At 35.9% G+C, this 114,458-nt stretch overlaps 17 protein-coding genes, 1 long non-coding RNA gene and 1 pseudogene across 24 annotated transcripts; 9 read left to right on the top strand and 10 right to left on the bottom strand.

Moving 5' to 3' along the window:
• Window positions 1-1,186: 1,186 nt before the first annotated feature.
• POP2 (Pyridoxal phosphate (PLP)-dependent transferases superfamily protein) lies at window positions 1,187-6,540 on the top strand. The gene is made up of 18 exons (XM_048092186.2): window positions 1,187-1,407; window positions 2,825-2,958; window positions 3,071-3,155; window positions 3,245-3,317; window positions 3,736-3,833; window positions 3,914-4,006; window positions 4,100-4,173; window positions 4,256-4,294; window positions 4,386-4,474; window positions 4,552-4,628; window positions 4,732-4,806; window positions 4,905-5,036; window positions 5,119-5,206; window positions 5,285-5,363; window positions 5,642-5,732; window positions 5,813-5,891; window positions 5,994-6,109; window positions 6,365-6,540. Exons 1-18 carry the CDS (start codon window positions 1,363-1,365, stop codon window positions 6,437-6,439), a joined length of 1,542 nt encoding a protein of 513 aa, XP_047948143.1. The 5' UTR covers window positions 1,187-1,362; the 3' UTR covers window positions 6,440-6,540.
• A 542-nt stretch (window positions 6,541-7,082) lies between these two features.
• Window positions 7,083-7,616, bottom strand: LOC125194138 (uncharacterized). The gene is made up of 2 exons (XM_048092188.2): window positions 7,470-7,616; window positions 7,083-7,380 (listed from the first exon to the last, which is right to left on the bottom strand). The coding sequence occupies exons 1-2, from the start codon at window positions 7,563-7,565 to the stop codon at window positions 7,261-7,263; spliced, it is 216 nt and encodes a 71-aa protein (XP_047948145.1). The 5' UTR covers window positions 7,566-7,616; the 3' UTR covers window positions 7,083-7,260.
• Window positions 7,617-10,555: 2,939 nt separating this feature from the next.
• Window positions 10,556-16,536, top strand: LOC125194134 (uncharacterized). Its single transcript, XM_048092185.2, has 5 exons — window positions 10,556-10,693; window positions 12,175-12,281; window positions 12,395-15,610; window positions 15,682-15,924; window positions 16,118-16,536. Exons 2-5 carry the CDS (start codon window positions 12,198-12,200, stop codon window positions 16,355-16,357), a joined length of 3,783 nt encoding a protein of 1,260 aa, XP_047948142.2. The 5' UTR covers window positions 10,556-10,693; window positions 12,175-12,197; the 3' UTR covers window positions 16,358-16,536.
• Window positions 16,537-17,181: 645 nt separating this feature from the next.
• On the bottom strand, window positions 17,182-18,698 carry LOC125194137 (scarecrow-like protein 23 pseudogene; annotated as a pseudogene).
• A 2,759-nt stretch (window positions 18,699-21,457) lies between these two features.
• Window positions 21,458-22,454, bottom strand: LOC148929825 (cysteine-rich/transmembrane domain PCC1-like protein). The gene is made up of 3 exons (XM_089056114.1): window positions 22,243-22,454; window positions 21,993-22,143; window positions 21,458-21,675 (listed from the first exon to the last, which is right to left on the bottom strand). The coding sequence occupies exons 1-3, from the start codon at window positions 22,259-22,261 to the stop codon at window positions 21,630-21,632; spliced, it is 216 nt and encodes a 71-aa protein (XP_088912240.1). The 5' UTR covers window positions 22,262-22,454; the 3' UTR covers window positions 21,458-21,629.
• Window positions 22,455-28,892: 6,438 nt separating this feature from the next.
• LOC125192994 (UDP-Glycosyltransferase superfamily protein) lies at window positions 28,893-32,009 on the top strand. Its single transcript, XM_048090687.2, has 2 exons — window positions 28,893-29,443; window positions 30,975-32,009. Exons 1-2 carry the CDS (start codon window positions 28,984-28,986, stop codon window positions 31,847-31,849), a joined length of 1,335 nt encoding a protein of 444 aa, XP_047946644.1. The 5' UTR covers window positions 28,893-28,983; the 3' UTR covers window positions 31,850-32,009.
• Window positions 32,010-32,855: 846 nt separating this feature from the next.
• LOC125193087 (OVARIAN TUMOR DOMAIN-containing deubiquitinating enzyme 11-like) lies at window positions 32,856-36,454 on the top strand. 2 transcript variants are annotated; one of them, XM_089070028.1, is made up of 10 exons: window positions 32,856-33,060; window positions 33,308-33,505; window positions 34,268-34,341; window positions 34,713-34,767; window positions 34,888-34,962; window positions 35,139-35,212; window positions 35,304-35,352; window positions 35,418-35,502; window positions 36,114-36,170; window positions 36,285-36,454. In XM_089070028.1, the coding sequence occupies exons 2-10, from the start codon at window positions 33,329-33,331 to the stop codon at window positions 36,326-36,328; spliced, it is 690 nt and encodes a 229-aa protein (XP_088926154.1). In that variant the 5' UTR covers window positions 32,856-33,060; window positions 33,308-33,328; the 3' UTR covers window positions 36,329-36,454. The 2 variants fall into 2 exon arrangements, with proteins under 2 accessions (XP_088926154.1, XP_047946773.1); XM_048090816.2 differs by lacking the exon at window positions 32,856-33,060 and adding an exon at window positions 33,061-33,181.
• Window positions 36,455-39,283: 2,829 nt separating this feature from the next.
• On the top strand, window positions 39,284-43,398 carry LOC125193977 (Topoisomerase II-associated protein PAT1). The gene is made up of 5 exons (XM_048091952.2): window positions 39,284-39,568; window positions 39,661-39,827; window positions 40,025-40,081; window positions 40,203-40,278; window positions 40,731-43,398. The coding sequence occupies exons 1-5, from the start codon at window positions 39,505-39,507 to the stop codon at window positions 42,812-42,814; spliced, it is 2,448 nt and encodes an 815-aa protein (XP_047947909.1). The 5' UTR covers window positions 39,284-39,504; the 3' UTR covers window positions 42,815-43,398.
• A 1,945-nt stretch (window positions 43,399-45,343) lies between these two features.
• Window positions 45,344-48,079, top strand: LOC125194140 (transcription factor PHYTOCHROME INTERACTING FACTOR-LIKE 13-like). Of its 2 annotated transcripts, XM_048092192.2 has the most exons (9): window positions 45,354-45,433; window positions 45,831-45,876; window positions 46,130-46,222; window positions 46,311-46,812; window positions 46,890-46,982; window positions 47,073-47,138; window positions 47,219-47,284; window positions 47,350-47,646; window positions 47,826-48,079. In XM_048092192.2, the coding sequence occupies exons 3-9, from the start codon at window positions 46,146-46,148 to the stop codon at window positions 47,898-47,900; spliced, it is 1,176 nt and encodes a 391-aa protein (XP_047948149.1). In that variant the 5' UTR covers window positions 45,354-45,433; window positions 45,831-45,876; window positions 46,130-46,145; the 3' UTR covers window positions 47,901-48,079. The 2 variants fall into 2 exon arrangements, with proteins under 2 accessions (XP_047948150.1, XP_047948149.1); XM_048092193.2 differs by lacking the exon at window positions 45,831-45,876 and having other exon boundaries at window positions 45,344-45,433.
• Window positions 48,072-51,679, bottom strand: LOC125194139 (polyamine oxidase 2-like). The gene is made up of 10 exons (XM_048092189.2): window positions 51,163-51,679; window positions 50,703-50,818; window positions 50,543-50,631; window positions 50,348-50,461; window positions 50,085-50,172; window positions 49,877-49,962; window positions 49,694-49,796; window positions 49,375-49,472; window positions 48,851-49,280; window positions 48,072-48,660 (listed from the first exon to the last, which is right to left on the bottom strand). The coding sequence occupies exons 1-10, from the start codon at window positions 51,197-51,199 to the stop codon at window positions 48,352-48,354; spliced, it is 1,470 nt and encodes a 489-aa protein (XP_047948146.1). The 5' UTR covers window positions 51,200-51,679; the 3' UTR covers window positions 48,072-48,351.
• A 2,885-nt stretch (window positions 51,680-54,564) lies between these two features.
• LOC125194446 (auxin response factor 6-like) lies at window positions 54,565-59,910 on the bottom strand. Its single transcript, XM_048092670.2, has 14 exons — window positions 59,361-59,910; window positions 59,152-59,264; window positions 58,461-58,559; window positions 58,311-58,367; window positions 58,066-58,224; window positions 57,898-57,982; window positions 57,649-57,739; window positions 57,295-57,459; window positions 57,102-57,224; window positions 56,943-57,018; window positions 56,702-56,849; window positions 55,496-56,613; window positions 55,221-55,411; window positions 54,565-54,957 (listed from the first exon to the last, which is right to left on the bottom strand). Exons 1-14 carry the CDS (start codon window positions 59,416-59,418, stop codon window positions 54,753-54,755), a joined length of 2,688 nt encoding a protein of 895 aa, XP_047948627.1. The 5' UTR covers window positions 59,419-59,910; the 3' UTR covers window positions 54,565-54,752.
• Window positions 59,911-61,707: 1,797 nt separating this feature from the next.
• On the bottom strand, window positions 61,708-62,908 carry LOC125195577 (disease resistance RPP8-like protein 3). The gene is given in 3 exon segments (XM_048093714.2): window positions 61,708-61,911; window positions 61,913-62,406; window positions 62,656-62,908. Coding segments are annotated over 3 exon segments (951 nt in total).
• Window positions 62,909-67,790: 4,882 nt separating this feature from the next.
• On the top strand, window positions 67,791-72,894 carry LOC125194035 (late blight resistance protein R1-A-like). Its single transcript, XM_048092035.2, has 4 exons — window positions 67,791-68,302; window positions 70,146-72,395; window positions 72,479-72,509; window positions 72,599-72,894. Exons 1-2 carry the CDS (start codon window positions 67,880-67,882, stop codon window positions 72,369-72,371), a joined length of 2,649 nt encoding a protein of 882 aa, XP_047947992.1. The 5' UTR covers window positions 67,791-67,879; the 3' UTR covers window positions 72,372-72,395; window positions 72,479-72,509; window positions 72,599-72,894.
• LOC148929824 (uncharacterized) lies at window positions 69,393-73,525 on the bottom strand. Its single transcript, XR_016128826.1, has 2 exons — window positions 73,294-73,525; window positions 69,393-73,214 (listed from the first exon to the last, which is right to left on the bottom strand). It is a non-coding gene; the product is annotated as an uncharacterized LOC148929824 (long non-coding RNA).
• Window positions 73,526-74,058: 533 nt separating this feature from the next.
• On the bottom strand, window positions 74,059-77,369 carry LOC148929823 (putative late blight resistance protein homolog R1B-14). Of its 2 annotated transcripts, none has more exons than XM_048092216.2 (4): window positions 76,256-77,369; window positions 75,601-76,180; window positions 74,320-75,218; window positions 74,059-74,240 (listed from the first exon to the last, which is right to left on the bottom strand). In XM_048092216.2, the coding sequence occupies exons 1-3, from the start codon at window positions 77,340-77,342 to the stop codon at window positions 74,321-74,323; spliced, it is 2,565 nt and encodes an 854-aa protein (XP_047948173.2). In that variant the 5' UTR covers window positions 77,343-77,369; the 3' UTR covers window positions 74,059-74,240; window position 74,320. The 2 variants fall into 2 exon arrangements, with proteins under 2 accessions (XP_047948173.2, XP_088926216.1); XM_089070090.1 differs by having other exon boundaries at window positions 74,059-74,232.
• Window positions 77,370-84,255: 6,886 nt separating this feature from the next.
• On the bottom strand, window positions 84,256-85,506 carry LOC148929822 (disease resistance RPP8-like protein 3). Its single transcript, XM_089057045.1, has 3 exons — window positions 85,169-85,506; window positions 84,654-85,065; window positions 84,256-84,294 (listed from the first exon to the last, which is right to left on the bottom strand). The coding sequence occupies exons 1-3, from the start codon at window positions 85,504-85,506 to the stop codon at window positions 84,256-84,258; spliced, it is 789 nt and encodes a 262-aa protein (XP_088913171.1).
• Window positions 85,507-85,726: 220 nt separating this feature from the next.
• LOC125194154 (putative late blight resistance protein homolog R1B-16) lies at window positions 85,727-89,264 on the bottom strand. Of its 2 annotated transcripts, none has more exons than XM_048092214.2 (4): window positions 88,067-89,264; window positions 87,375-87,960; window positions 86,073-86,962; window positions 85,727-85,985 (listed from the first exon to the last, which is right to left on the bottom strand). In XM_048092214.2, exons 1-3 carry the CDS (start codon window positions 89,157-89,159, stop codon window positions 86,074-86,076), a joined length of 2,568 nt encoding a protein of 855 aa, XP_047948171.1. In that variant the 5' UTR covers window positions 89,160-89,264; the 3' UTR covers window positions 85,727-85,985; window position 86,073. The 2 variants fall into 2 exon arrangements, with proteins under 2 accessions (XP_047948171.1, XP_047948170.1); XM_048092213.2 differs by having other exon boundaries at window positions 85,727-85,993; window positions 88,067-89,263.
• A 7,014-nt stretch (window positions 89,265-96,278) lies between these two features.
• LOC125194153 (putative late blight resistance protein homolog R1B-14) lies at window positions 96,279-99,773 on the top strand. 2 transcript variants are annotated; one of them, XM_048092212.2, is made up of 4 exons: window positions 96,279-97,439; window positions 97,519-98,098; window positions 98,518-99,455; window positions 99,556-99,773. In XM_048092212.2, the coding sequence occupies exons 1-3, from the start codon at window positions 96,368-96,370 to the stop codon at window positions 99,452-99,454; spliced, it is 2,589 nt and encodes an 862-aa protein (XP_047948169.1). In that variant the 5' UTR covers window positions 96,279-96,367; the 3' UTR covers window position 99,455; window positions 99,556-99,773. The 2 variants fall into 2 exon arrangements, with proteins under 2 accessions (XP_047948169.1, XP_047948168.1); XM_048092211.2 differs by having other exon boundaries at window positions 99,548-99,773.
• Window positions 99,774-102,762: 2,989 nt separating this feature from the next.
• LOC125196662 (disease resistance RPP8-like protein 3) lies at window positions 102,763-111,414 on the top strand. Of its 2 annotated transcripts, none has more exons than XM_048095266.1 (5): window positions 102,763-102,964; window positions 107,522-107,595; window positions 108,383-109,080; window positions 109,185-110,938; window positions 111,033-111,414. In XM_048095266.1, the coding sequence occupies exons 3-4, from the start codon at window positions 108,393-108,395 to the stop codon at window positions 110,915-110,917; spliced, it is 2,421 nt and encodes an 806-aa protein (XP_047951223.1). In that variant the 5' UTR covers window positions 102,763-102,964; window positions 107,522-107,595; window positions 108,383-108,392; the 3' UTR covers window positions 110,918-110,938; window positions 111,033-111,414. The 2 variants fall into 2 exon arrangements, with proteins under 2 accessions (XP_047951223.1, XP_047951224.1); XM_048095267.2 differs by having other exon boundaries at window positions 108,374-109,080.
• Window positions 111,415-114,458: the final 3,044 nt, after the last annotated feature.

The raw sequence follows: 114,458 nt of genomic DNA, 5'->3' as shown, positions 1-114,458 counted from the left end.
AGTATATATTATTATTAGTGTTTAATGATAGTTTTTAATATTATAAATGATAAATAAATTGATGTTAATGAATAAAGAGTCTAAAGGTAAATTTTTTATAAAAAGAAATGAGTATTTTTGATGAGATGAAGAAAAAAGAATTCTTAATTTAAAAAATGAATAAAATATTATTTAATCAATAATCTCGGAATATTCAATCTTATCAAGTTAGTTCAATCGCAGCCTGGATAGCTATACAAAATAAGGTGGCCAAATTTGACTTATCTCCTCTCAACAAAAGCCAAATGATGTCCTACTCCATATATAACTACCCCACGTCAATCATATCCTAGGATAAATAAATCCATCTATCTCACCGAACCAACTTTCTTTTTTAGTTTGTCCCAATCAAAATAACTCATTACTAAATAAAAAAATACTTTTATCTCTTCATTTTCTCTTACTTTACTCTCTCCATTTCAGACAAAAAATAAAGTTGCATAAATTTCGTGCAAAAATGGGTCATCTTCATTGGGACGAGGGAGTAGTAAATTGTACTCCCTCCGTTCCGCGATAGTTGAGTCATTTAATTTTCTGCCCTCATTTTGAAAAAATGATTTAATAAATAGTTAAAATGGAGATAAAGTAAAGTAAGTGATCTTATCTACCTTATATGTCACTTACTTTACTTTCTCTCCATTTCGACTATTTATTACTCCCTCCGTCCCGCTTAAGATGATACGTTTTCCTTTTTAGTTTGTCCCAACTAAGATGACACATTTCCTTTTTTAGAAATTTTCTTTCTCCAATTAATACACTCAACGACTTTTTCCCACTTCTATTAAAATATTCATCTTTCTTTATCTCTCTATTTTAATACTTACATCCACATTTTCTCTCTCCAATTAAACATTTTAGTCAATAATTCCTAAAATCTCGTGTCGGCTGAGCAATGTGTCATCTTTTAGCCGAAACGGAGGGAGTATATCATTTTTTCAAAACGAGGACAGAAAATGAAATGACTCAGCTATCGCGGAATGGAGGGAGCAGTATACATTCGACAATAATTATTCACATACCCTTATTCAGAAAAACAAACATATAATGAGATTAAGCAAATTTATTGATTTTTTTGCAATTTTTCGATTTTTATGTGAGAATATATCTACGAGGAAAGCAAAATAAAATTCTCTACGATTTACGCATAACTGAATCAGTGAATGGACTTCCATGTGGAGCTGAGTCATTGGGTTTGCTATATATGTTCATTTCAAGTCCAATCTCCGTCAATCCTCTCTTTCTCTTTTGTCTGCATGCTTCTTTTCCCCAGCACTCAACAAACATTCACTAGCTCAGCTTAATTTCCCCTAAAAAGATCGAGGGATGATGCATCGCCTCCTTCAATCAGCCCTCAGAAACGCCACCCAGGTTCTCATAGCCCTTTGAATTCTGTTTCTTGCTTCGAATTCGTTGTTGAGGGAATCTACTTGAATTTGATTTAGGGTGCCAAAATATCATGATCTTGCTTGGGGGGTGAGAATGACTTGTATGGTGGATAAAAATTCAATCTTTTTACTTTCTTGTTGATTGTTCTAGTCAATTCCTTAAAGTTGGGATGCAGTGAAAAGTGGTGAATAGTTTTGACATTCTTGTTTCTTGGAAAACATTTGTCTTCTCCATGGATGAATTTGATTTCTCACTAATTAGGGTGCCAAAATATCTTGATCTTGCTTGGGATGGGTGGGAGGGGGGTGAGAATGACTTATATGGTGGATAAAAATTCAATCTTTTTTACTTTCTTGTTGATTGTTACTTTTAGTCAATTCCTTAAAGTTGGGATGCAGTGAAAAGTGGTGAAAAGTTTTGACATTCTTGTTTCTTGGAAAACATTTGTCTTTAACTTGGATTGATATCCCTTTGAATTTTGTTTCTTGCTTCTCCATGGATGAATTTGATTTTTCACTAATTAGGGTGCCAAAATATCTTAATCTTGGGGTGGGTGGGGAGGGCGGGTTGAGAATAATTATTGGTGGATGAAAATTCAGTCTTTTTGCTTTCTTGATTAGTTTAGTCAATTCCTTAAAGTTGGGATGCAGTGAAAAGTACAGTAAAAAGTGATGAATAGTTTTGACATTCTTGTTTCTTGGAAAACATTGATCTTTTACTTGGACTAATAAATTTGGTTCTAATTGTGTTTTAGGATTTCAGATTCTCTACTGTAGAATTTTGTTTCATGTTGATTTTAGGTGTGTGTATTTGTAGCTCATTCAATGTCTCAAATGATTAAACATTGGTCAAGACTCAAGAAGAAGCAACAGAAAATTCAACTAATAGTACTTGTATATTGACAGTGAGAAACTGATTTTAGTGCTTGAGACCAGCGATTCCTCTTAAAAATGACCTTAATGTCGATTGCTTTTAGTTCATACAGTTTATCTGTTCAATTTTATTTTCATAACTCTTCGAAGTAGAGTTTGCTGCAGCCTGTAATCCTTCCTACATTTATGCTCTCCGTGTGTAAATTCGAGAAGAGATGCATCTTTTGTTTCGATTCTAAGGCCAACGAGTAAAAGCTTGACTGGCTAGGCTCGGTTTACGTTTTGGTTAACGGATTGAGCCAATTCTCGCGAATGATTTGGTCTCTAATGATCCAAATGAGCAATCACAGCAAGCTCGACTTTGCAATTTACGTTTCTGAAATCGATGTTTTGTGTGTATAATTTGATTTTTTGACCTACAGAAACTTCAGATGCACCATAGATTAGGATTTTTGGAATTGGACGAAGAAATCTCTGCTTTGATGGCTTTAAATTTGGTTTCTGACGTGTAACCTGCATTACAACAGGCTGGCTGCAACCTAAAAGATGTTTCAGCACGTAAAATTCTACAGAAAGATTTAGTTCGGGCTTCTACAGCTACGAAATGGTATGGTACAGAGGCATCTGCGCAGAAGGATGTTCCATCAACTGACGAGAAAGAGTATGCACCTTTCTTTTTAATCTTTTCTACATTCTTATTTTTTCTTTGTTTTTCTGTTCGCACGAATAAGAAATGGCTCCCTATCCATCGAACTAACTCTTGGCATTCTTAGGTTTAAGGGGCATGATATGCTGGCGCCCTTTACGGCTGGATGGCAGTCCACGGACGTGAACCCTCTAGTAATCGCAAAGTCAGAGGTATTGTGATTGAAGCTGCTCCCAACTTTTCAATTTCTTTCACATTATTTCCAAGTTTTAGTTATGACGATGTTTCTTGTCTGATTTAGGGGTCCTATGTGTATGACATTAACGGAAAAAAGTATCTCGATTCTCTCGCTGGTCTATGGTGCACTGCTCTTGGTATTCACACTCCCTTTAAGAATACTCGACTATATTAACTATTCTGTAGCTGCTTCTCGATTTTTCAGTTCTGGCTATCTGCTAGGCTCAATCATCTTGAATGATTGATTATACTTTCGTCCGAATGTCCTCTGCTTACCTGTCCATACGTGTTGCACTTCATCGTCAACTAATCTATACTTATATTTGTGCGTGTGCACACATGCCATTTTGGTTGTTGACGAACTGAAAAATACTTAACAAAGTGCCTTGGCATCATACACTTTTTTTTTTTAGAGTTCGATGATTTTGAATTTTTTTTCTCAATTATTAATCGGTTTGAAATTCATTGTGCTAAGCATCATATACAGCTGGTATAGCTCTTGGACAGTGCAATCGTCGCGTATTTCACTGTATCCATGCTCTGGTGTTCTTGTAGGTGGTAACGAGCCTCGTCTTGTTGAAGCTGCGACTAAACAACTAAACACCCTGCCGTTTTACCACTCATTTTGGAACCGTACCACAAAACCTTCTTTGGTAAGACAACTTCCATCCTTTCAGGAAGCCGGAATTTAGAAAATCGGGACGCCCTCATTTAAATTTCTCTTTGAATGCAGGATCTAGCAAGTGAACTGTTGGAGATGTTCACAGCCAACAAAATGGCTAAGGCCTTCTTCACGAATAGTGGATCGGAAGCCAATGATACACAGGTTTCAGTCTTGGGGCTCGACTTTCGTCTCCATCTTTCTTGATGAGAATAATTTATAATTTAAAGAATTTTTCTGTTTTTCCTTGTCTTGTAGGTGAAGTTGGTTTGGTATTACAACAATGCCCTCGGGAGACCGAACAAGAAGAAGTTCATCGCTCGATCAAAATCGTAATTCATTTCAAACATTTCTACAATACACTCTCTATAAGCTTTCTTTTCCTTCCTTACATCTCTCCTTCTTTCATGGCAGATACCATGGTTCGACGCTTATATCAGCCAGTCTTTCCGGGTATGTCCGTCGCCTTTGATATTACGTAATTATAATCATCATTTATATGCAGTTTTTAATACTAACCGGACAATGTATATGTTTCCAACAGTCTGCCTGCTCTGCACCAGAAATTTGATCTGCCAGCTCCGTTTATTTTACATACCGACTGCCCTCATTATTGGCGCTTTCATCAACAAGGTTTTGGAGCATTCCTTTGCTAATTATACGTTATTCCCAATTACACGTCTTCTGAAAAATCAAAAAATGCTTTCTAGGTGAATCGGAGGAGGAGTTCTCAACCAGGTTGGCCAATAATTTGGAAAACCTCATCCTCAAAGAAGGCCCCGACACGGTAACTCATAAGTACTTATTAGATATCAACGTCAGATCATTGATTTTCCATTTCTCCCCTAATTTTACAATGTTTGACTAAAAAATAATCTATATTTTTTCAGATTGCTGCTTTCATAGCTGAACCAGTTATGGGGGCTGGTGGTGTCATACCTCCTCCTGCAACGTACTTCGACAAGGTCAACTTTTCTTTTCACACAATCGTGCCACCATGCATTGTTATAATCGAATTCACAGTAAAGGTACCATGTGAATTTTTGTTTTTGCACATTTGCAGGTTCAAGCGGTCTTAAAGAAATACGATATCCTCTTTATTGCTGATGAGGTGATATGTGCATTTGGAAGGATCGGGACGATGTTTGGTAGTGATAAGTACGGCATCAAACCTGATCTCGTATCTATAGCAAAGGTTCGTGTCACGACAAAAATATGCAAGAACTCTTTACTAGTTCTGTATTCACTTATTTCTCCTTGCTTTCGATATTGGACAGGCGCTCTCTTCTGCATACATGCCTATCGGAGCTGTTCTTGTCAGCCCTGAAGTCTCCGATGTCATATATTCTCAGAGCAATAAACTTGGTTCGTACAAACTTTACTAGATCGTTAGATATTATATGCATAAAATCGAGTGGCATTGACCTGGTTTTGTGTTTGAAGGTTCTTTCTCCCATGGATTTACTTACTCCGGACATCCTGTATCATGTGCCGTTGCATTGGAAGCACTCAAGATCTACAAGTATGTTCTTTACCTTCTCCATTAAAATCGATATCCATTGATACAAATGCCCGATCGTTTTAGGTTTACACGTACCCTAAAACGTTGTTCTACATATGAAACAGTTCGAAAATTTGAGGAAAAATGTTATTTGCAGTAATTAGCCAATCTTGTGAACCCTCAAACGACCAAATGACGACGAATTATCGTTCGTTCTTGCCCTGAAACTCACGAAGAACGAATTCGTGTTCGATTCTTTTCATAGAAATTTTTTGATGCTATTTGTCAAAATGGTGCAGGGAGAGGAATATAGTTGAGCAAGTAAACAAAATAGCCCCTAAATTTCAAGAAGGCCTGAAAGCATTTTCGGGTAGTCCCATTGTTGGTGAGGTATGATTTCGCGTATCTACTCGATATTTATGTATGTCATGGTCTCCGGTTGCTCATCACTAACATCCCTTGTCCTGAAGATACGTGGGACGGGATTGATTCTTGGGACGGAATTCACGGATAACAAATCACCTAACGACCCTTTTCCTGCTGAGTGGGGTATGATATCTCGTGCTCTTTTGGTGAACGTTTAAACAAAAAACAACGGTGCTGTCCACGCTACATTCCAACGTTCTGACCTACCGTACTATATAATCTCAGGTGTCGGAGCTTATTTTGGAGCGCAGTGTCAGAAACGGGGCATGTTAGTTCGCGTTGCGGGTGACATTATCATGATGTCTCCTCCATTTATCATCACTCCTCAAGAAGTTGATAAGGTAAGGCAATGTGACATTCATGTACACTTGATTGAATAGTCTCTCTGTCTCTTGAAACTGTTGTGACAGAATAGAGCAATTGTCTAATCGAGATCTATACAGATTCAAGGCATACTAACAGAAAAACACTCACACACACACTTAGAAACCTTGCAAGAAAATAATTTGAGCTCTTTATTGTCATGCCTTTTTGCATTTATGAAATTGGAGCTCTTTATTTCAGATTTTAATGAATTTTTTGCTTCATTTTTGCAGCTGATAGAGATATATGGAGAGGCTCTCAAAGCTACTGAAGAAAGGGTGGCAGAGCTCAAGTCTCAGAGGAAATAAATGATTTGATTATAAGAAAATATTGATAATGGTGAAAACATAGCATGTTTCTATTGAATATGGGATTGAAAATAAAAGGCAAATCTATGTTTATATCATTATATACTCCTCTAATTGCAATTTTCTTTTAGCTTTTTCCGATAAAACTAACTCTATAATTTAATTTTGTAAAAGATAAATAAATGCTCAGTGTTTAATTTTGATAATAATATTGTTGACTTTTCAAGAATAAATAGGATTCTCTATTAAAAACTAAGTTTTACCCCCCACACATGAATGTTTAGTACTCCCTCCGTCTACGAAATGAAGTCATGTTTATTTTTTTTACACATGTTTTATAAAAATGATAAATAGTTAAAATGTAGAAATGGCAAAGTAATTGTTTACATTATTCTCTCTCTTATTTTACTATTTCTACGCTTTAACTATTTATTAATCATTTTTATAAAATAAGTGTAAAATAGTAAACGAGACTCCTATTCCTGAACGGAGTGTAATATTTTCCCTTTTGACTTTAAGAAAACTTTATCACTCATTTTATAGATTTTAAGTGAAAAATTAAACTACGGTTTAGAAAATCATATGCACTACTTGACATGATATTAAAACATCAAATATCAACCTAAAATAATTAGAATTGTAATACACTAAAAATCAATTTAATAACTAACAAGAATTACAAACAAAACTCACTTATAATACATCCAATAAATATACCAGAGATTAAAAAAGATTCTCAAATTCTTCATACAATCAATAAACTAATCTACAACTTAGTAAAAATATAAGATGAAGAAAAAGGAATATAAGCATACAAATTATCAAGATTTGGAATCCTTCTCAGCCTTTCTTCTAGCTCTTCTCTCTCTAGAACTCAAGGAGGACTTGAACTTACCATTCCCTTCATAATCTTCTCTATCTTCATAGTCCCTCAACGATTTCTGACAACAACATTCGACATTATCAACAAGAGTTACTTATACACTAAAAATCAGTAAATCTGTGTATGAGAGAGAGTGTGTGTGTGTACCTCTCTGATCTCAGAAAAACTAACTACATAAAATGTAACAGCAGCAGCTGCAACAATTCCCAAAATTGGTAGACCTATTTGCTGAAGTCCATCCATTTCTTTTAATTAATGGATAATAAAATCTAAGACGAGGCAATGGTTGATAGTATAGTAGATAACGTTCATGTTCATCCATATATATAATTGGAGGGTGATTGTGTCTTTTCACCTACATCTAGAGCCGGGCCGAACCCATCAAGTTCATGTGGATCCAATGTTGGGCCAGCCCGAACCCACAAGCCGAATCAGTAGCCCGATTCATATATTGTGTGGATCCAATATCAGGTGACCGGGTCGGTTCAGAATCAGGCCTATTCTGGGGTCTGACTGAATGAGTCAATTTTCATGATTTAAATGACTATTAGTACTATTTGATATGGTTCAATGATTCATACTCCCTCCGTCTCACTTTAGGAGTCCCGGTTTATCATTTTTGGGTGTCCCAATTTAGGAGTCCCGGTTTGAATATTCCATACATGGTATTAAGCCCCACATTCCACTAACATTTTTTCACTCACATTTTATTATAAAACTAATATAAAAAAGAAGGATCCGCATTCCATTATTTTTTTTCACCAACTTTCCTTCAAATTTTCTTAAAATCCGTGCCGAACTTAACCGAGATTTTTATAGTGGGACGGAAGGAGTAATATGTTGGCCCATTGGGTCAACTCAAACTCCATCATCCCTACTTAATACGAATAATTCAACTAATAATATTCCATACATTAATTTTGTGGAATTTGTTTGTTTGAAGTCAAATAGAGGAAGCACCTAGCTGACTGATTAGGAAATTTTTTCGATTTTTTAAATTTTAAATTATTTAATTTACACAAACAATTGGTTAGATTCCTTTGGTATGGTTGGCTTTGGTGAGATAGTGAGAGAGATAATAGTGATATTTTTAATTAATAGGAAGACAATAGCATGGACTGAGGTAGGTAAATTATGATAAACAAAATTACTGTTTTTTATTAATATAATTTACTACAACTCTTGATTGGTGTTAAAAGAATAAAGCAGTACTCAATTTATCGTTTTCTGTTTGAAATAAAATGTTTTTCCTATCATGGTTATGTAGATCTTTTATTCATGTACTAATGTTAGTTGTTGGCATAAAATTATAAATCGATTGAATCTTGTTAATTCATCTATTGCTTTAAAAAATTGTTTGTTTCTATAGAATCGATCAAATTAATCTACATTTTGGGATTACTACATGTATTTGCTGGAATTTATAGGTTTAACATTTGTTTAATTTCTATAATTGCATTAATTGGGAGAAATTGAATAATTAATGTCTTTATCAAGTATTCAAGTGTGACAACACAATGTGTGATCTTGGACGGTTTGGTCGGCCAATTGTGGCCGCCACCAATACAAAATTACCTATATATACTACAATTTAAGTTATACTATTACACAAAATAAGTACTATATTGAATTCTTATATGTTGCTTCTAAATACTACCCCATTAACCTTCTAATATACAAGTATACTATACTCATCTTAATTTTCAAAATTTAATGAAATCACAAAAAAAATAACACCATTTCTCAAGTAAATAGAAAGGTTTGTGTACTTTAATTGTCACTATATAAAATAATAAAGTTATCGTAATCACCTAAAACCTATAGCATTTCAAAAATTAAATGCACCTACCATACTATGCTTTAAAATTCCTCAAATTTGAGACAATATTAGCATTAAATATTAATCACTATCATGTAGTCCGAACCTAATTATTTTTCAATTTGATTAAGATTTCAAAAATCTTACATTGCCTAAATCTAATACTCCCAATATGTTGAGATCTTCCACTTTTTTCCCATAGTTTAACAAACATTTTAATATTTTTGCAAAATATAGGCAAATACACTTGCAAAATAAAATAATATAAATAGAATAAAGCATTTTTGAGACTCTATTTAATTCTAAGTTCTTTTTGTGTGTGTGTGTTGTGGGGTGGGAGGGCTTTTTTCCAAGAACATTGAGTCCTTCGACATTCATATTATTTTTTGTTTTTAGTATATTTTCTTTTTGGCTACTATTTGTTTTGTGACAACACAATGATTTGAGTATAGTATAAATAATTTAACCCATACCTTCACAAATTTTATATACTACCAATAACAAAAGAGTGCACGCTTATAAGTTATTATTGCACATGTCATATGCTCACTTATTTTAATTTTGATTATATCTCAAAGTAATGTACTCCTACATATTTTTGAACTTCCCTTTTTAGAACATTTTTTAATATCTAATTTAACCTAATTTTTCATACTTAATTACCAAAAATATGGTCAATCTACAGTAAGTAGTAACTAAAATGAAAAATAAGTCACATTATACTCCCTCCATCCCGGATAATTCGGGTCACTTTGACTGGGTACGGGTTTTAAGAATTGTAATGAAAAGTGGGTTGAAAAGTTAGTGGAATGTGGGTCCTACCTTTATATATTACTACCTCTGTCCCTGAAAATTTGATACATATTACCATTTCGGTCCGTCTCTGATAATTTGATACACTTCACTTTTACCATTTTTGGTAGTGGACCACATATTCCACTAACTCATTCTTACTCACATTTTATTATAAAACTAATACTTTAAAAGTAGGACCCACATCCCACCAACTTTTTCAACTCACTTTCCATTACATTTCTTAAAATCCGTGTCGGGTCAAAGTGTAGCAAATTTTGGGGGACGGAGGTAGTAGTTTTAACAAAATGTGAGTAGGAATGAATTAGTGGAATATGGGGTCCACTACCAAAAATGGTAAAAATGAAATGAGACAAATTATGTGGGACATACTGAAATGGAAAACTGAGACGAATTATCTGGGACGGAAGGAGTATTTGCATTCACAACACACACTATCTAATTTTTCATTAAAACTCGTGTTACACCAAACTGCTCACCATATTTTCTCAATCTGAAAAATATATTATAATAATCATCACTTTATTATAAAAATCTAATATTTCAATAACATGTTCACAAAAATTCACAAACTTAAATCTTAAAAATAAAAATACACCAAATTCAATTTTGTAACCTTCCTTTTCCTTTATCACTACTAATTCCAAATTTTCAATATCAAACATTTCTCTCTTAACTCCTCTCTAAAACCCACCCTCTCTCTCTCTCAACAACGAGATCAGCTCACCACCTCTCTCAGGCAAGCTCTCCTCCTCTCATTTTCACCACTTGATCCGCTTTATATCGAGTTTTTTTCGCTTCGTCTCTGTTTTTTTGCTTATATACGTATGTATGCTTCGTTGCTGGTGTCGATCGCTTTGATTTTGTAATTCTGATCTGCGACGGCTTGCCGCAATCTGAAATCTGCGTTAGCTATCTCCGATCGCATCGAATTTGAGCGGTTTTTGCTTTGATTCGACACGCATCGGTCGTTTTATGTGCACACGCGATGTTTTCCCCAATGTTTTGAGCTTTGCTGTGTTTCTGGCGATATGATCGGAATTAATTAATTAATGCTGATTTCATTACGGATTTCGATATTCAAGTCTTTTTTAACTGTAGAGAATATACAGCTGGGAATTGATATTAAAATGACCTTACATGTACCAAAAATGGTGAGGCGGAATTGGCGTAGATGCCGTTTTGAATTAAAGTGCGTGTCGTTTACTCGTGTTTACTGTTTAGTCATGCTTCACAGCGTACATCACTTTATTTTATTGATTTTTTGCGAATTCGGTGCTTTTGAATTTATTTTACTTTTTTATGTAAAAGCTGAAGCAGCATACAATGAATATAGATCGAAATAGTTGACTTAGTAAAATTGCAACCCCTTAATAATAATCGCCCATTGTTTTATGAGCAGCCAATTCAAGTTTCCGTGTTGTGTGATTGTGTTTGTCTGCGACAACTACTTGAGAGTTGAAAAGAATGTGAGACCAAGTATTTAATACTTTTCTTTTTGCTAGGTTGAGGAAAGAGTTGTGCGATGTGACAGCCTTACTTGTAGCTTTTGTTCTAGAAAATATTAATTATACACGCTTTTATATTTTTAAAAACCTCAAATAATGAAGAAGGATTTCTTTTTCCGGATAATATTTAGGAAAATAAACATTAACTAAAGTGGAATCTTTTTGGAAGGTTGGTGTGCTCGCATTTTTATGGCTGAAACAATTTTGACCCATGGTTACTTTTTGCTGGGCCATATCTTTGTTGGAAAGTATAGTGACTCATATTCATACTTTTGTTATTTCATTTAATTCTTTCCAGTGCACATCGTTTGTCTAAAATAACTTTCTTGCTTTCAAGATTTAATTTTGCCTTGATTTGCTTTCGTAATTGATTATTACTACAAGATAATATGTTTTCAATCTTCTATCTTACTGGATACTAATGAGTATTTTATTTACCAAAATGTATAGTTGTAGACTTGTAGTCAGCACTAATGAATTTTATAGGACATAGCTATTTGTGATGCCATTCTCCATCACTCACCTGATTATGAGTATTTTAGTACAAGAACTGTTATGAACTTCATGTATTACTCTTCAAATTTTAGTCACCAAAAATTATTTAAGTAACGGATACATACATTGTTTTAATTTTTGTACGTGACCGTTGGGAATTGACGAAGCAGTTTGATCTTATAGTAACTCTGTCTTCTTCCTCTTATGGCTTTTATAGATTAAGGTGCCTTTCATCTAGTCATGGCTGAGGAGGCGCTTGCAAGTCAGGAAATCCCAGTTGCAAAGTTGGCAGAGGGCGCTGAGAGCAATGGCATCCCCGTTAAGGTAAAATTTGCAATTTCGTGGAATGATCATGGCAGCTAGGACTGTGAATGGACCAAGCTGAACCATCAATTATAAGCTGGGTTTAATTATTTGTGTTTTGCATTCCACTTCAGATAATTGAAGAGAACAAAGAGTGCAAAACAGAGGAAGGAAGGAAAGATGAAGAAACGGCCATGGAAGGAGAATTTGTCAAGGTGGAGAAAGAGTCGTTGGATGTGAAGGATCGCTCTCATGCCCCTGAGACAGATTCTGTCTCAGAAGAAAAGCCTGTGGATAGCAGCAACAAGGAAGCAACTAGGGAGTTGCTAGAGGCTCAAGAGAAGGTTAAAGAGCTTGAAGATGAACTGAAGAGAATTTCTGATGTGGTTAAAGAAGCTGGAGCGGAAAACATGGTCCTCAAAGACAAGCTCTTGCAGACAGAAGAACGGCTTCAAGTAAGCAAGAAGAATTATGAAGAGCTTGAACTCAACAACAAAAAACTGCTGGAGCAGAGCTCTGAAGCCGAGGACAGGTACAAGGAGCAGCTCAAAACGTTGCAGGAGGAGATGCAAAGTCATGAAGACAAGCACAAGGAGCTCACCAATGTGAAGGAATCCTTTGATCGTCTCAGCCTTGAGCTTGAGACCTCAAGCAAGAAGATTGAGGAGCTTCAGGCCCAGTTGCAATTATCATCCGGAGAAGCTCAAAAGTTTGAGGAGTTGCACAAGGAAAGTGGTTTGCTTGCTGAGTCGGAGACAAAGAAGGCCTTGGAACTCGAGAGCTTGCTTGAGGCAGCAAAATCTAGTGCGAAAGAGACGGAAGATCAGATGGCTTCTCTGCAGATTGAGCTGAAAAGCTTGTCTGAGAAGATCGATGAGAGCAAGAAAGTAGAAGAGGCTCTGAAGAGCGTGACAGCTGAGCTTGCCGCTGTTCAGGGAGAATTCGAGCTTTCAAAATCGCAGGTGCAAGACGTGGAGCAGAGGCTAGCTTCAAAAGAGGCTCTTATTGGTGAAATGACACAAGAATTGGAACTTGCAAAGGCTGCTGAATCTACAGCCAAGCAACACATTGCTTCACTCGAGAGTTTGCAGACGGAAAGCACAGACAACCTCCAATTGAAAGTATCCCAGCTTGAGGCTTCACAAGCAGAACTGAAGGAGGTTGTGAATGCCAAGACCGAGATTGAAGAACTGCTGAAAAGCCAGGAAACAAAGACGATAGCCTTGCAGGAAGATCTAGAAAAATTGAGCAAAGAAAAACAAGCACTGGAAGATGCTGTCTCTGATCTTACTAATAATTCCGTTCAGTTGAAGGAGTTATGCAACGACCTCGAGGCCAAGTTGCAGCAATCCGATGAGAATTTCTGCAAAGCAGATTCGCTTCTAGCAGAAGCAGTGGCGAACAGCAAAGAACTGGAGCAGAAATTGAAAACCATCGAAGAGCTTCACACTGAGTCTGGTCACGCTATCACAACTGCTAACCAGAAAAACCAAGAGCTTGAGAGCACGCGAGAGGCCTTGAGAGCGGAAGCCGAAGAAGCAAAATCAAAGCTCAGTGAATCTGAAACCAATCGTATAGCTGCAGAACAGAGGACAGTTGAGCTAGAGCAACTACTAAACTTGGAAGAATTGAAAAGCCATGATTATCAAAGGGAGTTGAGAGAGTTAACTGAGAAACTATCCGAACTGGATTCTGAGTTGAAGAAGGAAACGGGGGAGAAGCAACAACTCGACATCCAGTTGCAAGAGTCTCAGGCCAAAATAGTTGAAGTGGAGTCTGAACTGAGCAACTCCACAGCTCGTACCAGTGAGCTCGAGTTAGAATTAAAGGCTGCCTTGGAAAAATGTGTTGAGCACGAGGGGCGAGCCAACACAATTGGTGAGCGCCACATTGAGCTTGAGAGTTTGCTCCAGACATCGGAGTCAAAAGCACTGGATGCTGGAAACAAGTTGAGTGAGTTCGAGTTGCTTCTTGAAACAGAAAAATATAGGATCAAGGAGCTCGAAGAGCAAATAAGTTTGGCAGAGAAGAAATGTGAGGATATAGAAGCCGAGTCATTGAAAGGCAGTCAAAAGGTGTCTGAACTTGAAGCCGAACTTGAGGCAGTCCAGTTGAAAGCATCAAGCCTAGAGGTGGCACTTCAAGCATCCACAGAAAAGGAAAAGGAGATAACTGATTCCTTTAACTTGACTACAGAAGAGAACTACAGCTTGAAAGATTCAACAAGAACCTTAAATGAAGAGCTATCCGAAGCTGAAAATCTACTTAGTTTGTTGCGGAATGAACTCAATATCTCACAACAGAAGCTGGAAAGCATTGAGAATGATCTAAAAGCAACTGAATTGAGGGAAAGTGAAGTTATTGGGAAGCTTAAGCTGGCTGAAGAACAGCTAGAGCAACAAAGCAAAGTGTTGGAGAAAGTGACTGCAAGAAGTGCAGAACTTGAGTCATCGCATGAAACACTATCAAGGGACGCAGACCTGAAAATGCAGGAGGCAGATGCCAATTTCTCCAGCAGAGATTCTGAGGCGAAAGTCTTGCATGAAAAGGTGCAGGATCTCGAAAATCAAGTCAAAAGTTATCAAGTGCAGCTTGCAGAGGCAACAGAAAAATATGAAATTGCAAGGGATGAGCTTGAAAAGATTTTATTGGAGCTGGCTACTTCTGAGGACATCAATAAAGGCCTGAAAACGAAGATCCTCGAGGTTGAAGGAAAAACCGAGTCGCACGTCTCAGAGAATGCACTCTTATCTGAAAAGAATGTGCAACTCAGTGAGAAGGTTCAAGATCTTGAAGAAAAGCTAAATGTTACAGTTTCTGAGAGGGAAGTCTCCTCACAGCAGCTTGCTTATCACTTGAGCAGCATCACCGAGCTGCCTGAGAAGCACTCTCAGGTCTCTGAACTTCGTTCTGCAGCTGAAGCTCGCATTTTGCTATTAGAAGCTCAGTTGGAAGAAGCTCTGGAAAAATGTAGTCTAAGAGAGTTGGAAGCAAAGGATCTATACGAGAAGATTCAAGCTTACGAAGCACAGGGTCAGGAAGCATCTGCACTTGTGAAAACCCGCGAACTAGAGCTTGAAAGTATCATTTCAAAGTCTAAGGATTTGGATAGCGAACTGGAGAGAAGCTCTAGTCAGTTTAAGAAGGAGATTGAAGCGCTAACCGAAACAAACTCAAAACTCACTCAGGATCTCACTTCCTGTAGATCCGAGCTAGATGATTTACATAAAATATTGTCCATTGCTTCATCAGAAAAAGAAGCTACAGCTAAAGAACTAGAGGCTGCCAGGAAAGAAATTGAAGAGCTGACTCAGCGACTCACTTCTGATGGCGAAAAACTGCAATCACAGGTTAATACCATATTACATCATATTTGGCAAACTGATATACTTATATGATTGACCATCTTTTTTTTTTTCAGATATCTTCTGTGATGGAAGAGAACAATTCCCTTAATGAGAAATTCCAAAGCTCGAACAAGGATCTTCAAGCCACTATAGCACAACTTGAGGAGAAACTGAAAGAACAAAAAACGAACGAGGGTGCCTTGAATGCTAAGCTCTCAGCTCTCAGTTCTGAAGTTTCCCAGAAGGATGAGCTGCTGAATCGTCTGAAGGAGACCGAAGGCCAATTAGCAACTGCAGAAGCACGGTTAAAGGAAGAGGTAATCTTACTATTCTAACTTGTATATATATCTGATGTCTACTTTAATATCCAACATTATACACCATTCCATCTTTAAATCATTGAGTTCTTATTCAAGATCAAAATTCTTTTATTCTTTATGGAATCCGCATTCGTGCTCATTTCAATCCTTTTGATCTCATTAAACCTTCCAACTCCGGACTATAATGCAGCATGCTCGAGCTGCTACCTCCGAACACAAGGACGAAACCATAAAATCGCGGGAAATTGACCTTTCTGCGGCCACTCCTTCAAAGAGAAAGAGCAAGAAAAAACCCGAGGGCACGTCAACTCCGGCATCAGATGCACAGATTCAAACTGCTGAGGCATCTCTAGGCCTGAACTTGAAGTTCATTTTAGGTGTGGCTCTTGTCTCAATCATCTTTGGCATTATCCTTGGCAAAAGATATTGAAAAAGGCCTTTGAGTTTGAGTGTGCGCTGAATATATCAATCATTTTTTTTGGTCTAATCATTTTTACATTTGATTAGTTTGTTTGTTTGGGTTTTTTACTTTTTTTTTTATCATATTAGTCAGGATTATTGGTTTTCATTTGAATCCTGACTATGATTATGGAAAGATATATTTTGTTATAGTATGCTTTATGCTTCGATTTTCTTTCGATCTCACGACAAACGATCTCACTTTCGTTTTTAGTACGTCCCACTGAAATGTTATAAACAAACACACTAAATTCATGATGTCAGGCTTTTGTACGATTTGAACCTCGTGCACAAAGCTTAGTTAGTTATAGTCTCAAATTCTGAAATCAAAATTTTGGGAAGTGTGAATTTCGATTCTGGAATTAAAATTAAAATCCCTTTTAGAACCTTTTTCTGAAAAGGAACAACAAAAAGAAAAGAATGATATGATTAGGTGACATCCATTGCACATTTCAAAGCATTACCAATCAAGCAAAATTAGGTCGTGCTATTACCAGAACATGTGAAACCATATCATGCAATATTCTCTTATTTATAACAAAAAAATATTTAATTTTTCAGGGATAAAATTGTTGCAATTATTATAAGCCAATAATAGGGCGTTACGAATTTGCTTTTAGGATCACAAGCTGCATAGCCCTGTAAATGGCAGAAAAATATGTGGCTTATAGAACTCAAAAAAGGGTAGAAAATACATAAAAGAAACAACCTTGTTTAAATTATTTACTTACGTTACTAAATATACATAGTTTTTTAATTGAAAAGTAGATTAATATTCAAATGAAGAAAACAAAATGCCCCAATGATCATAGTAATTTATTGCTAATCTTCTTATTCCATCATGAAAGAATAGTACTTTTCTATCACAAAATGAACAAATACAATAATGTAGTATAATTAACACTATAACAACAACCTAAACTCACATCCAAAAAGTGATACTCAACCTGAGCCACAGCCGTCCGATCGAGCTAATCGGACGGCTGCCAGGCCGACGCCGTCAGGAGCGACAAATCCTTCCACCCGAGCTTCAAGCACCCATTCTCCTCCATCATGGTGTACCCCTGCCACGGGAACATCCCGAGGAGCAAATTCGCCTGCGCGGCCGGGTTCCCGGCCAGGGAAACCGGCCGAAACCCTACCCGCACGAGCTCGTCCCCCCACCGCTCCACCTTCACCTCCCCGGTCCGCTTCGGCCCTCCCACGGCCACGATGTTCCTAATCTCACAGCCGAGCAGCTGCTGCTCGGCCGTGTGCCGCTCCACGCTCTCCGCCTCCAGTCCGTCGCCCAGCGCGTCGAACAGGGCGGAGTAGTAGTGGAGCGCCTCGACGAACCTCCCCAGAAAGCTGCCCCCGTGGCTCAAATCCTGCTCCACGACGGTGATCAGCTTCGGCCTGATCATCGTCAGGAGCTGGAGGGCCCCGACGTCACTCCCAGTGACGTCATAAAGGCAGTGGTGCATCCAATGCACTATAACCGTTTCCCCCAATTTAATATCCAGCTGGCTTAAATCTTTTATATTCCCTATTTTCCCTTCCAGCGGCTGGAACTGGAAGGGGATATTCAGGGCGGCGGCGAATTCCCCCAGCCGCCGCCCTGTGGAGCTCAGGAGCTCGGCCGAGGGGCCGAGCCCTGTGATCCGGAAGGACTTGATTTTCTTGGCCTTCGAGGCGAGGATGTGGAAGAGGCCGGGCCACTGGAGGCCCTGCATTATGTCGAGGTCGATGACGTGGACGTGGTCCGCGCCGTCGACGGCCAGCTGGATGGCCTGGTTGGCGGTGAAGTGGGAGAATTTGATGAGAGGGGTGATGGAGTTGAAGATTTGGAGGGCGTTGAGGAGGTTGCGGTGGTGGGATTTGGAGGGCGGGTGGAGGGGGGAGTAGGTGCCGAGGAAGGAGCTGATGATGCGGGCGGAGAGGGCGTCGGAGAAGTAGGCGCCGACGCGCTGGGCGGACGAGCCGAAGGGGGAGGACAGCTCGGCGATCTCGGGCAGGAGCTGCCCGGCATCGTCGAGGTTGTCCACCGCGACGCACTCGGCGCATTGGAGGAGGAGGCCGAGGAGGCGGAGCCCGGACGAGTCCGGGTCCGGGGCAGGGGCAAAAAGGTCATTTTCCCCCTTTTCATTTTTTTCGTCGTTGTTGTTGTTGTTGTTATTGTTGCTGCTGCTGCAAGGCCGCTTGAGGGGGGCGGGAGGGGGGGAGGGGGGGTCGAGGGGGCGTTTGCCGGAGGAGGACATGGAGGAGGAGGAGGAGGTGGTGGTGGTGGCGGTGGAGGGGTGGAGGAGGGAGTGGAGCATGATGGGAGAGAGGGGAATCAAAAGGAAGGGTGCTTTGGGGGAAAGGGTTCAAATAGGAAGTTGACAAAAAGGGTGTGAGGAGAAGCAGAAAAAAATGATTGAGGGGTGAAAACTTTTTTTTATTTTTTTGTTACTTTTGATTTATCTATGGATGCGATGATGTTGGTCATTCAATAATGATATACTGGTGATTGTGTATTATTTTAATGTGATTATAGTAAAAAAAATTGAGGTTGGATCATTGACTAATAACAATGGTGAAGTGTGATGTTTGAATCTTTTATTCGTATATTAGTACTTCACCCACTATCAAGTACTACTACTACTACTACAAAACATTATTGGTTTTAATGAAAAAATTAAAAGAGTATAAAGGAGATTAAAAATGAATAGTTACACGTTATTATTGGAGAATTGAGCATATTTTATTACAAAGGGAAATTATATATAAATAAAAAAATTGACAATTTTAAATGAAAATATTGAATAATTTTAGGAGGAACTGAGTGATCTAAAATGAAATTATGAATATTGATGAGCTACGGATGAAATATAATTAATGAGAGTACGTAATTGTAATTTTATAACCTTTTTGTTTTATATGTTTATTAATTTTGATTAAAAAATTCTTGATATCATTAATTTTATGAATTACTATATGAAAGGGAACAATAATTTTCTCATTTACTTTATGATATTTAAATCTTGAACAAATTACATGAGATCAATAATTTAGTGTTCACAACTAGCTAGACCATAGTGTATAACTCCAAGATTCACCGACTTAGATAGGGTGGATTATTCTAAATATATGTGAAGTTCATTTGTATTTTTTACCATTTATATTATAGGGACAAAAATGACATTAATCCCAAGAGTGAAACTTAAAGATGATGATGAATCAATAATGCGGTGGGACTTCGAAAGAGAGGTTTGTTTGTAGCGATGAATTCATGTGGATCTGAAATAACTAAATTATTGCTTTCTAATTTTGTAATTATTTTTTTATTCTTCTAAATAAAAACAAAATATTTGGGTTGGTCACGTGGAAAAGTTGCGTGGAATAAGGACTTAACACACTAGAGATGACTTTATGTGATTGTTGTATTGTGATAATTAAAAAATTATTACTCCCTCCGTCCGTCATTAGGAGTCTCATTCATGGGCAGCACGAATTTTAAGAAATGTTAAGAAAAGTGGGTGGAAAAAAGTTAGTGGAATAGGGATCCCACTTGTATATATTAAATTTAAATGAAATGTGAGTGAAATGAGTTAATGGAAGGTGAGACTCTATTACCATTTATAGTAAAAGTGAACCGAGATTTTTATTCGCAGACGGATTAAAATAGAAAAATGAGACTCCTATTCGCGGACGGGGGGAGTATTAGTGTGTATAAATATACATGAATATAACAGCATGAAATTAAGCTATTTTACACTATAGAGACAAAAATCATCAAGGGTTTTATCTTTTTCATCAAGCAAATACATAGTCAATATAATTGTGTGGACCCCACCAATACAACTAAGTAAAGGCAGACAAAATTTGGTTCATCTTGTGATTATCTTTAATGTTGTCTGATTTGAATCTTCATTGTATTTTCTTAGCTATGGTTTGTCTTCTCCTTTATACTTTTATTATAAAATATAGGATAGTGATTCCATTAAATTTATTCATATTTTACTTAATAGGGAGTTTAGAATTTCGGCCGCCCAATTAATGGACGTCATCTAAGTTGGCGAACCAATTTAAATAGCACTACAATATTTCAATTTAATTTAAAAGTCATATATAAATCGGCAATTGTTTTATTGATATATACCATGTACTATGCATATTTTAGCAATTATAATTAATATATTGGATAAAAGTGTCGATTTGTCTTGTACATGTATTCTACCTAACTTAAATTATTTTGATGAAGGTTGACTATATGATCCAATAACATTGCAATGATTTTTATTCCTATAAAACTATAACATCATAAAAACTAATGTAATAACAATAAGATACCAAACACATTTTTGGGCTTTATAAATTGTAAATCACTACTCATACAATTAATTAGTACTAGCATTGGTAGCATAAGCTTATTCAAACTTATTTATTCTGAATTCTCGACGAATTAATATTAGAACTTGAAACAAAAAAAAAGTATTTATTGAGTTTGTTTTTCATACACATCGAGCTTAATTTGACCAAATGTAAATTTTCAGAATTTATTATTCTATTTCGAAATTATGATGTTGTTAATTATAAGTAAGTTTAAGGTTTGGCCCAATGGACTGGTCCCAAAGTAGGTTAGGCCCATAAACGATAGTAAAGCCCAATGTTTGGCCCAATGGGCTGTTCCCAAAGAGTAGGTTAGGCCCATAACCGCACACCTTTATGTCACAATTTGATACAACTACTATTTTTCTTATAAAAATATTAACTAATTATTTATATTGATGTGAAAGAGAATAATTCGCCCAACCATATTATGTGGTGATTATTGACTTGATCTTGAAAAGTTAGATAAGTTAAGCATATAATTATCTATACCTCTTTTCGTTGTCAATTTTCAATCATAGACAACTTGTGACTGAACTTTGAAATAAAGATTATCACGAATTTGATATGATCTTATTTTATATACTAGTAGTAAATTATACTCATTTCATTGGTGCCAAAAAATAGGTGGTGATAAATCAATTATATTTCTGAATTTCAACAAATCTACCAAACTTCACCTAATTGAATTTCAACTAAATATATATATGGAAATCCGAAATTAAATGAGAAGTACACGTAATCAACATTCATAATAAATGATGTAACAATATCAAACACAACTATTTCAAACCACACACAAACTCCCTAACCTAATAAAAAACAAATCCATAATATACATTATTTAAATCGAAAAAAAAAGATCAAATGAATGTCAAATTACATAAAACTTCTTAGAAACAAGCGTCCAACACACAGCAACAACAAAGGGCAGCACAACTGCACAACAATAAAATAAATTTGTTAGCACAATAATATAATATCAAACACAAATTAATTATTCAAAATCTCTATTTCTTGATATGATTGTATACATAAATATTCATGCAACATATTTTACGTGCAATTTCTCATCAACTGCAACACTTCACTATTCAATCCGTTTCGATTTGATTTATATGAAGGGAATATGTTTTTAATTGATAAAAAAAATAGTACTAATATACAATTTGTCACGATTAACATCTCTAAAATTAATTAATTAATCTAATTATCTAATTATTTCAACATGATTATGTAAAAAAAAAAAAACTAACCATCCTTTCCAGAAGCCATCGCCTCTGGACTTGGTGTCGGCCGGCGCAGCCGGACCCTGTTCCGGCTGCCCGTCTTTGGTCGGATATCCAGCCGGCGCTGGCGCCGTCATCTGCGGCTCGGCCGGGTACGAGGTGGCGGGCGGCGGATATGCTACATCAGAAAATAAACAAAATTAAGAAATAAATTCACACAAATTAATTGCTTGTGCAATTTTAGAAAGAGAGAGGAGAGAGAAACTGCTTAATTTACCTTGGTTTTGGTTGCTCATGTTGATATGTAGAGAGAGAAAATAAGCTTAGAGAGAAATTTCAGTTAAATGAAGGAAATTTTGTATGTAAGTTTGATGATTTAATGAGATGTGTATGAGTATCTATATATATATATATGTATAGGAGGTGTGGACGTGGCGGAGGAAGGGCGGCGACACCGCGTGAAAAGGCGGAGATTGATAGAAAATTCAACCAAGTTAAAGATTTACTATGAATTATGATAATGATATTTATTAGTAATTTATATTCACATATAAATAAATTTGGAACTATTACATTTTTTATGAGAAAGCGGCATCGGATTCGATACGCGTGTAGTCTTTTTGTTTCTTAGTAATTCTTTATATAATTATTTTATGTTTTTAGTAAATACTCCCTCCGTCCACGAATAAGAGTCCCGTTTTTCCATTTTTGTCCGTCCAGAAATAAGAGTCTCGGTTCATAATTACCATAAATGGTAAAGAGAATCCACATTCCACTAACCCATTCTTCTCACATATTATTTAAAACTAATATATATAAGTGGGACCTCTATTCCATTAAGTTTCTTCCACCCACTTTTCTTAACATTTCTTGAAACCCGCGTCATTTAGAAATGAGACTCTTAATTGTGGACGGAGGGAGTATATTGTACTCCCTCCATTCCACAAAAGATGTCACATTTTCATTTTTAGTTTGTCCCACAAAAGATGTCGCATTTTCTTTTTTTGGAAAAAGTTCTCTCTCATATGAATATAAAATTATATTTTCTCTCTTCATTTAACACACAAAACAAAACTTCCTAAAATCTCGTGCCGTCCCACAAGTATGACATCTTTTATAGACAGAGGAAGTAGTAATTTATTTTCAAGATTCGGTATTCGGTAGTGGTTTGGATTTTGGAATCTCTCACATTACTAAAGTTGTCAATACGTAGTATATTTAGCATATCTTAGTTATGAAAAATTAAATTAAAAGAAAAAAGAGGATAAAAGTTGGTTTTGTTTATAGTTATTTAATTTGATAAGACTTAATCCATAAGTTTTGTTGACGTTTAGTTTCCATTTTCTTTTGGGAGTTATTGTAACGCGTTTATACATAATAATGTGTAAATATTTCTTCTCAAATATCCACAAGGTTGATTTATTGTTTCTAAATTAAGCTTTGTTAACCAATGAGATTAGAGTGGTTGGCCTGGCCAATCACAAAATTTGAATTTCTAGCATATTGATATAGTAGTTATGATTTTAATAACTCCCTTTGAATTTTCTAGAAATGTCATTTGACCAAGAATATAGAGTTTATCTTAAAAAGTACTCCTACTCATTTATATATTTTGACTTCAATAGCCTTATACACACACACTATTCTGCAACATTAAGTGGGGGTAAAATAGTAACTCGCCTATATAGCATATATAATAACTTCATATGTAAAATTTTAAACTATGTGGTTGAAAACTATGTCAAATACAGTGTCAAAATTAAAGTCTTATACTCTACTATAAAATCAAACTTTTACGTCACTTTCAAGAATTGATTTAGTACCTCAAATTGATGACGAATATCTCAAAGTATATAAAATTTAAAGGTTACTTTATTATAAATTAAGTCGTGTTCAAAATATTGCACGCAATTATACTAGAATTGGACAAGTGTAATGCAAATTAAAAAATAACACGAGTTCAATCTAAAGTGCAACGTAATTTGTTTTAAGAAATCTTATCTTTGTTTTTAATATATAAATTTATATATAGAGACACTCAAATATTATGTTACATATTTTATATAACCACCCCTCGCGTTCAATTCACGTTTAATGTCATTTCTTTTGTTATATACATTTATTTTGATTATAATACCTCAAAATTTATTATTCATGTCAATTATCATACAAATTAATTAAAACACAAAGATCGTTATTCATTTCTCTATAATTTTGAATAAAATACATAAAATACTAAATTATAGTTTTATATAATTTATAATTTTATTGATGTCAATAATAATTTTTGTAAGTAGAATAAAAAATAAGATAAATAGGAGTAAATATGAATTAATAAATAAGAATAGTGTTTACAAATGAAATACTAGTGCAATAATTGAATTGGTCAAGTGATGAATCCAAAATAAATTGCATACATTTAACAAGCCCCAGTTTGGGGTTTGTATAACATTTGGGCTTATGCAAATGGAGCCCAAAATTAGTCAGAATAGAGAGTCCATTGATCCAACCAAGATATATACACTTTATTATGTTCTAACATTATAATTATAAAATATAAATAATGATGAATAGAAATCCAAATCATATGAGACATTAATCATTATATTCAATTTCTTGATGCTCCAATGTAGAAGAGGATAACTAATAACAACAAATCAAAAAATTGTAATCATTTACCAAGAATTTCCAAATTATAACATTGTCATTTACATTGAAAATAAAATTTATCATTTTAATATTTTTCAAGGGACAATGTCACATTCTTCTAAAATAAAATGATAGGTACAAAATATTAGAGTTGCCACTAGTAGAACTTTATTATATAGTATATTCTTGACAGAAGGCGGTACACAACAACATTTAATTTAAAAAATCATAGCATAACTATCACACCTCTAATTAAAAATTAATTTCCATAATTAAATATATAAATTTTATGTAATTTTTTATTTCTCAAGTGCACTGGTATTGATATTCCAGCCAATCACATGTGAAGGAGATCATTAAGATCAATATAGTTAATCATTGTCAGATTATCACAATCTCAACAGCCAATTACATCCAATCTTTTTTGATTATTTATCTTAAATCTGAGTCATCTGACGTTACGTTAATAATTAATTAAAAAATTTCTCCAAAAAGAGCTGTAACTCCAAAAGCTAATTAATAATATTGCTAGTAAAAACAAGAATTAAAATATATCATAGTATTAAACTTTGGTGGCAATGTGCCTAAACAATTCACCTTTTTTACCTTTTCATAATGTGTGACTACATAGTTTGATAAAGTGGTGAACTAAAATAACTTGATTCATTTGTATATGCAAATATAATATATTTCACATGCTACACATGAATTTGGTATATACCTTATCCCTTTTTCTTTATTTAGTGACTTCAAATACTCCTACGTATTACTCCCTATGTTACACAGTAATAAAGGCATTTCATTTTTTGCACTCATTTTGAAAAAATGATATTAAACAATTAAAGTGGAGAGAGTCTAAAATTAGAAAGAGAGTAATATAGAGAAGAGTCTTATCTACAATATTCTCTCTTTTACTTTACATTTTTTCACTTTAACAATTTATAATTATTTTTTAAAAATAAGTACGCAAAATAAAATGTCTCTATTATTATGGAACGAAGGGAGTACATTATTTTATTGAAATTTATCTAATGACGTTTGCAAGATAAAATTTCCATACTCTTTTCAATTTATTTAGAAACTAATACTACTACTTGAAGACTCATATATACTTCTCATATAGAACTATATAAATTTAGAAAGCACTGATAAAATTTTTAAAAAAAATCAAAATCAATTTTATTTTATTTTTTAAAAATTGCTTTCTCATTTAATTTAACCACACTATCATATAGTAGCTCATATAGCCACTATAGCTAGAAGTAGACTCTTCCTAGCAAATCCAAGTGTTACAACATCAAGTTGAATAATTTGATTAATAGTAATAGTAGTTTATGTATGCCCAATTTCTATCTTATCTACAAGTTCCCAAAAAGTGACAATTTTCAGTTGCTTCTCCACTTGCCATCATCTCATGAAAATATACATACACGTATATAATCTACATATAATATTGATGGAACTTTATTAAATCTTTATTCATGTTAGTTCCCATGATTGACAACATCATCCACCATTCACTTTCTAACTAACAAATCAAAAAAATAATTGGATATTTTTTCTTTCAAGATTCTCATTTCATCCAATGATATCACACTTCATGGATCTCGTTTCCTTTTAAATAATAGTCTTACTCGAACTCCAGCTCGAAATTAATAGAAAATAAACAATTAATTCGAATTCAATTAAAGTTTACTATTACAAGAATTGGTTGTTGATTAGTGTTATACCATGTGTTACATAAATATATACATTCTTATTAACACATTCGAAGTTACGAAAATTAATTAAGCTAAATGGTGGACTTTAATGTTCAATTTTGTCAAGAATGATACACGATCACATTAGAAAATTACAAGGAATCGTTCATTGGAATATTTATTTAAATCTAACGTAAAACTCTTTTGACTCGTTAGTTAGAAAGAATTATAGAATTATATCGTGCAAAGTGCAAACGTGAAATATTAATATCAACTTAAAAAACAATATTACAAATTTATAAATAATTTAAATTTTTTTTGCCCGCATGCAATTTTTTTTTTTTGATTAGTCAAAATGCTCGAGCCAAGAGAGGCGAGCTGTGGGTACAAACAGAAACAAAAACAACGGTAAACAGCAGGACAAAGAGCAACAAGTTCCTCCCCAAATAAAGAAAGAAAATAAAAACTACGGCAAGCAAAAGGTACCAAAAAACCACTATCAAGAAAGCCACGAAAAGCTTACCACCTAGCCTCAGGTTGACACGAACCTGTCCACTTCCGGACTTCCTTCAAATTATCAAGAGTTTGTCCGGACGAGAAGGGAAAATCGTGACAATATTATTCACATTATTTATAGTAGTGTAGTAATATCGGGGTAATGCTTTTAAAATTATCATGATATGTAAATACATCAATCACACACATAATTCTAAACAAATCAAAATCTTAATCCATTTCATTGCACATTCACAAAAATAATAAATAATAAAAATATCTCATAGTAATTGAGGATTAGAATGATACACGTCTAGAAGTATCAAAATGAGAGGTGCATATGCAAGTGTAGTTATTATAATGACTATTAATCAAGTGGTGAGATTACAAATCTTAGTAAAGTGAGACAACTAAAAAAAAGTGATTAACCTCTATATTATGTAAAGTTCAACCTAACACATGCATGAATCTATTTAGCGGCAAGAATCCTTTAAACATGAGGGGATCTGAAAATTAATTTTGTGATAATATTTAACATTATAAAGGTGAATTGATTAATGTAATTAATTTCAACCATACCTCATGAATTCCAAAATTGTGCACTATGAATTTGGTCTTCAAAATGAGCGAATGTGTAACTAACATTAGTTACAAATTATAAAAAACATTTAAATTGAAGAAATTGACTAAAAAATAGTAAATCTAATCGTTCGAACATTTCATCAAAAGTGTGCGATGATACCAAACACATTGTCAATGGGGCCTATTGTGTGAACTTACACTATGTACTACCACAATACAACGACTTAAGAAGCATATTTTAAGTAATACGATATTTCTCTTCTCTTCAACCTATAATAAGCATATTTTAAGTAATACGATATTTCTCTTCTCTTCAACCTATAATTCGAAGGTTCAAGTCATTATAGAGATAAATGAAGAATTATTGTTGATCAATAAAAATAAAATAAAATAAAACCTAGTCGGAGTAATATAAATTACCACCATCACAAAATGATTAGTGTATTATTAGTTGAAGGTGGGGAAAATTAAAAGAAGAGAAAAAAAGTTAGAGATAGTCTTGAAAAAATGGAAATGAACTAATTGTCGTGGACAAACCAATATAAAATTTATTGATTATGAATGAAGATAAGACTAGAAATCTCTTAAATAGATGGGCCATATTACTAGCAATTTATAGTTAAGATCATAAATGCCAAGTGGCCAATATAACTTTCTTCTTCAAGGTATCCACCGATGATGTTATTCTTCGTCCATAAAAAATAGTTTAATTTTTTATTTTTAAAAAAAAATAGTAGTTTTTTTTTTATTAGAAAATTTCTCTTTTATACTTTATTCACTTTTTTTCATCTCTCTCATACTTTACTCATTTTTTCCTTTTCCCTTTCTTATTTTACTAATTTCTCATTAAAACTCGTATCATACACAAATAAAACTATTTTTGTGAACGGTCGGAGGGAGTATTAACTAATTCATTAGCTGATTTATATAGCTTCAAAAGAAGAGAATAAACTACTATTAAGAATGAATGAGTTTCTTTTTCCACTCGACACATTTTAGAAATGAGTCACTCACCCTTAAAAGACCTTATAAGGGGGATGATTATCCCTACTTTTATAGGTGAGCTAGGATCGTTACCAAGTCGATGTGGTACAAGATTTTAAGAGTTTTAACACGCCCCCTCACGCCTGAGCCAGAATGACACATCGAACTTCCATCATGTGGGTAGACAAGAGAAGAAATAAAGAGATAAACTCCATCATCGACTTGGACCTGCTCTGATACCATATTAGAAATGAGTCACTCACCCCTTAAAAGGTTTTATAAAGGGGAGGATTATCCATACTTTTATAGGTAAGCTAGGCAGATCAATATGGGACAAGATTTTAAGAGTTTTAACGAACACGATCAATGATGAATTTGCGTCATCCACCTTAAATTATTGAACACATATATACATACATAAATAAATAAATAAATAGAAATTCCACAAAAGTAACACTGACACATGCATGTGTGTGTGATCATCTATATATATATATACGTAGTATGAGAATGATTCTACATCTGCAAGAACTCAATAACTCATCAACCACCTCAAACCCCCACCCAAGCCCAATTTGGTAATTTTGTCTCTCTGAAATCTTAAAAAGATGATAGAGAAGAAGAGTATAATTCTGATTCCATATCCAGCCCAAGGCCACGTCACTCCCATGCTCAAGCTCGCCGCCGTCATCGCCGCCCTCGGCCGCCTCCGCCCGGTGCTCCTCACGCCGGACTTCATCCACCGCCGCATCTCCCCGCAGATCCGCCCGGGAGACGGCGTACTCTGCCTGCCGCTCCCCGACGGCCTGGGCGACGGCGCCGCGCCCGATTTCTTCTCCATGGAGAGGGCCATGGAGGAGACCATGCCGCCGGCCCTCGAGCGGCTGCTCGGGGAGATGGGCGGCGCCGTCGCCTGCGTCGTGGCCGACCTCCTGGCCTCGTGGGCCGTGGAGGTGGCCAGGCGGTGCGGCGTGCAGGCGGCCGGCTTCTGGCCGGCCATGCACGCCACTTACCGCCTCGTGGCCGCCATTCCGGACTTGGTCCGGACGGGGGTCATATCCGAAAATGGTACGTTTTTATTTATTTATTTATTTATTTTGAAAAAAGTATTTTGTTGGAATTTTATGGTGATGAATTTATGTGTTGTACGATATTTATTGCATGTATAACATGTGTGAGAGAATTAAATACTACTAGGAGTACATTTTTTTTTATCATTTTTCGAGTGAAATAATATTACTTGGTATTAACACAAAATATCTTAATTTGATGATAATTTTTTGAAGATACATTCTAAGTGACACGAGGAGTTTTAGTGTTGGATAAGTATTGGTTTATCGATTTTTTTTGACACATAAAAGTAAAAGTTAGCAATTTTTTATTGTAAATATTGAATGAATGAAATAACTATTTTTCAAAAGTCGAAACGACACGTGTGATAAATGAAAATAAAACCATGTATATGAATGAAGAGATACTATTTTATTTTATAATCTAGTTTGACGGATAGAAACAGCTTTAACTTCTAAAAGTATATGTATATTTAGTTATGAGGTGCACTTTGGTTCTGTCAAAAATCAAAGCAAATCTCAGTCTTTAGATCCTTAGATTGGATGATTGTGATAATAATATCCGAGCTACAATATTATATTAAAAGCGTTATATTATTAGCCAAGCTACATTATTAGACTACACAATATATATTATTAGCTGAACTACATTATTAGACTACACCATCTATATTATTGGAAGATACTTAATCTAACGGTTATATCACAAGATCCAATGACTGATATTTGCTTTGATTTTTGACAGAATTTCACTTATTAATCTGATCGCGTCCCTTTAATCGTGTGAATATAGATACTACATAAAACTGTATTCTGTATGATAATTACAACTTAATTGTAAACTCCATATCTTTCAAATTTCTAAATAATAGGTTGAAACTTGAATCAGCTTGCATTTCTTCAACACTATTAATAAATATTAAAAAAGCACAGTGTTTATACCAAATCTCATTACCAAATTACCAATTGATCAAAGAGATCATGATCATATAACATGTGCTAGATGCACCACGTGATCAATCATGCTTTTTTTTAAAAAAAAATCAATCATAAATGTCTTGATTGCTCAACTAAGAAACATAATTGACATCATAATCTTCTAAACCTGAAAGTCATACTATAATAAAAAGTCTATTATCTGAACAGTTGATTTAATCTTCCCGATCCATCGATTGAAATAATTTCTCTTATTCTATATATATTCTGCTATTTTTGAATCATTAAGATTCTATATACATGTTGACCACGTATTCATGCGTATGAATATACCTATAAAATTATATTATTGAGTGAAGTACTCTGCACAACTCATTTACTTTAATTATTATATTCAAAAGAATTGAAGAAAAAGATCTAGCTAGATTCTGACCAGCAAAATTCTAGGCGAAATATGCGTATTGCAATTGAGTTCTTTGAGATTTAACAATAAATTTAATCAATATATGCATATGCTCGAAATTATTCATTTTTAGTCAAATATAATTTTATTGCACTATGCATTTAGAATTACATAGATTATGATGTGGCAGGTTGTCCAAGAAATCCTAGTGATCCCATTTCTTTGTCTTCCCACGAGCCTACATTGACTACAAGTGACCTACCATGGCTTATTGGTTCTTCAAAGGCTCGGATTTCAAGATTCAAGTTTTGGACTCGAACTATTGAACGATCCAAAACTCTCCAATACCTTCTAATTAACACATTTTCAGATGAATCTGAAACCGCAACACAACAATCGATTAAATTCGACATTCAAGACGTGCCCCAAATTCTCGAAATTGGGCCTTTGATCATGCAAGCTGCGACGACTCACGCTACCACTTTCTGGGAAGAGGACACTAGTTGCTTGGACTGGCTAGACGAGCAACATGTGGGTTCGGTCATGTACATTTCTTTCGGGAGCTGGGTGAGCCCAATTGGCGAAACTAAGGTACAATCTCTAGCATCGACGCTCGAGGCGTTGAGGAGGCCATTCATTTGGGTACTAGGGCCCACGTGGCGTCGGGGGTTGCCCGAAGGGTACACCGAGAGAGTGGCTTCCTACGGGAGGATCGTTGAGTGGGCCCCACAGGTTGAGGTGTTGCGACATCCTGCTGTCGGTTGTTATTTGACACACTGTGGATGGAACTCGACTATGGAAGCCATACAGTGCAAGAAGCCTCTCTTGTGCTATCCTATCGCGGGCGATCAACTTTTGAATTGTGTTTATATCACGGACAAGTGGAAAATTGGAGTCAAGATTGAAAGATTTGGAATTGAAGAGGTCAAGAATGGGATTAGAAAAGTGGAAGATGAGAAATTTAGGGGGAGAATTGAGAAGCTAAATGACAAATTATTTGGAAAGGAAGGGAGCTCCAAAGCAATGACAAATTTGTCTACATTCATTAAAGATCTCAATACATAAGTTAAAGTACCTATTGTAATTATATAATTGTACTATAATAAATGTATATTTAAAGGGTCTAGTTGTACACTTGTACTAATGTGTTTTGATTTTTGACCCATTTTGTAATTTTATGTCGATGTTCTTCGATTTAATGCAAAAGTTAAAGGATGTACTATAATTTTTCTTCATAAAATAGATTAGAGTTATTCATAACATATTACTCATTTTATAAAATAGATTAGATTCATTCATAACATATTACTCATTTTGTCAAACCCCCAAAGTTCAAAATTGAGGCAAATGTTTCTCTCCAATGTAAGTGGCTAAAACTTAAAACTCAATGCAATTATCTTTAGAGCATCTCCACCGGCGGACGTCGCGGAAGTCCGATCGGACGTCCGCCATTGTGGCGTCAGTCGGATGTCACGGTAGGACGTCCGAGTTAAAATTTAATTTTTTTTAAAAAAACTCTATAAATATGGTCGGACGAGGAGGAGTGAGAGCCGAGGGTTGTATTTCTCGACTTTTTATGATTATGTAATTTTAACTTAATTATGTTTTTTTTTTAAGTATTATGTAATTTTTTTAATGAAGTTTTCAAATTTTCCAATATTTCGTGTCGACATTTTAATTCTGTAAATTTTAATTCCGTAAATTAAATAATTGTGAATTTATTTTATTGCGGGAAATCCTAGTGGAAGTCCTACATTGGGCAGTGGGATGAGAAGTACTATTTTTTTATAGGTTATTTATTCAGTGCTTCTGAATTAATATACTAAATAGCTGAATTATTTTAAACTGAAATTTGAATTTAAAATCATAAATGTATACCAGACATAAGAAAGTTTACATTTTTAACACTTCTATTGGAAATTGAAGTGAATAAATAGAGTCCATTTTAATGTGACAATTAAATTCTACTTGATCGAAAATTTCGCAAGTGGATAAGAATAAATGCAAAAATTTACGTCAGAAACATTTTTTAGCCGCAGACTTTTCTCGAACATATGCACAGAATCATAATTAACACTGAAATTTAGGTGTGAGCAGTGAGACTTTATTGAATCACACAAGTCAAGAACATGAACTTCAAGAAGACACGCTTTATTCCTTTGTTTGTTTACTAAAATCCAAATCCATTTTTTTTTACTTTCCCTTACCTTCACTCCAAACAAAGTAATCGAAAGGAAAAGAAAGAAAAGAAAGGAAATTGAAGAGTGTTTTCTTTGGTAAAGACTCCTCCTTGAATCAAAGTTCACTTCTTTCTTGCTCTCTAGCTCAATTTTATCAAATTCATGCTTATGGAGCTTCTGATTATGCTTATTCTTGAATCTTACATCAAGATTTCATGTGGGTTTTCGATTTTGCTACTCTGGTGAATTGGTGATTTAGTGATTTAGGGGCTGAGTTTGTGAATTTGATTTGGTTGTTGGCTCTATTTGAATGGCTATTTTGGCGTTTGTTTTGATGTTGCAGTGGTGAATTTGGAATAGTAGTATGGGTGATGTCTATAGAAATGCAAATGCAAGTGCGAGCTCGAGCTCGAGTTTGAATAGTAGCTCACATGATACAGAGGATGATCACACCATTGCTGAGATATTGGCTGAGGAGGAGAAATTAAGCTATGATAATCACAAGCTTGGCAAACGGCTCTCTCATTTGGACTCGATTCCGGTGTGTATGATCACTGGTTTGGTTGTTGGTTTCGAGTTTTTGGGCGTTTCTTGAATCTTGTTTGTGTGTTTGACTCATTTCTGTTGTAATTGAAGTATGCATTCTTGATTTGGTGGTTTATGGGGATTTGGGAGTGGCTTAAATTCTTGGACTCGAACCTAGTGTTTGTTTAGCTTGTGTAGTTCTGCATTTCGGCTAGTTTTCGTTGCAATGTCTACTGATAGGTATGTATGTTTGTGCGGGAAGTGGAGTAGGAGTGGTGTGTGCAATTGTTTCTCGTGGCTAACTATGATTTGCTAGCAATGATATTCTGGTTTTCGTGAAGTGGATGGTGGTGTCTCGATATTGTTAAACTGGGATTCTTGAAATCGTTGCTCTGTATTATGCGTTTGTGTAGCTAAATTCTTGAGTTGAGAATTAGTCATCGGGAGTGGCTTAAGTTCTTGGACTCGAACCTAGTGTTTTTACAGCTTGTGTGGATCTGCATTTTGGCTAATTGTCGTTGCAACGAGTACTGATAGGTAAGTATTATGTTAGTGTGGGAAGTGCAGTAGGACTGTAGGAGTGGTGTTTGCATTGTTTCTCGGCTAACTATGATTTGATTGCAATGGTATGTCTCGTGTTCGTGAAGATGATAGTGGTGCCCCGGCATTGTTATACTGGGATTCTTGAAATCGTTGCTATGTATTATGCAATGCTTAAGTTGAGAATAAGTCATCGGGATAACCATGTGTCCGCTTACTTTGCTTGTTGTATTGGCAGCACACTCCTCGGGTCATTGGTGATATACCCGATCCAAATGATGCGACCTTAGACCATGAGAGGCTAGCTCAAAGGTTTTACTTCATCTCAACACTTGTACTATATTCTTACATCATTTAGTGGTAGGAGCCTTGAAAGTTAAGTACCCCAACTTCTACATTCTTGAATTTCTTCGACTTTCCAAACGAAGGAACCAAAAGAGTAAAATTCATAATATTCTTCGCTTCCTGCACCATCTATGCTCGATTCATACCAAATGTCAGATATCACACTTTCAGATGATGATGATATCTATATCTGTCATTTTCTAGATACTAGCGTATATGAAAGTCTCGATAATGAAATAATCAACTTGAACCCGAGGAAATGCTTATGATGTAACCACTTGGACTTCCTTGGTATCTTTACGTTATAGTTACCATTGTCTTTTTATCGTTCTCATCAGGCTGGCGACATATAGCTTAGCTGAAATGCAAATCGAGGGAGACGGGAACTGTCAGGTTGGCTACTAATTTTCAGTGTACATGTTTGAGTTTCTTACATTTTTCTTAATTTCTGAGTCTAGATATATATGTATGTAGTTTCTCTGGTTGTATCTGTAATTAGTCGCTATTTTCCAGTTTCGAGCCCTCGCTGATCAGCTGTTTCAGAATCCAGACTACCACAAGTTCGTAAGAAAGCAGGCTATCAAGCAGGTAAGTTTCATCCTAGTTTTGCTCTTCCTCGTTATCACGTTATGTTTTATTCTTCGTTAAAATTTCCAAACCTTTCATCTTGTCAAGTTCTTGTTTAGTTCAGAAGATGCAAAGCTGTGTTTGTTACATCGTTATGTCAAATACGATGCGTTTACAGTAGTCTTACTTATGTTCAGCTTAAAAGGCACAGAAGGCTATACGAAAGTTATGTCCCGATGAGGTACAAACACTATGTGAAGAAGATGAAAAGGTGTGATGTGCAGACGTTTTTCTCCTGGATTTCCTTGTACCGTGATATGAATCTCGTTGTGTCTACTAACATAACGTTACTCGAAGTGTAGGTTGGGCGAATGGGGAGATCATGTTACTCTGCAAGCAGCTGCAGATCGAGTAAGTTACAGTTAGACGCTTGATAATATTCGTTATACTCGAAACTTATTTTGGTATTTCCGAAGTTTGAAGCCAAAATATGTCTGATCACCTCATTCCGTGACAACGGCTACATTGAGATCCTCCCGAAGGACAGAAGCCCGTGCAGAGGTACGACACGTCATAACTTTTTCACCCGTGTGGTTTTCTACTCTTTGGCCATGGATTAGCTTGTGTTTATGTTCGAGTCTTACTTATTACTCCCTCCGTCCCGCTTTAGCAGTCCCATTGACTTTTCTGCCCTCTTTTTGTAAAAATGATAAAAAATAGTTAAAGAAGAGAAATGGTAAATTAAGAGAGAGAATAATATAGAGAAGAGTCTTATCTACATTATTGTCTCTCTTACTTTATCATTTCTCCACTTTAACTATTTTTTATCATTTTTACAAAAAGAGCGCAGAAAAGTCAATGGGACTGCTAAAGCGGGACGGAGAGAGTAATTAAAATGAAAATCAAGAACCGTAAAATGTACATGTGTCAAAACCAGCCCAGCCCGATGCTGGGTAAGGTCGGGCCGGACTTTGTTAGTCATAATAAAAATATTGGACCGGGCCAAAAAATTTGTGAAGTGGGCCCGGACCATTAAATTGGCCCTAGTCATCCCTTAGACCCGAGGGCATAGACATGAGGTTTGGCAGCTCTAAGATTAATGTCGTACACGCATATAAATTTAGACGAATACTATTAGATTTGAATTGCTTATCCGTGCTCGTTTTCTATAGAGTTGTGGCTAAGCTTTTGGAGCGAAGTTCACTATAATTCGTTGTATCAAGCGGGAGGTAACAATCTTCATCTACTATATATAGTAGTATATGTTTCTTTCTAGCTAGGATGCATTGGTGAGATCGAACTGGTGACCTAGTATCTAACACGAGTTACTCGGATTTCGACAGAGGTTCCTACACGAACAAGGAGGAAAAAGCATTGGCTCTTCTAAAGTTGGTTGAATCGTAAATAGAATTATTTCGCAACACATTTATACATACCCTTATACCTTGTGTAACTCTAGATGTCAAACCAAATTACTTTCTTCTTTTGATTTCTAAGTAATCTCTTGTTATCACTCAAATTTTCCCATAACTTATGATTAGTTATATATATACTTGGAACAAAAATGTGTTATTGGATTGCAACTTGGGCCCTTGACCCTTGTTTCTAAGTGTTAGAGCATTCGAAAGTGGTCAGTTCGGGCCGTCCCGGCCCGAATTTTCATGGGTCTTTGATTGCATAGCCAATTGCCCTAAAAATGAAATGAAAATTATTACTATCAACTTGTAAGTTGCTTGTCTTTGTCTTGACATTTGTCTTTATTGATTGGAACAATGTTGAATATTACTAAATTGGATTGCTTTTTAAGCAATAGAGGTTGGTTGCAATTGCAAATTGTGATAATTATTGTTGTTATTTTATTTCAAAAAAAGCTTATGCATTTTAAAGTAGCTTTAGTTTTATTCTACTTGTAGACCTAATTCTTATGATTAGAGAGAAAAAAATTGAAATGATGGGTTCTTTATAAGTATTGTGGAAAAACATGTCATGTGGCATCCCTTACATGTCTATATCAACAAAGTGTAGAGCCCATTAATCGTGCAAGAACAAATTAAGTGGTCCAATATTCTCATGAGTGATACAAAAATAAAATGTTAGTAACACCTTTTTTTTATATGTGGACCAAATAAGTTTGGGATTTATTAGTCGGCAATTTCGTTTTCATATTATTTTTGTTTCGTATATTATAGGCTATTATTTTAGCAATGGTTATATTCTTGTGTTTTGTAAAGTATAATCAAAATCATCAAATTTATAAATTAATAAAAATAAAATTTGACTAAAATACAATCGATCAATTATCAATTAAGTATTGATTTTGATGTAATTTGAAATTTTGATGTTACTAATCGTTAATAAATAGGTCTTGTGTGACATCTCGATTCTTTGTATATATATTTGTGATTTTTAGCACGTGTTACATGTTATGGTGTTAACGAGTAGATGAAATGCAATAATTGAGATATTTTCCCAAAAGAGTTTTATCTTTGTTACATGCTATCATTGATTATGATAATGTCTTTGATTTTATTTATTTTTCTATATAATTTTTTTCTATTCATTATCATATTTCATTTTCATATATAATATGATACCCTAGTTGATAGGTCACTTATGGATAATTGTCATTTTTATTGCTAATTGATTAACATGTTGTGTATATTAATGAATATTGAAGTATATTAGAATCAAAGTTTCATAATTTTCTGGACCACTTTGTCTTAGTTTTTCGTATTTTAATTGCCTTTTCAATCTATTTATTTATTCCATATTAATTCTTGTATCTCACTCACCTTAATATTTTGCTTCATGGTTCTATGACAAAATATAATTTTATAACCCAAAATAAATATAATTGTAAATAATTATAAAAATATTTATGTTTGGTTCGTGGGGTGCGTTAAAATGACAATACCTCTTAAAATATAACACCATACTACAATTCCTAGCCAATCAGTTGTACACGTGGACGAATAATTAGCTGCCATGTGACAACCATAAAAAATACTCAAGAATAAAATTCTCGGCCAATAGTATACAACACAGTATACAATAATTTTTTCTCGGCCAACAATATCCAACATGCTATACAATAATCTATAGATTGCTGTCTAGCATTTATACTATTACTGTGTAACGTTTATAATATTGTTGATACGTGATGATATGGTGTCACTTTAAGAGGTGTTATTTTAACACAAACGCTTCGTATTCTTAAAGTTATCAACCTTTGATTTAAGGTCAAGTCTTTTAGTTGTATATATATACAAAAACACTCTACATCTCTAGTCAATAGAAAATATCACAACAATTAAATAAAATCATGGGATGTCGACGTACATGGAAAAAAATACATTGATAATTCGAAAAATAAATATTTTTCATTTCCCCAAAAATCACAATAAAATAATGGACCCTAGATCAAGCGACAACTCAATATTAATGTATTATCATATAAATGGTCGGTAGTGTTACATGTCGAAGGATTGACAATATTAATTAAATAACAACACAAATCGCAATCATAAAAAACAGAAATAACTAAATCCCTTCGAATATAAATCAAGATTCCCCCAATATCCAAACACTATGCACGAAATTGTCGATTCTGATATTATAATTATTTAATTTATTGTGCTCATAATTAGTTTATTAAATTATTATATTAATTAAAAACGTACGATCACAAAATATAAAAAATATTTAAAAAATTATAAAGCACGAATATCGTAATACCCCTCCCGTCCGTGAATAGAAGTCTCGGTTTTTCATTTTGGTCCGTCCGCGAATAAGTGTCCCGGTTCATAATTACTATAAATGAACACATTCCACCAACTCATTGCACTCACGTATCATTTAAAACTACTCCATCTGTACCATAGAAATTGGCTCTTTAGGGTTGACACGAGTTTTAATGCGTAATTTGGTAAAGTAATAGAGAAGGAGAAAAAATAGTTGAAATTGTGTAATGGATGGTGGATCCAAAAATTAAAAAGTAAAAAAGAAGGAGAAAAAGATTACCATAAATGGATATGTGACTATTTCTATGGAATGGACGAAAAAAGAAATATGACTAATTTCTATAGAACTGAGGGAGTAATATATATGAGCGGAACTCATATTCCATTCACTTTCTTCCATCCACTTTTCTTAATATTTGTGAAAATCCGTGCTAGAAATGAATGAGACTCCTATTCGCAGACGGAGAGAGTATTATGAACGTGGATGAAAAAAGTCAATGTTAAATTCTTACTTACTACGTCTGCCCAATTAATACAATCAATTTTTTTTATTAATTAAAGATTAGATAATAAATTAATAATCTCTCTCTCTTCTTATCTTCTTCTCTGCGAATATACATACAATTTTTATATATACACCATTTCTCTCTCTCTTCTCTCTCTGTTACATAAATATGGGCACGGGCAACAGCTTACTGTTTGCGAAACAGTGACTGATTTCGTCGTCGGCATCAAAACCCTAATTATCGGCGGTGGTAATTGTGTTTTCAATTTCACAATTCATGCGATTGCAGCTAGGGTTTTCATAATTAATTTCGTGATTATGGAGAGATCTGGATGGAAGGATCTCAGCGACTTCACCGACCAATCCAGCAGCTCATTTTCTGGTTCGCGATTTTGTTTTTACCGATTTTGTTGTGGAAATTAGGGCGCCGAGCTTGGTGGATTGATTTTGTTGTTTGTGTATTGTTTGATGCAGATTCGGCGCGGTTTGATGCTGCGCAGTATACTTTTTTTGGGAAAGGTGCGGTGGATGAAGTGGAATTGGGGGGATTTGAAGATGAGGATGGGTTTGCTTCTGGAGTTGAAGGCAGAATTGGTGGGGAAGATGATCTCAATGAGTATCATTTGTTTGACAAAGATGAGGTGAGCTGTAAAAATGATAGTAAAAGAATTGGTTTGTTTTCATTGTGGAACTATTTTTATGATTGTAGATTGTACATTTCTGCTGGTAATTTATTAGTCATATGTAGATTTTAAGCTGTTTTGTTGGCAAATTCTTTGTTTGACTTTGAGCAATGAGTGCTTTGGTATTAATTGTATGCTTTTGTTCTTTTTTACAGGGATCAGGATTAGGACCATTATCTGAAATAGATGATCTGGCTACTACATTTGCTAAGGTAAGTTGCATTTGACTTGTCCTTCGGATCTTGTATGTAGGCGTATTCTGGTTCTTCGGATGCTTGTTCATGTATTGCTTTATGGAGTAGTATTTATTTATTTTGTTATATTCTTTTGCAGTTAAACAAAGTTGTTTCTGGACCTAGGCATCCTGGTGTTATTGGTGATCGAGGATCTGGATCTTTCTCAAGGGAAAGTATGTACTTATGACCTAGGTTATTTCGAATCATAAATTTTTAATTATGTGTGTTTCTTCACCCCTACCCGCTCACACTCTAGTCACCAAAGGGCCTGTTGTCCTTCATTAGATATGGTTTATTGCGGACTTTGTGAACGATACTGCTTTGCGAAGGAAGAATCTTTAGGACTTCATTGTTAATGTTACCCATATTATGGGAAATCAGATTCTAGGGCACTGCTGCTACTGTTGCAGCATGTTCATGTTGAAGTATGTTTAGCAATAACAAGTGCCATTTTCTCCATAGACAGGTCGTTGGTTTTAAATGCCGTGTGCCCATATTGTTCTCCTTGTGTTGGGAGTTTAGAACCATAAAAGTTCTCATTCCTTACCTCTCCTTTGTATTCTCTTTCGCCCTTCTATTTCATGAATTATCATACAATTTTGTGATTAATGTTTTGTCATTTCAGGTTCATCAGCTACTGAATGGGCACGAGAAGCAGATTTTCCCGATTGGGTTGACCATCACATGTCAGACTCAGAATGCTATGAGGAAAACAAGAGATGGTCATCACAGCCACATCGTTCTTCATTGTACCGCCAAGAGTCTACACCATTATATAGAACTTCATCATACCCTGAGCAGCAGCAAATGCTTCAACACTGTTCTAGTGAGCCTATTTTAGTCCCAAAATCAGCATTCACTTCTTTCCCTCCACCAGGATCACAACAAGCTTCACCAAATAGTGCTCATCGTATTAGTTTGTCATCTCTTTCTGGTGGACTTCAGTTGCCTTTCTCTTCTTCGAGCAACTCTTCATTAGCTAATTCTGCTCTCCATATGTCTGGCCTGCCACATGGATACCATTATAACCCAAACATGTCACGTTTATCCTCACCCAATATCTCACGTCACAATCAACATCAAAATCAATGGAGTAGTCACGCTGGTGTTCTTCATGGGGATCAGTCTATTCTCTTAAACAATATTATGCAGCATCAGTTTCAAAATGGGTTATTACCATCACATCTGCTGTCCCCACAGCAGCAGAGAGGACAACTTTCATTTCAACCATCATTAGCCCATTTTTCAGCATTACAGTCACAAATATATAATACCTACCCCTCTCCTGCACAGTTAAGCAAGTATGGATTAGCAGAAAAGAAAGAAGCAAAACCTAAATCTGGAAAGAGCAGACACTCTGTCAGATTTTCCCATCAAGGGTCTGATGCTAGCAGCAGCCATAAAAGTGAGATTAATTTTCCACAAATTAAATCTAAGTACATGACTGCTGAAGAGATTGAGAGCATTCTTAAGATGCAGCTTGCTGCTACCCATGGGAGTGATCCGTATGTGGACGATTATTACCATCAAGCAAGTCTTGCTAAGAAATCTGCTGAAACAAGGTCAAGGTTTCGTTTTTGCCCATCTCACCAGAAAGAACAATCTTCTCGTTCCCGTAACAGTTCTGAACAACAGCCACATCTCCATGTTGATGCTCTTGGAAGGGTTTGCTTCTCTTCAATTCGCAGGCCTCGTCCACTTCTTGAAGTTGACCCTCCTCCCTCTGCCTGTGGGGATGGTAATGCTGAACAGAAATTATCTGAGAAGCCTTTGGAAGAGGAGCCAATGCTTGCTGCTAGGATAACTACTGAAGATGGGTTAAGTCTTCTTCTTGAGGTCGATGACATTGATCGGCTGTTACAGTTCACTCAACCTCAAGATGGTGGGAGCCAGCTCAAGCGGAAACGTCATGTTCTATTAGAAGGATTAGCTGCATCTCTTCAGCTAGTTGATCCCTTGGGAAAAAATGGAAATGCTGTGGGTCTCTCCCCCAAGGATGATATAGTGTTTCTACGAATAGTTTCCTTGTCCAAAGGCCGAAAACTTATTTCAAAGTTTCTTCAGCTACTCATTCCTGGTAGTGAGCTGGCTCGAATAGTTTGCATGGCCATCTTCCGCCATCTAAGATTTTTGTTTGGTGGCTTGCCATCTGATGCAGAAGCAACTATTACCATCAACGATCTTGCCAAAAGAGTCTCTCTATGTGTTAGTGGAATGGATCTTAATTCACTCAGTGCTTGTCTTGCTGCAGTTGTTTGTTCCTCCGAACAGCCGCCACTTCGTCCAGTAGGCAGTCCTGCTGGAGATGGTGCATCAGTCATTTTGAAGTCTGTTTTAGAAAGAGCTACAACCCTGTTAAGAGATCCTCAGTTTGGCGGAAACTACAGCATCCCTAATCCTGCACTTTGGCAGGCTTCTTTCGATGCCTTCTTCGGTCTCCTGACAAAATACTGTGTGAGCAAGTATGACAGTATTGTGCAGTCGTTAGTTGTTCAGAATGCACCGAACACAGAGGCAATTGGTCCAGAGGCTGCAAAGGCTGTAAGTAGAGAGATGCCCGTGGAACTTCTTCGTGCTAGTCTGCCTCATACTGATGAGAGTCAGAAGAAGTTGCTACTGAATTTCGCCCAGAGGTCCATGCCCGTTACTGGATTTAATGCTCATGGTGGAAACAGCGGACAGATAAACCCCGAGTCTGTCAGAGGCTGAAATGGAAAATATCTGGAAGCTATTCTGTTGGCTTGTTCTTCATTTGAGCTCTGTTCCAAGTCTTGTTGTGACAGAGATTGAGACAGTATGTGTATATGTCGGGCAGATTTTAACGCCTCAAGATTCTATGTTTTAGTCTCTTCCAACTCCAAAGATCTCCTCCAACCAGACGGTCCACTCTGGCGGTGTCTCCTCCTCCTCTCTTTTAGGTCTGTGAAAGCATTTGTTTTCTGCTTCGTTTTTATTGTTATACTATCTTACATGACTGTGAGTTCATGTCGGAAGCTCTTGTATGCTTTTAAATCTAAAGAGCTTTCTTTTCTGTAACTCTGGATTGAAACCTTTGACTCTTAAGGGTGAAATGTACAGCCTAAGGTAAGGCATCGCCGGTGGTGGTGTTCGTTATATCTCTGTCAGTTTGACTTCCTCCTAATGTCTGTAGAAATTAGGAAAGTCGGTGGCGTCGTCAACCGATAGGATAGGGGTAGTAATGCAGGTTGGGAGATGGTTGTCTCAGAGGAAGCTTGTAATAAAAAAAAACTTTGTATGTTGAATTTTCTAGGGTTCTACTAGCCCTTTTTTTACAGGCTCTGTAGATCTCTTTATGTTTCTCTTCCTCTCCCCTAAATTTGATTTTCTCTCTGATTTGCCCACATATATTGTGGAAGCAATGGTATGATGAACAAATGTACTTTAATTTGAATGGTTGTAGTTGTTTAGTTGTGTTTAGTTGAATACAGGGATGTGGATTTGCCTAATGTTTGGGCTTGGACTAGGATAGGACTATGTTGATATTTGGATGTAAACTTATCTCAGATGACATTTAGAAAATCAAATAAAATCAGCTGTAGCGCATATAAAAAATGCAGAGGAATGGAATTTGGCCAATCAAAAAGAGGAATAAAATAAATAAGAAAATATCTCAAGATTCAAGGACCAGAAAGAATCGAAAAGGAGAACAAGAAGTTCTGAATGAAAGTAGCAACTTCAGTACTATTTTTTTTTTGGTTATAAGAGGAGAGCCAAAGCTCTAGAGATACAAATGCTTAGGCAGCAATAGATCGAGAGACAGACTCACCTATCTTATCTAGCAGAAGTAGATGATCGACGCCTGCTGGAGGATCGTTTAGCAGTTGAAAGATCTCGTGCATCTTCAAACCCCAGTTAGCTATAAAGTATGCCACCCGGTTTGCTTCGCGATAGACATGTTTAACCTCTACATGCCACTCTTTATCAATCAAAGCCCAAATGTGTCTAACAATGCTATAGTTGCAGCCTTCATTCCTCCTTGAGTTAACCATGAGCACTACGGTGATATTATCACATTCCACAACAACATTTTGAAGTTTGTGCTTCCATGCAAGCTTTAAGCCATCGTATATAGCCCACAACTCGGCAGTCAACACACAGCTTTCCCCAAGGCGTCGGGCATATCCCAAAAACCACTCTCCGTTTGAGTTCCTAATGACACCACCAGCAGATGCTTCTTTTGTCGAGAGTTTAACTGCGCCATCAGTGTTCAATTTCCAGCAGCCCTGAGTGGGAGCGAACCATTGGATGAGCTTAGTGACTCTATTCTTAACAGTCTGCTTCTTAATCTCATTAGATCTAACAGCCCTTCCCCAAGCTCGACACTGAGCTATAATTGTTGAACCATTAAAGCTCGCATCCTGGAATACAATATCATTCCTAGAATACCATAATTTCCACACCACCAAACCAAATATGCAGCCCCAATCACCATCATCAGTTTTATTTTTATCATTAAGGTTTTCCATGAGCCAAATGTCAAAAGGCAGGGAGAAAAACCTGTTGCGTTTGTTGGGGGGAACGAGAGAGCTCCAAACACCAAACTGCTGCTACATTGGGACAAGAGCGAAAGATATGTTCCATATTTTCTTCACAAGCACCACAGGCCATAGCTGCTGCAAGATGAATCATCAGCAATATGTCTACGAATGAATGCGGATTTGAGTTTAGGCCAGTCCGAAAAATTAAATTTTTTTTCTTCTCTTTATAATTAATTTTCGTTATAGATACAATTATTTTATAGGATCAGCTAAATCGGGACTTTTGAAATTGTTTGAAAAATATAATACTATGAAATATCTACATAGTTATTTTTTCGTATTAGGAATATATTTTTTTCATTTTTCACTCGCCCCAAAAAAAATGGGGCCAACGAATCTAATCTTTCTTCAACAACAAAAGATATTCCCATCCGATCTCTATCTACTTTCTCAAAATTCTACACAAAATTCTTGATATAGTAATACTCACTTAACCCCAAATAGATAAGGTGTAAAGTTAACATACTACTAACAATAATTACTCCATTAAAGAAAGAATTATTAAATCCGCAGCCAAAAATCGGACAACTCCACGTGGCGAGCTGGGCGCTCATTTGTTGATCACACCTCTATCGAGATCGAAGCTGTAGATCTCTCTCACACACAGCTGTTTCATTCTCGCAGCCGGGCCCACGCGATCCAGCTTAACCAATCAAAACTTGGCTGATGCTGACATCAATCACTCTTCTTCCCAGCAGCTGCTGCTGCTATTTCTCTTTCAGAAGTGTCACCTCAGCACCTCTAGTGTGTGTGTTTGTGCGTGTGAAAGGTTAGAGTGATTCTTGATTTTGTGTGGCTAATTATCAAGATTCGATTTTTTTCGAGAAAAATATGTTCTTTTTTTCTTGTGTGTAGTGATGGTTGGTTGAATGTGTTCTGTTTTTTCTAGCAAAAATGTTTTCTTTCTTTTAAATGAGGGATTTTTTTGGTGGATTGTTTGTTGATTCTTGAACACTGAAATTGTTCTTGCTGGAGTTGCCAGAGGTTATCAAGATTCGATTTTTTTCGAGAAAAATATGTTCTTTTTTTCTTGTTTATAGTGATGGTTGGTTGAATGTGTTCTGTTTTTTCTAGCAAATGTTTCCTTTCTTTTAAATGAGGGATTTTTTTGGTGGATTGTTTGTCTGATTCTTGAACATTGAAATTGTTCTTGCTTGAGTTGCCAGAGGTTATCAAGATTCGATTTTTATTGGTCTTGATATCTTACCAGAGGTAATCTCAGATTTCCATAGCTTCTTGGTTCTTGTAAGAAACATATTGATCTATCTGAGAGGGAGAATGAGAGAGAGAGGGTGAAAAAAATCTGATCTTGAAAGAAATAGGTGATTGATTGAGTTAAAAAAGTGTGGATGATGGCAATCATAGCTGTTTCCTTTTTAAGTAAAACAGAATAAACTACTACTCCATTATTGATGATCTGACTTTTTACTACTATAAACAATTGATATTATTCATTCCATTTCAGGCAGAATTTTTAAGGTATGGATTCTTGTCTTCCTGATTGGAACACTGATGCTGGAGGTGAATTCCCTGTCCCTCTTCAAAGAAAACCTCTTGGGTAAGCTTTGTTGTTCGTCTCCGAACCCTAGACCTCGGTCTTTACACGTGATCCGTGGCTCGAATTCATCTTTTGCTTGTGTTTGCAGATTAGAGAATGAGTTGGTTGAGCTGTTGTGGCAAAATGGGGAGGTTGTGTTGCATAGTCAAACCAATAGGAAACAAGCAAAGCAATCACATGGTGATGGGGCAGTTTCATGGATTGATTGCCCTATTGATGAATCATTTGAGAGGGAATTCTGTGCTAATTTCTTGTCTGAGATCCCTCCATCCGAAGGCTTTGCTCCGCCTCCACCTCTGAGATTTGAGGTGCCCGGGAAAAGCCTGGAGTGCTCTGGAATGACTGTCGGGTCGAGCCATTGTGCGAGCAACCAAGTTGTGAATGAAGTTGACATGAGTTGGGCTTCTAGCTCTGGGGTCGGGAGGGCGTTAAACGAGGGCGTGGAGAGGGAGGCTCCCGGGCAGGCTAGGACGTCGGCCTCTGGTGGATCTGGTAGTAGTAGCCTGTGGAAAACGAGCAGCCTGTCGAATGAGACGAGCAGGCACAAGAGGAAGAGCCGTGACATGGATGAGTCCGAATGCCCGAGTGATGTGTGTAACAATCTTAATTTTTTGCTTAATTTTTAGCTGATTGATCTTAGGATTGAGGTTGAAAGATGGTTGTGTAGGCGACTGAGTCGGAGTCGGCTGCGGGAAACAAGGCAAAGATCGGGGCTGCTCGTAGGAGCCGTGTGGCTGAAGTGCATAACATGTCTGAGAGAGTAAGAATTGATCATAGTTTAGACAAAAATGGTCATTCTTCGTGTTTGTTGGGTCGATATTTTCATCTGCGTCGTTGTGTTTCCTTGCAGAGGCGAAGGGACCGGATCAACGAGAAGATGAAGGCTTTGCAAGAGCTCATCCCTCACGCCAACAAGGTACAACAAGAATTCAAGATTCTTGAAATGGACTGTGCCTATTTGGTTGTTTCGTTGTTTGAGCCCTTTCTCTCGTGCAGTCGGACAAGGCGTCCATGTTAGACGAGGCGATCGAGTATATGAAGGCCTTGCAGCTGCAGATTCAGGTAGCTAACTGATCTGGTGTGGATTATGATGAGTTTTTGGTTTCAATCTATGTTTGTTGTTGTAGTTGATGTGGATGGGGAGGGGGATGGCGCCGATGATGCTTCCGGGCATGCAGCACTACATGTCGCGTGTAGGGATGGGAATCGGGCCAACCATGCTGCCGGGGATCCAAAACCTAATGCGCTTGTCGCGCTTGCCCCTCGTTGACCAAGCTACGAACGGACCGAGCCAAGCTCCAGTCGGGCCTCATAAACCAATGCCGAACCCGGTTAATTATCTGAACCAAATTCCGACCTCGAGTTTTCAAGAGCAGTATGCTAACTACATGAACTTTCACTCGATGCAAAGTGCATCGCCTCAGGTGTGTTTCTCACACTTGCAATGCTTCCAGATGTCTACTCTGATGCCCATCAGAGCAGACATCTAGAACCATTATATGACTATGCAAAAATTTCAAGAATTCTTGCACCACAAAAACTCGTGTAAGATCATCTCGCGGCTTGAAGCTCATATCCAGTGGCATATTTGTAATTTTTGCAGCCGACGGACCTTTTCAACTTCGGGTTCCATTCGGCTCAGCCGAATCAGGGCAATGGGAACACTTCCGTTGGATGAGGCATATAGTCGACATGAAATCTACGCGTACAACTTATCGAAGAATTGGAGGATCGGATACGATAATCATTTGTGCAGATCATATGTGTTCCTGTCGTGTTTTCGTATTGTGTCGAAAATTGTCATTCTTAACTAAAACACACACATCTCCAAGAAATCCACACCTATCAATTAGCAAATACTCTAATCATAATCATAACCAGTGTTTCACAATATTGTAGTACAGTATATCATATCAAGTTTGATACATAAACAATCATATATAGGAACTCAGCTTAATCAAGAATCCATATTTCTAGACTGATTTCTACTGGCTGAAGAGTTCATCAACTGATACTCTGATCATTCGAACGAGGCGACCTCCCGGCTACCACAGTTTCTCACATAGCAATCAGTACCTCGTCCCAGCAAAAATCGACAAGGGAGTTCCACAGAAGCAGATGCGCAGAGCTTATAAACGCGAGATCAACAGTGGGACCGAAACTGGAATGTCCTCGCCCATTACAGACTGGAAGAGATCCAACTCTCCGTGGCGCTCCAAGACGCGCATCCTGCAGTCCTCAGCAGCCATCAAACCAGTCGAATATGCACCATGGACGGATCCCGGAAAATCTATACTTGTCGCTTCACCAGCAAAGAACAGGTTGTCGACTGGGACCCGCAGCCTCTCATACAGATCGTGGGATTTTCCTACTGTATCATAGCTATAGGAGCCCAATGAATTTGCATCCGTGCCCCAATGGGAAACGAGGTACTCGACCTGCATGTTTATATATGAACAAGAGTTTGTCAGGATCTCAAGAAATAGTAGAATATTTAGTGTTACATGTGAGATCATCCAAAAATCGGGAGGGGAGTAAAAAACTCGTATAATGCAATGAGGCGGTGAGAATTCAGTGAATTGCATATAGAATAGCATCAATGCAGAAATAGATAGAGCCAAAATATACCGGTTCAGAAGCATTTGGAAACATCCGTTGAAGTTGTGTAAAAGCAAACTTCGCAGCAGCCTCGTCAGGCATTTTCTCAATGTCACGGGCGAGTTGTCCAGAAGGCATGTAGACGAGGACCCGATGCCCTGTGGCCTTGTGGAGATTGAGAAAGTAGCTGCACACGTAAGAAGTTTCAGCAACAATCCCCAAGAACTCTACGTTTGGCCAAAAGACCGTGTCGAAGTGCAAAACTATCTTGTTCTCAATCCCGACTCCAATATCCCTGATTGCTTCTTCTTTCCATTCAGGTAATTTCGGCTCGAACTGGATGCTGTTTGATTTCAGAACACCAAGAGGAACAGCAATGACGGCAGCATCTGCCACTAGAACTCTTCCATCGTCTACTGTGATTTTTACTCCACTATGACCTCTGACGATTTTTGTCACTCTAAAAGTCGAACCAGAAAAAATAAACCCAATTTTAGATTCAGACTGTATATCAGAGAGGATTACTTATTAAAGCTAAGTGGATTGTCTGTTACCTGTGGCCCAAGCGGATGTCAAGACCTTTTGCAAGAGTATTTAAAACAGGAAGATAACCCCGGACCATGAGCCCATGCCCACCAGGGAGCAACTCTTCCTATAAATCAAATACAAAATCTGTTAATAAAAACTCTGATTCCTGATGATCGAACGAGCTAAAGTCTAGTTGCTAATTGCAAGTTGTTTATATGTTTATTTTGCCGATAAATTGTTAAGGAACTCATTTCATCACTAATTGAACATATTAACATGTACGGTAATAAGATCCTCAAGATTATTACAAAAGAACGAAATTTTAAGTATGAGCGAGTGAGTAACCTGATCCCAGCCTCTAAGTGAAATAGTATCGGCATCTGCAGCAAACCAGCCTTCCATTCGGCAGAGGTACCACTGTAACACCTTATGACCAAGACCTTCCAACCTACAAATTCCCCCAACCTCTTAACAATTGTCACAAGATCCGAAACAAATAAAAAATGCAAAATTTGGTGTATGTAGAACCTCAAGTCTGGTCTCCTCTCGAAAACAATTGAGATAGCACGTTGAATAGACATGTCTTCCCTGAATTCCTGTCTAATAACATCAGTCTGAAAAAGAAAAATGCAAACCTAATCAGAAATCAGAACAACCAATATCTAAAAGAGGCTCTGTGGAGTAGGAATGCTAAAAATTCAATTTACGCTATAAAGAGAAGATGGTCGTTACGTGCCTCTTTCAAGATGGCCTCAAATGTTTCGCCAACCTCTGCGACTAAATCTTGCGGAACTTGATTACCATCCTTGTCATAAAGGGCATAGCTGAAAAAACAAACAGTCACCAATCGTATCATGAATGTAAATAACACAAAAAGATGTTCAATTGATCGAATAGGCAAACAGTAGTTGAGGTCAAATGCTTTCTCAAGTTCAAATAACAGAGGTCGCGTATGCACTTAAATGGGCACAATGAAGTTGCGATGGAAAAAAATCGAACCTTTCTAAATCATGGTCGTACAAAACCGAGTTATCCCCACTGGTCCGGTAAAGTGGTAGTCCCAATCTCCCAATGAGCGAAGCCAATGGGTTCTCATTGCCAACCCCATGTAACCTGAACAAGAATACATCAGTTAGCGAAAAGTAGCATACAATGCCTGCAACATGAAAATGCGTACGAGCAAACATCAATTACCATGAGGCACCCAAGTCGATAGGGAAACCAAACGAATAATTCGTATGAACACGGCCACCAATCCTATTCCTAGACTCCAACAAGGTCACCTGCAAAATCACTTCCTTCAGCACACGTATCCTCAGCCACGAAAACAGTAACCGAAGCTCTGCATATATACCTGAAACGAGGCATCATGAAGAGTCCGTGCAGCTGTAATGCCGGCAAAACCAGCTCCTATGACGATAACTGATGGAGAGGCTGCCGATTTCCTCTCCAAGCTTGAATCACAAAGATCTACACAGCGAAAATTTACTCAAGTAAGAACCTTTTAAAAAGTACATAGATTTCATATAAGACTGCATTTGTCACAAAACTAACAAATTGCTTTTTCTAATTTTCTTCCAAACAATTTATACACTCCTATAAAGTAGAAAACAACAAGCATATGTCATCAACTAGATTCCTCCCAAACCATTGAAATTAGATAAAATCACTCAAACCAGACGACTTATGAATTAAAAAATACCATAAATCCAGCTAAAACAACACTAAAATACTCTAAAAACAGAGCTATTATAACAATTAAAATAATCCAGTTAATCATAAGCGATAACTACAAAAGCAAAAAACACACTTACTGGATCGCAATTGGCGATTAAACCTGCTTGGATCCATAATTCAACAAACAATGGAGGCCGCGATCGCTACAGAGGGAACAAATGCTACTACTGCAACTAAAATTACTCGCGAAATCGATCGATCTCAACCTCGATTGGAGCTTGGGTAATCTCAACAACAGGAGGAATAGTAAAAAAATGTTTTTTGAAAAAAGGTGAATTGAGGTGATAAAATGGTTGGAATTCGACGAAATACCCAGCTTGACCAACCTTCTCATGCGTCTTCCCAAATCGATCAAACCCCCAAAATCGGAGAAAAAATTGAAAAATAGTTAACCAGAAACGAATGGCAATCGAGATTCAATATCTGCAGCTATGGAGCTTCGATAAATTCGTCGAGATTTTGCAGAAAAAGGGGAAATGTTGCTTAAAAATCCGAAATTGGGATCGAATTGAAGTGGGTTTTGTGTATGTGGAGAGAACAGCGAAGATCTGATGGATTATTTATAGAGTGATGAAGCTGCGTTGTGTATTTGATTTCTTGTTTTAGAATAAACTTTAATTTGATTTTTATTAGGTAAATAAAATCATATTGTATGTTTGAAAAAAGGGAAACGAATTTATTTATTCCATTCATGATTTTCCTATTGTAATTGGATGCCATATTTATTCACATCTTAATGATGGGTGGGTAATTAGAAGATACTATAGTATGGATGGAGTTTGAAAATTGAGAATATTATAATTTGTGACAAAACATACTTAATTAAGATTCACCAAATTAGAAGATATTATGGATGAATTTTGAGATTATTATAATTGGTAACAAAACAATGTTAATCTTAATTCACTAACGTTCAATGGAATTTGATTTGACCATAAAATTGACAAATTTTTCACTTTAATAAGTACTCCCTCCCCTCCGTCCCAAATATTGTCCCACTTTGATCCGACACGAATTTTTAAAAATATAATGAAAAATGAGTTGAACAAATTATGGAAATGTGGGTCCATTTTTTACATAGTTTTATGTGAGTAGGAATGTGTTAATGGAATATGAGGCCAATTACAAAAAATGGTAAAAAATGAAATGAAACAACATTTATGGGACGGACAGAAATAAAAAATGGGACAAACATTCAGATTGACGGAGGAAGTATAATTTATATTGAAAGTAAAAAAGAAAAATACTTTATATTGATAACATGTATTTTTAATTGTAAAAGTAAATGTTTGGGCCTAACTGACTTTAAATGGTGTCACTTATATTATTTTATGAAAGTATTAATAAAAAGTTAAAGATGACGATGTGATCACTTATATTATTATATGAAAGTATTTTTTTTTCTTTTAGAAGCAAAGATAAATAAATAAAATATAAGAACTCACATTTTAGATTTTTTTTAATTGTATAACTCCAAGATAGATTACTTTATCTACCCTATCAAAATGGGAAATAAATAATTTGAGAATATAATTAAATTATAAAATATATGATTAATTATTTGATAAGATAATCAGACAAATTCAAAATTAATCAATCCATCAAAATAAAAGATGTAGTAGTATTGTTTTATCAATTTATCATATCGTATTCACAAGGTTAACCATCAATTTTTGTTTGTCCTACTATTAAATTTGATTACTATGTAAAGTGACATTCATTATATAATATGGATATTTATATTAATATTAAATTAAAACCAATAAAATTGACAACGTGAAATCGAATGAAAGGCCGTCGGTGATGGTGGGGACCTTATGACTGTCGCTTTCACAAACCAAAATAATGTGAAGTAACGAACCAACTAAAACATGTGACGCAATAGCCCCATCTCACACGTGGCTATAATCACCTTCATATAATTATTTAATTATTGATTTTCATGGATATTTTCGTTGTCTTGAATGTCAAATACAAAAATAATAATGTCAGGATAATTATTGACTTTTTAATTGAAAATAAGACATTTCATTATTGAAATGTCAGTTTTTGTTATCTAGTTACTATGCATCAATAAAAGTTATTAGGGTCATATTTATTAATTTGAGAGTGTTGATTTTGATTTGCATTTTGTATGTTTGCTTATTAAGAGCATCCATAGTGGATGCCCGATCTCACGCCCGATCAGCCGAGATCGGGCTCAGGCATGATCGGATATCCATTGCAAGTCTTTGACATGCCCGAGGACGACCGAGAGTTCGGTTGCGTCCCATCTCTCGCCCGATCCATCGGGCGTGAGATCGGGCGCCCATTGCAGGCCGATACCCGAGCCCGAGCCCGACCATTTTCTGTTTTTTTTTTTTATAATTATTTAAACCCTAATTAAACCACTACAAATACTCTATTTTTCTTCACTTTTCACACACCAAATCTTTCACTTTCTCTTCTCTATTCTCTCAATATCCACACTTTCAACAATGGATCCGAGTCAATTAAATTAAGTAATGTAGTTTCACTTTTAAATAAAGTAATGTAGTTTTTTTTTTGTATTTGTGGTGTTTAATATAATATGTTTTGGTATTTTAGTTTAATTAAAAATAAAATTAAAAAACAATGATTTAAAATTGAAATGAAAAGTGGATAAGAGATAGGGCATCCACTAGGGCTCTACCATTGCAGAAAGATAGGACATGCTGATATGACAACCACTAGGGATCTCACTAGGGCTTTTACTAGGGCATCCGTTGTGGATGCTCTAAGCATATGACAAAATTATTATATTTGCTAAAATGCTTATTCATTGTGCTTCATACCAGTAATATTGTTAACACTAATAATTAACAAATATATTGTGAAGGGCAAATGATAGTTATATTAGTAGTACAAGTTATAAATATAATATTTTTTGGTAATGTGTAGTGGGATCATATTAAGCAAATACTTAGAGAATAAAAGATCAGCAACAAAAATTCTAGATGTTTAATTGAATAAAGAACAAAAAAAAAAAAAAAAAAACGGCAAAAAGTCTAAAATCAACCATATTTATAAGTAGATATTATTTGACTATAACTCGATGCAATAGTTTTTCGAATAGTCTAGAATCATGTGCTGTCTTTGAAAAGTCTAATAATGTGTCACAAAAGTTATTTCACTTATATTGCTGCACGTTATCCATTTGGTTTGATACTATTTTACTAAATTTCAACACCGTACTATTGTAATAAAATCCATGAAAATTAAGGGATGTCTTATAGTATCATTTTTAAATTTGATAAATTTAGAATAATTAGTATGAATATGCTTATAAATTTGTGTAATTTACTTGCTTATAGTTATAGTAGATGTTTTCATTCCATAATGTTTTTCCCTTTAAAATGTACTGTAAATAGAGATTTAGTTCCCTTTAATCTGTCATTTTATTCCATAATAATGTTTTTCAACATCACCAAATTCATTTTTTCCATATACATATATCTATGTAGTAATAAAAGTCTACATTTTTTCCTCATTTCAAATTGCAATAAATGTTCTTAAAATTCTTACAAAGTAGCCCTAAGAAGACAAGGATTCACCATATAACATACATACAGCAAGCTTACATACCCTCGGCCTTTTCGGGTAAGGCCGGGGGAGAAGGAACTCAAGAGGACGACGAGCAAGCTTTCCATCAGTATTCGAGAGACCCTACGGATGGTATGCCGTTCAAGCCACTTCTGGAGTCCTTCCTGCTCATGTAGTCGTCGCAGCTGTTGCTGCTGGTGGAGAGCCGATGATTTTGGGCCGAGCCTGGAAGATCGAGGCCCTCTTTGCCCATTTGCTGCACTTCAAGAGGTGACAGTATCTTGATGTACCACACGCTGTTCACGAATTCCCTGCGATGCAAACGACTAGATGCTTAGGTTGTCAAGAAACACGAAAATGTAGAATGTAAAGGCTCCGTAGAATGTAATCCCGAGGCGGCCTAGTGGTGGACTGGGTGAATTTTTGGTCGAAAGACCAATTTTGAGTCACACCTATTCCGGTTAATCACTCTTTTATGTGATTCGCAGACTATATCACACGTGTGACATGCACCAAATACGATGAAAATATCGTATGATAACCGAAGGGGTGTCGAAGAGAGATGGTTACTTACTGCCAAGGATCATCGCCGAGGAGAAGAATATCGTTCTCTCGGTCAACGAATACAAGCTGCCAGCCTGATCTCTGAGGATCTTCCAACAAGCCCTCGAGTCCAAACATGCGAGCAAGCTCGCTCCGCAGCTCAGAATAGCTGCTGAATTTGGAGATGTCGAGTGACCGCCCGAAAGACCCCGACTTGTGAACCTATAACATTGAAAAATATGCAAATCAGCAGCAATTGGATCAGAGTGATCGAGAAGACGACAATGTGCACCTCATGCTACTCACCTTTACAAAGGCTCTCGATGTCGGGTTTGTTTGGTCCACGTTTTCCGAGGACTGCATGTAACCTGACTCGTCTACACAACTGGAGGAAGTCATGTCCGAGTTGGGAGGAAATTCAGTGCCTGGGCCACTTGGAAATGTGGGGTTCGCATATGCCATCGACAACGAATCGTTCTCATTTCCGTTGTTTCTAAGGTTAGACATACCGGACTGCATATTAGCTGACGAGTCCGTACCAACTCCGAACATCAGATTGTCGTGAGAATGTGCCACACCTTGGAAATCCGAAAATTCTTTACCATGGAACGGAGGCAGCAAGGCCGAAAGGCCCGAGACCTTGGAATTAGGCGTCACCAGCTCTTCCAGATGGGGCACTCCGAAATGAGAAACCTTGGAAGGAAGCTGCGGGTCTAACGCTACTCGTTTTGCCAGGGAATGAGAGAGGAGAGGATGAGGTCCGTTCAAGTTCATGTGTGGAGATGTTCCTTCGCCGGAAAATGAGCTTAGAATACCCTGCATTGAAGAGTTGTTAGACGAAGCCATATGATTCCCGATGAGGTTGGAGAAGTTCTGTAGCTGGCTCGTTGACGACAAGGCCTGCACGGGCGTGAACTGAGATTCCGAAGTCAATCCCATCTGCAAGCTAGCCGGACTAGATTTTTTCATCAGCTGATCTTGAAATTGAGAATTCAGCTGTTGAGGCGTCAGCTGCTGCTGAAGATGATTGATAAACGAATGACGGCCCTGCAGTTGTTGATGCAACATCTGAGCCTGAGAAACGACGCTGCTTTCCGGAAGGTTCTGCAGGAAGCTCGGTTGGGAATGGGGCTGTTGCAGCATCTGATTCTGTAGCAGTGAAGCGGAGATGTTGGGGGCGTTTTGCTGAAATTGGAAGGACTGATTGAGGATTTTCGAGGGATCTAACGACCCTGCGTCCTGCATTGCAGCGGCCGCCATTACTTGGTGAATATCGGGTTGTAAACAGAGATTCGAATTGTCTATCCTCGGCAGCATCCAAGGGGATACGCCCTGAAAATTTAGCGACTGAAGGCCTTGATTCCCGACACCTCCGGGGAGCCATGGCATCGGAAAATTCATACCCATATCGCCATCTTTAAGACCTGAACGACGAAACATGAATAAAGTAGGATCAGATTAATGCTCGATCGAAGAAGGAATAACTTTTCAACGTCTGTCGATAAACCAGACCAGGAAATGACGGAAGTCCAGCTGGCCACGGTCGCTTCAATCTGAGGGAAAACGGAGACGGGTACATGGGAAAAGTTGTCAGAGGTTCAATCTCCCACAATGAAACTCTAGGCTGTCTCTCCCCTGCAGTCGACTCGTCCCAACCGACCTAAAAACGAAAATACACGACACCACAACTTCAAAAAAATTTATCCAATTTTAAATTGATTATTAGATCAGAGTAGCTTAGATATGTCCATACCTTCACCGAGCGCCAATGTGAGCTTGGCCAACGAACCGGATCCAAATCACTGATACCCGTTATTGTACCCATATACCTAAATATCCCAAATTCAAGGAAAACATATAAAAAGAAATCTGCATAATGGAAGAGGAGGAAACGAAAAATGAAAAGACGTACCTCCGGACACTCGATTCTTCAGTTTCAAAAAGCATCCTAAAGCGCATACCCACAGAAACTCTCGTATGATAAACTGCTTTGGCATATTTTGCGAGAGGTATCACAAACTCCGATGGACTCGCCCTGAAATTTGTAAACCCGAGAATTTGAAGCTGGATATTGCCTAATACGGTAAGCAGTAGCGGAAATTTACCTGGGATTGTAGAAGATGGTGAACGGACTATTCGTAGCCGCAGCATGGGCAGCAGCAGCAAGAAGCCCAATGTGCATACTATCGCTCGACAGCACTGATGAAGGCATGACAGTTTGCGGTCGACTGGCACGCCGAATCCCCAAAAACATTTGGTTGTTTTCGTTCCTACAAAAAGAGTCGTGACTGTAGTTACAAATGGAAATAACCTAAATCTAATCCACTATGTATGAATTTTCTAAATTTAGAATATTATCCTTCCAACAGCAACTTTTATTGATTATCTAAGGCTAGTAGAAAAATCGATTGAAAGCTCGAATGACAAAGCGAAAGCCTAAAGAGCATAAAGCTGCATACCAGATGAAAATAACAGAATCTCCGGCAACTAGTCTCTTTGCACTCACAAACACGCTCCAACCTGTTGTTAAGAGATGCCTCTTCGGCTGACCTGGAAAAGACGAGATTGGAGCTTCATAAGTTGGCCGTCACAATAGCTACAACATAGATAAATCACATTGTCCCGATATCGATTATAATTAGGAAAAAAAGTACTATAGCCCCTTTTCGAACAAGTTATTTCGTACAAATAAATATCTGACAACTCACCTCGAAATATATGCCTGAACTTCCACTCGTTTCCGTGAAGATCCTTTGCGATTAATTCTTGAACCGGAGGGGTTTGAGAATAGTCCTATACACGCAGTAAATATATAGTTCAAATATAGAAATTTATGACGACCAAAAAACTGGATGGCGAGGCACTAGTAAACCTACGAGAGGAGGAAAAACTTTTTCAGCTGCTCGACGAGGGACAGAAAACCCTCCATGAGTGCTGGTGTCGCTAGCAGTCAGCGTCTTACAGAAATAATTCGTTGGCTGTTTGCTTGGAGTGCCGAGTTCTGACGGTAGTAGGCATATGTCCTTCTGCTCTTGCTGACCAAATAGCAAACGACAAACTAATGAACAACAAAATAACGAAATCAAGAGCACGAATATAAATAAGTCTAATAGTAAATTACAGGGGTAAGCGGCTGCAGAGTCATTTGAGCGTAGACTTCATCGGTTTCAACATCTGCCTGCAGTTTAGAAAATCAAGATTTTAAGAACCAAGCTTTCGATAAGATTTTGAAATGTAAAATCATACGATGACGGTATAGTACACAACTTACGTGCATGGTAACATTGTGAAGTTGGCATATTAGTTGCGGTTGCAAACCGGGATAGTTAGGGACAGCGCCATCTACTTCCTTGTTGGTAGAGGCAGCAACCTGGACAAATACCCCAAATGTTATGAGACATTTGATGTAACCCTAAGACATCATAAGTCCGATATATATCAAGACATAGGACTGTAACACTTCAAGAAAACGAATTTAAAAGTTCGATTTCAGGCAATCCCAATCAATGCTTGCCTATGTCACACGTCCAACAAAGCAAATATGGTATCTTCGAGCAAAAACTACTTGCCTAAAGTAACTACAAAGGCTCCACGAACAGGTCATCGTAAAATTTACGAGAATAATCGCATTGTGCAACTCACCAATTACTTGGAAAAAGGGGGAACATGAAAATACATGCTGATTCACTACATAAGCAACTCAAAGTGACGGGGTTCCAATTCGGTCTAAAATCCTTTAAAATTCATCGTTCCACTACTCTATAATTGATTATGCATCACACTAAGCTATCGGCTTTTCTATACATAGAATTCAATTAGATTTTCCGACTACATCAATAAGCTACAAGCTCGGAAATATCATATAAATCGAAAAAAGCAGTGCATACATATCCTAAAGGCTAACATATATCAGCTCCACAGGTAAAACAAAAACTGCTTAAACTGAAAATTCTTCACAAAACCTGCTCACTATGGCCTTGAGGGAAGTAAACCACCCGGCTCCCGAGCTGGGGAAGCGACACCAGAGGGCCGGCACACGCGTGCCACAGCTCCGAATTCAAGCATTTCTTCTCCCCTGCCAACACAAGCACAAAACAAGAAGCTGAAACAAAGCATTTCCATGAAAAATACAACAAACCCAATGTGAATTAAAGCAAACAATACAGCTTACCTTCCTCAGCCTGATCATTAAATCCAGTATTAGTTGAAGAAGAAGAAGACAACCTCATATTGCAAAAGAAGAAGAAAAAGACTCAATTTTTATTTCCTAAAATAGAACTACCAAAACTAAGGGCTTCAAGAAAAGAAAGAAGCTTAGCCACTCAAGCTCATCCCAACCCCCCCACCATCCCAAAATCCCCCAAAAATGTCAAATTTGTTCATCCCAACTCACACATACCTCCAAATTTGCAACCCCTTTTTTCAATTTCCCCCAATTTAAAGTTGAATACAAGCAAATTGCAAAGTGAAAACAAAAGGTGAAGGAGATCTTGAGGTTAATTTTTTGGTTGGGACAAAACCCTAAAGAAGGAAAAGAAGAAGACTGGTCCGAGGTATAAATGAGGTAAAGTTAGTAGTGAGTGAGGGAAAAGCAACTGATCTCTCTCTTCACTTCTCTGTGAAGCTCTGTGTGGAGCTAAAATGAACCAGCAGATCTTTAATGAGCTTTTCTCCTTTTTTTCGTATATTTAATATTTAATTCCAAGAGAGAGAGAGAGAGCTTGAAGAAGCAGATGATCTAAAATTAAAGTATATACATTTAATGCAATTTTGTCACCAAGTTTGATATGGAATTCACATTTATTCTATTTTGAGATTTTACTTTGATATCATATACTCCCTCCGTCCTTGATTAAAAGTTATATTTTTTCATTTCGATCTGTCCCCAATTACGAGTAACACTTCAATTTTACTATAAATAGTAAGTAGGTCCCACATTCCACTAATTCAATTCACTCACATTTTACAACAAAATCAATATAAAAAATGGGTCCCACATTCCACTAACTTTTTCAACCAACTTTTTTTTATATTTCTTAAAATCCGTACCCGGTTAAATTGTGACTCCTAATCGGGAACGGAGGGAGTAATTTATATTACTTTTATTTGGGTTTGTGAAATATTTTGATTACAAGATAGGTTATATACATAGATGATTTATGTTAAATAATTTACAAGTGATGATTTAATGAGCTTGATGATCAATGATTTAAAATTAACTTCTTGAAATTTGAAACATTTGCAATTGTTCTGGTTCACTGAATCTATTTACTATAGTTTTATGAAATTTTAAATATTCATCAAATCAAATGTGTACTTTGTAGAATAAAAAATTGATTTATTCATTGTTAGGTAGTTGGCCCAAATAAATAGGCTTTCTTTTTCTCATGCAAAATGAAGGCCCAAAAGATTTTTTCCAATATTTTGATCTCACTTTATGTAATGGGCCATAATATATGATCTTGATTGAAATAATAAGCTTATCATAAATATCCATTTTGCAATTATCTTACTCCATTTTACTTGAAATAGAACTTCAGTTTTAATGATCCGTGGATTTATAATTGATAAAACTGAACCTTCATTCAAATTAGTCTCAAAATGATTTCATTTTGAAATGACAAGATACTCCCGTTGTCCATGATTTATATTTCAGTTGAATTCGACATGAGTTTTAAGAAATATATAGGAAAGTGGTAGACTAAGTTAGTGGAATGTAGGTTATATTTTTATACTACTCTTACTTTACTCTCTCCCCACTCTAATTATTTTATATTATTTTTTCAAAACGAGTGCGGAAAAGAAGCGAGTCAAATATCTTGGGACGAAGGGAGTACTAGTTTTCTAGTAGAATGTGGAGTTTACTATCTAATATCGAACATAGTAAGTTGGGACTTTAAACTGTGGAGGTTCTAAAATTATTTCGTAGGTGGAAGGATTATTATAGATCAAGATACTTTTCTCTGCGTTCATACAGAATTATCAGAAAATAAATTATAGAGAAAAGATATAAAATAAAAAGGACATTCTCTTGTAAAATAAAGCCAACTATAACATTGTTCCATACTCATTTATTTTCGTGTGTCCACATTCATTTAATGGGACATACCGCCCATAACGACAGTACATATTTTAATTCATTTAATATTTTCATACAAAGTATTAAATTTAATAGATAATAATAAAAATAATCATTATTTATAATTAATATGCCACATAACTCCTATACATTATGACATAATTTGGCATTTTATCGCTTGGAAGACATCGACACATGCATAGTTCTTTGTGAATTTTGTTTTAAAATTTTAGATATCTATATCATTTTTTTAAGAAAATCCTAGAATTATTAAAGGAAAAAAGTGAAATGGACTAAAAAAGTTTTGTTTAATAAGTTAGTGAAGATATAAAGCAAAAGAGAAAAGAAAATAATATAAGAAAGAATAAAGGGGTTGATTTTTGAAAAAAAAAAGAAAAATGACTTAATTACAGTGACACGAATGTAGTAGTACTACAAGTTATGGGCTGATATCCACCTCTAATATGTTGGAGGTTAGACTTGAATTTCTAATCTTTGTTGCAATGCGTTTTGTAGTTACCATCTTAAACTTCCTAAGATACATCATCGACCCAATCTCTTTCGGGATGGTGTTCAAATGTGGACAGTTTTTTATTTCTAATTGTCGGAGTTTAGGGTTTAGGGTTTAGGGTTTAGTGTTTCGACATTTCACCTTCTCTAACATGTAAATTTCTAAGATTCCACAACTCACCAATGCGAAGGACCTTAAGCGAACGAAGCCCATTGTGTTGGATCACCATTTCCCGACTAATGTATGCATTCCGCAGTTTGAGGCGCACTAGGTGGGGCAGCTTCTTCAGTACCGGCATGGGGTCTTCGTCAAGACAAGTATTTACCAAACTCAAGTAACGAATACGTGGAGGGAAATGATCCGCACTTGGTAAACTAGATAGGCGTCCATCCAGTTTGATAGCTTTGAGTCTATGCAGAGCAACAATCTCATCCAAACACGACACGCTTCTGAAACGATACCCTTTCAAGATAAGGTGATCAAGAACCCGATATTTCTTCAACTTAGCAAAGTTCTTGCCTACATCCAAGTTTTCATCAACTTCTTCGAAGCCCAATTTTTTGAGACTAGCCATCATCTCATATGCCCAATCATAAATAGAGGTGTAGGCTAGGGACTCTAGCTTGCCTATTTTCAAAGGCTTTCGGCATATCACATCAGACCAGGGACGGATTCAGGAATGTAAATGGAAGGGGGCAAAATTATATGTACAGATAATTTGAGAATTTAAGAAGGGGCAAATATAAAGAAATTTTACAAATTTTGCAAAATTATGAAATAAAATAGTAGTACTACATATCAGTATATTTGAGGATGGGCATTTGCCCCACCTAGTAATACATTACATCCGTCCCTGCATAGACATGTGGAGATTACGAAGGTTTGCCATTTTTCGTATAATATCCGACACCTCTAGCATAAAGTTTAGAGCTATATCAAGTGTCTCAAGCCTCTTCAATCCCCTCAACGAGTGTGGGATCTCTTGTATGTAATTGTTTCTCAATCCCAAGTATATTAACTCGGACAATGTGCCAATAGTTTCTGACAAAGTCTTCACCCCAAAATCTTCTAGGTCGAGTATTTTGAGTAGCTCAAAACTCTCCCAGTAAGACGGGCCAGCATCATCCATGGAAGGTGAGAGAATTAAGGTTTTTGTTGCCTTGACTCGTGGAATGATTAAACTTCTCTCTGTCGCATTGGATAACACGATGACGAGGATTCAACAATGGTCTACTATTTCCATTGCTTCTTAAGATCTCAAAGCCCATTTCCTCCTCTGCTTTTTTTATGGATAGCATGTGAAGCACGGGATTCATGCGACACTTTTTTACTTCAAATCTATTTGGAAACTCATGCACGACTTCAATAATGGATTCTTTAACTAAATTGACACATTGTTCTTCACCCATATGATGTTCCTCAGGTGTCCTTGGTATGTGTACTCCACTTGCTGTCCAAATTTGTTCCAACTTTTCTTCCCTTATTACTGCATTTTCCTTAAAAAGGGACATATGCAAGAAATATGGCTTGAGTTCTTCATCTAATCTATGATACATCGGTTCCAATAACTTCAACGATTCGCTCAAATCAACTGAATCGAAAAGTTCTTCCCACTTCACCCCTAAAAGTCTTTGTTTTGCTTTCTGCCTTGCAACATCTATTATAGCTAACGGCAAACCACCACATTTTTTCAACATCTCCTTCTGATACGAGATATCTCTATGAATATTCTCTCTACCCTATTATTTAGTTAGTTATTAATTTAGCATATCTTTTTCATATTTTCCCATATATCTCTTAGTATCTTTTGTGTTGCTCCTTAAGTTAGTATCCCTATTATAAATAGGGCTATTGTTATCATCATTATTCATTCAAGAAATATCAAATTATCTTATTTTCCTTTTATCGTGTTTTACTCTCTTTGTTTGGTTTGATCGACGGGCAAAGCTTCCGCGACTACCGTTTATCCCTAAATTTGACGCCAGAGTGATCGTGGGCAACAGCTCCCGCGACGTTCGACGCAAATTATCCGAGTTAAGGAACTTCACCCTTAACACCTTCCCCTTCCTCTCCAACTCCTTTGAGAATTTGTTCTATCACTAGTAGATTTATCAATCGTTTCCAAAAACAATTTCCAGCTCTTGTCAGAATCCAAAGCTTTGTGAACCATGTAGAGAACCAAATTCATACCATCATAGCAACTTGTGTACAACATTCTACTCCCATAGTCTGCTCCTGAAAAGCATTTTTCATACAAAAGAAGACTCAAAATTGTGAAATTTGGATAATAATAATTAGACTATTTGAAGACATACATACCTTCTTGAAAGCCTCTTAACAAGGTAACCATTTGCATTCCTTTTAGCAAGTTGTCAACAACTACGAAAAATCGCTTCCCTTTCAGGTGATGGCGAAGCATCTGTCGTAAACTCCGGTTATCCTTTTCCTCCAACAAGTAATCTCTCTCATTTAATCCCTTCTTTCCTAACACCATCTGTTGTATGAGTTCCACAAGCACCTCTTTATTGCTCATGTCACTACAAAAGGACACCCATGCACGCCTCTCGAACCAGCCAGTGATGGCCTTATGGTTGTATACCTGTCTGGCAAGAGTTGTCTTTCTCAATAAATCGTTTTTGTGGGATTTTGGAGAACATAATTCAATGCAAAATAACATTTAAATAGGTACTCCCTCGTTTCACAGTAATAGAGACATTTCATTTTCTGCACTCGTTTTGAAAAAATGATACTCCCTCCGTCCCATTAAATATGCAACATTTGCTTTTCGGCACGAGATTTTATGCAGTGTTGTTTTGTGAGTTAATGGAGAGAGAGTAAAAAAGAGAGAAGAAAAAGTAGAGAGAGTATTGTTACCTTTTATAGAAACGTTTCATTTTTAATGAGACAGACCAAAAAGGAAAACGTTTCATTTCTAATGGGACAGATGGAGTATTAAATAGTTAAAGGGGAGAGGGAGTAAAGTAAGAGAGAAAATAATATAGAGAAGAGTCTTATCTACAAAATTCTCTCTCTTATTTTAATTTTTCTCCACTTTAACTATTTATAATTATTTTTTCAAAATGAGTGTGTAAAATGAAATGCCTCTATTACTATAGAACGAAGGCTGGTTAATGATGGATAAATCGTGGAAGAGCAATCATCTGAATTGACTTTCGATTAAATTGAGCCACGGAAATTCGTAAAACAATTAACTAATCACAGTGAGGCCAGTTGATTTTTTGAAAATTTATTTATCTAATTAAATAGAAAAAGAAAAATGGTTAATACAGAAGTATTTTTTTCAGACTTAGGATGTTGGCCCAAAAAATATTCTTTCGCATGCAGAATAAAGACCCAGATTAAACAACTTAGTTAGATTATATCCCAATTAGCCCAAAGGAAAATTTCTATATTTTGACCCAATTTTTGGTAATGGGCCTTACTATATATGATCTTCTCAGGGGAAAATTAATTATCCAACTTTAGAAAATTAGAAATAATTAATTTATATATTAAGCATAATAATGATAAATTCACTTTGCATTTTTCTTATTTTACTTGTAAAATTAAGACTTTAGTTTCAATGATCCATGAAACGGATCAATTGAACCTCCATTTTAAATTGTACGCAAAACTATTTCAGTTTGAATTGATAAGACATTGAATTAATAAAGAGAAAAAATAAAATAAAATAAAATGAAAAGGACATTCACTTTTAGCACAAAGCCATGAGAAGCATAATTATTAAAAATTAAATAGAAGATAAAATAAAATCATGGGAAGCATTACCACCAGCACAATGTTTCAAGATTGCCCTATATATAATGCTCAATTTCCATAATTTGAGTTAGTTTTTCTTGAGAATTCATCAAAACCATAATAACTTCACAAAACATTGTATACATATATATTTTCCTTTAAACTCAACTTTATGCATTTGACTTTTAGAAGTTGTGTTTTAAGACATGTACTAAGTACTTTAATTTCAATTAATTAGGAATTGTCATATGATTTCATTCTTCAATCTGTTAGTAGGGTCTAATATAACAACAAATCCAACTTGATAATTAAAGAAATCGAATTGATCCCTAAAGTTAGCCATCACAGCTGGCCTTTCACGTTCACAAAGATAAAAATGATTTAAAAAAGACCATTGACTAATTAATGTAATACAGTAATTAGTTCACATTTAACCACTTGAAATTTAATATGGTACATCTATAGACTGATTAGTTTTGTCTTATAGTGATTTATTTTGTGGGATTAGTTTTCAAATGAAACTAATGAATTAAATTAAACTAGATACCAACTCAAACTTAAATTATTCATTAATAATTTTAACTTGGTCTATTGCATAAATTAGCTTTCTAATACTCATATTTTTATATTTAAGCATTAACAATTTATCCAAAAAGTATAATAAACGTTCGTATTCATATGTATAGCATATTAAACTCAACCAAAAGTTTGACATTTTATGTATTGACAGCCTAGCTACCGATGAATGAAAGCATAGATATTGTAAAAATATTCAGAGTAATTATATTATTGAAAATATAGTGATGTGGTAGGGTATGAGTGACATTAATATTTGTTTTATTTAAATAAACAAATATCAACTTGCTATTGAATATTGTATCACATGAATCTATACTAAATATCACCTGTTTAAAGACACCATAACTATTTTTTTGATATATAAAAGTTTTTAGTTATATTTATTCACAAACCCAATATATTGTGAAGTCAACGGACCCTTAATTATGGATTAATTCAAATAAGTAATCTGATTAATACGTTGTAGATAAGAATCATGAGACTTTACACGCCTTCACATATAACAACCTTATTACAATAATATTATATTTATAATATTTAAATAAAAAAAACAAAACCACTATACATAAAATAACAATTAAAGGACCCACATTACAAAAGTTCTAACCTTATAACATTGGTGAATACACTATGCTACTTATTGGTTAATTTGACTAGTTCAAAACTAATTAAAGATCGGCATGTTTATGATTAATATAGATCTGCTAAAATAAAAATTAAGAGTTATTCTCAACTCTAAGATGGTAACGATAAATGGTGGATTCATAATGTTGTTGAATGAATTCGTAGTTTATGTTTGATTTCACGAAAAATGTTTAATTTTTGAATTTATACATTTCAGAGCAAAACATATCCCACATATAATTTGTTCGTAATTTCTATATTAAAGAGGTTTTAGCTCAATCCTTCTCTACAAATCTAATATTTTATTTTGGATATGCTTATTTAATTATGTAAGTAACCATGTGCATTGATATTGCAAATTAGTACATCACATGCTAAGATGCTTTGTACAAATTAATTTGAGCAAATAATAGATTAAATTTAACCCATTGTAATTAAGGATCTATAAACTAATTACTCCGAGAATCTCCATAATATAGCCCGGATCGATACGACGACTTCCTTTGATCTTATACCTTCAGATCTCACATCGGACTCAATTAAAATTAAAATCAAGTAAAATTTGTATTTAGTTTCGAATAAAAGGAAGACCGAAAATACATAAAACAAAATAAAATCCAAAAATTAATATCCGGTGGCAAAATTCCATCGTATATAATGGTGTAGCAATGACATTGAGTCCTCAGTCCCCGTTTCGCAAGTCCGGTGCGAATTTCAAGAGTGTCGTCGGCTAGAACTGTATCACATCTTTTTTAAAAAATAAAAAATAAAAAAATTAACTCCTATATGAAGGAGGATATTATATATAAACTCCTAAGAAAGGAGGAAATTAAACTGTAAAAAAAAAATTAACTTCTCCCGAACTCGGCACCTCATACATTGATATCTAAGCTCCTTGCCGCTAGGACAAATGCTCTGGACTAGAACTGTATCACATCTTAAGATGCTTTAATTTGTTAGTAATTTAAACTCCACTAGATATGAATACGTGTGAAAGCTCAAAGTAAATTGCACTTATTTATATATACAAGAGTGGAGAGCATTGTACATAAATGATGCCTACTTCTTCCCACTCCAGCAAATAAAAAAGAGAGAGGCAAAAAAGCAGAGAGAGGGAGTGAGACACAGAGAGACAGAGATGGCGGACGCAGCAACAGAGTTCCTGCTGAACAACCTCAAGGAGCTCGTGCTGCACCAAGCCCATCTAATCAACGACACGGAGGGCAACGTCAAGAAGTTGGAGAGCGACCTCCTCCACTTCCAAGCCTTCCTCAAGGACACAGTGAAGATGAGGAAAGGCAACAACAAAATACAGCTGATGCGCAAGGAGATTCACGATGCTGTTTACGACATCGAAGACATCATTGATGCATTCGTGGTAAAGAACAGAGAAGCAGGGTCGAGTAGTCGTTTTATCAGAAAAATCCTGACTGGCCACAAAAAGCTGCTCAACCTCAGCAGCATTGGGCAGACGGTGGACGCCATCAGCGGCCGAATCACACAGTTGAGGAATGAAATCAACCTCACCACCCACGATGACAAAAATGATACACCTTCTGAGGTAACCCTCTCATATTATCATATGCTTTTTAAAACATTTAGGTACATCTATGATTAGGAAAACAATTACTTGATCAAGATTCAAGATGCTGTTCTCTATGAGTTAATGCTGTGAAATATTTAGTGCAAATCGAATGTTATTTGGCATAAATTTAACTTGGCACACGTGGACTATTTGCACCAGTCGTTGTGGTGTGCAACATCCCAGTACACTTGGTACGAGGGCGTTGCGTGCCACAACTGCTACAAATAGTCCGCGTTAGTACCCACCTTTTAATTTCAACCACTATCTACCATGACTATGGTTAACTTTTCTACCTATTAGCAGTTTGGTAGGATAGTTGTATGACCAAAAATGACCTAAAATGTAAATATAAACAATTTAGTTTGGGTGCATTTCAACACAAGTCATTGCCTCTAGTCTCCAATGTGTTTTCCTAAAATGTTAATTTCTCTTGTAACTAATGATAGCTCTATATTCATCAAGCTCTAATGAAACTATTCTGTATCTTATATTAAAAACTTTTGTTTTACCATTTTCATCTCAAGTCTTTAATATTGTCACATGTTAATTTTCTAAGGATGCGATAAAAGAATTCAAGCTAGAATGAATTTAGTGGCGGACATACATGGTGTGATGGAGGGCCACTAGAACTCCCAACAATTTTATCGTTATGTATATACATTACCCATAAAATTGTGTAATCTAGTACTCCCTCCATCCCAATAAATATGAAACGTTTGCTTTTTGGCACATGATTTTATGTAGTGTTGTTTTGTGAGTTAAAGAATAGAGAGTAAAGTAAGAGAAAGGGAAAAGTAGAGATAAAGTTATTTCTATTTCAAGAAACGTTTCATTTTTAATGGGACAACCTAAAAAAAAAACATTTCATTTCTAGTGGGATAAAGGCAGTATAAGTGCAAGTTGCTTTTTAGAATCGGTCTTAGAAAACTTCTTTTTTAGAAGCCTGAGTTTGAATCCTAATGCGTAATAGTTTAATTCTTGTGTTATATGGTTTGGGGGCCCAGTGTAAAATTTCTAGATCCGCCACTTAAAGCAAATAGACTATCTAAATTGAAAACAAATCCTCTAACTCAAAATCGGCTCAATATACGGAACCTTCCTGTGGGCGTCTTACTAACATTCTATTTCTAATGTCTACATTAAATTCTTGACTTATCAAATTCAGAAACCTCGAGATTTCATCATATTTTCGCATCCCGCAGTTGCTCCAACTTGGATTGCAAATCTTTTATTCATCGCCAAGGATGGCCTCTTCCTCTTCCTCTTCCTCTTCTTTATGTTCCTTGATACCCCCGCAGTTGATCCAATACAAGATGATGTCATCTTCTTCCTCTTCCTCTCAATCTTCCTTTCCTTCTTCATGTTCTTCGTGTTAAGTTCCTTGTTACCGTCTTCTATTATGTTCCTTGTTACATTCTTCATTTCCTATTCATCTTCCTTGTTAACCCCACATAGTGACATGACAATGATGGCGTCATCTTCTGCATCTTCTTCTTTATTACAAACCAAACATGAACACTCGTTCAAAAGACTAGCCAGTTAGGAAGAGATAACCTATTTGGTCTATAAATCCAACCAATTGCTCTTCATAACCGATGTGGGACATTGGTGTCTGACATTCATCTTCTTCTTAACATTCTTCTTTGTCCTTATCTTGCTCTTCTTCATTATCTTTGATCAAAGATAATTTAGTGGAATGTTCCAATTGAGCTGATTATGAATGTTTGAGGGAGTCGTGGCATAGTTCATGTCCTATCTAACCATTTTTCCATAAAAAATTATACAAGTATACTGAACTCAAAGTAAAATTTTCAAACAGCCTCGACCACCAAGAAAGGACAAGAATGTGGTGGGATTTGCAGACGTGACCGAAAGCCTCATACGCCGTTTGAGTCAAGAAGCCGACCGTCTTGATGTCATTTCTCTGACTGGAATGTTTGGGCTAGGCAAAACGACGCTGGCATGGAAGATTTATAATGATCCTCAAATCATCTTAAAGTTCCCTACCCGCATATGGCTTACTGTTTCAGCAGAATTCAAAGAGAAAGATATCTTTCTACGCATCCTCAGCCAATTTACCACTCTAGACGCCGACATGCGCGCCAAAGATGGCGATGAATTAGCTGATATTGTATCCAATTATCTCCAGATGGGCACTTTCCTAATAGTGATGGATGATGTATGGAGCATACCTTCTTGGGAACGACTTAAAAAGGCTCTCCCGTTGCAAGAAAAAAAAAGTAAAGTCTTACTCACCAGTCGTGAAGAGACTGTGGGAAGCCATGCTAGTAAGCCAAAACCCTTCGTGCCATTGCGTGCCTTTGAGCCAGAAGAAAGCTGGGAGCTGTTCCGGTTGGAGGCACTGGGCAAGCTCGATTGCCCTCCTCAACTGGTAAAAGTCGGGAATAAAATTGCAAATGATTGTGAAGGATTGCCACTTGCGATAGTAGTCATAGGAGGCATCCTTTACGAGTTATCAGACCCAAAAAATGTGTTTGCAACTAAAAGGAACTGGATTAAAGTGTCGGAAGATGTGAACTCATATCTCAGTGAGAAGGACCCGCTAGAACGCATGACAAAATTCATATCTTTGAGTTATGAGAGTCTACCTCACTACTTGCGACCTTGCTTTCTCTACCTAGGGCTGTTCCCAGAAGACTATGAGATTTCAGCTTCGAAATTGATCCGCATGTGGATTGGAGAAGGGTTCATACAACAAAAGGATCCGCGTATTCCATTGGAGGAGGTCGGACAGAATTATTTGAAGGATCTCGTTAGTAGAAACTTAGTCAAAGCTCTCAAGTTTAAAGCTGATGGTAATATTAAAATATGCCAGATTCATGATACCTTGCGTGAATTCTGCCGCATTGAAGCTGCTACTGAAAACTTTCTCCAAGAGATCAGGCTCAACGAACAAGGGCAATGTGTGCCTCCCATCTCTGAGTCGTGCCGCCGTCTTTCTATTCATTCTGATTACAAACGCTATATCTCATCAAAATCTTCTACTCCTCGTGCCCGCTCATTTGTTTGTTTTTCTAAGGAGCGCTGTGATGACCTGTCTGGGAGAGACTGCACAAGCCTCATTAAAGCCTTTAAGTTTCTCAGAGTTTTCGACATTCAACCCTTGATATTGAAGGATATCGATACAGACCTCTACACTTTGATTCATATGAGGTACATTGCCTTGTCCACCACTTTGTCGATGCTTTGTCAAGATTTCAACAAGATTTGCAACATGCAAACTCTTATCATCAACACCACATCTCCTACCCTCAAAGTTAAAGCCAACATATGGGAGATGAGGTACTTGAGGTATTTTAAGACAGATGCCTCTGCAACCTTGCCCTCGGCCAAGGACGGTGATTGTGCAAAGGAGCTTCAAACACTCGGCTTAATCTCCGTGGAGAGTTGCAGAGGACTTCATGAGCGGGCTCCCAATCTGAAGAAATTGGGCATCCGTGGGAAACTAGCCTTGCTTTGCGACGAAAAGGGACCTTTTGATAGTGTGAGGAAGATGAGATATCTGGGAAAGCTGAAACTAGTAAACGACAAGGCACAAGACACGGAGCAACTGAATTGCCTACCAAAAGTTGATCAATTCCCATCTGGACTCACAAGCCTCACACTGTGCCGGACTTCACTCAAATGGCAAGAAATCTCTATTCTCAGATCGCTCCAGAAGCTTGAGGTGCTCAAGCTAAAACAACAAGCCTTTATCGGGAACACCTGGGAGTTAGAAGATGCTGTTGGAGGTTTTCCGTCTCTTCAATTCCTGCAGATTGAACACACAGATTTAGCTTTCTGGCAGGCTAAATCTCATCACTACCCGAAGCTTAGAAGCCTTGTGCTCAAGAACTGCGACAAGCTTCGTGAAATTCCAGTTGATCTGGCTAAAGTAGAGAGCTTCAAGATGTTGGATTTAACTACATGCACAGATGCAGTTGACGCGGCCAGGAGTATTGCTGCTGAAAATGAAAATATATTTGGCAAAGAATCTGATTTCAAGCTCTCCATCTTTCCACCTCCTCCTGCTCCTGTGAAATGATCAAGATTCGTTTACCATTGGCAGGTGAGTTATCTTTCAAACCCCAACTTAATCTTTATAATTTCATGTTATATACTCTCATATCGATTATCACTTGTTTAATGCAGCATTGGTCACACATTTCAAGCTTCTAATCAGGTAGAGTTTTTGTAACCTAAACTTTTTCTACATCTTTTGTTACTTTTGTTGGTTTCAGTGGTTGATACATAGCTTGCATTCATTCACAGGGTCTGGTGCAATGTGGCTCGCTTGAATAACTGCTGCACTTGGCTTGTTCTTATGTTGAACTGTTTCCCTTCTTCGAATAGTCGAGCATGTTTGCTCGGATTTAATAAATGCCGCACTTGATTCGGCTTGTACGCTGAACTTGCAAAACATTGCCTTGTTGTGTTGTTACTTGTATTAGACCTGATTTCGCTCTTTATGGCGGATCAGATCATTTATTTTTCCCATCTTAATATGTATGTGTTCATTATGCACATTGGAGATCATTTATTCCCTATTGTGATTGTTTTGTTCATCATATCTTCATATGGAATATGATTGTTTCTGTTTTTCTTAATTACACATTGAAGCAAGAGGCATAAACATGGAATATCATGATTTTCATACTTTAACAGATCATGGCATAATCATATACCTCCAACAGAATATACAAGAGTATTTGGTTTTACTAATCTCACAAGCTATTTAGTTCACATAATTAAGAATTTTGCACCTTTCAATTTTATTCAGAATTTCTTCCCAAATCAGACTAAACTCATCACCAATTCAAGCAATCATTCACCAAATCCTAAGAGAGAGGATGAATTTCCCTTAATTCAAGCAATCATTCACCAAATCCTAAGAGAGGGGGTGAATTTCCTTCAATTCAATCTACATTTTGAAGCTTAGAGAAAAGCAATGTATAATGAATTCATACCTTAATTACACATGATTTGAGTTGATTTGGAGGTCTTGGAACCTCAAGCTACAATCCTTCATTGATAGAAGATGGTGGATGTGCTGTGTGAAGTGTGGGGGTGCACGTCGGAAGTGACGAAGCGACACGGCGGCGTCAGCCGTCGGATAACAGAACAGCGGTGGCGATGGCGGTGTGGGAATTGCGGAGAGAAAAAAGTGGTCTAATTTTGACTTTTGAAATTAACTTTCAAAATTTATTGGGCTGAAATTGGGCTCTTAATTTCTATTATCCTCTTCTTTCCTTTATGTACTCCATTAAGCCCATTGTTTTTTTTTTTTTTTTTAAAATCTAATCATACTTGTATGTTAGCATTTTAACTTAGATATTTAATTTTCATACATAATTCTAGTTAATTGATTGAATTAAAATTGGGCTATTGGTAGCTACTCCCTCGTTCCATATTAATAAAGTCATTTTGCCATTTTGGTACATTCCATAGTAATAGAGTCGTTTCCCTTTTTAGTAAAAGTCAACACATTTTTTCACACCTGGTTTACTCTTTCTTACTTTTTTCTCTCTTCATCTCTCTGCCTCTTTCATTTTGCACTTTATCCTCCCTTTACTTAATATTCGCGGGATTTTCTTTGTCAGGTTCTTTCTCAAGTTGTACCACGAGAGCCGAATGGCATACAATTTAGGATTAGACGTCATTTTCATCGACAATCACACGTCTGAAGACCTTTAGAGTGTTTTCAACAAACATTTTTAAGTACTACCAGAATATGCCGAATGACAACATTTCATGTCCAAATCAAGAAATACATAAACACAAATCAAAAAAAGGAAAAAAGACACAATAAAACACAAAGGTGATGCTTCTCCAGAGCAGAGCATAAAACCTTTGATTCGAATCTGTGATCTTCATATCCACCATATCTCAGCTTCTTGTCAATACACCTAAAAAACTAAAACACAAAAATACAGTTTAGCTATCAAATTCCTTTATAAAAAGAATATCTAAGTAGGAGAATCAAATCGGTTAACCTTATATCTGCCGAACTATAAGGACTCTGCCATAGTCCTCCTCCTGCTTGTCACGGATCCTTCTGGCACACTCGAGAAGAGATTCGTTTGTACGATCAACCTCGATCAGCTTAAGTTCTAAAATGTTACCCATGTCTTCCGAAATCTTCTTCAGCTTACCACAACGATTGAGCACTAGCCGCTTCAGTGCTGGGAAATGCTCCTTTTTGGTTTTCCAAAACTCCAAATCAGATTCCTGAATTAGCAAATATTCCAGTTTAACAAACAAATCCTCTTCTTCTTCTTCATCATCATAATCATCATCATCATCATCGCTTTCTTCTTTAATAGTGCTCCACGCACCGCCTTCAAAGGCATGATCTCTCAGTTTGAGCACTTGAAGCTCGGGCAGAGCAGAAATAGCATTCATATATTCCCAAGGGAATCGCCAACCGCTCAAGGTTAACTTCTTCAGCGTCTTCGGGAAAACAGGCTTAGCTTTTTTCTCAAGAAGAGAGCCTTTCTTCACAACTAGTGTCAGCTTCTCAAGTTGAGTCAAGAGAACAAGATTGTGGAGCTGATAGTCTTCATTTCGGTATTTGTCTCCAAAATAAGTGATTGCCAATTTCTTCAAATTGTAAAGTAATCTCATCATCTGTTCTGTACATATTAGCTTCTTCACCACATTCAGTGTAAGCAGCTCCTTTAGAGCGGAGGCCGCTCCTTTTGGATCGGGCAGAAGATCAAAAGAGGAGACAAGATAAGTCAGAAGCGGCATCATCCAGATCTCCAGTGGTAGATTCACGTTGTCGTTTGAGTGATGCCTCGGTCTCTTGCTAGGACGAATTATCAAAGCGCGAAGATTTTGAAGCCTTGATATGGCGTGCGGAACCTCCATTGGACACCCGAACGCTAGGTACCTGTTACAGTCCACACATAAAAACTTATCCCAAAAGACTTGCATGTGTTATAAAAAAAAGTTCATTTAGTCTATAAATCCAACATCAGTTGCCTTTACAACAATTGACCTCTCCCCCACCAAAAGTCAACGTCCTTGTTGGTCATGACAGATCTTTGCCATAACACCATTTTGAGTTCTTGTTGGTCATGGCTGGTTCACTCAGAGTCAATTCTAAAATGAGCCTCTCAGTGAAACCACCAATGTTACAAATAAAACAAAAGAACTAAACAAAAAAAACTAGCTTAGTAGGAGAGACAACTCATTTAGTCATCTATAAACAACACACCAACTGCTTTCAGTCTTTCATAACTGATATGGTACATAAGAGTAAGTAACGGTACCTCAAATGAAACAGCTCGAACACGGGAGCTGGGAGTGAGTACGAGTCAGTCTCCACCACATCCAGCACTCTCAGCAACTTGAACTTTCGCAGTGCAACTAATGAGCTCTCACTAGGCTGGAAGGTCAAACATGTACGCAGCGTTGAGGCGTAAGCTCTAGCAAGGCGCGTAAGATCCGGATGACCAATACTCAGCCGTCGCTCATAGTTCTCATCTAGAGCCTGTGATATGGCCATATCACGGACCATATTATGTATGGCGCAGCTTTTGAATTCGCCATTGGGCTTGAGAGCCGTGATCAAAGGCAGATTTCTCCTCACAAGCTTGTACAAGTAATCTTTAGCCTCATTTTCGTTTCCAAAGAATCCTTCAGCTATCCATAACTTGATAAGCTTTGAGATCCGGATCTCGTGATCTTCTGGAAAGCCACCCATGTATAAGAAACACGGCCTCAAATCAACAGGTAGATATGTGTAACTCAACGCAATTCTCTTTCCGAACTCAGTAGTACTCTCAACCGCGGATTTCACATCTCTTGCAATGTCAGCCCATGCTTCCATTTTCGCTTCTGATAAGATACCTGAAAAGATATATGAACTAGATTAAGATATATGTCTACGCAATATTGATTATGAATCTAGATCCGTGTAATTACCTCCAATAAGCACGATCGCAATGGGCAATCCTTCACAACCATCAACAACTTCCCACACGATCTTTTCCATATTTGATTCAAGTTCCCTGTCTCGAAACGCCTTTTTCTTGAGGAGAATCCAACTATTCTCAGGACTCAAGAGCTTCATCTTGTGAGGAGAGGAAGAGGTGACATAAGAAGCCACAGTCTCATCCCTGGTGGTGATCACAATCCGACTCCCGTCACACTTCCTGGGGTCGCCAAACGCCTTCCTTATGTCGTCCCACGCCTTGGCACTCCACAGATCGTCCACCACAATCAGGTACTTCTTTAAAGTCAAGATCCTCTCTAGGTTCTTCTCCACTGTCTCACTTTTGTCTACAAGAGTGTCAGAGATCTGTTGCTCCAAGGCATACAGAAGCTCCCCAAAAATGTTTTCTACTTTATAATTATGAGACACAACGATCCAAGCGCGGACAGGAAACTCGTTGACGACGTCCTCATCGTTGTAAACAGCTCTAGCCAGAGTGGTCTTCCCAATCCCGCCCATCCCCGTGATGGGGATGATTCGGCGTTGGGACGTCGGCTGTCCACAGAGCACATCTTTAATATTCTTCAAGTGCTCCTCGAGACCAACCGTGTCAGTATCAACATCAGGCTGGGACACCGGGGCGGACGAGCTCATCGTCGTTGCTGGACGCAAACCGTGCTGCTGCTCCTCTTTATGTTGGATCTCCGCCATCTGTTGAGCGATGGGGGATATTTTCGCCATCACTATGTACAGCTCACGGAAATCGTACAGAATCTCTGTACGATTGCGTGGGCGGCCGACAGCGGCCATTTTCTCGGCCTGGAGGTTCCAGCAGTAGTGCTCGTAGATGAAGTGCTCCATCACGTCTTCCGCTTGGTTGGCGGCGTTCGTGACGGCTGTTTCGAACCTCGCTGCTTCCTTGGGATACCTTTCAAGGAACCGTTTGATGAATTCGATCCGTGCAAGAAGATCTTTAATCTGTCGCTTTCCTTCATCGGAGATAGGGTACTTTTTATCATCGAGATTCAGGATTCTGTCTATGGCTTGGATGAGCGAATGGCAAACAGCATAAGCCATATTTTGCAGAAGAAGAGAGGAAGAAACAAGTTTGGATTTATGAGTTTTTTATGAGAAGAGAAAATTGAAAATAAATTTCAAATTAGTCTCATTATTACCCGTGCTGCTTCTGTCCCAATTAAATTGAGTAAAAAATTTTGGAAATAAAGATTAAGAAATTTTGTTGAAAAATAAGAGATAGAAATAAATTAAAGTATGCAATGAAATAATCGGATAAATTAATTATTTGCTGCAGCACTTCTCAATAAATTGCTTTAAGAATCTCGACACCATAAGTCTCCTCTAATTATAATTATTACTATCCATTTTCACTTTTTACTAGCTAAGATGACTCATTCCTTTAAAGAAAATAAAAATATCTTTATTTTCTCTATCTAAACACAAAAATAAAAATATATAAAATCTAGTACAATCTTAGGAAGGAGTAACTGAAGGAGTACTATATTGGATAGTGTACACGTAAAACGCCTAATAGAGACATTGATGGGGATTAAAAAATTAATTAATGAAATAAATATTGATTTCATAAGAGTAATTAGTTGCGCAATATCATTGAGTTTAGAAAAAGTGGGATACCTGCTGAAATAATAAGTTGCTTCTCATAAAACTCAGTTTTCCACTCTGTCACACACTAATTATGCAAGAAATTAATATTAGTTGCTTATAAAATAGTTTACCACCTCAAATTTTATATTGTTCCAATGAGAAATTAAAAAATTCTAACTCGATATTGACGAAAGTTAATTAGAAATTGGTAAACTAAGAATAGGGGTAATATATTAAATTTGCATGTTGATATTAATTTATTTACATAAAACAATGTTGATGTCTCTTATAACCTGATTATTAATTATTATAGAAGCGTAATATATTAAATTTGCATAAAATAAAATAAATCATTATTTGCACTTTAAAAATAATTCCAACGGCAAGTGGTTGAGTATTAAGTTTACACACAAATAGGAAAAACACGTTACTCCATTTGTCCTCAATGAATATGCACTTTGGGTTCAGCACGAATTTTAATGCAAAATTAGTAAAATAAGAAAGGGATAGAAAAAAAAGTAATTAGGCCATGTTTGGTTGCCAGGATTCTGTCTGGGAAAGTAATCTGATTACATAAATTTTAAATTCCTGTGTTTGTTTCAGTTTTTAATCAAACTGGGAAAGTAATCAGAATCCGAGAACAAGGAAAGTTTATATAATTTTCCAGGATTCTGAATCCTAGCTTTTCTTAGTTATTTTTTTTTCAGTTTTAGGATTCTTACATGTTTAATACAATATATTATTATTATTATTATTATTATTATTATTATTATTATTATTATTATTATTATTAATTAGAATGTTTTAAAAATAATTTAAAATTATAAATCATATACTACTTAATTTTAGAAAATAAATAACTATGATTAAAATTATCATAATTATAACTTATTTTATAATAATTCATAATAATAATTAATAATTTATTAAATAATTAAAATATAATTATATAATATAAATCGTATGATAAATAATTATTATTTTTATAAATTAATAATTAATCAATAAAGTCATAGTGTAGTTTTCATTTATTAAATTTAATCACTTATAACACCCTTAAATATTATAATTATAATACTAATTATTATTATAATAAATGAGTATAATATTTTAAACTATAATTATATGTATTATTTTATATTATGATAGAATTCATATTTAAACTATCCATTGTAATAATAAATAGGGGTGCGTTATAATGATAACTCATATTTATGTGATAACCTAATAACCCTATCATTTTATGGGTCAAAAGTATCATTTTTACTAAAAATGATATTTATACGTGATAAAATGATATTTTTTCAGCATACATAAAATGATACTTTTAATCCACAAAATGATATTTTGTTCTATAAAATGATACTTTTTCGTCCATAAAATGAGGGTTATTAGGTTATCACCATAATTATGGGTTATCATATGATCACATCCCATAATAAATATAATAATATAATTATTATTATCTGTAATTATTAAAAAAATTATATTATTATTCTTTTTTATAAATAAAAAATAATAAGTATACTTTTCGCTTGGTGTTTAAATTATTATTAAATTTAAAATCTTGATATTTTTCAAACATAGGAAAGTAAAGTTACTAGGAATCATATTTCCGGGATTCATTTTCCCAGGAATCATTTTCCATGCCAACTTTACTTTCCCGTCAACCAAACATAGCCTTAAAGAATTGTTAGTGGGTAATGAGTCCCACCTCATTAGAAAGAAAAGAGTTTCCAAAATTAGAAAATACATATTCTTGTGGAACATATTAAAAAGAAAAAAATGCATATTCTTGTATAATAGTATATTTTAAAAGAAGTTGAGGTGTATGATCAATCATCTTAATTTTATGATCATTAAATACATTATCTTGAATACAAATAGAGACACATCTTTTTAAGTAATGTCAACAATGAGGTGCAGAAGAGCAAATAGCAATCACATAATTATAAGATCATTAAATACTTTCCGTGGAATCTCAACAACAATTTTACATTTTGGAAGTCAACAACAATTTTACATTCTACTATGAAATTGTGCTACCGAAATTATTAAAGTAATTTAGTACGGTTGGCGTTGCTATTTTTTAATTACAATATTAAATTTAACGCGATGCAACTGTAAATATGAACATGGAATCTTTAGTCTTAGATATAAACTACTACTAAACGGCATTAGATTATAAATGGGAAGCTCCTTATCATCATGAGGGGAACAATAATGATATTTTATAATTGTGAAAATACATGTATATCCACTAACTATTTCTATCGAATTTTAATAGTACTATAATAAAATAAGTTCAAGTTTAAATAATTAAACCCCACATGCCAAGCAGCCGATGAGAAATTCTTTTTCATCAATTTTGCTCATTTCTTTTAATTCACTTTTTTTTAAACTTATTTTCAATTTTAAGCAAGGTTGGACACTTGTCATCATATTGTCCAATTTTTAATTCTTAAAGGAGTACAAAGTTTGCACACACTATAATTACAATTTCCCGACCTTAGAATTTCTTAGATAAAATTCAAGTACAACACTATAACACTATAATTAGTTTGAAAACAATCTCCATCAATCTAATAATCAATTATATAGATTTTATGATTTAAGTTACTTTTGATTATATTAAAGAAACAAAATCAAATTTAAAGATAAATAACTAAATTATAGCAACTATATAAATTAGTTTTGATTCTACGTTTATAGATTTATTTTGATTCTAATATATCATTTAAGTTAATTTTTTACTCTTTCTATCCCAAAAATGTTTTCCACTTTATGATTATGAGACACAACAATCCAAGCGCGGACAGGAAACTCGTTGATGACGTCCTCATCGTTGTAAACAGTTCTAGCCAGAGTTGTCTTCCCAATCCCGCCCATCCCCGTGATGGGGATGATCTGGTGTTGGGACGTCGGCTGTCCACACATCAAAGCTTTAATATTCTTCAAATACTCCTCGAGGCCAACCGTGTCATTATCAATCTCAGGCTGGGACACCGGGTCGGACGAGGCCGTCGTTGCTGGACGCACGTCGTGCTGTTGTTGGATCTCCGCCATCTGTTTAGCGATGTGGGATATTTTCTCCATCACTACGTCCAGCTCACGGAAATCGTACAGAATCTCTGTATGATTGCGTGGCCGGCCGACAACGGCCATTTCTCGGCCTGGAGCCACAGACACTATGACCCCAGAAAGAGATGATTTTAGTATCTATGATACAGTTACTGATACATATATTAAAACTGCAAATGAGAAATTAATTACAGTTGTTGGGTTGGGAACCATTGATATATCTCCTACTCCGTTTATCGAACTGTCTACATGTTCCTACATTATCTAAGAGATTGATGTCTATTAGTCATGTGACTAGAGATCTAATTGTAAATGCATCCCACATTTTGTATATTACAGGATATTCAGACGAGGTGGATTCTTGGGCGTGGCACTGAGAAGCAAGGACTTTACTATGTGGACAAGATAGCTCAGCGTGGCAATGTGATGCTGGCTCACGGATCCACGAAACAAGAAATTCGGTTGTGGCACGGAAGACTAGGACACTCTTCTCCTGTTTACTTTAAACTTCTTTTTCCGAACATTTCAATTCCTACTGATTTTTCATGTGAAACATGTGCTTTGGCCAAGAGCCACAAACAGTCATTTAAACCAACAAACACTCGTATGAATTCCATTTTTTCCTTGATACATTCTGATGTGTGGGGTCCCGCACCAATTACTGGTGATGAAGTTTTCGATATTTTGTGATATTTGTGGATGATTGCACTAGAATGACTTGGATATATTTTTTAAAACATAAATCTGAGGTTGTCGAAAAATTTATCATTTTCTATAAAATGATCCAAACCCAATTCCATACCACCATTAAAACCCTTAGGTCAGATAATGGGAGGGACTTCGTTAACAGTTCGATGACCCAGTTTTGCAAAGACAAGGGAATGATCCACCAAACATCTTGCCTACACACCAGAATAAAATGGGGTCGCCAAAAGAAAAAACAGAACAATCCTCGAAATCACCCGAGCCTTAATGATCGAATCCAAAGTACCAAAACATTTTTGGCCCGAAGCCATAGCCACATCTGTCTACCTCATGAACCGACTTCCTACAAAAATCCTCAACAAAAAAACCCCACTTGACGTCCTGTCCACAAAAACCAATGTCCCTCAACACTTAACCCTTTCCCCAAAGGTCTTCGGATGCACCGTCTATGTCCATATCCTGAAACACGAGAGAACCAAATTGTCGCCTTGTGCAACCAAATGTGTCTTCCTTGGGTATGGGATAAACCAAAAGGGATACCGATGTTTGACCCCCACACTAAAAAAATCACCACCACCATGAACTGTGACTTCTTAGAAACCGAGTTCTTCTACCACACCCACTATATTAGTTAGGGGAAAAGTGGACCAGGTAGTTCGTCAGACTATCTAAGTTGGGTCGTGCCACTTCCAAACTCTTCGATTGAGGATCTAACAGAACCAGTTGTCGTTGCTACCGAGCAAGTCTTACCGCAAAGTCATCTCATCCGCGATCCCCAGATCCTCCTCCAATGATATCCGAGGTAATTTCTGAACCAAAACCCAGTTTCTCCTAACCCTATGAGTACAGAAGAGGAAGACAACACGGTGGATAGTGATACTGGGAAGTATATTCTTCATCATCGAACTACAAGAGGAATCCCACCTAAGAGATATTCTCCCGAAAAGATTGGGAAAATGAGTCGTTATGGAGTAGCAAACTTTGTGCAAGGAAATTTGGCGAAAATGGCTAGAGCATTTGAAGCCGCACTGTATGAAGAAGAAGAAGAAATTGTATAGTCGGCAGAGGAAGCAATGAAACACAAACATTGGAGGGATGCTCTAATCACGGAAATGAGGGCACTTATGAGGAACAATACGTGGGTGAAGGGCCAGTTGACTGAAGGAGTGAAGATAGTTGGGTGCAGATGGGTGTTCACTATAAAGTGAAGGTCGGACGACACGATAGAAAGGTACAAAGCTAGACTCATGGCAAAAGGATACACCCAAACCTATGGTATTGACTATGATGAGACTTTCTCACCTGTGGTAAAGATTAATACTGTGAGAGTGTTGTTTTCTGCTGCTGCTAACAAGGATTGGCCACTTCACCAGTTCGATGCGATTAATGCCTTCTTGCATGGGGAATTACAAAAACCAGTTTTCATGGAGCCTCCACCCGGTTTTACCAGTGAATTCCAGGTTGGAGAGGTGTGCCAGCTGAAAAAGACGTTGTACGGACTTACGCAATCTCCGAGGGCATGGTTTGGGAGGTTCACGGAGGTGATGAAGAAGTATGGATACAAACAGAGCAATTCTGACCACACACTATTCATCAAGAAAAGAGAAGGTAGAATTACATGGCTGATTATATATGTAGATGACATGATTATTACTGGAGATGATAAAGAGGAAATAACAGAGCTCAGGAGAAACTTGTTTAATGAATTCGAGTTGAAGGATCTAGGACTCCTTAAGTACTTCCTGGGAATAGAAGTGCCAAGATAAAAAAAAAGGGGATCTTCATGAATCAGAGGAAGTACATACTCGACTTCTTGGCAGAAGTTGGGACGATGGATTGTAAGCCTGTAGACACCCCAATGGTCCAAAATCATGGATTGTAGATGAAAGAGGAGGCGAAACTGGTGGCAAGGGGAAGATACCAAAGGCTAATTGGGAAATTGATTTACTTATCTCACACGAGGCCAGACATTGCCTACGCGGTGGGAATAGTGAGTCAATTTATGCATGCACCGCAAGAGGAACACTAGGAAGCGACAATAAGGATAGTCCGATACTTGAAGGGTACAACAGAACATGGACTCCTGTTCGAAAAAACAAGGACACTTGGAAATACATGGATTTACTGATGTAGATTGGACGGGTAACCCGAATGATAGGAAATCCACTGCGCGATACTTTACCTTTGTTGGAGGGAATCTTGTGATATGGAGAAGCAAAAAACAGAAAGTGGTAGCACTATCTAGCGTGGAGACTGAATTTCGTGAGATTAAGAGTGGACTGACTGAACTACTATGGCTAAGGAGGCTTCTGCGAGAATTAGGCTTGCACTCATCTCAGACGTGCAAGTTATGTTGTGACAACAAGGTGGCTATCAGCATTTCGGAGAATCCAGCCCAACATGATCGGACTAAACATGTCAAAGTAGACAGACACTTCATAAAGGAGAATATTGAGGCAAAGATAGTGGAGATGCCATATGTCAAATCTGAAGATCAGCTGGCATACATCCTTACAAAGGCGGTGAACTCGAAGCTATTTCGAGAAGTGTTGTATAAGTTGAGCATCGGAAACCCCGTCGCTTAACTTGAGGGTGTTGGAGAAGATTGCACCATATTAGACTGGAGATACACGAGAATCATTCCTTACCAAAGATAGAAAATTTCAATCAATGTAATTAAGTTAATTAGGTTTACTTTGTATAGGGGACCTTAGTATTATATAATGGTACTGTGTATAATGATAATTATCAAGAAATAATACAAACCCTTTCTACTGATACTACTTTTAACATAATGTAGTTTGTCTACAAAGACGGTAGACCAAGTTATTTGCACATAAACCAAAGGGTAAATGCAAGAAGAAAAAAAATATACTCAACTAACCAGATATATATCAACTTCAGATTATGGATAGATGTCAAAATTTTGGAGGTCAAATCTGTTTTTCCAACCTTTGATGCAACGTGTTTGGTTGTTACCATCGTTAAATTTTGCAGTTCAGGCATCCTCTTAATCTGTTCCGGGGGCGTCTCAAGAAGTAGACAGCTATTGATTTCTAGATTCCTGAGACTCGACATTGCACCATTAACAACTTGTATCTTCTCAAGATTCCACAACTCGTTGATGCTAAGCACTTTGAGCATGGGAAATCTGCCTTGTTGGATCACCATTTCTTGACCCGTGTATGCATTTCGCAGTTTGAGGTACGCTAGGCGAGTGAACTTCTCTAATGTCGGCATGGGGTCTTCATCAAGACAAGCATTTACCAATGTTATGCGCATAATCCCTTGAGGTATATTATCTGGACTTGGTAGCCTACCTATGCGCCCATCTAGTTTTAGCGTCTCGAGACTTTGTATAACACCAATTTTGTCCAAACATGGCATGCTTCTAAAACGAAACCCTCTTATGAAAAGATTATCAAAGCTTGGAAGCTTAGCTAGTGACGCAAAAAAATACATCTGAGTTTTCATCAACCGCTTCAATGCCCAACGTTCGGAGGTTAAACATTGTCTTCAATTGCGACGCATCATATGCCCAATCATAAATCAAGATGTAGGTTTGGGTCTCCAAATTCTGTAGGGCATCTACTTTCAAAGGACTGGAGCAAATCACATTAGACATGTGGAGATCACGAAGACCATCCATTTCCCATATAATATCCGGGACCTCCACCATAAAAATCTGAGCTATATCAAGAGCCTCAAGCTTTTTCAAAGCCCCCAACGAGCGTGGGATCTGTTGTATGTAATTATTTCTCAATCCCAAGTATCTCAACTCAATCATTGCTCCAATTTCTTTGAATAAAGTCTTCAACCCAAAATCTTCCATGTCAAGTATTTTGAGTAGTTTAAGACTCTCCCAATAAGACGAGCTAGTGGTCTGACCGTTAGTATTTTGACGGAACTGTAAATAACAGGACCACTTCGACAATGTTTTCATTTGTTATAGACCTGTTTATCAAAAAGTTAATATTTTAGATCTAATTCGTATTTTGGTCATATGTTTATGACCAAAATTGACCTTTACTCAATTAAAATTGATCTATTGGTAAGGATAATATCTTGTATATGCTTTATTTCCAAGATATGATATGGGATTGTAGATTGTGTCCCTGCATGATATGCTCTATGTTTGAAGACCTTTCGACTGTTACAAACATTTTTTAAGTACATAAACATAAATCTAAAAAAGGAAAACAAGACACAAAATAAAACACAAAGGGTGATGCTTCTCCAGAGCAGAGCATAAAACCTTTGATTAGACCTTGATCTTCAAATCCACCATATCTCAGCTTCTTGTCAATACATCTAAAAAGCTAAAACAATAAAACACAGTCTAACTATCCAATTCCTTTATAAAAAGAAGATCTAAGTAGGAGAATCAAATCAACTAACCTTATAACAGTCGAACTTGAAGGACTCTGCCATAGTCCTGCTCCTGCTTGTCGCGGATCCCTCTGACACACTCGAGAAGAGATTCGTTTGTACGATCAATCTCGATCAGCTTAAGTTCTAAAATGTTACCCATGTCTTCCGAAATCTTCTTCAGCTTACCACAACGATTGAGCACTAGCCGCTTCAGTGCTGGGAAATGATAACTTTCAGTCTCCCAATCCTCCAAATCAGATTCCTGAATTAGCATATATTCCAGTTTAACAAACAGTTCCACTTCTTCATAATCACTCTCTTCGTCATAATCGTTCTCATAGTCAAAAGTGCTCCACGCACCGCCTTCAAAGGCATGATCTGTCAGTTTGAGCACTTGAAGCTCGGGCAGAGCAGCAATTGCCTTCATATATTCCCAAGGGAATCTCCAACCACTTAAGGTTAACTTCTTCAGCGTCTTCGGGAAAACAGGCTTAGATTTTACCTGAAGAAGAGAGCCTTTCTTCACAACTAGTGTCAGCTTCTCAAGTTGAGTCAAGAGAACAAGATTGTGGAGCTGATAGTCTTCATTTGGGTATTTGTCTCCAGAATAAGTGATTGCCAATTTCTTCAAATTGTAAAGTAATCCCATTATCTGTTCTGTACATATCAGCTTCTTCACCACATTCAGTGTGAGCAGCTCCTTCAGAGCAGAGGCTACTCCTTCTGGATCTGGCAGAAGATCGAAAAAGGAGACGAGATGAGTCAGAAGCGGCAACAACCAGATCTCCTGTGGTAGATCCACGTTGTCCTTTGAGTGTTGCCTCAGTCTCTTGCTATGATGAACTAACAAAACGCGAAGATTTTGAAGCCTTGATATGGCGTGCGGAACCTCCATTGGACATCCGAATGCAAGGTACCTGTTACAATCAAAACATGAAACTTATCCCAAAAGACTTGAATGTGTTAGAAGAGAAATTTCATTTAGTCTATAAATCCCACCCCGGTTGCCTTACAACCGACGTGGGACAATAGGTTCCGTAACAATTGACCCTCCCCCCTTAAGGCCAACATCCTCGTTGGTCATGACAGATCTTTGCCATACAACCATTCTGAGTTCTTGTTAGTCATAGCTGGTTTACTCCGAGTCAGCTCTAAAATGTTCGAGCGTCTAAGTCAAAGCACCAATGGACCAATGTTACAGATCAAACAAAAGAACTAAACAAAAAAAACTAACTAGCTTATTAGGGGAGAGAACTCATTTAGTCACCTATAAACCACACACCAATTGCTTTCACAGCTGATATGGTACACTAGAGTAAGTAACGGTACCTCAAATGAAACAGCTCGAACACGGGAGCTGGGAGTGAGTACGCGTCAGTGTCCACCACATCCAGCACCCTCAGCAACTTGAACTTTCGAAGTCCGGCTAACGAGCTCTCACTAGACTGGAAGGTCAAACACGAGCGCAGCGTTGAGGCGTAAGCTCTAGCAAGGCGCTTAAGATCCGGATAACCAATAGTCAGCCGCCGCTCATAGTTCTCATCTAGAGCCTGTGATTTGGCCATATCACGGACCATATTTGGTATGTTGCAGCTTTTGAATTCGCCATTGAACTTGAGATCCGTGATCAACGGCAGATTTCTCCTCACAAGCTTGTACAAGTAATCTTTAGCCTGATTTTCATCTCGAACGAATCCTTCAGCTATCCATAACTTGATAAGCTTCGAGATCCGGAACTCGTGATCTTCTGGAAAACCACCCATGTATAAGAAACATGGCCTCAAATGAACAGGTAAATATGTGTAACTCATGGCAACTATATTTCCAAACTCATTATCCTTCTCAACCGCGGATTTCACGTCTTTTGCAATATCACCCCATGCTTTTGTATTCGCCTCTGCGCTTGATAAGATACCTGAAAGATATATATATGAACAAGATTATGATGCAAAGTCCACAACAGGTAAGTTCTCTATCTACTGTGCTCACATACTTAACGCAATATTGATCAGCATAAATACCTCCAATCAGCACAATCGCAAGGGGCAATCCTCCACAACTGGTTGCAACATCGTATGCGATCTTTTTCATATCCGGTGCTAGATCTCTGTCTGGAAACGCCTTATTCTTGAGCAGACTCCAACTATTCTCAGGACTCATGAGCTCCATCCTGATAGGAGTACTAGTAGAGCTGACATCTTTAGCCACAGTCTCATCCCTGGTGGTGATCACAATCCGACTCCCGTCACACTTCTTGGGGTCGCCAAACGCCTTCCTGATGTTGTCCCACGCCTGTGCGCTCCACAGATCATCCACCACGATCAAGTACTTCTTCAACGTCAAGATTCTGTGTAGTTGATTTTCCATTGTCTCACTTTTGTCCACAAGAGTGTCAGGGATTTGTTTCTCCAAGGCATATAGGAGTTCTCCAAAAATATTTTGTGTGTTATACTTTTGAGACACAACGATCCAAGCTCGGACAGGAAACTCGTTGATGACGTCCTCATCGTTATAAACAGCTCTAGCCAGAGTGGTCTTCCCAATCCCACCTATCCCCGTGAGGGGGACGATCTGGCGTTGGGACGACGGTTGTCCACAGAGCACATCTTTAATATTCTTCAAATACTCCCCAAGTCCAACCGTGTCAATATCAATATCAGGCTGGGACACCGGGGCAGACGAGGTAGCCGTTGCTGGACGCACACCGTGCTGCTGCTCATCCTCCTCTTTTTGTTGGATCTCCGCCATCTGTTGAGCGATGGGGGATATTTTCTCCATCACTCTGTCCAGCTCACGGAAATCGTACAGAATATTTGTACGATTGCGTGGGCGGCCGACAGCGGCCATTTTATCGGCCTGGAGGTTCCAGCAGTAGTGCTCGTAGATGAAATGCTCCATCACGTCTTCGGCTTGGTTGGCAGCGTTCGTGACGGCTGTTTCAAAACTCGCTGCTTCCTTGGGATACTTTTCGAGGAACTGTTTGATGGTTTCGATCCGTGCAAGAAGATCTTTAATCTGTCGCTTTCCTTCAACGGAGATAGGGTACTTTTTATCATCGAGATTCAGGATTCTGTCTATGGTTTGTATGAGTGAATGGCATACAGCATAAGCCATATTTTGCAGAAATATCAAGTTTCAAGAGAGGAAGAGCAAGTTTGGATTGTTGGGTTTTTGATGAGAAGAAAATTGAGAATAGAGTTATTATTACAGCCCACTTTCCTTTTTAGTTTTTGGATAACCCGTTATTAAAAAAAATAGTGAACTCTTTATCTTTATTTTATTCTTTCTTTTTAATTTATTCTCTCTATCTAATGCAAAAAAATGAAAGTGTATAAAATCTCTAAGGAAGGAGGAGGAGGGAGTACTATATTAAATAGTGTACACGTAAAACGCCTAATAGAGACATTGATGGGAATTCAAAAATTAATTAATGAAACAAATATTGATTTAATATTAGTAACTAATAGAGACATAAAAAAATTAGTTGCGCAATATCGTCGAGTTTAGAAAAAGTGGGACAGTTTTCCACTCTGTCACACTCACACATTAATTATGCAAGAAATTAATATTAGTTGCTTATAAAATAGTTTACCACCTCAAATTTTATATTGTTCCAATGAGAAATTAAAAAATTCTAACTCGATATTGACGAAAGTTAATTAGAAATTGGTAAACTAAGAATAGGGGTAATATATTAAATTTGCATGTTGATATTAATTTATTTACATAAAACAATGTTGATGTCTCTTATAACCTGATTATTAATTATTATAGAAGCGTAATATATTAAATTTGCATAAAATAAAATAAATCATTATTTGCACTTTAAAAATAATTCCAACGGCAAGTGGTTGAGTATTAAGTTTACACACAAATAGGAAAAACACGTTACTCCATTTGTCCTCAATGAATATGCACTTTGGGTTCAGCACGAATTTTAATGCAAAATTAGTAAAATAAGAAAGGGATAGAAAAAAAAGTAATTAGGCCATGTTTGGTTGCCAGGATTCTGTCTGGGAAAGTAATCTGATTACATAAATTTTAAATTCCTGTGTTTGTTTCAGTTTTTAATCAAACTGGGAAAGTAATCAGAATCCGAGAACAAGGAAAGTTTATACAATTTTCCAGGATTATGAATCCTAGCTTTTCTTAGTTATTTTTTTTCCAGTTTTAGGATTCTTACATGTTTAATACAATATAGTATAGTTTTATTATTATTATTAATTAGAATGTTTTAAAAATAATTTAAAATTATAAATCATATACTACTTAATTTTAGAAAATAAATAACTATGATTAAAATTATCATAATTATAACTTATTTTATAATAATTCATAATAATAATTAATAATTTATTAAATAATTAAAATATAATTATATAATATAAATCGTATGATAAATAATTATTATTTTTATAAATTAATAATTAATCAATAAAGTCATAGTGTAATTTTCATTTATTAAATTTAATCACTTATAACACCCTTAAATATTATAATTATAATACTAATTATTATTATAATAAATGAGTATAATATTTTAAACTATAATTATATGTATTATTTTATATTATGATAGATAATTCATATTTAAACTATCCATTGTAATAATAAATAGGGGTGCGTTATAATGATAACTCATATTTATGTGATAACCTAATAACCCTATCATTTTATGGGTCAAAATATCATTTTTACTAAAAATGATATTTATACATGATAAAATGATATTTTTTCAGCATACATAAAATGATACTTTTAATCCACAAAATGATATTTTGTTCTATAAAATGATACTTTTCGTCCATAAAATGAGGGTTATTAGGTTATCACCATAATTATGGGTTATCATATGATCACATCCCATAATAAATATAATAATATAATTATTATTATCTGTAATTATTAAAAAATTTATATTATTATTCTTTTTTATAAATAAAAAATAATAAGTATACTTTTCGCTTGGTGTTTAAATTATTATTAAATTTAAAATCTTGATATTTTGCAAACATAGGAAAGTAAAGTTACTAAGAATCATATTCCCGGGATTCATTTTCTCAGGAATCATTTTCCATGCCAACTTTACTTTCCCGTCAAACAAATATAGCCTTAAAGAATTGTTAGTGGGTAATGAATCCCACCTCATTAGAAAGAAAAGAGTTTCCAAAATTAGAAAATACATATTCTTGTGGACAGATTAAAAAGAAAAAAATGCATATTCTTATATAACAGTATATTTTAAAAGTAGTTGAGGTGTATGATCAATCATCTTAATTTTATGATCATTAAATACATTATCTTGAATACAAATAGAGACACATCTTTTTAAGTAATGTCAACAATGAGGTGCAGAAGAGCAAATAGCAATCACATAATTATAAGATCATTAAATACTTTCCGTGGAATCTCAACAACAATTTTACATTTTGGAAGTCAACAACAATTTTACATTCTACTGTGAAATTGTGCTACCGAAATTATTAAAGTAATTTAGTACGGTTGGCGTTGCTATTTTTTAATTACAATATTAAATTTAACGCGATGCAACTGTAAATATGAACATGGAATCTTTAGTCTTAGATATAAACTACTACTAAACGGCATTAGATTATAAATGGGAAGCTCCTTATCATCATGAGGGGAACAATAATGATATTTTATAATTGTGAAAATACATGTATATCCACTAACTATTTCTATCGAATTTTAAAAGTAGTACTATAACAAAATAAGTTCAAGTTTAAATAATTAAACCCCACATGCCAAGCAGCCGATGAGAAATTCTTTTTCATCAATTTTGCTCATTTCTTTTAATTCACTTTTTTTTAAAACTTATTTTCAATTTTAAGCAAGGGTGGACACTTGTCATCATATTGTCCAATTTTTAATTCTTAAAGGAGTACAAAGTTTGCACACACTATAATTTCAGTCTCCTCACCTTAGAATTTCTTAGATAAAATTCAAGTACAACACTATAACACTATAATTAGTTTGAAAACAATCTCCATCAATCTAATAATCAATTATATATATTTTATGATTTAAGTTACTTTTGATTATATTAAAGAAACAAAATCAAATTTAAAGATAAATAACTAAATTATAGCAACTATATAAATTAGTTTTGATTCTACGTTTATAGATTTATTTGATTCTAATATATCATTTAAGTTAATTTTTTACTCTTTCTGTCCCTTAAATTTTTAAAATGGCATGATTTCTAATGTACAATTGATAAAATAATAGAGAGAAAGAAAAAGTAATGGGAATTTTGTTTAGTGAATAATTAATAATCTTACCTTATTAGAGATGAATTTTTTTTTTTCTAAAATCAAAAGTGCATAAATTTAAGGAATATACATACTAAAATAAAATTTAGTTTTATTTTTAAAAGACAGATTAAATATTTGTCTATATCTTACGTTTGGATTTCAAATAAAATATTAGTTCTTCTAAATTGATTGTATATTTTTCTTTTTTAGTTCTGTTTGTTTTTAAAATTTGAATAAAACAATAAACCAAATTATATAGTATATATATTAATTTTTTAATAATACAATTATTTTAATAATATTATTTATGATACATAAATTTTCAGCATGGACTAATTAGTTTTTCTAGTTCTATCCCACCGATATTGAATGGACCTTATAACTATTAACAGTGACTTGGATCCTCCATTAAGAAAATTTTGTCTTCGCCACTTCTTACTAGTTTAGTCTTATGGAAAGAAGCATATGTCTAACCATCCAAAGCATTGTAGCTTATGTCATCAACCAGGTCACAAAAGGTCACAATGTCCAAGTACTATTGCTACTATGTACAATAATCGGGTCATGAATCTCTTGGCTGCATTATTGCATTGTAATCCATAGCCCCATTCCTTTTTATTCATTGAAATTTAAATAATTGACATATTCATTAAGATGGATATACATACATGTATAAATTCATTATTGTTCCCCTCAAGAGGATAAGGAGCTTCCACATTCATAATCTAATGCAATTTTAGTAGTTTGTATCTAAAACCAAAGATTTCAGGTTCACATATATACAATTGTATCGCTATCTTGTAACTTAATATTGCAATTAAAAAAATTACAAAGTCTACATTAATAAATTCATTTGGTAGCACAATTTAATGTATAATTGTTGTTGACTTCCAAACTACGACTCTTTCCGCTCCTTCAGAGTTGAGGCACTATTTATTTTGCAAGGAGTTTAAGAAATGAATGTTTAGTGTGTTAAGTGGGTGTGTAAAAAAAATAGATAAAGTAAAAGAAATAACAAAATAGAGAGAATAAAGTAAAAAAGTAAATAAAATAGAGAGAATAAAATAAAAGAGATAATGAAGCAGAAAAGAAAAAATGGATTAATTATTACCATAATATTTAAGTGATTGCTAATTGCTCTTCTACACCTCTGTTGACTTTTAAAATGTGTGTGTCTATATTTATTCAAGTAAATGTATTTAATGATCATAAAATTAAGATGACTGCTCTTCTATACCTAGTTGTTGACTGTTAAAATGTGTTCCAAATGATCATAAAATTAAGATGATTGGCGTTGGAGTTATTTTTAAAGTGCAAATAATTTGATTTATTTTATGCAAGTCTAATTGCGTTTCTAGTAATTAATTAATAATCAGGTTATGAGAGACATCGACATTGTTTTATGTAAATAAACAAATATCAACTTGCCATTTAATATTAATGTGTCACATTCTACAAACTGCTTGTGGGGTGGCATTGAATTAAAATAATTGACCGCCCAACTGGTTGTTTTGCCATCGAAATTATCATTTATAGTCGTTATAGAAATTAAGAAAACCGTAACTTTTCATTAAACAATTGTTTGTTCTTTAAATTAGCAATCAGATATGACCTCTCACGTTCCTAACAAAAAAATAATATCCACTTGCAGTGTACTAACTCTAACAACCTTCATTATTCAAACTGAAAAAATAAATTCTAACAACCATCCATTTTACTTAGCATGTGAAATATTCAGATAATTGATGCACAGGATCATTTATTGGTCAATCAAATGTCAAATTTGTGTGTTCTAACGTTTGGCGGAGTTTATCTTGTGTACGGTGCGAAATACAATATCTATGGCTACCTATGTCCCTGAAAATTTATCCTATTTTTTCATTTTATTCATCCCTTAAAATTTGTCCATTTTACTTTTATTATTTTTGGTGGTTAACCTCATATTCCACTAACTCATTCCTACTCACATTTTATTATAAAACTAATATTCCCCCTGTTCCATTAGAAATGCAACGTTTTCCTTTTTGGGTTGTCCCACTAAAAATGAAACGTTTCTTAAAATGGAAACATCACTCTCTCTACTTTTTCCTCTCTCTTACTTTACTCTCTCTTCATTAACTCACAAAACAACACTTGCATAAAATCTTGTGCTGGAAATCAAATGTTTCATATTTATTGGGACGGAGGGAGTATATAAAAATAGGACCCACAATCCATTAACTTTTTCAACTCATTTTACATTACATTTCTTAAAACCCATGCCAGGTCAAAGTGGGACAAATTTTAGTAGACGGAGGTAGTACTTATTAATAGTCTTAACAATAAACTATACAAACTTAAAATAAAAGTTATAATACATAGAAAAAAGGTGATTGAAGGGTTAATATTAGTTTAAATCATCCTCAAATAGACCTTATCCAATAAAAGTTATAATTACTTTATGAAATTAATTTTTATTTCAATAATTAGTTTGGGAATTCCCATCAATGTCGACTTTAATTAAACATTGGGACCAGATATTGATTCCTTCATTACATTATATATCGCTTAGTTAATTACTAATAAAACACAATTAGGTGTAATAAGCGTACACTAGCCAATATTTTCTTTATTGAGCCCTTTTTAACTTGACACATGTTTAAAGAAATTGGTTAACTTTGTGAATAAGAGTAAATAGAGAAAGTGAGTGAAATATAGTGCCCATTTAAACTATTAGTTTTGTAGTATTAGATTTTAAGTGTAAAAAGTTAGTGGAATGTTGATTCCACATACTAAAAATAAAATATAAAGTAAATGGTTTTATAAATCGTGGACAAACTAAAATGACAAAAATGCTCTTTAAATGGTGGACGGACGGAGTACGTAATAACAACTCTATTTTGAATTTTATTCTCAATTTTCTTTTTCTCAATATTTTGCGACATCTTACTCTCATGTGAAAGGACTAGAAGAGCATTATCAAGCAACTATCGATCACTATCTATCTCATGTGGCTAATAGTACGAAAATAAATACACTGCCAATTTTTAACATAGTGAAAAAATCCTTGAAGTTTGAACTTGTAGTAAATATCTTACTGTCAAATATTTTGGCAAGATTAAATCCTATGTGAGGTGTTAAGGCAATTTTAAATAACTCGGAGATGACATGAAAAATTAGTGTCGACATGGAAATTAAGTCAACGCACACAGAAACAAGGTTGTTTGATTTTTTATGTATTTTGTGATACAACGACGTCGTTTTAGTCTAGTTGGACATATGACATGTCACCTCTTACCAAGACAACATCGTCTTGCACATTTTGGCATGCCACGTTGGATGCAAATTGGATGAATTTAATGTTGTGGGAAATTGACTACATGCTAAATATTCATACTCCCTCCGTCCACTATAAATGGTTCGGATTGTCAACTGCAACATCAGTTTGATATTATTCGCTTTGGGTCATCCACAAAAGACATCAAACTAATTTGGGGTTGGACAGAAATTATATACATCTTTCCGTTTGTTCGAATTGTTGATTGCAATAACAGTTTGATATTGTCCGCTTTGAGTTATGCCCGCATGGATTTGTTTTCAGGTCACTCGCAAAAGGCTTCAAATTGATTAGGGTTGTACATGAATTATATACAGCTTCCAACTTCCCATGTGGGATGAGTTTGTACTCAACATAAGTTACCAACTTTCCATTTTGGGTTGTCTAACCATAAGTGATTGATTTACTTTTTCGGTAAAAAAGAGTATTTATCTCTCTTACTTTATTTTTTTTTATTTCTCTTATTTTTTCCTCTCTAATACGTTATTTTCTCCACTTAACTCAATAAATATCAATTTTTTAAATTATGTGCCCAAAGAAAATTTTTTCACCACATTCAAAGTTGGTGGTAAAGATTTGAATTGGCTTATAAGTTGTTATATCAAGCTTTAACAAAAGTGATATTGATTTACAAATATGTAATGCTCTGAAATACAGAGTATAGTACAAAAACTTACTCATCAAAAACTCAACAATCCAAACTTCTTCTTCCTCTCTTCTTTCTCCAAAATATGGCTTATGCTGTTTGCCATTCACTCATCCAAACCATAGACAGAATCCTGAATCTCGATGATAAAAAGTACCCAATCTCCGTTGAAGGAAAGCAGCGGATTAAAGATCTCCTTGCACGGATCGAAACCATCAAACAGTTCCTCGAAAGGTATCCCAAGGAAGCAGCGAGTTCCGAAACAGCTGTCACGAACGCCGCCAACCAAGCCGAAGACGTGATGGAGCACTTCATCTACGAGCACTACCACTGGGACCTCCAGGCCGAGAAAATGGCCTCTGTCGGCCGCCCACGCAACCGTACAGAGATTCTGTACGATTTCCGTGAGCTGGACGTAGTGATGGGGAAAATATCCCCCATCGCTATACAGATGGCGGAGATCCAACAACAGCAGGGTGTGCGTCCAGCAACAACGGCCTTGTCCGGCCCGGTGTCCCAGCCTGCTATTGATACCGAAACGGTTGGCCTCGAGGAGTACTTGAAAAATATTAAAGCTTTGATGTGTGGACAGCCGAAGTCCCAACGCCAGGTCATCCCCATCACGGGGATGGGCGGGATTGGGAAGACAACTCTGGCTAGAACTGTTTACAACGATGAGGACGTCGTCAACGAGTTTCCTCTCCGCGTTTGGATCGTTGTCTCTCATAATTATAAAGTAGAAACCATTTTTGAGGAGCTTCTATATGCCTTGGAGAAACAAATCCCTGGCAGTCTTGTGGAGAAAAGTGAGACAGTAGAGAACAAACTACACAGGATCTTGACTTTGCAGAAGTACCTGATCGTGGTGGATGATCTGTGGAGTACCAAGGCGTGGTACGAAATAAGGAAGGCGTTTGGCGACCCCATGAAGTGTGACGGGAGTCGGATTGTGATCACCACCAGGGATGAGGATGTGGTTAAAGATATCGGCACTTCCACTCCTCACAAGATGGAGCTCATGAGTCCTGAGAATAGTTGGATTCTCCTCAAGAAAAAGGCGTTTCGAGACACAGATCTAGAGCCGGATATAAAGAAGATCTCAGAAGAAGTTGTTACCAGTTGTGGAGGATTGCCCCTTGCGATCGTGCTTATTGGAGGTAATTATACAGATCTAGATTCATAATCAATATTGCGTGTTCAGTATGTAAAAAGAGTCTAGTTCATATATCTTTTCAGGTATCTTATCAGAAGCGAAAATGGAAGCATGGGCTGACATTGCAAGAGATGTGAAATCCGCGGTTGAGAGTAGTACTAAGTTCGGAAAGAGAATTGCGTTGAGTTACACATATCTACCTGTTGATTTGAGGCCGTGTTTCTTATACATGGGTGCCTTTCCAGAAGATCACGAGATCCGGATCTCAAAGCTTATCAAGTTATGGATAGCTGAAGGATTCGTTGGAAACGAAAATGAGGCTAAAGATTACTTGTACAAGCTCGTGAAGCGAAATCTGCCTTCGATCACGTCTTTCAAGCCCAACGCTGAATTCAAAAGCTGCAACATACACGATTTGGTCCGCGATATGGCCAAGTCACAAGCTCTAGTTGAGAACTATGAGCGCCGGCTGAGTAATGGTCATATGGATCTCACGCGCCTTGCTAGAGCTTATGCCTCAACGCTGCGGTCATGTTTGACCTTCCAGCCTAATGAGAGCTCTTTAAGCGGACTGCGAAAGTTCAAGTTGCTGAGGGTGCTGGATGTGGTGGACACTAATGCGTATTCGCTCCCAGCTCCCGTGTTTGAGCTGTTTCATTTGAGGTATTATTACATATTCTAATGTTCCATGTTTGTGAAAGTAGTTGATGTGGGGACAGACCTCTGTCAAATTCGCCCCAATTTAAAGCTTAGATATATTGTTGGGTCAATCATATTTTCAGTTTCGGTCGAATATACTAATGAGTCAATTAAATTTAGCCCCATAATTGATGAGTGGCTCTTTTACCATGATAGAAATCTACAAGGTTTCATCCTAAAATCAATTTTAATTCATTTCTTTCTACACGATTGTTAGATATTGTTATATTTATTTTTTGTTTCGGTTGCCAACAGTTGCATGGCAATGATCAGCCATGTCCAGTTGTGAAGGCAACTGCTGTGGGATTTATAAACTAAATGAACTTTGTTTTCTAACACATGCAAGTCTTTTGGGATAAGTTTTCATGTTTGGACTGTAACAGGTACCTCGCCTTCGGGTGTCCAATGGAGGTTCCATACGCCATATCAAGGCTTCAGAATCTTCGCGCCTTGATAGTTCGTCCTAGCAAGAGGCTGAGGCACCACTCAAGCGACAACGTGGATCTCCCCTTGGAGATCTGGATGTTGCCGCTTCTGACTCATCTCGTCTCCTTTTTCGATCTTCTGCCAGTTCCAGAAGGAGCAGCCTCTGCTCTAAAGGAGCTGCTCACACTGAATGTGGTGAAGAAGCTGATATGTACAAAACAGATGATGGGATTACTTTACAATTTGAAGAAATTGGCAATCACTTATTTTGGAGACAAATACCCAAATGAAGACTATAAGCTCCACAATCTTCATCTCCTCACTCAACTTGAGAAGCTGAAACTAGTTGTGAAAGAAGGCTCTCTTCTTAAGAAGAAAGCTAAGCCTGTTTTCCCAAAGACGCTGAAGAAGTTAACCTTGAGCGGTTGGCGATTCACTTGGGAAGATATGAAGGCTATTTCTGCTCTGCCTAAGCTTCAAGTTCTCAAACTGAGAGATCATGCCTTTGAAGGCGGTGCGTGGAGCACTATTGTAGAAGACAACGATGATGATGATGAAGAAGAAGAAGAAGCACGACAACAACAACAACAACAACAACAACAACAACAACAAGAACAAGTAGGGGATTTGTTTGATAAACTGGAATATTTGCTAATTCAGGAATCTGATTTGGAGGAGTGGAAAACTAAAAAGGACCATTTCCTATCTCTGAAACGGCTAGTGCTATATCGTTGTGATAAGCTGAAGGAGATTCCGAAAGACATAGGTAACATTTTAGAACTTAAACTGATTGAGGTTGATCGTACAAACAAATCTCTTCTCGAGTGTGTCCAAGGGATCCGCGACTATCAGAAGGACAACAATGACCGAGTCCTTCAAGTTCTACAGTTATAAGGTTAGTTGATTTGATTCTCCTACTTAGATCTTCTTTTTATAGATTCATACATTGACAAGGAATTCGATAAGTAACTGTGTTTTTCTGTTTAGCCTTTTAGGTGTATTGACAAGAAGCTGAGATGTTCTGCTGGTGGAGAAGCATCACCATTTGTGTTTTATTATGTGTCTTGTTTTCCTTTTTTTATTTTATGTTTATGTATTTCTTGATTTGGACATGAAATGTTGCCCATTCTGCATATTTAGGTACTTATAAATGTTAGTTCTGTAAACACTAAAAAGTCTTACAACATTTATAGGAATCCCAAATCTTATGCGATTGGACTCTCGTTGAGAAAGAACCGATAAAGAAAATTTGAGAAGATTAACGTACTCTACAACTCCATATCATATCTTTTTTTTTTTTTTTTTCTTTTTTTTTTTTTGGTTTAGTCTCTTAACCGAACTAGCTTGGCTGAGCTCGCTGTAGTGGGCCAGGTGGATCGGGCAGCAACAGTGTTGCAGATGTGGTGTCTGGGCTGGCGGGCCGAGAGGTGCTTTGCGCCAGCCAGTATGGGCTGAGAGGGTATCACACGCATGATTCAATGTCAATTGTGGAAATTCTAAACACACTAAATATTTTAAAAAATTTCAACCAAGTTTAAATTCATTTGAAAATCTGGAATTCGATCATAGTTCTATATTTTGACTACCAACATCTCAATTTTAATTCAATCAAATAGCTAGAATTAAGTATGAAAATTGAATAATTAGATTAAACTCCTATCATACAAGTATGATTAGCTATGGACCAAAAATACTAGACTTAATTTGGGATTGTTAATTAGTTAGCAATTAAGTCAATTAACTAGAAATAATTATGAGAATGATTAAACTAAATTAAAATCCTCGCATATTAGTATGATTAGCTATATACCAAAAATAATGGGCTTAACCTACATTAATAAAGGGAGATTATTATATAGATCTTTACTATCTTAGACTTGATAATGATTCTTAATGTCTAAATTCTGAAACCGTTTGGTGGTGAAGTAATGCAGTTCACCAGCTATATTTTCCTCTTTAATACTGCGGTTTACAAATTATATGTGGAATATGTATATGTTTTGTCTGAAATTGTATAAATTCAAAAATTAAATATTTTTCGTGAAATCAAACATGAACTATGAATTCATTCAACAAAATTAAGAATCCATCGTAGATCTTTACGATCTTAGAGTTGAGAATAATTCTTAATTTTTATTTTAGCCGATCTATATGGAGTAATTTTAACCAATAGTAGTATTTTAGCTAGCATATAGTGGTTACAAGTACAACTTTTGTAATGTGGGTCCTACGATTGTTATTTTATGTATTTTTTATTTAAATATTATATATCTAATATTATTGTAATAAGGTTGTTATATGTGAAGGCGTATAAAGTCAAATGATTCTTATCAACATCGTATATATTAATCAAATTTCTTATTAGAATTAATCCATAATTATGGATCCATTGACTTAACAATATATTGGGTTTATGGAATAAATTTAACTAAACTTTTATAAATAAAAAATTAGTTATGCTGTCATTAAACAGTCGAAATTTAGTATCGATTCATGTGATACAATATTCAATGCCAAGTTGATACTTGTTTATTTAAATTAAACAATTTAAATGTCACTCATACGCTACCACCACATCACTATATATTCAATCATAATTACGTACTCTGTATATTTTTACAATATCTATATATGCTTTCATTCATTGGTAGCTAGGCTGTCAAAACATAAATGTCAAACTTCTGGCTAAGTTTAATACGATAAATATATTAGTATAATAATAGTGTTAATTAAAGGATTTTAAAACTTGAAGTTGAACGTTATTATACAAAATTATGCTGAAATTAGCTATAGCCTAATGAGTTTGGGTTTGTTAATTATACTTTTGGGATGATAGAATTTATAAATTGTTAGTGTTTAAATATAAAAATTTATTAGAAATATAATACATGCAACTAAACCAAATTAAAAGTGTCAATAAATGAATTAATGTTGAGCTGGTATTCAGGTTAATTTGTCTCGATCCATCCCTAATTTTATATTTATCATTATATTTTTCCGAAAATAATTTAATTCATTGTTTTCATTTGTATACTAATCCAACGAATTAAATCACTATAAGACAGAACCAATCAGCCTATAGATGTACGTGTACTATATTAAATTCCAAGTGGTTCAATTTGAACTTACATTAATTAGTCAATGGTCATTTTTTATTCATTTTTAAGTGTGGGAATACGGTACTTATGGTTACCCTATCCGAAAACATCGGATAATAAAAATAATGTAAAATATCTATCCGATACTCGATCCGAGTATATTTTTGGAAATTCAAATACCCACTCTAGGTATTCAAACCCGAGGAATTGGATACCAAATACCCGACGACCCTAAACCCTAAACCCTAATATCTTTAATATTGCATGTATTTTATTGTATAAAACTACAAAAATGGATCATATTTATTTTAAAGTACTCCATCGATCTCATAATAAATGACACACTGGATAATAGCACGAGGTTTTAATTAAGAGATGTTAATTTATGTGGTAATGGAGAGACATCAACCTGGTTCATGTAAATAAACAAATATCAACTTGCCTTTTAATACAAAGTCCTGGTGGGGGTGGCAGTGAATTAAAATAATTAACCGTCCAACTGGTTGTTTTGCCATCGAAACTAGTCATAGAAATTTTAAAAAAATGCAACTTGTTATTAAACATTAGCTATCATAATTTACTAACTCTAACAACCTTCATTATTCAAACTGAAAAAATAAACTCCAACAACCATCCATTTTAGCATGTTAAATATTCACAAAATCGATGCACATAATCATCTAATTATGCTAAATATCATAATTTAAGCCCTTTATGAATTGGGACTGCCAACCCTCAACTATATATTCTGTCATCAATGATAATAGCAGTATACTAAATCCACTTAATTGAAAATAAATATAATTATCATTTAAATTTAAATTTTTATTTTTATTTATTTCTAGTCAATTAGATAAGGTTTAAAACTGAAACGTATAAAGTAGTTTTATGATTGCTTTTCCACACCTAATCCTTAGGTATAATTATAATTAGAGGAGACTTATGGTGTCGAGATTCTTAAAGCAATTTATTGAGAAGTGCAGCAAAAAATTAATTTATCTCAAGGCCTCCCTTCCATTATTATACTCCATTAGTCTAAGCCAGCTATTTCCCCCATTATTTTATTGTTAATTGTATCCCTTTCACATGGTTTACATTATCATTAAGCCAGCTATTTTTTGCAAATTAATTTTCTTTTCTCCATTTACTACCAATTAGTTAATCAACTTCCTAACATTTGAGTTTTGAATTTGCAATTCGAAATCCCTTCTAGCTCTGAAAGAAACTTTTTAAAAAAAAAAGAGAGTGACTGAATCGGAAAAGCAATTCGAAACCAGCAAAGATAAGATGAAAGCTTCATAAAAAGGTAGTATTTTCTTTCCTTGCTTTGAATAGTTTCAAAATTATCATGATAATTACATATGTTGTTGTTTCTGTTTAATCGAGAAGTTTGAATGTGAAATCGTTCGATTCAGAAATTTGATTCAAGACAGAATCATTTCTGTTAAATAGAGAGTTATTATAAGATTTAGTTAATCATGTTGAATTAGTTAGTTAAATTAAAATTCGCCTGATTTAGATCTTGTTAAATATATATACTCCCTTTTTTATCTTTCCTATTTTTACCTTATTATTGTGTGTTTGCAAATAAGTCCGTTTACAGTTTTCATTATCAAACTATTTGAACTTGTGCCTACAAATCCCTTCATCTTCCCCTCGAGTAATGCTTACCATTGAACAATTGGAGCATTTATTCGAACAGTTTCAGAACCTCAGTGTTTGCCAAATGCTAGTTTTTAATGGGCTTTTCATCGAACAGTTGGAGCTTGGCTTATGTTATGTACACATACACAAATGTTTTCCAATTAGGATTAAAATTTGATACTCCACTGTCTCACCCTAGTTGATTTTTTTCCATTTTATTAGCCTGCACATAATAGTTGGATCATTTTCATATATTTTTTAATATTTGGTACTTTCTTCTATAATTAAGTCATATTGAGTACTCCCTCCGTCCCGGGAAGAATGACCTCTTTCTTGGGCGGCACGGGAAGTTATGTAGCTTTATTTTGTATGTTTAGTGTGTGTTTAGTAATTTGCCATTTTAAATTGTCTTTAAATGGCCTATTTTACTTTTCTTCTCTCCTCGCTTATATACTTATTTTCCTCCACTTGAACTACATAAATGGTACCTGATCTTTTACTTTCACACATAATGGTATCTAATCTTTATTTTATATCGTTTTTGGTATCTATAAATCACATTTTTGGTACTTGATGCAACCCAAAATGCTCTCTAAACAAATACATATTCCCATTTGTATCATAGAGGATATTTTGGGCATACACAAAACTACTACCAAAAGTGATATTATAATATCTTCTCTCATTCTCCTCACTCTTTATACTATTATTATTAATTAATATTAATATTAATATTTTCATATTATAAATTAATAATTAAATTAATTTTTAATCATTCAAATATACTTAATCATAATTATAGTTATAATTATACAATAATATTATTATAATACTAAAAACTAGTACTCCCTCCATCCCACAAAAGATGTCACACTTGTGGGACGACACGAGATTTTAGGAGGTTTTGTTTTGTGAGTTAGGCGGAAAGAGAAAATATAATATTTATCTTACTGTGAGAGAGATTTTTTTCTAAAAATGAAAATGTGACATCTTTGGTGAGACAAATAATTATAGTATAATATTTTAAATTATGAACCATATAATATTGTATAATAATAATAATAATAATAATAATAATAATAATAATAATAATAATAATAATAATAATAATAATAATAATTATTATTATTATTATTATTATTATACAAATTATTATTATTATTATTATTATTATTTTATATTAAATTAGTGACTAATCAATATAGTCTTACTAAAAATTTAAAATTGTAAACTGTATTCATAATGATATAAAGAGTTGAATATTTTTAGTTAGGTGTTTCAACCCAAAAATGAGTATAAAATAATTTAATAAAAGATATTCAATTGATTTAATTATTTAAATAATTTATTTAATTAGGTGTTTTGTTCTTGATTTATGAATGCAAATAGATTTATGTATAAAATACTAAAAAGAAAGAAGAAAAAAAAGAGAAAAGAAAAAAGAGGAAGCATAAACTAAGAGAAAAAAAGAAAGAAGAAATGAAGATAAAATACTAAAAATAAAGAAGAAAATGAAGAAAAAAGAAAGAAGAAGAAACTAAAGAAGAAAAAAAAATCACATGCTTGGTAGTACTCCTATTTAATTGAAATTTTCAATAAATCCTTTCATAACCAAAAAATCACATGTTTGGTACCTAGGGTTATTTTTGTCACGAGGTACCAAAAACGATATTAAATTAAGATCAGGTATCATTTATGTAGGGATGGACAAAAATACTGAAATACCGCACTTATCGTAGCGAAAATACCGATTTTTCGGTATACCGCAATTTTCAGTACGGTATCATACCGTACCGAAATCTTTCGGTATGGTTAGGGTATCAACTTTCCTATATTGCTGTATACCGTGATATACCGAATATTTGGTATATAACATTGAATCGGTATACCGCGGTATACCGAATCCTCGGTAGATACCGAAAAATTGGTACATGTTGAAATATTATACTCCCTCCGTCCGGCTTAAGATGACACGTTTTTCTTTTTAGTTTGTCCCAACTAAGATGACATATTTCCTTTTTTGGAAACTTTCTCTCTCCAATTAATACACTCAACCACTTTTTCCCACCCCTATTAAAATATTCACCTTTCTTTCTCTCTCTATTTTAATACTTCCACCCACCTTTTCTCTCTCCAATTAAACACATTAACTAATTACTCCTAAAATCCCGTGCCGGCTAAGGAATGTGTCATCTTATCCGGGACAGAGGGAGTATATTTTACATTATATTTAATAGGGGTGCATTAAGGTTCTTACACCCTCTTAGTCTTAGATATAACACTAATATCGGCCCTTAGATCTATTAATCTAATGGCTATGATTAAAAGCACCACCGTACATTATTATATCATTTTCGTACATTAAGGCGCAATTTGGGTATAATACTATTACATCATTTATATGGATAAGTACATTAACTTAATGTATACATCATTTTGATCATTAATGTAAACCCTAAACATTAATGTGTTTTAATGTATATATCCCTTCTACGTAATGTTGATTATAATTTATTGAATGAATGGTGAAAGTTATATCCATTCCCTAAGGGTTTAGCAATCCATGGGGCTAGGGTGTAGTACCGACTCAGTAACACAACGTTCACTAGGGTAATCGTGTGGATATTATACCCTAGCCTTATGGATAAGTTAACCCTAGGGGACTGGATCTAACTTCCTCCGGTTAGTGAACATTATGTTAATATGATGGTACTACACCCTAACACCATGGAATACTAAACCCTTGGTGAATGATATTAACTTTCGGCCCTAAGGGAATTAATATGATGTTGCATTACTGGATAAGTGATGTACGCTATACCCATGATAATGTATATTGTACATTGTTGTCCAACTCATGCTTTTGTGAATTTGTAGATGCTATATAGTATAGCTTCCATTCACAAAAGCATGAGTCGGACAGTAATGTACGATATACCCATGATAATGTACAATATTGTACATTATCATGGGTATATCGTACATTACTTTCCGACTCATGCTTTTGTGAATTTGTAGATGCTATATAGTATAGCTTCCATCCACAAAAGCATTAGTTGGACAGTAATGTACGATATACCCGTAATAATGTGTACATTATTCAGTCACCTACGCACATTAATGTGTGAGACTCGTACATTAAATTCCATTTTCATACATTAATATCATGTACTAATAGAACATGATGTACAAATATAATTAAATCATGTAGCGAAGTCATGTATAATTGTGCTTTACTATTTTTACCCTTTAATGTACGAAAATGATACAATAATGTATGTCATTAGTTTTAATCATAGCCATCAGATTAATAGATCCAAGGGTGGAGATTTGTTTTCTGTCTTACAAATATTTAGTGTAATGATATGAATACATCCCATATTTAATATATTTATATAATATAAAATAGAATTAAAAAAAATCTTCAAAAATCTTACTTTTAAATATTTTGTGTATAAAAGAGATTTTTTTTTGCATAACGGTACTACGGTATACCGTAAAAGTACGGTAAACTGCAATAACGGTAAGCTAACAATATCAAAAATTAACGATACCGAATTTGCGGTATACCGAAACTTCAGTATGGTATCGGTATGATATTTGTCATACCGCAGTTTTAGGTAAGGTATGCGGTATGGCATTCTCGGTACGGTATACCGTATCGATATATCCCTACATTTATGTGCGAAAGTGAAAGATCAGGTACCATAGGTACCATTTATGTAGTTCACTCTTCTAAGTACTAATGCTTATTCTGTAATCTCCATGTTTGAAAAAAAAACATCTCAACTACGATAGTACATAGGGAAAACTTTTTTTTCATAATTTGAAATATTCTCATTGAGATTTTAGGAGAATAAATACTACTTCACCGCTGTAACGTGGGGAATGCAAGCTATTTGAATCACTAATTTTGTTGTTGTTTTTTTTTTGTCAGAGGGTCTTGATTAAATGGTTTTTTTATGCTCAAATCAATTGAAATAAGTAGTAACTAATTGTCTTAAAATTATCGATTCCACAACTTAAATGAAAGTCAATTCAGATGATGGCTCTTCCACACTTAATCCACCATGTAAGGAGTGATTAAATTATGTTCAAAATCCAATAGAATTTATTGATTAAAAGTGGACATTTCTTTGATGTTAACCTACATTATTTTAACTGTCTAAGCCACTTAACTTTCTTTTGTTATTGTTTTATGAAAATTTATCGGTCGCAGATATGTAGAAAAAGAGACTGAATCGGAAAATCAATTCGAAACCGGCAAACAAAAGAAGAGAATTTCAAAAAAAGGTATTCTCTCGTTCCTTTTATGCAGTTTTAAAATTCATCACATGATTGTAAATTTTTCAACTTTCTAAATCATGATTTTCAGAAGATCTCGTTCAGTAAAACATGCACGTAACAATCAACGCTATGTTAAGATCCGAAAGCATTATATTACTCGCAAAAAAAAGTTGATTAAATCTTATTGAAAGTATTATTTTTAATTAGAATTTATAATCCTTTAGATAATTTAGTGTTAACTTGCGCATCGTATTAAGAAGATTTGCCTATTTAAGTTGCATGGAGATCTTAAACAGAGAAAAAAAATAGGTTTACAAAAACATGAATTTTTGGACACCTGAATTCCATAACAAATGAAATCCTTATCGCAGTGGTCTTTTTTATACGGTTCCGTCAAAAAACTAACGATCATGCCACTGTATTAGCGTTGACCGTTAGTTTTTTTACGGAACCATAAAAAAAAGGACTACTTCAGCGACATTTTTATTTGTTTTGGTCATATGTTTAGGACCAAAATTGACCTTTACTTTTCTTTATAATTCAGTTTTTAAAAAAGTTGTGGGACGGAACAGAATTTAACCATTTTTTGTGATTTATGTAGCAATTTGCCTTTCAGAAATATGTCACTTTAAGTCGGACATCACATATCATAATTATACTCCTAGTTCTTGAAACAAGACACAAATAGGGAAACAAAAACAAGGAAAGAAGCTAAATACAAAGTTTATTTAAAAATGGAGGGAGTAATTATTTTCAATACATGCAACGATCTTATTAAGTGCAGTTATTGCAGAAGCATAAACATGGCGGAGGCCGCAGTCTCAGGGACGATACAAGAGAAGTTCGAGAACAAAATTGAAGAGCTGAAAGGGATGTTGGATTTCGTGAGAGAGTTGAAAATAGAAGAGAGGAGCAGGCTAAAAGATTTAATGGCTGACTTGGTCAAGTTGGCTCAAGGTGCCATGGACATGGGCATTAACGACTACCGCACTAGAAACATGTTCGAGAAGGTGACAAAGATGCAGATGATAAACTTTGGAGCTGATGAGAAAAATATCGGAGATGAAAAAGAAGAGGAAGTTGTGGTGGGGTTGGAGAAAGACATAGAGAAGTTGCTTGAAAAAATTATTTTTAAAGAATCGCGGTACTTACAGATTTTGTGTATAAAAGGCATGATTGGTATTGGAAAGACGACTCTGGCCAGACAACTGTACAAGGCCAAGGCCAAGGCCAAGGCCGGCACTAGCCAGTTCCAGCATCGTGCTTGGGTATTCATTTCTAGTGACATGAGTCACAGAGAGATACTTATGAAGCTGATACAGCAAATAGTCGTAAGAAATGAAAGTGATCCGTCATTGGAAGAAATGGGCACCCTAAATCTCGAACGGATGCTTCGCCAACACCTTGTAGGAAAGTCATATTTCATTGTTTTGGACAATATGTCGAATGAAGCGGAATTGAAATCCATCTTGAAATGTCTTCCATCTCGAGGTATATATCTTCGTCCGTTTTTTTACTATAATTGAAATCATATTTAACCCAAATGACTATATCAAATAATTTAATAATTGTTCTTATCATATGCATATATGCAGGTCTTATTGGAAGCAGTTTAAAGTTGCTGTTAACAAGTCGCTATGAGATTAAAACAACCAATGTCCATTATACTCACGAGATGAAGGCTTTGGATTCTGATAAGAGCTGGCAATTGTTTATGAAAACAATTGATAGAGTTACAGGTGTTGAGAACAAATTCTCGAAGGATTTGGAGAAGAAGGGCAAAGAGAAGCTGAAAGAATGTGGGGGTGTGCCGATAGCTATAATAGATGTTGCAAGGCAGAAAGCAAAAGAGAGACTTTCGGGGATGGAATGGGAACAACTTTTTGATTCAATTGATTTGAGTGAATCATTGAAGTCATTGGAACCGATGTATCAAGAATTGGGGGAAGAACTAAAACCACATTTCTTGCATTTGTCCTTTTTTAAGGAAAATGCAATAATCAGAGAAGAAAAGTTGGAAAAGATTTGGGCTGCAAATGGATTAAGTAGTGGATCAGTTGTAAGGGATTTTGCTGATGGATCGATTTTTGAAGTCGTGAAGCAGTACTTTACAACAAAAAAGTGTCGCCTCAATCCTCTGCTACACATGATATCAATCCAAAAGGCAAAAGAGAAAATCTGCTTTGAGATCTTAAGGAGAAATGATAACAGTAGGCCCTCTCAGCATGCCCTTCATCGTGTTATCCATTTTGGTAGAGAAAAGTTCTATCATTTCAGGAATGAAGATAGCAAACAGCTTATTTCTCTCATCTTCCATGGAGGTGGTAGCTACTTGGACGACACTAGCTCGTCTTATTGGGAGAGTCTTAAACTACTCAAAATACTTGACATGGAAGATTTTGGGTTGAAGACTTTATTCAAAGAAATCGGAGGATTGATTGAGTTGAGATACTTGGGATTGAGAAATAATTACATACAAAAGATCCCACGCTCGTTGGGGGGGTTGAAAAAGCTTGAGGCTCTTGATATAGCTCAGAATTTTATGGTGGAGGTCCCAGATATTATAAAGGAAATGGACGGTCTTCGTGATCTCCACATGTCTAATGTGATTTGCTCCAGTCCTTTGCAAGTAGATGCCCTAAAGAATTTGGAGACCTTGACCTACATCTCGATTTATGATTGGGCATATGATGACTCGCAATTGGAGAAAATGTTTAACCTCCGAACGTTGGGCATTGAAGCAGTTGATGAAAACTCAGATGTAGGCAATCTTTTTGAGACACTAGCTAAGCTTCCGAGCTTTGATAATCTTTTCATAAGAGGGTTTCGTTTTAGAAGCATGCCATGTTTGGACAAAATTGGTGTTATACAAAGTCTCGAGACGCTAAAACTAGATGGGCACATAGGTAGGCTACCAAGTGCAGATAAGATACCTCAAGGGATTATGCGCATAACATTGGTAAATACTTGTCTTGATGAAGACCCCATGCCAATATTAGAGAAGTTCACTCGCCTATCGTACCTCAAACTGCGAAATGCATACAGTGGTCAACAAATGGTGATCCGACAGGGCGGATTTCCCATGCTCAAAGTGCTTAGCATCAACGAGTTGTGGAATCTTGAGAAGATACAAGTTGATGATGGTGCAATGTCGAGTCTCAGGAATCTAGAAATCAATAGCTGTCCATTTCTCGAGACGCCCCCGGAACAGATTAAGAGGATGCCTGAACTGCAAAATTTAACGATGGTAACAACCAAACACGTTGCAACAAAGGTTGGAAAAACAGATTTGACCTCCAAAATTTTGGAGGTGGACATCTATCCATAATCTGAAGTTGATATATATCTGGTTAGTAGAGTATATATATTTTTTTTCTTTCATTTTCCCTTTTGTTTATGTGCAAATAACTTGTTCTACTGTCTTTGTAAACAAACTACATTAGAAAGATACAAGTTGTAGAAGGTGCAATGTTGACAGATACGTGTACCTCGACGAGCAGAGAGATAGAGGCTGAACTCACAGGCTTGGCCACTTCTTCACCACCATCGTTGCTCCCGAGGGCCACCACCGGACATCGCCACAAAGTTCATCAACCATGGTATCTTGAAGATTTTGTCTATGATTGTTTCCTTAATTTATCCATTATTTGGTATCTAATTAATTTCCATGTATCGAGTCGAGCATAATTATAAGCTCCATTCAGGGTTTTCTTTGTCGGTTCTTTCCCTGAATGCAAAAGAGAGTCGAACCGCATTTGTAAATAAGTATAAATAGATTTATTGTATCCCATCTCAATTAAGAAATAGTACAATATAATTTGTGTGTGTTTTAGAGCACTTTATTCAGTTATGTTATTGTTTTATGAAATACAAATAAAAGTTTATGAAAAATTTAGTTGAATATTGTAGTATTGTTTTCCTATTAATTTTACAATAAAATGTTTGTGAATCAAGTTAGTGGAATATGATTGTGATGGATTGTGATGGACTGCCGCTTGCGATAGTAGTCATTGGAGGCATCCTGCGCGAGTTATCAGACTCAAAAAATGTGGAGACAACTAAAAGGAACTGGATTAAAGTGTCGGAAGATGTGAACTCATATCTCAGTGAGAAGGACCCGCTAGAAAGCATGACAAAATTCATATCTTTGAGTTATGAGAATCTACCTCACTACTTGCGACCTTGCTTTCTCTATCTGGGGCTGTTCTCGGAAGACTATGAGATTTCAGCTTCCAAATTGATCCGCATGTGGATTGGAGAAGGATTCATAGAACGGAAGTGTAAGAATGAGTGCACACTTAGTCTCAGACTTAGAAAAGGAAATGCGAAAGAGAGAATAAATAGCTTCCAGAAACTAGCCGTTGGAGTTAGTTAGTTTGTTAGGAAATAGCCGTTGGAGGCTTAGTTTCTTGTTTTCTTGTTTCAGTTAGTTAGTGGCAGTTACCACTCTCATGCCAGCTTTAAATAGCTCAGTTATTGTATCTTGTAGAGCTAGAAATCAAGCAAAAAAAAAAATCCCTTTTCTCCAAGAAACTCTCTCGTTCTTCTTCAAGATTAGTGTGTGTTTTTTCTGTGTGAGTGAGATTATTCATACTGTGAGTGTGTGAGTGAATCTGAGGGTTTAGATCTTGCTGTGTTAACAAGTGGCGCCATCTGTGGGAAGATTTGAAGCTGTGTCTTTCCAGAAGTGTTCAGCCGATCTTCAGAGATGGCAGCAAGATTAGATGCAGAGAAATTCACGGGTAAAAATGATTATGGTCTGTGGAAGATGAAGATGAAGGCTGTGTTGATTCAGCAGGGTTTAGCTGCAGTTCTTACACCTGCGGAGAAAGGGAAAGCTCCAGTTCTTGATGAGAAATCTCAGGCCAAGATGGATGAAATGCAACTCAAAGCCCACAGCGCAGTGATCTTGTGCTTGGGAGACAAAGTGCTGAGAGAAGTTCAAGAATCCAAGACAGTCCTGGAGATTCTATAGAAGTTGGATGAAGTCTATTTGGCTAAGTCTTTAGCAAACAGACTTTAATTGAAGAAAAGATTCTACTCCTACAGTTTTGCTGCGGATAGGTACATCACAGAGCAGCTGGAGGAGTTTAACAAGATTGTTGATGATCTTGGCTCTGTGGATGTAAAGATTTTTTATGAAGACAAGGCCATCCTGACACTCAATGCCCTGCCTAGTTCTTATGATCAACTAAGTGATGCCATCATGGCAGAGATAAGCCTATCACATACACAGAGGTCTATTCAGCTCTGATGGCCAAAGAGCTTCAGAGAAATACCAGCAAGGGGTCTGATCTACAAGCCCCAGAAGCTCTAAATGTAAAGAAATTCAAGAAGCCAAAGTTCAAGAAGTATGAGGAAAATTCCAAGGGATCCACCTCTGATACACAAAAAGAAACCAGGTCATGCCACTGGTGCAAGAAGCCTGGGCATCTAAAGAAGGATTGTTTCGCTTGGAAGAGGAAGCAAGCATCTGAGGGCAAGGGACATAACACCTCTGACTGTGTAGAGGGTGTAGATCCTCCTGTCCAACTCCTGAATGTAGTAGATAAATGGGTAAATCAGAGGTGGATTATGGATTCTGGGTACAGTTTTCACATGTGCCCCAACAAGAGCTGGTTTCATGATCTCAAGGAGGCAGATGGAACAGTTTTACTTGGAAATAATCACATCTGTAAGATCAGAGGAGTGGGGAATGTGAAGCTGAGGCTTCAAGATGGCTCCATCAAGATCTTGACAGAAGTAAGGTTCATTCCTGAAGTTAAAAGGAATCTGATCTCTTTGGGAGTACTTGAGAAGAAAGGTTTCAATATCTTAATGAGTCAGGGAAAGATTCTAGTGCAATCAGGGAAGCAAGATGTTATGGTGGCTGAAAGAGAGTATACACTTTACTACCTAACTGCTGAAGCTGTTAATGGAGAAAGCCATTCAATATCTACTGAAAATATGAAGCTATGGCACATGAGATTAGGCCATCCAGCTAAGGGAAGCATGAAAGAATTGGTGAAAAAGGGTCTAATCCCTGGAGAAAGCAACAGCAAGCTAGATCCCTATGAGCATTGCATTTTGGGGAAAGCAAAGAAAGCCCCTTATCCTACAGGTATACACTCATCTACAGCTCATCTAGACTACATACACAGTGACCTATGGAGTCCTTCTCCGGTTAATTCTGTTGGTGGAGGAAGATACTACCTGTCTATTATTGATGACTACACTAGGAAGCTGTCGGTTTATATTCTGAGAGAAAAATCAGAAACTTTTGAGAAATTTAAAATATGGTGCAAAGAGGTGGAGTTAGGGAAAGGTAGGAGTGTGAAGTGCCTTAGGACAAATAATGGTTTAGAATATCTTTCTACTGAGTTTGACATGTGGTGTAAAGAAAAGGGTATGAAAAGGCATAGGACAGTCCCTGCAACCCACAACAAAATGGGGTTGCAGAGAGGATGAATAGGACTATTTTGGAAAGGGTGAGGTGCCTACTTCTAAGCTCTGGTTTGAGCATTAAATTCTGGGGAGAGGCAGTATATACTGCTTCTTATCTAATCAACAAGTGCCCCACTTCAGCTCTAAAGTCAGAGACTCCAGATTACATGTGGTATGGAGCTCATAGTGATTACTCAAAGTACAAGGTGTTTGGATGTGCAGCTTTTGCACATACTAGACAAAGTAAGCTTGAAGCTAGAGCCAGGCTCTGAAGTGTATTATGCTTGGCTATCAGAAGGGGGTTAAAGGTTATAGGCTCTGGTGTATTGAGCCTGGTAAGCAAAAGGTGATCATCAGTAGAGATGTGGTGTTCACTGAAACTCACATGCCCTATTTGAAGAAGGATTCAATTCCTGATGAGTCTGATAGTGACTTCTTTAAGGTGG

The sequence above is a fragment of the Salvia hispanica genome, chromosome 4 (genome assembly GCF_029641045.1).
Source record: "Salvia hispanica isolate PSC_SH4W2 chromosome 4, Shi_PSC_v1, whole genome shotgun sequence".
NCBI classification, from domain to species: Eukaryota; Viridiplantae; Streptophyta; class Magnoliopsida; order Lamiales; family Lamiaceae; genus Salvia; species Salvia hispanica.
This window is presented reverse-complemented; position numbering and strand designations above follow the sequence as displayed.

Excerpts from the sequence above, each read along its gene's own strand:
- LOC125194139 (XM_048092189.2), bottom strand. The coding sequence starts at position 51,199 with ATGGATCCAAGCAGGTTTAATCGCCAATTGCGATCCA. Across the intron at positions 50,462-50,542 it reads ATCGACTTGGGTGCCTCATG|GTTACATGGGGTTGGCAATG; the intron begins GTAATTGATGTT and ends ATTCTTGTTCAG. Across the intron at positions 49,473-49,693 it reads CACTTAGAGGCTGGGATCAG|GAAGAGTTGCTCCCTGGTGG; the intron begins GTTACTCACTCG and ends TTTGATTTATAG.
- LOC148929823 (XM_048092216.2), bottom strand. The coding sequence starts at position 77,342 with ATGGCTTATGCTGTTTGCCATTCGCTCATCCAAGCCATAGACAGAATC. Across the intron at positions 76,181-76,255 it reads TGCGATCGTGCTTATTGGAG|GTATCTTATCAGAAGCGAAA; the intron begins GTAATTACACGG and ends ATATCTTTTCAG. Across the intron at positions 75,219-75,600 it reads TTCGAGCTGTTTCATTTGAG|GTACCTAGCGTTCGGGTGTC; the intron begins GTACCGTTACTT and ends GGACTGTAACAG.
- LOC125193977 (XM_048091952.2), top strand. The coding sequence starts at position 39,505 with ATGGAGAGATCTGGATGGAAGGATCTCAGCGACTTCACCGACCAATCC. Across the intron at positions 40,082-40,202 it reads TGGCTACTACATTTGCTAAG|TTAAACAAAGTTGTTTCTGG; the intron begins GTAAGTTGCATT and ends ATTCTTTTGCAG. Across the intron at positions 40,279-40,730 it reads TGGATCTTTCTCAAGGGAAA|GTTCATCAGCTACTGAATGG; the intron begins GTATGTACTTAT and ends TTGTCATTTCAG.
- LOC125194035 (XM_048092035.2), top strand. The coding sequence starts at position 67,880 with ATGGCGGACGCAGCAACAGAGTTCCTGCTGAACAACCTCAAGGAGCTC. Across the intron at positions 68,303-70,145 it reads AAAATGATACACCTTCTGAG|CCTCGACCACCAAGAAAGGA; the intron begins GTAACCCTCTCA and ends ATTTTCAAACAG.
- LOC125194153 (XM_048092212.2), top strand. The coding sequence starts at position 96,368 with ATGGCTTATGCTGTTTGCCATTCACTCATCCAAACCATAGACAGAATC. Across the intron at positions 97,440-97,518 it reads TGCGATCGTGCTTATTGGAG|GTATCTTATCAGAAGCGAAA; the intron begins GTAATTATACAG and ends ATATCTTTTCAG. Across the intron at positions 98,099-98,517 it reads TTTGAGCTGTTTCATTTGAG|GTACCTCGCCTTCGGGTGTC; the intron begins GTATTATTACAT and ends GGACTGTAACAG.
- POP2 (XM_048092186.2), top strand. The coding sequence starts at position 1,363 with ATGATGCATCGCCTCCTTCAATCAGCCCTCAGAAACGCCACCCAG. Across the intron at positions 2,959-3,070 it reads CCATCAACTGACGAGAAAGA|GTTTAAGGGGCATGATATGC; the intron begins GTATGCACCTTT and ends TGGCATTCTTAG. Across the intron at positions 4,007-4,099 it reads CGGAAGCCAATGATACACAG|GTGAAGTTGGTTTGGTATTA; the intron begins GTTTCAGTCTTG and ends CTTGTCTTGTAG.
- LOC148929825 (XM_089056114.1), bottom strand. Across the intron at positions 21,676-21,992 it reads GATGGCTTCTGGAAAGGATG|TTGTGCTGCCCTTTGTTGTT; the intron begins GTTAGTTTTTTT and ends ATTGTTGTGCAG.
- LOC125194138 (XM_048092188.2), bottom strand. The coding sequence starts at position 7,565 with ATGGATGGACTTCAGCAAATAGGTCTACCAATTTTGGGAATTGTTGCA. Across the intron at positions 7,381-7,469 it reads GTTTTTCTGAGATCAGAGAG|AAATCGTTGAGGGACTATGA; the intron begins GTACACACACAC and ends TGTTGTTGTCAG.
- LOC125194134 (XM_048092185.2), top strand. The coding sequence starts at position 12,198 with ATGGCTGAGGAGGCGCTTGCAAGTCAGGAAATCCCAGTTGCAAAGTTG. Across the intron at positions 12,282-12,394 it reads GCAATGGCATCCCCGTTAAG|ATAATTGAAGAGAACAAAGA; the intron begins GTAAAATTTGCA and ends ATTCCACTTCAG. Across the intron at positions 15,925-16,117 it reads AAGCACGGTTAAAGGAAGAG|CATGCTCGAGCTGCTACCTC; the intron begins GTAATCTTACTA and ends ACTATAATGCAG.
- LOC148929822 (XM_089057045.1), bottom strand. The coding sequence starts at position 85,506 with ATGGAAGATTTTGGGTTGAAGACTTTATTCAAAGAAATTGGAGCAATG. Across the intron at positions 85,066-85,168 it reads ACAATGTTTAACCTCCGAAC|AAGCATGCCATGTTTGGACA; the intron begins GTTGGGCATTGA and ends GTTTCGTTTTAG. Across the intron at positions 84,295-84,653 it reads AACTGCAAAATTTAACGATG|TCTAATATGGTGCAATCTTC; the intron begins GTAACAACCAAA and ends GTGTATCTCCAG.
- LOC125194446 (XM_048092670.2), bottom strand. The coding sequence starts at position 59,418 with ATGAGGTTGTCTTCTTCTTCTTCAACTAATACTGGATTTAATGATCAG. Across the intron at positions 58,368-58,460 it reads TTCACAATGTTACCATGCAC|GCAGATGTTGAAACCGATGA; the intron begins GTAAGTTGTGTA and ends TCTAAACTGCAG. Across the intron at positions 54,958-55,220 it reads CTCGGCGATGATCCTTGGCA|GGAATTCGTGAACAGCGTGT; the intron begins GTAAGTAACCAT and ends TTTGCATCGCAG.
- LOC125196662 (XM_048095266.1), top strand. The coding sequence starts at position 108,393 with ATGGCGGAGGCCGCAGTCTCAGGGACGATACAAGAGAAGTTCGAGAAC. Across the intron at positions 109,081-109,184 it reads GAAATGTCTTCCATCTCGAG|GTCTTATTGGAAGCAGTTTA; the intron begins GTATATATCTTC and ends GCATATATGCAG.
- LOC125192994 (XM_048090687.2), top strand. The coding sequence starts at position 28,984 with ATGATAGAGAAGAAGAGTATAATTCTGATTCCATATCCAGCCCAAGGC. Across the intron at positions 29,444-30,974 it reads GGGGGTCATATCCGAAAATG|GTTGTCCAAGAAATCCTAGT; the intron begins GTACGTTTTTAT and ends ATGATGTGGCAG.
- LOC125194140 (XM_048092193.2), top strand. The coding sequence starts at position 46,146 with ATGGATTCTTGTCTTCCTGATTGGAACACTGATGCTGGAGGTGAATTC. Across the intron at positions 46,223-46,310 it reads CTTCAAAGAAAACCTCTTGG|ATTAGAGAATGAGTTGGTTG; the intron begins GTAAGCTTTGTT and ends TTGTGTTTGCAG. Across the intron at positions 46,983-47,072 it reads TGCATAACATGTCTGAGAGA|AGGCGAAGGGACCGGATCAA; the intron begins GTAAGAATTGAT and ends GTTTCCTTGCAG.
- LOC125193087 (XM_089070028.1), top strand. The coding sequence starts at position 33,329 with ATGGGTGATGTCTATAGAAATGCAAATGCAAGTGCGAGCTCGAGCTCG. Across the intron at positions 34,342-34,712 it reads CATGAGAGGCTAGCTCAAAG|GCTGGCGACATATAGCTTAG; the intron begins GTTTTACTTCAT and ends CGTTCTCATCAG. Across the intron at positions 34,963-35,138 it reads GAAAGCAGGCTATCAAGCAG|CTTAAAAGGCACAGAAGGCT; the intron begins GTAAGTTTCATC and ends ACTTATGTTCAG.
- LOC125194154 (XM_048092214.2), bottom strand. The coding sequence starts at position 89,159 with ATGGCTTATGCTGTATGCCATTCACTCATACAAACCATAGACAGAATC. Across the intron at positions 87,961-88,066 it reads TGCGATTGTGCTGATTGGAG|GTATCTTATCAAGCGCAGAG; the intron begins GTATTTATGCTG and ends TATATCTTTCAG. Across the intron at positions 86,963-87,374 it reads TTCGAGCTGTTTCATTTGAG|GTACCTTGCATTCGGATGTC; the intron begins GTACCGTTACTT and ends TGATTGTAACAG.